Source organism: Oncorhynchus keta, chromosome 21 (assembly GCF_023373465.1).
Source record: "Oncorhynchus keta strain PuntledgeMale-10-30-2019 chromosome 21, Oket_V2, whole genome shotgun sequence".
NCBI lineage: Eukaryota > Metazoa > Chordata > Actinopteri > Salmoniformes > Salmonidae > Oncorhynchus > Oncorhynchus keta.
Window position 1 is genome coordinate 8,653,573 of NC_068441.1, and position 144,179 is coordinate 8,797,751.

General features: G+C 42.2%; 1 protein-coding gene across 10 annotated transcripts; it reads right to left on the reverse strand.

Moving 5' to 3' along the window:
- Positions 1–21,050: 21,050 nt before the first annotated feature.
- LOC118400067 (neural cell adhesion molecule L1-like protein) lies at positions 21,051–94,248 on the reverse strand. 10 transcript variants are annotated; one of them, XM_035796470.2, is made up of 32 exons: positions 93,920–94,248; positions 48,244–48,458; positions 47,653–47,670; positions 46,905–47,013; positions 46,422–46,612; positions 45,344–45,466; positions 45,023–45,193; positions 44,668–44,706; positions 44,367–44,478; positions 44,042–44,223; positions 43,561–43,692; positions 43,327–43,467; positions 42,207–42,318; positions 41,605–41,771; positions 41,239–41,404; positions 40,998–41,122; positions 40,162–40,263; positions 39,652–39,849; positions 39,399–39,469; positions 38,390–38,612; positions 37,531–37,646; positions 37,066–37,270; positions 36,796–36,918; positions 34,702–34,881; positions 31,972–32,001; positions 30,777–30,848; positions 28,526–28,639; positions 28,129–28,290; positions 27,558–27,689; positions 24,275–24,347; positions 24,054–24,144; positions 23,064–23,212 (listed from the first exon to the last, which is right to left on the reverse strand). In XM_035796470.2, the coding sequence occupies exons 2-31, from the start codon at positions 48,383–48,385 to the stop codon at positions 24,075–24,077; spliced, it is 3,801 nt and encodes a 1,266-aa protein (XP_035652363.1). In that variant the 5' UTR covers positions 48,386–48,458; positions 93,920–94,248; the 3' UTR covers positions 23,064–23,212; positions 24,054–24,074. The 10 variants fall into 10 exon arrangements, with proteins under 10 accessions (XP_035652357.2, XP_035652358.2, XP_035652360.2 ...); XM_035796464.2 differs by lacking the exon at positions 24,054–24,144 and having other exon boundaries at positions 21,051–23,212; positions 93,920–94,247; XM_035796465.2 differs by lacking the exons at positions 24,054–24,144; positions 93,920–94,248 and adding an exon at positions 54,647–54,886 and having other exon boundaries at positions 21,051–23,212.
- Between the last annotated feature and the right edge of the window lie 49,931 nt (positions 94,249–144,179).

The following is a 144,179-nucleotide window of genomic DNA, read 5'->3' on the forward strand; positions in this document are numbered from 1 at the left end:
CGGAGGGGGATTTCATCAAAAACTGCATGATTAAAGTTTGTGACGAAGTTTGCCCAGAAAAAAGGCAACTCTTTTTAAATGTGAGTCTGAGCAGAAACACCATTGCCGAGAGAGTAGACCAGTTGTCCATCAATCTAAAAGAGCAGCTTGTGAAAAAGGGAAAAGATTTCATTGCATATTCCTTGGCTGTGGATGAGAGCACCGACATTTCTGACATTGCCCAGTTGTCAATTTTCATCCGCGGAGTGGACTCCAGCCTAAGCGTGACAGAGGAGTTTTTGGCTTTACGTCCTATGCATGGCACAACTACGGGGCATGATTTGTATGAAGAGGTGTCAAGATGTGTAAATGAGATGGAGCTGCCTTGGGAAAAACTTGTGGGTTTGACAACCGACGGAGCACCTGCGATGTGTGGACACAGGAGCGGACTGGTGGCGAAGATACGGGAAAAGATGCAAGAGGAAAACGCGACAGGTGAGCTGACAGCTTATCATTGTATCATACACCAGGAAGCGTTGTGCGGTAAAGCCTTGAAAATGGAGCATGTAATGAGCATCATCACGCGCACAGTTAACTTTATCAGAGCCAAAGGTTTGAATCACCGCCAGTTCAAGGCATTTCTGACGGAGTTAGAAACGGAGCATGGTGATTTGCCTTATCACACAGAGGTGCGATGGCTAAGCCAGGGAAAGGTGCTTCAAAGATGTTTCGAGCTTCGTGAGGAGATTTGTCTGTTCTTGGACAGCAAAGGGAAAGACACAACACAACTCCGAGACGAAATGTTTCTGTGTGAAATGGCTTTTCTGTGTGACATTACGAGTCATCTGAATGCAATGAACTTGCAGCTGCAGGGTCGGGATCGTGTCATCTCTGATATGTACAGTACAGTGAAGGCATTTAAAACCAAACTGACTCTGTGGGAGACGCAGATGCGGAAAGAAAATTTGAGCCACTTTCCCAGCTGCCAGACCATGAAAGAGAAGCTCTCTACCAGTGCGTTCCCGAGCGCACAGTTGGCTGATAAAATAGGTATGCTTGCCGCTGACTTTCGACGCCGATTTGCTGACTTTGAAGCACAAAAAGCAGGTTGGAACTGCTCGGTAACCCATTTGCTGTTGACGTGGAAAGCTCACCACCAAACCTCCAAATGGAGTTGATTGACCTCCAATGCAATGATGCACTGAGGGCAAAATATGCGGCAGTGGGTGCTGCGGAGTTCGCCCGTTTCCTCCCCGACACAATGCCCCAGCTGCGCATCCAGGCTGCTCAAACGTTGTCTATGTTTGGCAGCACATACCTGTGTGAACAACTGTTTTCTTTGATGAACTTGAACAAAACATCACACAGAAGTCGACTTACTGCTGAACACCTCCACTCAATTCTGAGGATTTCCTCAGCTCAGAGCCTTACCCCGAACATTGATGAACTTGTGGAAAAGATGGGACACCACCAAGTATCACCCTCAACCTCAAACAAGTGAACATTACTGTGCAATCACATATTTAGAGTTTTTACTCAGTTCAAGTTTAAAAGTTAAAGTTTAATATTTGTTTTCACTGCATGTTACTTCTCCTTAAACAAAGTGTTGTTTTTGATTAATAGATTTTTGCACTTTATTTTATTGTATTTCAATCCAATTATATTTTAAAAATATTTCAGTTGAGTGGATGATAGAAAATTGCTATTATTGTTTTTTTCTTTGAAGTAAATTTAGCCCACTTTTGCTAAAATAGAAAATATAGGCTACTGATGGTGCCTTGAATACCGGTTTCTTTCATTTAATGTTCATGTTATGGGGATTTTTATATAAAGGAAATTTGTCTTTTGTGTCTGTTGAAAATTAAAGATTACTGACAGAGCCATAAGAAAATATTGCTTTATTTATCTGATCATATTGGAATATATTTGTTAGGTTTTCAGTAGGTTCAATTAGGTTCACTAGACTATATGCGTCATTTAAAAATTTTTCAATGAACATTCGAACAGTCCGGCCCTCGGCTTGTAGCTAAATTTTTTATTTGGCCCTCCGTCCATTTGACTTTGACACCCCTGCTCTAGTGGGTCCATTCAATGGCTAGAGTATATGGCCCAGGATAACGACATTTTTATTCAACATGCTTTGAATCGAGGGGAGAAGGCATTTGGCTCTTACCATGTAGATGGCTACACCCAGATTGACGGGGTTGAGACCATGTATGAGTACAATGGTTGTTTCTTCCATGGTTGCAAATCTTGCTTTGTGCCCCAGAACATGTGTGTCCTAACCCAAAAGACTTTTGGGGAAATGTACCAAGAGTTTCAAGACAAAGTTGCTTCTTTACAGGCTACTTATGGCCTAAAAGTGGTTGTTTTGTGGGAGCACGAATGGACAGCCCTCAAAAAGTGTGATCCTCATGTTCAAGCATTCCTTTCCAGCTTTGACACCCCAGAACCTCTGGAGCCAAGACAGGCCTTGTATGGCGGCCGTACCAATGCTTTGACATTGAGGTATGTAGCGCAACCCGACGAGACAATAGGCTATGTAGATTTTACATCCCTTTATCCACATGTAATGAGTTCCTCATGCTATCCTATAGGTCATCCTGAAATTATTCATCGTGATTTTGACTTACCTCAAGACTATTTTGGTCTGATCAAAGCAACAGTCTACCCTCCAAGGGGTTTGTTTAACCTGTGTTGCCTTACAGGGGCCCTCAAGGAAAACTTTTCTTTCCCCTTTGTCGCACCTGCAGTGAAAACATACAACAAAACCCATGTGATCACACCGATCAAGAAAGAGCACTGACAGGTGTATGGGTCACAGCTGAATTATCTAAGGCTTTAGAGATGGGGTATCGTGTGGCCAAAATCTTTGAAGTATGGAGCTTTTCAAAGAAATCAGACACTCTTTTTAAAGAGTACATCAAGACCTTCTTGAGATGTAAGCAAATGGCTTCAGGCTATCCTGCATCGGTCACAGATCAAGAGAGTAAAGACAGGTACATTCAAGACTATCATGACAGAGAAGGCATCCTTCTTGACCCTGACAGAATAGAGGTCAACAAACCCAAACGAAATGTGTCGAAATTGTACTTAAATTCGCTTTGGGGCAAATTAGCGCAGAGGTGTAATATGCTAACAACGTCGATTATTAAAGACCCTGAAGAATTTTTGGAATTCATTTTTTCGGACCAATACGAAATTTCACATTTTTCATTCTTGAGTCAAAACATTGCCTTGGTGCAATAGCGACGTAACAAGAAGTGGGTTCTACCCCCGGGTAATGTAAATGTGTTTCTTGCAGCATTTACCACGGCCTATGGCCGACTTGAACTGTACAAGCTCATGGAGCAGCTTCAGAGGCGAGTGCTTTACCATGACACAGACTCTGTGGTCTATGTAAGCAAACCAGGGGATTGGAGCCCCCACTCAGCAACTATCTGGGTGGCTTAACGAGCGAACTCGCAGAGGGTGACCATATCACAGAATGGTCATCCTGTGGGCCCAAAAGCTATGCTTTTAGAACGCTAAAGAATCACGTGGTATTGAAAGCCAAAGGAGTGACTCAAAACTATGAAAATGCCCAGCGTGTAAACTTGGAATCAATCACACGCTTGGTCGAGGGGTTCCTAAATGACAGGAATAGTGACTTGGAGATTTTGAGCTCCTACAAAAAGATTGTTAGCGATAAAAAGGGCTTCCATCTGAGGAATGCCCCACTCATTAAAAGATTCGGGGTTGTCTATGACAAGAGAGTGCTTTTGCCTGACGGGACCACATTGCCCTATGGCTGCTGACTTATGCTACAAGCTACAGGGGTCTTAAAGCTTAAGATATAATGACTGCTGTAGAAGGTTTTGACCCCCGGTTGCAACTACCATTTTCGGCCTTAATCGCAGGGCCTTCGAATAGTGGTAAAACTTGTTTTGTAAAAAGTATTTTAGTACATATTTTGAATCAAAAAGGATTGAACCCCTATGATAAGGTCCAAAAATACACAAACCTCTTGCAAAGGTATTTGTCCTTGGTGAAACAAGGGGAGAGAGAGACAGGCCATTTAACTATTTCCCTACAGGACCCTTTAAAAGATGATGAACCTCGCGAGAGCCACGCCCCTGTAATGCCTGTACCTGCGAGCTTACCGTCTGAAGATCAAATGCCTGTTGAAGATAAAGTTATGCATGACTTGTTAACCCATGTTCCGGCACGTAACAGGAAAAATGTTAGCTACATTATGAACAAGCTAAAAGACTCAAATGGGGCAGCTACTTGGAACGACAAAGGAGAGTTTATCCTTCAGGGTGCGGTTGTCAAGGGTTCACATATACTTGACTTGCTTAAAAGTACCACATCTGCCCACAAGGTTGCTGATGACCGCAGACCTCCAGGGTGGCTTCAGTTTCTTAAGGCCCTGGCCATCCTCAACATACCCCTCTCGGGTGTACCCAACTATAAGATTCGGCAACAGATTCACTCTTTAAAACACAAACCTTCACCGAGATACAGCACCCCTAAAGATGCCCCAAAACCCTTGCATCCTTATGAAATGAATGACGATAACCCATTTACCCCACTGAACGCCTCTGGACCTTTCCCTAATCCCGATCTCTCTGGGTGGTTAGCCTTTTGAATGACCTTTGAATGACTATGATTAAATTCAATTAATTTTATTTAAAAAAATAAGCAATTTAACATTTGTGGCATTCTTGAAACATTTGGCGTGAGCATACGCCTTGATTACACGTTCTTAAAGGATACACATTTGAACACTTTTGATATTTTCTAACAAAACAAGCTACAACTTTATCATTACTTCTTAAATCATCCTTATAAAGAGACATAACATCTTCAAAAGAAACTCCCTGGGCTCTTTGGCATAGGTAGAATACACAGTGCATGTCGTTGAAAGGGTATCTTGCACCTGTTTGATGTTGTAGTATATCTTTGAGCCGTTTTTGGTCAGAAATTCTTTAATAGATTTGGGGAAATGTGAAAAACCGGGGGGAAAGCCATAGGAATCAAAAAAAGTTGCTATTTTTCTTCCTCCTTCCTCTTCTAATGTCACAGCTAGCCAATGTTCACCCGACATGTTTTTAGGATGGGTATTGACAATAAACTTTGCAGGCCGCACCTTCCATTTCTCCATAGGTAATTCATCACAAGCCAACACTCCGCAAAATTGTTTTCCAATCAGTCGGCTCATCAGCCCTTCCAACTCTTGGGTATTCATGTCTTTTGCTCAACGATCCTTAATAATAATCTACTAAAACCTGTCCCTAGGCTATTCACCTCCAAGATTGAATCAGAGCAGGCATAAACAATCATGCTAACGGTACAGGCTAAAGGTGTACGGAAACGCATTTCCAGCCTGAGGTTACCTTGGGACACCACAGAAAGATTTCCTGAGGTGTCATCATCTGGGGATAAATTGAAAGCATACATTGTGTAACCCTCTGCAAAATCATTTCTGTCAATAGGTAAAGAGAGATCTTTTAGATGCCTCCCGGTAGCCAGGAATAGATTCTAAAATTCTTGCACAGATATGTTGTTATTAAATTGCGGTTGGAAAGCCTTAGCAGGGACCTGACGTCCGTCCTGACACAGAGCGACATACTCTGCATTGAAGTGTTGAAAATTAAATGTTTTTTTTATTTAAGCTGCCCGTATTGGAGGCGTGATCAACCAAACCTATAACCACGTATCGCGGTAAAGGGCCTAGAAATAGGTTTTCTTGACTGCAGATTCTGCTGCCCACAGGTATGCTAAAGGTTTTCATGGTAAAGGGCATTTCCTTTCAGCAAAGCCTGTGAGTGACCCAGACGAACTGCCGGAGATACCGATACTTTTTAAATAAAAAGCGTGGCCCCCAACACTTTTAAGCTAAAGTCCCCATCCGTTGCAGACATTAGGCAAAACTCATCCTTGGCCCTGGTTAATTTTAGTCTTAAATCAACCGCATTTAAGAGTAAACGTTCTTGAAAGAAAATGTCAGAGTGTATAGGGCCTAGCAGATGAAACTCTCGAGATTCTGCACAGTAGCGAGCCCGTGCGGCCAGGCCTTTATTTGCACCTGTGGATGGGTCTGTCGATTCCATAGAGCCTCCTGCAGTATCCTTGCTAAAAAGCCCTGCGCTGAATTGGGTCTTGAGAGTGTCTTCAGAGTAGTTGAGTAAGCATTCCATGATGGCCCGGTAGGGGTATGTGGCACTGCTTTGACTGATTAGACGTTCCCCCAAAGTCACATCCACTTGGGAGAAGATGGTGGCCACTGGGTAATTAATGAGACTCACTTTGGCATCGTTTGCAATATCAGTACCATCTCTTTTGGTCACTTTTAGACGCAAATGCACCAAGGTATTGTTGAGGTCCAGATAGTTGTCACCGTGGCCTGGTATGAAAAACTCTATGGGGCCGTTGTCTGTAATGGCAGAGAGTGGGGCTATCTCCACATAACTGGACCTCTCTACTGAATGTTGGGTTAAGGGGGCCGTGAAAAGATCGAGCTCTGTTTTTATAGCTTCAGAGGACATGCGATGTAAAAGAGTGCTTGTTCTTTTAGAAAATACTTCCGAGTATTCTTTTTACCGTTTTTGGTTCAGACCTCCTCACTTTACCCCGTCTTTACCCCGTCTTTGACTAACTGAGTTTCTTTTAACCGTTAACCTCCGTTTTTTAGGTGCAAGTCTTCGTCTTTTACCGGGAGGTCTCTTTTTCGGTCTTCGAGACAACATCATCAACCCCGAGACTTCTTGACTCTCGACATCTGGTGACGCCCTTCTGGTTATCGCATTGGCGGCAACCTCACTTACTATATTTTTTGCTGCTGATTTTAAATGCGGTTTGGCTATGCTGAAGCCTCTCTTCATAAACGGTAAAACCATCCTAAAGTGGTCACGATATATCCCTCCGATCCCCGAACCATACATGGTGGGCGACCCATAATAGCCGGGTAACCCATTACCCACTTGATCCACATAGTATGTGACATACCAGTTAGGGTCGAGATGTCGTTGTTCCATAATTTTAATTTAGATGTATTATGTATATAAAATATATAATACTAATATTATATATGTAGAGAGGTTTTGGTGGGTCTAAAGTGGAGTTTTACAATTGTTTTACCATAAGTAAATTCAATGTTTTCGTTCTGATCCGTTTTAAGCTCAACAAGAATGTTTTCAATATATTTCTTGCTTACAGGTACGTAGTGTGGCTTGTCGTAGGTGACAGTGACTATGTCGCCGTCCTTTCCGTCTATATGAACCGTTCTCAGGAGTGGCACACAGCTGTCTCCGACCCTTTGATAGGATATGATGTCGGTATACACAAATATGTTGTAAAATCCTGCATGTATATCCGCGGGGAATGGGAATAATTTATCTCTCACATACGTCCATTTATTGGGCCCCATCCCCAACATGTATGCTAAATTACCTCCAGTCTTTATCCCCCCGGAAGCATCTCCTGAGATTTGTACCCTTTTATGTATAGGGTTGTACATCAGGAATATTTCCATACTGTTCTGCGATAGACGTTCATTCAACTCGGAGACGAGCCGTTCGACGGTTCTATAGAACCCTTTTTTAACCTTAATAAATTTTGCAGGTTCCGTTAACTTTTTGAAATAAAATTCCCGGTCCTTATCTTTGATATTATACCAGCTATGGGGGTATGTAATCTCGCTGAGCCATACTTCCCAGGCCTCTGATAACTCTATAGGCTTTGGAAAATTGGTTGTATAATTAGAACTCTAATTATTACGATATATATGTGCGGACGCATTACTGGGGAGAGTCAGGTAGAAGCCGCTGTGTTCCATTATGCCCTCCGGTGTACACCCGAATGAGGATGTATTTTATCATGCATGGGGGTTTAAATTAACCCCTGATGCCTCCACTACATCCTTCTCTAATACCCAGCTGTTGAATTTTAGCGGCCAGTTTTTCCAGCGTACCAGCACCCATTTTTGACCGTTCTCTCTCTTTTGATCTAGAATCTCCTCTACGTGAAACACCTTGTCTTTACCAACCTTTACCTTCTGTAATTCCTGCTCATAAAAAGATCCCGCTATAAGTTCCCCGTCATAATCTTTTAATATGTAGACCGGGGGTATGCGCGGCAGAAATTCTGTAACCGTGAAAAGCTCATCACTGTATCCTTGCACGTATTTTTATATCGAAAACACCCCTCAACTTGGATATACGAACCAAGTCCCCCACAATAAATTTAAAATGTATTTTTTTCTTACGGCGAAGAGGGAGCAAACCATACAGATTTTTAAAGACTTGAAAAGAGTTTTCCGAAGAGACTTCGGAGGGTTTCATCCTTATACTTTTATGATAACTATTGTTATACGCAATTACTAAATCTTGAACTATATCTATATATCTATGCGTGTTGTGAGCTGTAAAATAGCGCCACATCCGCACCTTCAGAGTTTGGTTAAAGCGTTCAACCACAGAAGCTTTCAAATCCGATCCTGTAGCAAAATGTACTATATTGTGCTTTTTCATGAGTTTCTGAAAGGTCTTATTAAAAAATTATTTTCCGCCATCGGTCTGCACTTTCTTGGGGGCGCCTCCTTCCTTCAAGATAGAGGCAAATGCCCTGGTCACCTCAGCGCCGGTCTTATTTTTTAAGACCCTGACAAAAGCTATTTTAGAGAAAATATCTATGACCGTTAGCATGTAGCGGTTTCCTTCATTTTTATCTGCAAGGGCCTGCATGTCACATAGATCAGCCTGAAATTGGGACAATGGGTGTGTAGAAAAAACTATATTTCTAGGAAAATGTTTTCTTACGGGTTTATGCAGACTGTGCGCATCTTGTTCGGATAGCCACTCATTGACTTTAGCATCACTTAACCTGTGACCTGTTTCTTCGGCTAAAGCGCGCTGTAAACGTTCCTTACCCCCATAAGACCCCGGGTTAGCGGGATTATAATAAATGTTTTTCAAAATCTGCTCTGCCCTCCTTCTTGCCTCTCTGAGGTCCAATAACGTTAATGAGCCACTTTCAAATAACAACAACATTTCATTTTCATTTTTGGGGATTTTTATTTTCATGAAAACATTAGGTATTACGTCTACAGACAATCCATAATTCGTTGCAGGATACATGCCCCCCCCCCCTTTCTCTATGATCGAATCATGTAAAACCTTGTATATTTGTCTTAGATTAACAGGTTTGTTTCGCTGAATTTTTACAACAGACACATCAGCTATAAATATGATACATGTTACAATTAAAGGGTGTTTCAAACAAATAAAGTAAAATCTTAGACAAGGTTGTTTCTAGTTTTTCAGAATCACCACCAAGCCGGGTAACCATTTGTGTCCATTGTAGACCCTCGCCCGCATGTCGTACATGATTCATGATTTTGTCCATTTTCAAAACACGCTCTACATTAGCCCCGGAATTGGGGGTTGTGTAGAACGAGACATTGTTCACTTTATTTTCAATAATTTGATGCATAACACTTGTAAGTTCTCTCAAAAGAAAAAATGTATTTATTCTCTCCAACCTCGTATACACATAGTTACCCATTGCTCTACATCTAAATAACAAAAATGTCACTCGGGCTCTTGGGGTTTATTGAGCCAGAAAGTCATCACATCAGACACCACAGCCTCCCAGTATTTGTTATCCTCCACCAGGGTGTGTCAGATTTCTTTGAGTTTCTCGTGTATGTGAATGGCCTCCTTCAGTTCATGTAGGAACGCCTCGGTTACCCCGTAAACTCTGGGGATAGACGGCACAAGGCCCATAGCCTCCAGGGCTCTGACGAGCGATGGTATAAACCGGCAGGACCAAAGTCTCTTCACCAGCGCCTCAAAATTGTTGAAGAAGTAGTATCTTGGGGGATCGTATAGGCAGGGATGCCTTCGCTGGCTGGGGTGATTAATCTCACAACCGATGCATTTTTCTCGTATATATTCTCCAATCACCACGTCTAAAAGCGTGGCTACTGAGGCCTTGATTGTGTCCACAAAAATAGTACTGACCACCCCATCAAACACGTCCTCAGGTTGTGTACATATAGGGGGTGTCGAGGGTCTTGCCAGGGGGGAGTAGAATGGAGGGCTGCGCGGCATACAATCCTTAGTGTCGGGAGCCCAGGCCGTTTCGGAGTTCGGGTATGCGTTAGGAATATCCATGGTCAATGCGTAGGTTAAGAACTGTAGGTTTTAAGAACAAGCCTTTTATTCTTGAACCAGCCCTCGGGGTATCTGGGCGGGGTTAACAACACCGCTTACCTCGCTTTCTTTGGGGGCTGCATCTCCTGACGTTGTATCTTCTTGGGGATGCTTTGAGTCGTAATCCTCCAGATTCGTATATATTAAGCACTTCTTTAGTCGAACAATGCTCTGGCGCTTTTGGCTCTGTACAAACAGAGCGTCCAACATTTTCAATTCCATTAAAGGCCAGCTTTTAAAGGGGATAAGCATTCGAAGCCGGAAATCCCGCCTGAACCGCCATCCCGGATGTTTTGGTTTCGGATTTCCGCGGTGCTGACGTAGAACTCCACGCAGCCGCAGGGGAGTCCATTTTTTCGTTGTATTTTCACCCTGTGAAATACTCTTCCTGAGGTGTCCGGGGTACCTTCCCAACGGGTCTCGTAGCCTGTGAACAAGCTGTAACCCTTGGTGATACGGCTCAGTTCGGGACACAAAACCTGTCGAAAAACCGTCCAGTCTTCAACCTCATAAGTCACGCCTAATTTCTGGTCGGTATATTCTTCTCCTTCAGCTAACGTATAGAGTTTCACGCTACAGGCCAAGTAATCAAACAGATACCCCCAATGCTGTCCGTTAGACATCAACACTTCATCTTTCAGCGCCGTTGCGGGCGGTATCTGGGTTCTATACACGTTTAGAAACCGCTTTTTTGGTGCATCGTATATTGCGGCTGTATACTTTGCCCTTTCTCGATGTTTCAGACGCGGTCCTGCCTCCGAGGCTACAGTCATCACAGCTTTGCCACTGATCGCAAAATCCATGTTTAAAAAATAGCGTTTACGGTTCTGGGTTCACAAGCCTTGTTCTGGACATTTATAATGCTGATGCCCCAGTGCTATAGCCCCAGACATTCCTGCTTCATCAGATAACAAACATAAGGGAGATAAAGATGGGGGGGTGGGGTCTCAAAAGGCCATGGTCCCAAAAGTTCAAACACTCAAACCCCCCCCCCCACACACACAACCAGACCCCCCTACTCATCAAACACCTTGAATACTTCAAGGCCTGACATATAGATATAAAATAACAAACACCCTCTAACACATGACCACACGAACAGGGGCGCCGGGGCGGGGGCACATATTTAAACATGCACGCCTCATCATGACGTAGGGTGTAGTCCGGGGTATACCCCATGGAAGTGACTCTCAGAGCCATTAGATCATTTCATCCACAGACTTGTTCTTCCAACGCATATCCTGGCAGCCTTGAAGCACTCAGGACTCGTTCCATTTGACACAAAACTAGCCTTATTTTAAGCCATTCTCGCATCCTTAGCGCTGGAGAAAAACTCTCGGGTTCTGCACGATAAAAGGGTTGGGACACGCTGTCTGTGAATATCTTAACCGTAGATTCCTCCGGGTTGAATATGTACGAAATATGTCCCTCGCTTGTACACAAAAATCCGTTAAAACATTCGGGAGCCTCAAGCAAAATATCCTCCAGGCTTTTGCCGTTGGATTCATGACATGAGCTACAGAGCACTCCGAGAATTCCCCTTGTAGACATATTTTAGATGTTTAATATTCAGGTCTTAAAAAATGGCTTGTTCTGGACATTTATAAAGCCTAGGCCCCAAATACATAACCCTGGACATTCCTGCTTCATAGATAACAACCATAAGGGAGATAAAACAGGGTGTACGGTCCCAAAAGTTCAAACACCACCCTCCCCAGTTCAACCAGCCCCCCTAGACATCAAACAACAACCCTACTTCAAAGCATAACATAGAACTATAAAATAACACACACCCTCTAACACATGACCACACGAACAGGGGGGCCGGGGCGGGGGCACATATTTAAACATGCACGTGTCATCATGACGTATGGTAATCAATCAATCATTTTGACCCGTGCCGTATCCTATCTCTCTCTGCTGCCCTTGTTGAGAAATTACAAACCATACCCTCTTCTTGTAAAAATGAAAAACTGCTGTCAGATAAACTATCGTTACTTGAAAATTACATTAAAATCCCCCCTCCACCCTAAAATGTATGTACATTATCATGATTATGATAATTATTTTTAATTCACGGTTAATGTCCATAATTGTTGATTACTCAATAATATGATTACTGTGCCAGCCCTCATTTCATAGCAATTTACAGACTGTTTTAAAAATATTTTTTAACCCGTGAAGGTCAAAGTGATTGAGCCGGAATGCCTTGAATGTAGTGCTCTGAAGCTGATCCTCTCTAGTGTGATGGCTTTTTAAAGTAGCATTGTAGGACTTTGGCTCAGTTTATCATGGAGTAACTGGTATAAAAAAAATGTGGTCAGAATGTGTAAGAGCCTCCGGCGTGGTTGACAGCCCCTGGTGGGGAGCCCTGTGCAGGTGGCTGGCTGAACAGCCCAGCACACAGCAGATAATAGCCCCCTCACCTGATTGGATCACAGAGAACCACTCCTCTTGCGGTCTCCTCGCCAGCTGTGAGCCAGAAGCTAGAAGCCAGACGCTAGGACGAGCTGGAGGCGCTGTCGACTCAAGTCATTAAGTTGTAGACATACTTTATATACTGTAGGTCTTCTGAAATGCCAGGGGCAGTGCTGCATCTCTCCTCACACAATATATAGCAATACAAAACATCTTAGATTAGGCCCCTTCCAGAGAAAGAACTAGATAATACAATTGAGACCTACAGTATATGACTTTTTCCACAAATCTAAAATGAGGTTGTTTGTTTCTCAAGACATTATATTGGCATGTGTTAACATCATTATACTTTGAAGTATTTGTAGGACCAGTCAATGCTTTTTTGATCAACATAATTGAAATCTCTTCAAAAAAATAACATAAGCATTTGGGGTATTCCCTTTTAGGGATATGTTGCACTTGGTGCACTGAGAGCAGACCAAATTGATTTATGGCTCAATAAACCAGGGACCTGTTTTGCCCAATTACTGTAGCTCTATTTATCTGAATAATAGTATTTTCACTTTACTTGGCCAGCCCACTTTGTTGTATGTTGGAGCTGTACTACATGTTTCCTTGAAGCTTGACTTCTTATTCCAATCCATTCCTGTTGTAAATCAAACAAATGAAAACAAATCCTGGACAACTGAATTATTAGACCATACATTATCACTATTACTTCTGACTGCAATGTAATGAAACAATTTTGGATTCATTTCTGATAACACATTTGTCAAACACATTCATTGGTGCTGCATTACACTGAGCAGTTGAAATGCACTGGCAGTATTCAGCACAGCAACCACTTAACATTGTTATTGCTCATAAAATTAGGTGGACATGATATACTTGAAAGTACAGAAAATATTTCTGCATTTACAAAAACTTGTAGGGAATTTCCCCATCTGTAAGGCACTCTGGCAAAATTAATAATCCTAATCCTGAAGACCAAGGGCAGGGATTTGCAGAACACCATTAGGGCAATAACGAGAAGTTGTTTAATGCCCCCAGCATATCAATAAATAATACATTGCATTTCTTTTATTAGATTTAAGCTTTGGGCATTTCTTATATTACACCGTTCCTGCATATCATTTCCACAAATAGTATGTTAATGTACAGGGGGATGTATTTGTCATTCATATTCCTGATTGGGTGTATATCTGAACGTTTGACTTCTGCAAATCCATCATTATTCCAGGTGATAGTCTATATAAGCCTTGCATAGAGACATAAAGGAAGGAGTGTAAATGGGTTTGGAAAAATGTTTTCGATGGCATTGCGTACTAATGACAAAGAGAGTAAAATATGCAAATACACTTCGAAGCACGAGTCCACTTGTGCATTTGTGATAAGGGCAGGTCTCTGTAGAATGGTAATGCTCCTGTTTATTTATTTATTCCACACTTTTTATCATTCATGAAACCCATGGATTATACAAGCTAGGGGGACCTGTTCTCTAGTACAGAAGGCCATACTGTAGCACTGCCTAGAGGACAGACACTGTGCTGCTCATCTCACCACACAGACAGACAGGCTGATCCACATACAGTGGAGGGTGACGTGTGGGGACTTGGCCGGAGATGAATGGAGATTCCAGGTCAAACAAGGAGTCTCCCCAGTCTGAACTGCAGGAACCTCTGCTGCTGTATTGGGCCATTTCCAGAGCAGGCCAAGAGCCATCTTAGTTGTGTGAAATATCCCCATCTGTCCGCCTCACAAGGGGACCCGTTTACCTTTGCCCTGCCATGTGTTCATCCATAGCCAACATTCCTAAATAAGTGCTACCAGAGTCACAGTACAGCTTCTGTCTGTGCCAGATATGTCAATCTGGGGTTGGTCATTTCATGGCTTCTCCAGAAATGCTGTGAAAATGTCCTAGTCCTATCATTCAAAGCTTCAGGGAAATACTCTGTTACGAATGCAAATAACTGTTTTACTGAGAAAGCCACTCCGTTCTGCAACAGTTTGGATTGCACACCATCAAGAGCCAGTACCAGACATTTGAGATGTCTCTGTAATCATCATTAACCTCAGAATTACTGTTAGACTGTAGGGCCACTAGAAAGTCAAGGCTGAAGCGTCACAAATTCTCATGCCAAGTCTGTAGGTGAGAGTGCATGCATCCGGTCTGTGGATAATTGGACAGCAATGCAGACACTTTGCTCCTCAGCGACCTGAGTCATTACGTCACGTGTCAAACTCATTCCATGGAGGGCCGAGCGACTGCGGGATTTCACTCCTCCCTTGTACTTGATTGATGAATTCAGTTCACTGATTAGTAAGGAACTCCCCACACCTAGTTGTCTAGGTCTTAATTGAAATGCAAAACCAAAAACCAGCAAACACTAGGCCCTCCACGGAATGAGTTTGACATCCCCTGCATTACATAGATAGTTTCTTTCTTCTCATAAAGATTAAATCCAGTCTTAGGCCAAAAAGGTTGATTTATGGTTTTGCAGTACGTAAGTATGATTACAGCATAATTAAACCACTTAGCTAATGAGTTTATCCAAAGCCACTTATTGTAGTGTGCGTACACATTTTGGTATGGTGGGAATCAAACCCACAACCCTGACGTTGCAAGCACCACGCTCTACCAATTGAGCCGTGCAGGACCATATATAATAATTATGCTTTATATATCCCTCAGAAGAGCAGAATAACAGAAATTGCGTTTTAACAGGCCAGGCCAAATGCCTTTCAGATCATCTGGGACACTCAGAAAGCTCTAACCGCCTCCTGACCATCGTTTATTTCCTGAAATGTCCAGTAGTGCTGGCAGCAGGAATTATGCAGATAAGTTTTGCTCTATTTTTCTCCCCCCAAAAGTTGCTGCTCACATGGAAAAATGTGTTGATGAATGAAGGTCTCATACAACGTGAGTTGCTGACAGCTCCAAGAGTCCTGGGGATCAATTCATTTGCAGCGTAAGTACGATGTGTTGAGATCAATCCCTTAGATGTCCCAGCTGCATCAGGGCTTTGAGAGAGTCACAGGCCTGCACAGGCATTACCATTTTTGCCACTCTCTAAATGAATCACCCTTCACATAGAGTTCAGTTCACTTGTAATGCAGGACTTCCTTACCTTAATATGAATATGGTCTGTAACTAACTCTTGCTAAGACAATAAGAAGGGCAGAAAGAGTTTATTTTCATGCAGAAAATACAGAAAGTATCCAAGCAAGGAACAAATTGGAAACTTACTTTGGAAATCAACCTGTTAGGCAAAGATGTTTCGGTCTTTAATTAAAAACAACACGTTATATTTAAGTCAACAAAATATGTGTAATTTAATTTAACAATTAAATTATTTCCTTTCAAGTCCCAAAGACAAATTAAACCATGACTGTGCAAACTTGACGAAAAAGATTACACCTTCCCAAAGACATTGACAGTTTCTACTGTCCCAAATTGTTCCAGTGTGCTTGAAGAGATTTAATTAAAATGAAACAAGGTATAAAAAGTTACATAATGTTCTTGATTATTTCACTAATTGGCTTCATGATGAGAATGCCAGTAAATCAGCAAAAACATGAATCACGTCCAACATTAAGGACACACGCATACCGATGCCACACACACACACAAGTAGGGAGGTTGGAGGGACGTATAATTCAAACGTCCAGCAACCCAAAGGTTAAAAATGGTAATTTCATCACGGACAATTTAAGCTACTTAGCAACTTTTCAACTATTTAGCATGTTAGCAAACCCGTCCCCTAACCATTTTAGCTAACCATTCCCTTGACCTTAACTCTTTTAGCTAAGTCTAGCCCTAACCACTAGCCTAGCTAACACTAGCCAGCTAGCTAACATTAGCCACCTAGCTAGAATTCGTAACATATCATACATTTTACAAATTCATAACTTATTGTACATTTTGCAAATTCGTAACATACAGTTGAAGTCGGAAGTTTACATACACTCAGGTTGGAGTCATTAAAACAAATTTTTCAACCACTCCACACATTTATTGTTAACAAACAATAGTTTTGGCAAGTCGGTTAGGACATCTACTTTGTGCATGACACAAGTAATTTTTTTCAACAATTGTTTACAGACATACTATTTCACAAAAATTCACTGTATCACAATTCCAGTGGGTCAGAAGTTTACATGCACTAAGTTGGCTGTGGCTTCAAACAGCTTGGAAAATTCCAGAAAATTATGTCAGGGCTTTAGAAGATTCTGATAGGCTAATTGACATAATTTGAGTCAATTGAAGGTGTCCCTGTGGATGTATTTCAAGGCCTACCTTCAAACTCAGTGCCTCTTTGCTTGACATCATGGGAAAATCAAAAGAAATCAGCCAAGACCACAGAAAAAAATGGTAAAAATCCACAAATCAGGTTCATCCTTGGGAGTAATTTCCAAACGCCTGAAGGTACCACGTTCATCTGTACAAACAATTGTATGCAAGTACAAACACCATGGGACAACGCAGCCATCATACCGCTCAGGAAGGAGACGTGTTCTGTCTCCTATAGATGAACGTATTTTGGTGCAAAAAGTACAAATCAATCCCAGAACAACAGCAAAGGACCTTGTGAAGATGCTGGAGGAAACCTATAAAAAAGTGTCTATATCAACAGTAAAACGAGTCCTATATCAACATAACCTGAAAGGCCGCTCAGTGTTTCAGGAGCCCCTGCTCCAAAAACGGCATAAAAAAGCCAGACTACGGTTTGCAACTGCACATGGGGACAAAGATGGTACTTTTTGGAGAAATGTCCTCTGGTCTGATGAAACAAAAATAGAACTGTTTGGCCATAATGACCATCGTTATGTTAGGAGGAAAAAGGGGGAGGGGCACGGAGGTGGCAGCACGGGGGTGGCAGCATGATGTTGTGAGGGTGCTTTACTGACGGAGGGACAGGAGCACTTCACAAAATAGATGGCATCATGAGGTAGGAAAATTACGTGGATATATTGAAGCAACGTCTCAAGACATCAGTCAGGAAGTTAAAGCTTGGTTGCAAATGGGTCTTCCAAATGGCCAATAACCCCAAGCACACTTCCACAGTTGTGGCAAAATGGCTTAAGGACAACAAAGTCTAGGTTTACGAGTGGCCATCACAAAGCCATAACCTCAATCCCATAGAAATTTGTGGGCAGAACTGAAAAAGCTGAAAAAAATGAAAAACCTGACTCAGTTACACCAGCTCTGTCAGGACGAATGGGCCAAAATTCACCCAACTTATTGTGGGAAGCTTGTGGAAGGCTACCCGAAAAGTTTGACAATTTGTTAAATGTTAAACAATTTGAAGGCAATGCTATCAAATACTAATTAAGTGTATGTACACTTCTGACCCAGTGGGAATGTGATAATAAAAGCTGAAATAATAATTCTCTCTACTATTATTCTGACATTTCACATTCTTAAAATAAAGTGGTGATCCTAACTGACCTAAAACAGGGAATTGTTACTAGGATTAAATGTCAGGAATTGTGAAAAACTGAGTTTAAATGTATTTGGCTAAGATGTATGTAAACTTACGACTTCAACTGTATCATACACATTTTAATTCGTAACATATCATCGAAATGGGTGATGGATATCCTCAAATGGGTAGATACCATACAAAACGTAACATATACTAAATGGAGTGTAATGGATTAACGTACAGAATAATATGAAATGCTCTGAGACCAGGTTGGATATTTGGCTCCTCCAGTGGCTGCAACCTGGATATCTGAAACAAACTGGAACTGGTGACACAGGAAATAATATATAGTGTGGGAGAGACCATTTTTCCTCTACTTAATCCAGCCATTTGTTCCTGCTCTGGGCCGTCTATGCAAATGCTGACGTTGACCCGAGTTGTACATTATTTATAACTTTCCTAGTGATTTAGATGAAACGCTGTGGGAGTGCTTTGTCTGAAAATTCTCTCTGGCATCACTGGGGCTCTTATAGGTTCACATTGTGCTCTGAGTCATTGACCTCTCCTCTCCTGCATTCATTCCTCAGCAGCCTCAGTAACACGAGCACAGGGGCTCAGTCCTTGTTCCTACAGTCAATTACACTACACTAGAGGTAAGGTAGAACAATGTAGTGGATTATTCACAGCTAAAAACATTTTAACGTACACAGAATATCCAAGGGACCATATAATTGATCAATATAGCTGTTCCTCTTATAAAAACGTATTCTAAAACGGATACAAATATTTTTTCCTCAACAATCTACACATAATACACTATAATGACAAAGTGAAAACAGGTTTTTAGATTTTATTTACATAACAATTCAGACCCTTTGCTATGATACTCGACACTCGAAATTGAGCTCAGGTACATCCCATTTCCATTGATCATCCTTGAGATGTATCTACAACTTGATTGGAGTCCACCTGTGGTAAATTCAATTGATAGGACATGATTTGGAAAAGCACACACCTGTCTATATAAGGTCCCAAAGTTGACAACGCATTTCAGAGCATTGACCAAGCCATGAGGTCAAAGGAATTGTCCGTAGAGCTCCGAGACATGATTGTGTCTAGGTACAGATCTGCGGATGCGTAACAAAAATTGTCTGCAGCATTGAAGGTCTCCAAGAACACAGTGATCTCCATCATTCTTAAATGGAAGAAGTTTGGAACCACCAAGACTCTTCCTAGAGCTGGCCGCCCGGCCAAACTGAGCTATCGTGGGAGAAAGGCCTTGGCCAGGGATGTGACCAAGAACCCGATGGTCACTCTGACAGAGCTCCAGAGTTCCTCTGTTGAGATAGAGGACAAGGACAACCATCTCTGCAGCGCTCCACCAAGCACCATTATGGTAGAGTGGCCAGACGGACGCCACTCCTCAGTAAAAGGCAGATGACAGCCCCCTTGGAGTTTGCAAAAGGCATCTAAAGGACTCTCAGACCATGAGAAACAAGATTATCTGGTCTGATGAAACCAAGTGTCACGTCTGGATGAAACCTGACACCATCTCTATGGTGTTTTTGTAGCGACAGGTCCTGGGAGAATAGTCAGGATCGAGGGAAAGATGAACAGAGAAAAGTACAGAGAGCTCCTTGATAAAGACCTGCTCCAGAGTGCTCAGGACCTCAGACTGGGGCGAAGGTTCACCTTCCAATAGGACAATCACCCTAAGTACACAACCAAGACAACACAGAAGTGGCTTCGGAACAAGTCTCTGAATGTCCTTGAGTGGCCCAGCCAGAGCCCAAACTTGAACCTGACTGAACATCTCCAGAGAGAGCTGAAAATAGCTGTGCAGCGACACTCCCTATTCAATCTGACAGAGCTTGAGAGGATCTGCAGAGAAGAATGGGAGAAACTCCCCAAATTCAGGGGTGCCAAGCGTGTAGCTTCATACTCAAGAAGACTCAAGGCTGTAATCGCTGCCGAAGGTGCTGCAAACAGGTACTGAGTAAAGGGTCTGAAAACATTTTTCATTTTTAATAAATGTGCAAAAATGTCTAAACCTGTTTTTGCTTTGTCATTATAGGGTATTGTCTGTAGATCGATGTGGGGGGGGGGACAATTTAATCTATTTTAATCTATTTTTGAATAAGGCTGTAACCTATCCCTATGTGGAAAAAGTCAAGGGGTCTGAATACTTTCTGAAGGCACTGTATATAGCAGTTTTCTTTAATATATTTATTTTGTCTGCTGAGTCCTAAAGAGCAAATGTGGTCCCTCACACAGGAGGAAGTGTGACTTGTAAAGTTCAGTCAAATGGAACTGGGTAAACCATCATGACCTGAGCAGTGTGATACTCTACTCTCTGCTTATCCATGTGATTATAGCCCTGCTCCTTTATCCACTGACTGAACCCACCCCTTTGATTTCCCATGTAAGTCTCCTGAGGCACAAGTTGTTTTAAACAACCCATTAACAACCTTGGAGACAGGCCTGACATTGCAGTGATTTATTTTCAGATAAACGTTTCCCGCCCCCCCACTGTTCTCAGACTTCTGACTTGAAGTCTGTAATGATTGGCGTGTGATCTGTTTCTGCATATGATATTGCTTCATCAGGAAATTCTCTCGCTAATCAACACCTGATGAAGTCAATACATGTTCTAAACTCAAAGCTGAACAAACATATGCATTCCAGAATCTATGAATTGGAGACGCTCCTAGACAATTCGGCACAATTTGAGGTAAACATGTAATTGAGTTATCACTGTAGATATGCAGTAAATTTCAGTAACAGAACTAACCCCACACAGAGTATACACATTCATGTCCCAATAGTGTTATGCATTATTTACAGACAGAACACTTACCACAGTTGTAACATAGTCATGCACTGCATCCCTACCAGTAGATGTTATGACGGCATTGCAAAGCTTTCTGCAGGTGGTTCAGTGTATCACAAACCCCAAAGCACAAATTGTTTATGTTGAAGTGGAAGTGTTCTTTACGTGTACAGTTTAAAGACGGACAGTCAGTCCATGGCCAACGGTTATGAAAAGTGAGACAATTTAATAACATCAAAAACATCCACAAACGTTCTGAAACACATGCAATAGCTGTACATGTTTTTTTTTTTTTTTGTACAAAGATGCAATAGAAGGCGATTGTCGTGTTAACGTTTAGGTTGACTTTAAAAACAGGCTTACGACTGTGATTCGTTTTTTTGGAGTTGAATGGCATTGTCTAAAATGGCATGCAAGTTGTAATGAGCAAGGTTGTTCTATGGACATTGGGACAACATTAAGCCATGCTTTAATTGGTATTTTGATGAACTAGAATAGATCAAGCGGTAACACGGTTGATAATTGTCTGCATGTTGTAGCAAGCTGTCGCATAAAACCACTGAATCACAGCCTCGCAGTGGAAATTGTATCAGAAATGTCCACAACAACAGTATAAGTACTTTCCTGTTATCAACTGAGAGGAGTTCTCAGAGCACCTGGGTCGTTCCATGAAATGAGTGCCTTTTGTGTCCCTTTGATATATTAAGTAGAAATTGTGCACAAATATTGAATTGCCTGTTATCGTAAATGAAGTAGCCTTAAATATAGACCACATGGGAAATTCAATAAATCAGATTTTTTAAATATGAATAGACATAAAATTCATGTCGCTCTGTGCATCCTCTGTGACTTTAATCCACTTAACCCCAACATTCTCCAAGTTTTCACCATCATTGTAAAGCCCTAGTTATTTTGTTGCTTTGACACTCATTTCTGATGATGATTATTTATTTCATATGATTAGTAATTCATCTTAAGCTTAACAAAAAAAAAAAAACTCTGTCATTTTAATGTCAACCCTGTTATGTGAACTGAACTCTTTGTTTAAATATAGTGAAACTATTCCTTTTCAAACATGTTTTTCAAAAGAAACAGTGAACATCTAATAGTCAAATTACAGTGTAAATGGAGGTGAGCCGTTTCTACTCTTTTTGGCCATTTTCTGGTCTTTTGTGGAGGAAACTGAGCGAGTCGAGCATAACACATTAACCCTGTAGCACATAGATCAACAGGCGAGCCATTTTTTTATAATTACATTTTCTTTGTGAAGCTTGCATTCAATTGCCGCTCCCTGTTGCACACAACAAGCTTATTTCCCCCCAGTCACAAGGGGATTCATGGCTGATTTAAGATGAAGTTTTAAGATTAACCCTGTTACGGTCAACCCTGTTACTTTATTTGGCATTTAATAGGCACTTACTATAGTTTTATTTTTTAAAAACATTGAGATGGGAAAAAGTGTTTTTTTATTAAGTTGAACTGTCTTTATGACAGAATATTAAAATGAGTTAAAAAAAATATATGTTTACCAAATTACACTACTCAAAAGGCACCTAATAAGTGGAACGACCCACCTGCTTTGGGTCTTTTGTGTATTTCATCATGTGATAAAACTGAGGCATCCATTTTGTATTATTTTGTCATGTATAAAACCAGGAAATAAGTTAATAAACAGCTTTTGTACACATATTAAAATCATATTTAATGAATGCATTTCAAATATAAAATGTCAATAATATTTGCTTCAACTGAACAAGACAGACATCATATGCTCACATACACGTGTTGTTTGCTAAAAGACCTGGCAGTATAACACAAGGAGCAATGTGGACTGGAGTTCTTATTTTCTTCCTTTTATATTTCAGTGGATTACAAACAGTTGTTGCATTTGACAAAAAAATGCAAAAGCCTCAAAGGTTTTCACTGATTTGCGGTAATATAAAACACCTCCACACATACAATAATATATACATTTCGAAATGATGCATTCTGTTACAGTTTGATAACAGGACAAGCTTTATAAAATGAAGATGGCAGTGTAGCTGACAATGACAAATTACATTTCACATGAGATCCCCCCCCCCCGCCCCCCACCCCTCGACCAGTCTGATGAAAGTGTTGTCCTAAGGATGGATGATGGCCCCTTTTCCTTTCTCTTACGCTTTGCTCTGATTGGTGGTTCCTTTGACTTCCATGGACACCCTTTTTCCTTGCGTCCAGCGTACTCGCCGATAAAGGAGCCATCCTCGTTGAACTGGGCGTCCTCATCCCCATAGTCCACCAGGCTGTCCCCACTGTCCTCTGCTTTGATCTGTCCGCTCAGAGAGTGCTGGCTGCCCTTCAGTGGCTTCTCATCGTTGTCACTGTGTCGATGGCACAAAAACAGGGGATTTAAAATCCACCTAATTTCACTCATGGCTTAACTCAATAGGCTTTACTGGTGAGGACAGGGACACAGGCAGGTTTGAACCCATAAAGCTTCAATGAAGAGCTTCAGTGATTCTGGCAGCAATGTCTACCTCTGACTAATGGACAGAGGAAAAATGATCAAATATGTCAAGAGTACTTCAACTCTACATGTACAGTATATCCATGTACTGTATGTGACAATGAATGGGATGATTTAAAGAAGACAGGGTATTGATGTGGATGTCGGGCCGTTGTAGTGTACAATTATAGTGTGCTTCAGATTTTGGAGCAAACATACAATAAATGTGCTTTCCCCTGGTCTGACGTTGGGGGCCACATATTTTAAGGACCACACACACCACTCTAGTTCTCAACTTTACTGTGACCATATGGCGAAAGATGTCTAGGCTACTTCTGATTCAATTTAGGTTCTGAGTGTGAGACTACTGATTGGAGTGGTGTGCGGGTCTCTGAGTTGCATTCTTTGAGTGTGTTCTGAATCGGACCAGTGGAGGATTAATGAATTGAGCACAGATATTATTGCCCCGGAGATGAGCTGCATTCAATTACACAGATTGGTTTTTAGCCTCCTGCTAGGTTGTGTTGCGGCCAGGCAGCCATCCTTCATTGAGCTCCATTCAGAAACAATTAGTAACATCTGAACAATGAGGCTGTTACTGCTAATGAGCTGAGCTCTACCACCACACGTCTACCTAATCACAATGCACCATATAGGGTGATACCACATCGACATCACGAATTCGTCAACAACAACAGTTGCTGTTTACCACATACATGTTAAAGCATACATGCTACTCAGCCCATCGCATGTCTCGAACAGGGATGTCTGTGAGGGTCCGTGTATAGCTCATGCATGTGGGGTTTTCTTTTAAATCAGGAGAAATGCACAGATAGAATTACATGATTATATGATGATTAATTATGTTATGTGATACAATTCAAAACATTGGGTACAATGAATTCTCGATGCAATGGTGGTTGGAGGTGTGATTTACCTGTATTCACAGAAGGTGTCATCATGCATACCCTGGGATTCAAGGTCTGGGTGGAGGTCCTCTTTCTCCTTTACTGCTCAGAGGGAAAGATAATTATTTAGGGTACCATGTATAACATTCTATAACAGTTTTTTTATATATTCCCTTACAAAAGAAACAGGTGAAATGGCTGCTTTCACATGTTGAGTTTAAATTCCACAATATATTTTGTCTTGCCCATTTACCCTCTGAATGACGCGCACACACACACACACACACACACACACACACACACACACACACACCTTAATTGCCTCAAGGCTTAAAAATCCTTCTTTAACCTGTCTCCTCCCCTTCATCTACAGTGATTGAAGGGGATTTAACAAGTGACATCAATAAGGGATCATAGCTTTCACCAGTCTATGCCATAGAAAAAGCCTGTTCATAATGTTTTGTACACAGGTTGGAATGCTACTTTGAAATTGTGAAAATGGTGACGATGCCATTTTAATGTAAGAGCTGTTTGAAAAGACAGCCTGAAATATCAGTCTGTTATGGTGGGATGGATTTTTTGGCCTGCCGGGTGACATCACCAGGTGGTAAATTAGTTATTAGACCAATGAGAAAGAGATTTCCAAACCTCTCTGCCAATAACTGCTAGTTTCCAGTTTTCCCCTTTCCACTCAGACCACTTCCAGACAGTCCTAGCAAAATTCTTGCTTGAGAAACTGCTCTTTGCTCATTTTTCTTTTTGCCAATTTGTATTGAAAACAATCACAGTAAAGTATTTAATTGTAATTTAAATGTAATTGTAATTTAATTAATTATTGCTATTGAGATAAAAACGGCTGCATTGGACCTTTAACGTGTGAAATTCACATTTGCAGTTTTACATGTAAAAAAAACTCCATGTGTAAATCTCACCTTCACATGTGGAATTGCAAGTTCACATGTTAAAAACAATCCCATGAAAATCGAATTTGCAATTTCACATCTAAGAAAACTCCACATGCCTATCTGAGTATAATAATTCAAGTTAAAAACAATTATTTCTGTTTTCTGAGCCATCCACTCCATTATTAGTCCTCCTTTGTGTTGCATTGATATACATGTATGCTTAGCGCTACCACTAGGGAGAGGCATTCAGAGTGTTACTGCCGCAAGAGTGTTGGTCCATGAGCATTGGAAGAAGCCCAGTGAAAAGAACAGAGAAAACGGCTCTCTGTGTCTCATAATTATTTATCCTGGTTATATATATTGTTTTAACCTTTATTTAACTTGGCAAGTCAGTTAAGAACAAATTCTTATTTGCAATTACATCCTAGGAACAGTGGGATAACTGCCTTGTTCAGGGGCAGAAAAACAGATTTTTACATTGTCAGATCAGATTCGATCTAGCAACCTTTTGGGTACTGGCCCAACGCACTAACCACTAGGCTACCTGCCACCACACTTGTGTAGTTAGCATGTGATCAATGGATTCAAATTGAATAAATAGTAACCTAAAATACAAATCATTAGTGTGATTAATATTTACACATGTAAATACACTCAATATGAGCCCTTGTTTAAACGAGTAAGATTTTCCCATTCACATGAGTGTAGCCAAGCGAAGTAACTAGCTAGCTAGTTCACATTTGTGTGCAAGTCAACGAGAACAACATGGCATTTCAGAGGATATTGTTGTTATCTTTATAAACAAGGGCTCATATTGAGTGTATTTACATGTCTACATATTAATCACTCTAATGATTTGTATTTTAGAAGGTTTTATGAAATTTGTATCCAATGGTTGTATGCTAACTAAAAAAAACGCTAGCTAGCTCAGTGATAGGTGATAGCTAACCTTCGATGTTGTCCTATTTAACTATTTTTCGCTTCTGTTATTGTTAACTGTCCATTGGTTTTTGTTACATTTAATAAACAGGTCTAAAGGGGATTTTAATGTATTTGAAAGTGTGTGTTTGTTTGCTTTTGGAATGAATGTAAAATGGATACTTTTGATTTAGAATTAGGGCTGTCAGAGTTAATCAGTTATCTCGAGTTAAACTCAAGTTAAAATCGTGATTAATTGCATTAATCAAAATACACTGAATCATCCAAAATACATCCTCGATACAGCTAAAAACAACCATGCTAAGTCAAAACAAGTTGAAATTGAGGTTAAAGAAAGTGTGCGTTTATCAATTTAGCTGATTTTGCTAACTGTTACTTTGGACAAAATCAAGACGTCAATGCTTTTTATAAAAACATCTTAAATTACAGCAACTTGACAAAAATGTTACATTTTTGACTGCCCTATTCCTATTCCTATTGAACAGTCAATATTCAGAGCTTGTGAGAAATGTATAATAAATATACATTGGAAGAGAAAAAGTGTCGACTCGCTTGGTTTAATGGTCATAACGTTGGCTTCTCCCGTTGGAGACACGGGTTCTAATGAAACGTGTCACATGAAAAATAAACATGAAAAATGTACATGTCAAAAATCCATGCAGTGTCCGTGTTTATTTGATATTTTATTGTAATGCTTGATGAAGACACAATTCTGTTCTGTTCTGTTAAAACGCCTTACTAGTTCTCTCACATTCTGAAGTAATAACATACTCAGTGCTTGATGTCAGTAACATTTACAATATGAGTAACAACTAAATCCTCATTTCAAAGTGGGAAGCTTACTATCAGTGAAAGTGCAGGAGGTAGTGCTTAATGAATGCATCACAGAACAAAGCCCTGTGATTTAGACTGTCTTTCTGACATGATAGGCGATTAGCTGAGACCAATAAGTGAATAAAGATGAAAGGTACTGTAAAATCCCCCCCATCCCCCACAGACAGGACTGGCATTAAGATACCCTGGCTGGTCCTTATGGCATCACCCCACCACTGGCATGTGACCATAACATTTGCATATGTTCTGTGTATTTTGTGCATTGTATGCTTTGTTATTCAAATTCAGCATATTCCAAATATGATATGCTGTATTTAAATGTTATGAATACAAATGCATATGCTCCCATTAATTCAAGTTCCCATTATACTCTAAATATATCAGCGTTGACATTTTGAGCAGTGGTGTGATGTATATTTCTACAAATAATAACACATCAGCTTAAGTATATCTATAACGGTGTCCAGAGTGATGTATCATTTCTCTTTTGTAACGAGGACTCTAAATGGAAATATAATGATGCCTTGTGTAATGATTAGTTAACATTCATAAGGTGCAGTGTGTGTGTGTGTGTGTGTGTGTGTGTGTGTGTGTGTGTGTGTGTGTGTGTGTGTGTTTGAGAGTGAGCACCTACCAGCATATTTCCCTCCTTTATTTCTGTTGACAAAGCAGGCGATTAACACAATGAGTGTGAGGACAGCCACGGCACACATCAGCCCGATGAACCAGCCCTGGGTGGAGATTCCTCCATGGATGCTTGCCAGACCTGAGGAGAACAACAACACAACTCTTTGACATTGACTTGACCCTGCCTTTCCCGAGGACACTTAATTGAATGTTTACATCGACAAAGTCTATCTGATGCAGAGGCAGAGAGGCAGCAGGTTACGCTGAAATGGAAATGTACCCGTATTAATATTAAACAGCTAATCCCCTTGTCTAATTAATCACTGAAGAGGCTGTTCAAACAGAAATGCATTCACCAAGTCACACAGAATAAAAAAAAAATATTTTTTTTTTTTTGGGGGGGGATCCTATTGACACTGAGAAAACCATGCATGACACCTTGAGACACGTTCAAGGACTATGGTGCACCTGCATAGACCTAGTACTCAATAAGACATCAATTGGTTGTGGTGCTGATGTAGGTGGGGGGTTGGATGAATGGGGGGGGTTGCTTCTTTTCCTGTGGCATCCCTGCTCACCTTTATCCCTGGTCCTGATTACATCTTCAAAAATACTAGAATTATCAACCCAGTTGTTAGTCATAAGGCGCACAGTGTACGCAGTCCCAGGCTCCAGCCCCTCAATGATGTGGAAAGTCTTAGAGGTGTTTACTGCCTCAGAGATCTTCCAGTTACCTTTACCTATAAGGTGCACAATCAGGGAGGGTTAGTACTCATGAGGGGCGAAGGTTCAAGGGTTAAAGGTTACTTACAGAGAGTTCGATGAAATAACACAGAACAACAATTCTAGCATGTAACGTTAAACGGTAATATGGAATACAGATTTCTCAGATGTTACCAATACATTCAAAATCACCTTAAACATGTATCACTATAAAATAGACGACAAATGGACAGAGAAGTAATATGTGCTTACGGTTGTTCACATATGCAACATAAAACTCTGAATCGGTTTGTTCGCTTCCCGGAATCCAGCTGATATTTGCAAAGTTGTCACTAACTGAGGAACTAATATTCAACAGGGCTGGGACTGACAGACAGATGAGGGGGGGGAAAGGGGAGAAACGGCAGAACAGGGTTAGTAAAGGATAGTAACGAGAAGACAGATTACATCCACACCAACAAAAAGAACAACATTGGATCGGAAGCTGGCCAGAGAGTTGTTGATTAAGTCAATCCATTTGCTTATGTGTTTCATTCCTAAAATGACTGTAGGACACAGAGTGAAGGCTTATCAACAGCATTTCATGAATCAATTGTAATGGAATTGCCAAAGGAAAACAACAATGATATGGAAATGTTTTGACAAGGAAAGTCCGCAGAGCTGAATGGAAATCTATAGATCGCACGCATCCACTGAAACCTGCAGACGAAAGAACAAAGCAAAACCCTGCTTATTGACTCCGCGTGTTTATTTTCTTAAGCAATACCACTGACTGCTCTCCCTTTTCAAATCAGATAGATTTACCCTGCTGCAATACATATGTACTGTACACTGAGTGTACTAAACATTAAGAACACCTGCTCCTTCCATGACAGACGGACCAGGTGCAACCAGGTGCATCCAGGTGAAAGATATGATCCCTTATTGATGTCACTTGTTAAATCCACTTCAAGCAGTGTTGGTGAAGGGGAGGTTAAAGAAGCATGTTTAAGCCTCGAGACAATTGAGACATGGGTTGTGTGTGTGTGCCATTCAGAGCAATATAATGATTGAAGTGCCTTTGAATGGGTATGGTCGTAGGTTTGAGTGTGTCAAGAACTGCAATGCTGCGGGTTTCCCGTGTGTGTCAAGAATGGTCCACCCCCCAAAGGACAAATTGAGGCTGTTCTCAGGGCAAAAAATACACAATATTATAATGTCTTGTACAATCAGTGTACAGACCCCTATAGAAAACATGCTTAAGATGTGGAGGGGTTCATGTAGAAGGGTCCACGCACAAAATTGAGATTTTCTTCTACAACAGTAAACACTTCAATGGGAATGTTAAATAGCAGAGGTTAGTAAGTCCCTTTGCCTCACTGCAGGTACACTGTACTCAGGTACACTGTGGTGAATACATTAGACAACAACAGACTAATAAAGCCTCTGAAGACTCCGATACTCCAAGAATAAATCAAAGAACCACTGCACCTGGAGTGATGGTGAGAATCATGCATCACTCCATATTGCTAAAGTTGGTAAAAGAAAGCTATGGTTTGACCCGGTCAACAGCAACCAATCCCCTTCGTTTCCCTCAGGCATACATGCAAATCTGTGACTGTCTCCTGCTCAGGTGTCATTATTTTCTCAGGTGATAATTCAGTACACAAGGACACCTGTGTCTGTGCTGCCCATCCCTGTGAGCACAAATGACACACCGTGGGTAATGCTGATGTATGACTTCGTAACTATGGTAATTCCCATCATTCGCTTAGTATGATGACTAAGTGACACGGGGCCTGACTAAAAATATCCCAGGGCTTGGCGTGTTTGTCACCGCGCTGCTCAGCCTGGTATTAAAGGCTGCAGAAAGCATCTGCTGTCACAGCAGGGAGCGCAGCCCTGGCCCTGCCACAATGCCTGAAAGATGGCTCTTCAAAGTCAGGGAGTTCTATAAAAGGAGTGCCCCAGTACACAGAAATATTCTGATCTACAGCTTTCAACAGCTTTCAATTCATCCACTTATCTCAGTCCCCTAAATATGACCGTCTCTTTAAGAGCTCACACCTCCTCCTCACTCTGCCTGGCTAAGCTGACACTTTCCTCAGCTCAAATGGTGCTATGGACATTTGCTTGCCCCACAGCACTATTGTTGGTTACCCAGTTGAAGGTTACATGGAAATGTTCAGGTGACTGTTTGGTCAATATTCTGCCGTGTAAGAGGACTGGGCCCCCCCCCCAAAAAATCAATCCTTGACAATTAGACATATTTGCCCCGTTTGAACTACAACACACTACACTCACACCTCCGGGTATGGAATAGATTCAATAACGTGACTGTCTGTTGATGAGCTTGTTGAGCCGTTTGCTGGACTTTAACTCAACATCGATGCTGAGGCTAGTTTTTCATTGATTGAAGTTAAGCTCAAAATAGAGGATTTGTGTCATAGCGATCACCAGAGTTGACAGTTTTTCCACCTATGACTATCATGACCATACGGAGCACAATTGGTGACATGAATACCTATGTTGGAATGGGTGGCATTGGACACGTGGGAGACTGCAGTGCTTGGAGGTGAGGGGGAGGCAGACTGGCCTGAAAAGAAAGACAGATCTTGAGATTATTGGCTATTTTTTGGAGTGAAGGAGGGGGGGCTACTGTCTACTGACTACTAGTAGAATTGTTAGTACACTACAACTATGGGTAAAGTGAACTGACATTAGTTTCTAGTCTACAGATATGTCTACTATAATGACTAGTCAGGGTGGTTACTACTACAGAGCCATGCATACCATCAAAGAACTAGGAAACAAGGTGTCATTTCTGGCTAGATATGATCATTGGTAATAATTTGTACTACAGGAAGTGACTATTCCACTGTTCAGTTTGAGGCAAAGACGCCATCATTTGAACGCTGAATGACACTACAATAGAGATGCCTGTCTGATATCCTTCCTGTATGTTGCACTTAACGCTTAATTTGATCCCGTTGCTTTTGTAATACAGGTGGCATTGATCCTGCCGTTGTTAGAACACAAGTCAATATTCATTTAGAGATTCACTAATGAGATCGGATTCATATGAATTTATAATCAGGATACTCATTACCATTTGTTATTGCAGAGAAAAACCACAAACTTAGTCTGAAAACAGGGGAGTCTGTATTGGTCTACTAATGAAAGGAGGCATCAGAGTGCTCAGCGCTGATGGCAAAAGGGCACGCAACAGACGAGGGCAATTATTCACAGATGAGAGGAGTATCTGCATCATTTTAGTTTCGTATTTGTGTGAATTATTAAAAAGGACTTAATTGTTGCCGACATCAGATTCAGTAACTTTTGCTAAATGCCTGCTTGACCCATTCAACCATGGAGCCAGGCAGGGCCAGGAGCTGTCACCTCCCACCAGTTTATCAGCCCCTTTATCCATATTCATGCTCTCACAGCTAGTCTATGTTAAAGAAACTATAGCTGACAGAAATCATGCTAACAGCTATATGAAAAGAATAGCACGAGTCTTTCTCAGAAATGGAAAGAGAGAGAGAGAGAGAGCTAGCTACAGTTCTACTCAACTATCCACCAAGGATGTGATACAACTAATGAACTGCCGACTCATACAGTAATAGATCAACATAGTTAATATACCCGAGGGCGTGACTTGCGACAGCGTTAGACTACAGTGGTTGTTTTTTACTGCACATGAACAGAAATCTACATACTGAAGTTGACAGTGGATATCGCTGTTGAAGCTGGTGAAGAGAGGAAAAAGAAAAAAGAAAAAAGGAAAGCATTGCCAAGCAGGTACATGTATTGAAAGTTGTTGACATTATTTTCAATAGCATAAGTTAAACGCCTTAAATATACTGAACAAAAACACAACTGTAACATGCAACAATTTCTAAGATCTTTCTGAGTAACAGTTCAAATAAAGAAATCCGTCAATTGAAATAAATTCATTAGGCCCTAATCTCAGGATTTCACATGATTGGGAATACAGATATGCATCCGTTGGTCACAGATACCTTTTTAAAAAAAAGGTTGGTGCGTGGATCAGAAAACCAGTCAGTAGCTTGTGTGACTACGATTTGTCTCATGCAGCGCGACACATCTCCATCGCAGAGTTGATCAGGCTGTTGACTGTGGCCTGTGGAATGTTGTCCCGCTCCTCTTCAATGGCTGTGCGAAGTTGCTGGATATTGGCGGGAAATGGAACACACTGTCGCACACATCGATCCAGAGCATCACAAACATGCTCAATGTGTGACATGCCTGGTGAGTATGCAGACCATGGAAGAACTGGGACATATTCATCTTCCAGGAATTGTGTACAGATCCTTGCAACATGGAGCCGTGCATTATCATGCTGAAACATAAGGTGATGGCGGCGGATGAACGGCACAACAATGGGCCTCAGGATCTCGTCACGGTATCTCTGTGCATTCAAATTGCCATCAATAAAATGCATTTGTTTCCCTTTGTCCACAATGTTGACATTAGCAAACCGCTTGCCCACACGACTGCATACACTTGGTCTGCGGTTGTGAGGCCAGTTGGACGTGGAGTCTTATGGTAGAGAAATTAAGATTCAATTATCTGGCAATAGCTCTGGTGGACATTCCTGCAGTCAGCATGCCAATTGCATACTCCCTCAAAACTGGAGACATCTGTGGCATTGTGTTTTGTGACAAAACTGCACATTTTAGAGTGGTCTTTTATTGTCACCAGCACAAGGTGCACCTGTGTAATGGTCATGCTGTTTATCAGCTTCTTGACATTCCACACCTGTCAGGTGGATGGTTTATCTTGGCAAACGACAAATGCTCACTAACAGGGATGTAAGCGAATTTGTTCCGAAAATTTGAGCGAAATAAGCTTTTTGTGATTATGGAACATTTTTGCAATCTTTTATTTCAGCTCATGAAACATGGGATCAACACTTTGCATTTATATTTTTGTTCAGTGTACATTTGCATGGCATAGGGAAAGCATGTGCAGACACCAATCGCAACATAAGCATGAAAAAGATGCAAAATGTTACCCTACATAAATGTGTGTAAATGAAGTAGGGTTCTCTTATGGGGACAGACGAAGAAACTTTTACAGGATATACATCCAAAGCAATATAACATTACTCCCACACAAAAGTATGTTTATTTTGTTTTCACACCATAACAACATTTTGTTAAGTTTAGTGTTTGGGCTCCTGAGTGGCGTAACGGTCTAAGGCACTGCATCTCAGTGCTAGAGGTGTCACTACAGACCCTGGTTTGATTTCAGGATGTATCCGGCCCGTGATTGGGAGTCCCATAGGGCGGTGTACAATTGGCCCGGGTTTGGCCGGGGTAGGCCGTCATTGTAAATAATAATTTGTTCTTAACTGCCTTGCCTAGTTGAATAAAGGTTAAATAAAAAAAACAAGTAATCAAATCTAAACATGCATTCTCGCAGCACACAAAATTTGATGTTTTTAATTCATCCCAGAAGCCTGCTTACTGAGATTGAATAGGATGCTATGTTTTGTTATACTGTACATGTATTTAAATGTGAAAGCCCTTACTTGCAGGTGGCCTATCAGTTATGAGCATTGGGCCAGTAACACAAAGGTCGCTGGTTCGCATCCCTGAGCGGACTTGGTGAAAAATCTGTCGATGTAACCTTGAGAAAGGCACTTAACCCTAATTGCTTCTGTAAGATGCTCTGGATAAGAGCGTCTGCTAAATTACTAAAATGTGCTATTAGAGAGGACCCAAATGAATTATTACTATTGTTGGACAGAGGCTGTGTGTGTTGTGGCACCTCAGAGTACAGTACAGACTCTCCATTACAAATTCAAGTGCACTTGCTTATTTTCATTAGATTCTAATTATATTTGACTGGTGCCACCCCCTTATCTACACTCCCACAGACTCAGAAGGGTACATATTACTTGTGTGAAGTAGAAATGACATATACTGCGTTTTATAAAATGAAAATGATGTATCATGTGCATGAACCAAACATACTGCAATGGCGGGCAATTGACTTACCTTACCAATTCCTATATAATAATACAATATTATATAGAAAATATACAGTTTCACTTGCTGAAGGCAAATCTCTTCTCCAGCTGGTTGTTTCATAGCTTGCTTTCCCCTTTAAATCAATAAACACTTGCTCTTTTATGACAATGATGAATGAAACCCCTTCTCACACCCTTATGATATTGTTTAACCACAAAAATTACTTAGATAGAGATATGAAAAGCCTGGCAGATGGAGCCAATATCATATTCCCTGAGCTAATACATTACTGAAACAGCTTGGTCATCTACAGAGTACCTCATCCAAAAGTCTGGCTATCACATCTCGCCATTACCCCCAACCTTAAATCCATGCCCCCTTTCTCTCCCTATAAATCTTCCTCCAGCATCCCCCATCTGCACAGGCAACACCCTGGCCTTTGTGACTTACGCGCTACAGGTGTGGTGGTGCTCTCCTCGCTGACCTGGGGCCCACAGCCCACCCTGGTGCAGGAGCGCAGGTAGAACTTGTACCTGCTGACGGCCTCGAGGTTCCGCAGGACACACGAGGTGGTGTCCGGGCTGCTGATGTCCATCGACTGCAGGACACCCACCTCCTCTGTGTCGTTGACTAAACACACACATAGACTGGATTGAACATTGTGTTGCTATATAAATGGACACAGAGGTGTCTCTCTGAAACACCAAGGAGAAAAGAAACCCATAATAGATCATTTGAAAAGGACACATGATATCTTGGGGGTTTGATGAAAACATGACCACGCTATGTATATCCTTCCTGTTTGGCCCTGTCCGGGGGTGTCCTCGGATGGGGCCACAGTGTCTCCTGACCCCTCCTGTCTCAGCCTCCAGTATTTATGCTGCAGTAGTTTATGTGTCGGACGGCTAGGGTCAGTTTGTTATATCTGGAGTACTTCTCCTGTCCTATTCAGTGTCCTGTGTGAATGTAAGTGTGCTCTCTCTAATCCTCTCTTTCTCTCTTCCTTTCTCTCTCTCTCTCTCTCTCTCTCTCGGAGGACCTGAGCCCTAGGACCATGCCTCAGGACTACCTGACATGATGACTCCTTGCTGTCCCCAGTCCACCTGGCCGTGCTGCTGCTCCAGTTTAAACTGTTCTGCCTTATTATTATTGGACCATGCTGGTCATTTATGAACATTTGAACATCTTGGCCATGTTCTGTTATAATCTCCACCCGGCACAGCCAGAAGAGGACTGGCCACCCCACATAGCCTGGTTCCTCTCTAGGTTTCTTCCTAGGTTTTGGCCTTTCTAGGGAGTTTTTCCTAGCCACCGTGCTTCTACACCTGCATTGCTTGCTGTTTGGGGTTTTAGGCTGGGTTTCTGTACAGCACTTTGAGATATCAGCTGATGTACGAAGGGCTATATAAATACATTTGATTTGATGTAAGAATGTACAACATGTGATCTGCATTGCGAGTTGGTTCAGCCCTCCCTAGCGGTGGAACTGGCCCTCAGTGTAACAGTGTAGGTTTCTGTGAAACCTGTGAAAAATGTAGTTAGCAAGGCCCTCTAAGAAGCTGGGCTCAGCCCTGGAACAGCTGTGCAGCAGCCTTTAAATTCCTCTGGTGCTTCCTCCCGGTGCCATGCTGACAGCTGTGTGCATTATCCTCAACATTTCACACATGAGTTCCTTCAAGGGGACTTCAAAGACCCCTCACTTCAAAAGAGTCCATCAGCTTCATCACACTTGCACAATGTAAACGTCCCTTCTTCTGAAATACAGCGTGACACGTTTGGCCCTCTCGTGCAGCGGCAAAATCCCAAACCTTTAGTGAGAGTTGCTGTGCAATGCCGTCTTTAAAACGTTGTAATTAGCCTCATCATCATTATTGTTTCAGGCCAGGGGTTGAAGAGTGGGACACATACACGTCATGTCCAGTGACTGTTTCCTTTGGGATTAATCTGGGTCGTTGGTTGTGGTGAAGGCCCCAGTGGACGGTATCGGGTCACTAACAAAGACCTTAAAAGGCTGTGTGACACGCTGGCCTTGGTCAGCGCTGCTGGGGCCGGATCATGACACACCACACAGGCCAGTGTGTCACACCCCAACCCGACACTGACCCCTCTATCCACCAAAGGGGGTCAATCCCAGGTTATACGATCAATAAATCCTACTGGATATCCACTTCCATGCTTTCTGATGCCATCCAATAAAATACATGTAACATTTAGTTGTATTCAAGCCTCATTACTTTAAACTGAGTTTCCCCACATTGGATCATATTCTCATGCAACCACTGTGAGACTTAAACCTGTGGATCACAGCTCTGCATGCATTTTCTCACATTTCTATAATAGGGCTAAAGTTGAACATCAGCTGTAGGAGCTAAACTCTAAAACCTCATTAACAACGCGCTCAGCAATGAGCTGTAGCACCATTCACAAGCACAACATTATCTCCTAGTGGCAAGATCAAGGAATCGCTAGTCACTTTGAATGAAGGAAGGCTGGTGCATGTAAGAGACTGCAGTTCAACGGGGAAGAGGAAAGAGTTGTACACACTTAGCTGATACTCTAGCCGGTATCCTGTGACGACTCCATTGGCAACCAGAGGAGGTGCCCAGGTGAGAGCGACGGTGTGCTTCTGAACATCTGTGACCCTGAAAACAGGGTTTTCCTCTGGAACTGGGAAACAAAAGAATATACAGGTAGTAAGCAGTTTGACAGTGTAGCACAATAATCGTGTCTCTAGATAGTTATTTTCTTCGTCCATTGGACAGTACTGAATCAATATGTTCCACGGCACCCCAGACCTCTCCCCTCATGTCTTACCTCCCTCGGGAGTTTTGAAGTTGACGGCGTGGCTGCCTGGCCCGTTGCCTCGCCCGTTGAAGGTCATGACGATGAGGCTGTACTCAGAGAAGGGCGCGAGCCCTGGTACCATGGCATGGTTCCTGTCCCCCGGGAATGTCAGCGTGTGTTTGTTCCCGTGAGTCTTCTTTGAGTCCAGCAGACTACGCAGCCGCCACCAGTTTATCTGACACCGCCATGACAGAGGGGAGACAGTGTTATAGGTCTAACAGATCATAATTACGTGACAAAAAGACAACAGCTCATACATAGACAAATGCTGCGGTCTTGGTTATAGTGTTTTTTTTCCCGCGAGTGTAAGGGAACAGTGAGGCTGCCAGCAGTAGGGAGACAGAGTTGGGTGAGGGGGCCAGAAGACCCAGCGAGGTCAGGGTCTCTCCTTTTAAACAGTGTCTTTAAAGCTACAGGGCTGTTTTGAGGAATTACCCTGTAGCCTCCCAGATGTCCATGCAGCTTTTCCTTGTGAACGCGCGTCCAGTTGACCTTGACCAGCGAGTTGTTCATCACCTCCACCGCCACATCATCAGGGGCCGCGGAGGGGACTGCAGGGCCAAACACACTCACGTCACAGTCCATTCAGCCCGTATGTCACACTGAGTACTGTAAAGATCAGCCCAACATGTGAAGGATGAGCTCAGCTTTACAGTTTATGATCCACCAGATCATGTGTGTAGTATTGGCAGGGTTTATTTAGGTGCTTCAAAGCTTTACCTCTATCAAATAATAATCTGTAGATCAGTGACTGCAATCTAAATAACGTGATATACCAAGGAGGGAACTAGTGTTGGGCTCACTGCTATTGCCTAAGCGATGCTACCAGGCAGTATGACAACAAAGGAGTACAAAGCTTCTAAAGGAGGAAAACATGTTGTTAACAAGGTTGAGATGGTACATGTGACCTGAGGTTACATCCTGAGGGCAAATCCAAAAGAGCGCTAAAAGATAAAGATAGAAATAAGAAAGTGCATGGAATGAAATGGTTCTAAAAGAGAGTTTTCAATTTGGCATGAGTGAAAGGGTACATAGGCCCTATAAAAGTGACGTTCAACCAAGCTACGAGCCTATATCACAAAGCAAACATTGGATTTCATCAAGTACTCTGGCTGGTGGGTTAGGATTCTGCTCACAAATCTATAGCACTTTTAAACCACACACAAAGCTGAATGGTACATACGGTACTGGCCTTATACATCTGAATTGTATTATTATTGTGAAATTCACATACATTCTTTGTATTTACAAGGCTGTAAGATTTTTTTATTTAAAAACAACAGTAGTCACTCACAGTCCTCTCCAGAGTAGCCAGTCATCACTTTGGGTTCAGGTCCCCATCCCTGGTAGTTCCTCGCCTGGATCCTGACCTCATATGGCACAAACGTGGGAGTGCCCTTCACCACAAACGAGTGTCTTTTCACCACATGCTCGTGCCAGTCCTCCTCCACATCCTGCCGTTTATAGCTCACCTTATATTCAAGGCCTGGCCCATTGTGTTCAATGGGGGACAATGGCTGCAAGGGCGAGGAATGTAAGAATAGCAGTAACACACAGATTATTACAATTTAATAGGAACTTGAACAATCGAGCAAGGAGCTCTTCATATTTCCTTCTACATCCCTGGCTATTTTGAGGTTATCACGGCCAAGCCCATACACATGGATCCTAATATTTGATCATATAAAATCAGTAAAACAATAAGACAATTGGTTGGGTGCTGGCTCCAGGGAGTTTCGAGGCAGCCCTCTGATATAAGGAGCAGTCTAGGACTTCACAGACTGTAGAGATTATAGAGCGATCTAGCGCTTCCCTCACAATGGCCTGACCATGATGGGAAATAGAATAAGACACTATTATCCACAAAAGCAAATCATTAACAATGAGGGAGCTCATACATTCAGAAGTTCAGGTTGAATTACTCTGCTAGGACAGGAAGATCATTTGTGGGGGTGAGATTCATCTTTTTACAATAAAGCATAATGTATTACTGTATTACTGTACTCCTCCATTCCTTTTCACTTTCTAATAAAAGGTTCACAATGTACTGCTTTGATAGCTATCCCATTCACTATGACCCATCAAAAATAGGTTTTCTAAAGTTATACATCACAATACGACACATCAAAAGCAGGGATATTTGATTTATTTCTGAGGGATAACACTAAAGCTTATTTTCTCTATGAATAAAGAGAGATTCTTTGATTTCCCCAAAATGTAAGTTCTGTGAAATAGTCAATACTCGGAGGGGTGCGTACGTACGCAGGGAAGGAACATTAAAGGAGCCCCATTCTGTTTCTTACCTCCCAGTTGATATCCATTTCATGTGCCAAATGACCTTCGATTTGAATATTTTCAGGGTTCTTGTCAGGGGCTGGTGGCAGAGAAGAAATATGGATTTCGCCAAAATTGAAATTGTTAGTTAAATAAACCTCCTGTGAAATGTGCACATGAGAGACCTAAGAGTGAAATCAATTATCTCAGATGTTTGAGTGTTTCAAAGTTCAACGGGCGGTAGAGGCCGGTCAGAGGATAAAACATAACTGGACTTCCTACCTGCAGGAGGGGTCTTGTATCTTTCTGTGGGCTCACTGGGACGCCCCCTACCCACCACGTTGACTCCAGACACTCGAAAGCGATAGTCAACATGTCCATAAAGTTTGAGGACTGCCGAACCGTGATTTCCTGGAACTCTCTGAAGCTCGTTCCAGTTCCCTGGCTCCCACTGGCTCTCCTCATACTCAATAATGAAGTCTGTTCACAGGGTGAGACACACAGACCAGACCCCAATCTGTCCAAGCCCTTTGCCAAAGGGGCTGCTTATCTAACAGCCACCTGCGTAGCAAACTCTTCAGACCCTGCACTAAGCAGGAAACTTGTTCCCCCCCAAACAAATACGACACATTTGTGTTGGAATGTTGACAGGAGACTTACACAATAATAAAGTACTAATTCCATTTTCTTAGTAAATATGTGCCATGTTATTATCATTGTATATACTACAGGCCTGCTGTTCCCTAAATCACACAAAGCAGCTGAACTTTGTTTGCAGAGCCAGACTATTACCAGTGGTTGAGCTGTTGTGGTCATCCCCAGGGATCCATTTGAGCTTCACACTTCTGCCCTTGTGTTCAGACAGCACCAAGTTCTCAGGTGCATCGGGGACATCTGTAAAACACCACAACGACATTACTTTGATAACACACAAAGACATTGTATCCATCAGACTGTTAAACAGACATCACTAACACAGAGAGGCTGCTGCCTACATACAGACTTGAAATCATTGGACACTAACAAATGGATCACTAGTCACTTTATTAATGATGTTTACATATCTTGCATTTACTCATCCCATATGTATATACTGTTATACGACCTATTGCATCTTGCCTATGCCGCTCGGCCATTGCTCATCCATATATTTATATGTACATATTCTTATTCCATCCCTTTACTTAGATTTGAGTGTATTAGGTAGTTGCTGTGGAATTGTTAGATTACTTGTTAGATATTGCTGCAGTGTCGGAACAAGAAGCACAAGCATTTGGCTACACTCGCAATAACGTCGGCTAACCATGTGTATGTGACCAATACAATACGATTTGATTTATCCTCTGGAAAAGCACCATGAAACAGTCAGAGACTGACCAATGGGAAAGAAAGCTAAATGTAAAACTGCGATGCAAATGAAGTAAAGGCATTGTTCTGTAAATGCAGAGCCGAGGTCTGAAGACACACGGTGTAATCATGTTCTGCTCTGTGTACCACGCCATGGAATGCTTGGCTTCGGCATATGGATCCATATTGTGACATGCTATGCACTTCTGTTGTGCTGGGGGTCATTGATCCGTTGGGGTCAGACCAGGTTTTGATGTACAGTATTTGACATATTTTCTCACCCAGCACTATGAGTAGTGCAGAGGCAGTGTCCTGGTCCACTGGAGTTCTGGCCACACACTTGTACATGCCATGGTCTCTGTGGCTGACGTTGACGATCTGCAGTATGCCATCCTCTAAGAAATATCTATTGGCAGAAAAAAAGAGAGAGACAACCTATTGATCTGTGCAATCTAAAAAAACAAGTGAACTTTCCTGGGCTAGGCTTGGATCTGTGACACCGTAAGAAAGGTGTCGTCTTACCCAGAATTCTCAGTGTGGTTTAGTGCTATCTCCATATCGTCTTTCTCCCACACGATCTCAAAGTCGCCACTGAAGGAGTTGTCGTACACCGCCAGGCAGGAGAGCTGGGCTGTGGTTCCTATTAGGACCTGCAAGTCCTCTGGGGCCTGGAATATCTTTGTGGGATCTTGGATAGATGAAACACACAACTGTATAAGTTACATGTGAAGAGTTGTGTTTAGGACCCCTCTTTTTTCTAACCATGTGACTTTAGCAGGAAACACTATATGAGGCAGTTGTTCCTCGTCAGGTCACATACTGTATTTAGAAAAACACAAGGCCCTAGTTGTGTTAAACACATGCCGTCTTGTATTTCGTTTAACATACCTTTAACATCCAGTAAGGCAGTTATAGCAGACTTCCCTTCAGTATTCTTGGTGTAACATGTGTATTGGCCCATGTCCTCTTTCTCCACATTATGGATCTCCAAAGATCCATTCTGGTGAACTGTAAACCTTAGTCCCTCCACAGACCCTGTTGAGTCATCCTTGTTCCTGTAAAACATGTAAAGCAATCAATGAAAAGTCTCCACTTACTGCAATTTAATTCAATTACAGAGGAACCTTGCTGAGCACTTAAGAAGATACACAAATACTTTAAGGGGCATTATTGCAGTAGGTGTAAGATGTTTTTTCTTTCTGCACATTTCCACAGCAAACAGTGGTGCACCAACAGAGAAACGGATCCTGTACATAGCTATTTTTATAACTACCTAATGACACTTTGACACATTGTTATCTAGTAATGACACATTGATATCTACTGCTCTCTACTGGCCTCTGAGAGGACTGGTTTGAGCTGGAGAATCCTAGTCCAGCATTTGTATGGGCTTGAGCCAATGATTGATGACATGACAAGAAGAGTAGGATGAGTTGGCTGAAACACATTCTGGTCTGGGACCAGGCTATGGTTAGGGAGAGCCTACTCACCAGGTTACAATAGAAGCCGGAGAGCTGAACACCTTGCAGTGCATGACTACACTCTTTCCCTCCACAGCTGAATACTCCAGACCTTCCTCTGTCAGGACCATAGGAGGCAGATCTGTGGGGAGAGACATCCCAGTTAACGAATAAGGGTTTGGGACATGAACGAGAGAGAGAGAATTATTTTCTAACTTCCATACAGATATGGAGGGATTGAGGAATGGCCCTCCGACTGTACTGTAGTATTGGTTACAAAGATACACTAAGAAGGTCCATTAAAATGTATAGCTAAGATTCAAACTAAGGAGACTGATCAAGCAGACCAAGTGATGTGAAAATGTTACTGTCTTCCATTTCTTTTGAAAGAAAGGCTGGACTGTCACGATGATTGTCATACAATTTGAAAATAAAATAAAAAATGAATAAAAAAATGAAAACAAGTGGAACAATGAGTGCCAAATTTAAAATAAATGTGTCTTATCATTTCTAACCAAAACATCCTGTCTGTCTCATTCCATTGTTAACCAAAATAAAAAGCTGTGACTTTGAATCCAGAAACAGTCCGCTTAATAACTTCCTAGTTTGTCACCAGCGACAAACTCCAGACATTTCTGAGAAGCCAAAGAGAGCACTTATTTTTAATCTGCTCTTATAAAAGGAGCACATTTTAGTGTTGTGGCATTGCATTCTGAATGGAGTAGAGAAATGTGCTAGCATAGAAATAAATGCCTGGGAGCATGCGGGCTGATCAACAGGGACAGGGGATGTGAGTGGGTAGTCTGGCTGGAGGACTGTGGCGCTCAGACAACTCTTCCTTCACCATGGCCCGAGGGGCTCTGGCGCCAGAGCCGGATTTCAGACCAGAAACACCACCACTCACAGACAGTCTTCCACTGCCTCATGACAATGTCAAGCAACTGGTTGGGATTCTTTAGTGCCCTTTCATCATCATACAATTCCATACTTAGTGGGTAACGGAATGGATGAGCACGACCGGTAAAAACAATGATGAAGGCTGAGGTGTAGGAACTATTTATTTGTGACCATTAGGACTTCAAGCCTCAGAGGAAAGTAGAGGCTATTTTCAGAGGTAGAGAGTAAAGCCAACGAAGCACCATAAACTTACTCATGATCATGATATTGGCATTGGCCAGTAGGGTTCCATGTCTGTTGGAAGCCTCACATTGATAGACGGCACTGTCAATCGATTTGGCGTTGTGCAAGACAATGGTGTCGTCCAACACTTTTCTGTTAGATGCTGGGACCTCTGCAATCAACAATGAAATCCATTAGCTGTACACCAGTTTGCAGTGCTAGAAATAGGACACTCATGCCTTGTTGAGGTAGACTGAGAACATACCCTTCAGAGGTTTTCCATTCACCCTCCATTGGATGGTGGGCTGAGGAGTGCCAGTGGCAGAGCACTTGATATGCACGTCTGAGCCAATCGTACTAAGCTGGCTCTCAGGCTCAGATACCCACTTAGGAGGCTCTGGAAAGTGCAACATCAAAGACAGACATAACATCAGGAAGCAGTGAGCGAACCAGAACACAGTTTTACAACTCTCTCCCAGAATGATGTTTGTGTTTTCTATCAACCTGGAGCCAATTCTCAAATGGTGACTTTTTTGAATCCCTCTTGGACAGCAGTTCACTCAATGTACAGTAGGTGGCACTCTTTCTCATGAAAATGTGTTACTATTATGAAGTACTTATCAGATCAGACTTTAAACAGTTTTCCTACAGTATAACCTGTAAATGTGGTTTAAGCTAAACAGCTGTTTTCCCAGACACACATAATCAAACTAAGAAACTATTATTTCAACCTTTTTCCCACTTACCTTCCACTGATACATCAAAGGAGTGGTTGGCCTCTCCGTGGATGTTCTTAGCCTTACACATGTATTTCCCACTGTCGTCCTCATTGACCCGGTCAATGCTCAGGAGTTTCCCATGGTTCTCTATCGTCGCTCTGTCGGGCAGCCTGTGGCCCATCCTTACCCATTCAATCTTGGGTGTTGGACTGAAAGGGGCAGTAAAATGACTGACGTTTTGATGTAGTTGCTTCAAATAGAATGAAGTGTCTAGAAGATATAATGCAGTCCTTTGTAAAAAATGAACAAAAAATATTAAAAAAAATAAAAGAAGAGAGGACGGTTTACTTACAAGCCCTCGGCAATACACTCCAGTAGTAGCTCGTCACCTTTCACCAGCTGTGTCTCCGACTTGACACCAGAGGGCATCAGAAGGCTTGGTTTTCTCTCCAGGATTGAATTGGCTTTTGTGAATGGAGTAGAAACATTGTTTTTAAGATTAGTCTTTCAAACAAGGCAGTGCATGGGTCTAACTCTTGGACTGCTAACCTACAATGCAATGTTTGGATCCACATATCACACTCTGATATGAAAAAAATAAATCGCACATGGTGTGTTCTAGACAATGATATGGTATGGCATATGTTACTTACCACGACCAGGACTGCTACTTGAGTCACTGTTTGAATTTTCTGAAATTAAGGTGGGTAGTAACATATGAAAATGTGCAAAGCATTCATAAAAACTAAAACAATCATGACAGACAATGGGGGTGGGGTAGATTCATGAAAACACCAGTGCCATCAAGAGCAGGGAAAATACAACTTCTGGAGATGCTGTTGGACATTGGGAATGTTCTTGATCGCGTACACGATCATAGCGACGAATGCATTGGATCAGAGGTTGAAGTCATTATGGTGATCAAATCAAAGCCATTTGGTCAAGCTCTATGCTGTAATAATAAAACACACCCAAATCACAGACATGCCTTCTTAGATTGACACCTACTGCTCTTGACTATGACAGACATGGCATTCTTCTGGACGATGGTGCGTATCCTGGGGAAGGCAGCGAAGCAACAGTAGTCTCTGCGGCTGTCCTTCTCCAGAGCATTAGAGAAGAACAGGTCACCGTTCAGACCCATGGACACCCTCTCATCCTGCTCTATGTGCTGAAGGTCTGAAGAGGGGAAAAGAGGTGGATATTCCATACAAATGTTGGTTGCTTTCGTTTGATCCATCGTGCTTCAATAAAACGGCAGGTGTCAACACAAAGCATGGGACATGACTCAGACACCGTGTCAGGTCTGGCAGGCCGTTAGTGACTCACCGATGGTCATCCAGTAGATCTGTAAAGGAGGGATTCCTTTAGGAGGGTTACACTCCAAAATGACAGGCTGACCCTCCTCCACCTTGATGGGATCAATCTTCTCCTTGGGAAACTTAGGAACGTCTGATAAAACAACACATAATATACACTGAGTGTACAAAACATTAGGAACACTTGCTCTTTCCATGACATAGGCTGACCAGGTGAATGCTATGATCCCTTATTGACGTCACTTGTTGAATCCACTTCAATCAGTGTAGATGAAGGGGAGGAGACAGGTTAAAGAAGGATTTTGAAGCCTTGAGACAACTGAGACATGGATTGTGTATGTGTAGGTGCCAGGTGCCAGGTGCACAGGCTTGTGTCAAAAACGGCAACGCTTTTGCGTTTTCACACTCAACCGTTTCCTGTGTGTATCAACAATGGTCCACCGCCCAAATGACATGCAGCCAACTTGGAAGCATTGGAGTCAACATGGGCCAGCATCCCTGTGGAACACTTTCGACACCTTATCAAGTCTATGCCCCAACGAATTGAGACTGTTCTGAGGGCAAAAGGGTTGCCTTTCTCTCCAGCAGGTGGCAGTCCTATGATACTAGTGTTTTGTGCTGGTTGTGTATGGAGGTGTTTGTGTTCCAGTGAATTGGATTTTACAGCACATTCTTCAGATTTTGACTTGCGGGAAGAAATACACGTCATTAGTACTGTTGTGCTGCGTTTCAGTCGCACTGAATGGTTGGAGCACGGCCAAATTTTGTCATAGTTCCCCTCGGTCTGGATTTCTTAGAAGATTTATGTACTATGCTTTGGAACAAAATGAAAAATGTACCAAGGGAAATGATGAAGGATAGATCAGTCTCCCTTCTGCCACACAGTCTATATGGGTATAGACGAGTGGCAACTGGGGGTGGAAAGCTCTGGAGCTTCAATGACTTTCTGCCATGGCCAATACAACAAACAGCTCACAATGGAGCGACACAGTCGTTGAATTCAATTCCAGGCCCTGAATCACTTTCAAAGAGCTGTAATGGAGCGCCACAGAGATCAGAGATGTATGGATGTACAGTATACTACTCACGGGGCACAACAAACTCAACCTCCTCCGTTATGGCCGTCCCTAATTCGTTCTCGGCGTAACAGCGGTACGTTCCCTGGTACTCTGTGAGATTCCCAGTGTTGGGGATCACAAACGTCCCAGAGTTGTCCTCCTTGATCAGCCTCGGGTCCTGGTAGGGGTCGAACTCTTCCCCATTTTTTGTCCACCGGTATCTACAAAATCAACAGTTCAATCAGTCACTGATATAATTCATCGTAAATCTTGAAAATATCTTGTGTGTTTCAGCCAAATGTACAGTGCGTTTAGTGTCCAGGGTTGGTCCTCACAGTCTGTCCAATACTTGAAAATCAAACCCTCAAACTCGCCAAATCGACTAGCCAAATGTGACACGCCAAATCGATGGCCGGTGATAGACTGTCTGTCAGGCTGCTAACGAGCTCTCCTGGGCTGTTCCTCTCCCATCTGCTGGGTATGGAATGGTAGAGTAGGACACTCAGAACTCACTCTGGCTTGGGGTTCCCTTTGGCTTCACACGTCATGGGGAAGCTCTCATCGAAGGGGAAGGCGATCAGAGAGCTGGGGGAGGCCTCTGTGATGGTGGGCAGCTGCTCAACTGGAAAACAGACAACAAGGACAACACTTAATGAAAAGTCCCATAGACCCCCTGCAGGATTCTGATAATATAATCTCTCACACTCTATAAGGTGTTAAGGTATGGTTCTTTTCAATGATGGTATTTCCCACTGGGCACACACTGGTTGAATCAATGTTGCTTTCACGTCATTTCAAATGATGTCAGTGCCCAGTGGGTTCCTTCTCTTACGGTTCTATTTCACAGTGACATACAGCACTGTTCAAACTTGCCCTGCTTTGTCAATGTTTTCTCGTTTAAGTGATTTGACTTAAGAGACTCACTACAAAACTACAGGGGTCAACAACAGTAAAACTAGCGGTGCAGGTTAAAATTTGTAAGTCGCTCTGGATAAGAGCGTCTGCTAAATGACTTAAATGTAAATGTAAATGTAAAAAAAAACTACATGCCACTACATGGATGACAGTCGTCCAAGACAATCCAATTTGAAAATGATGATTGTGTATATAAACGGAGGATGGCACATGAGATGCAGATCGTACACAAGATGACCACATGGTACAGCTGCTGTGGTGCTGAACACTGAGCCAAGAGATTAAGTGAGGACAGACAGGCGGTCACTAATGTTGGATGGGACAGGTCACACCAGAGCAAACTTACTGTTTACATGACCTAAAACTAAAATATCCATGGCGGCAGGAAGACAACAAAAACACAGGCAGAGGTTTAAGCATAATACTGCTTTTTTTGATTGGTTATAGGCCTTTAGAAACATTAGTACTCTAGGTACAACAAAACAGAGGATGGTGAATTGCATTTAGGGAGATGGCGTGAAATGAATTACTCTGCATCAACAGCATGTGTGTGTTGCATTTTCAAAACCTGTTTGAACTGCTCTTTGTAAGCGGGCCCTTAAGAGATGTTTCTGAATAATTTAGAAGAGAAAACTTGATACTCGTTTCCAAGGAAACTGCAAGATACACAGCCCCCAATACAAGAGAATGAAGAAACCTGATTTAAACAAGCTGAAACTAGAAACCAAACCCCAGTTAAGGATGCGTTTGACCCATGAATATAATTGAACTGATTTTGGCATGATATAGATTTACAGAAAGTGCTATATTTCAAAGAATACCTGTGGATTTCTTTGACCATTACAGACATTGGAAAACAAAATCAATATACTGTACTTTACAAAAGGTTTATGATATTCTGCACCAAAAGCACATTATGCGAAGAGTGAGCACTTACCCTCCAGTGGGATGTCAATGGCAGTGGTGAGGTGAAAGGCACAGACACTGACGACCACACCCGTCAGGAGAGCCAATCCTGGGCTCCACATCGATGACCTCATCCTCGTCGCGCCACAGCAGACAACCATCTCGGAGTTCATCGCAGAGGAAATGACAGAAGTTGCACTCTTCCCACTCTCAGTTCACAACTATGTCCTGCCGAAGACGAAGGGCCTTCAAGAACAACACAGACAACAGAGAGAGAAGGAATAAGAGAGGCCTCCCATGAATCCAGATCCACCCACGCGTCAGGCACAGCAGACAGTCAGGCAATCCCACACAACGCAGGGAGAGAACCCCCGGTGACAGAGAGAGATGCTTAGCCAGGCACAACACACGTTTTCGGCACAGCAGTCACTCGCATCAGCAGGGACCACGTTCTGGGCTTAAACAAAAATCTACATATGAAAGCTCTATATCACCCTGTTCCCTTGAAACATAAATTGTTTTCTTGTTTATTATTCTGTTGGAGTGTGTTGGCTTGGCAGTACAACAGGCAGGAGAATTTCATGCGCAATAGAACAATAGTTTAAATATATATATGTGTGTGTGGCTGCCTGTGGTTATATTAATACACGGCAGATGTTTCCATATTTCAAAGTGAAAATTATGAATTCATTCCACAATGGAGCGAAAGATTTCCATCATTAAGGAAAAACCCTGCTGCAGCGTTCCTGTTCAGTGTCTCTGGGCTCCTCCCTGAATATTCAAAAAGATACAACGACACAACCCTGTCAATCTAGGAACGCTGCACACGTGGTCCTCAGACATAGCAATAGTCCTCTTCCAAACAGCAACAGTATTTTTCTACAAACATTTACCACTCTACACACTGAATAACTTGTTCTGATAAGCAGTTGGTCACACGGTCAGAGGGCACAGGTCATCCTCCACCTGACAGGCCAGTGGCTTGGATAATAAGGCGCTCTATACGGTATGACTAGAGCAAAGGATTGTGGGGGAAGAGCTCTCTGCAGGAATGTCCACCTCGGCGGCATTGTTGCCCACCAGCCTCTGTTCTGTAGTAGAATCTCTGGGGTGTCCGTTCATTTGCCTCCCTCATGTTGGCAGTGACGCAGCTCATTGGGTCATTCTAGTCAGGACTCCAATTAGTTCAATGCAGGGTAGTATAGACCAGACCACATTAATAAAATAACAATAAATCACCCACTACAACGAAAATTGCCAAACGATAATGCTCATGGGTCTTCAGGGAGTCCCCACAATGAAACTAGCTGAACACTTCTCATCACAAGCATACAAATCCAGTAATTACAACTGGTTGGAACTGGTGTCTCTTCTCGTGTTGATGATGGAGCTTCCAGTTAATGCCAAAAAAGGGATTTGTATTGGGAGAGGGAATCTGTGTGTGTTAAGCTCTTTCTTTGAGCAGGATGGAGAGAACCAGACCTAAGAGACAGCCACGCTCCAACAGGCCTGGCAGTTTTCACAAACAGCTGGCTTTTTACTGGTGTCTTTTCAAATCATACTGACTGAAAACACTGCTCTTCATTTTCCTTTAAAAAAGAAGTATTTTCCCTCAATTACCAAGTTCAATAGGAAACACAGAGGTCAAATGGCAGTTCATGAGAAGAAATTGAATAATTGACCAAAGAGTGAGAGAGTCGATTTCATTAATTTCTTTGTGAGGCTCTGTTTTCAGATGGACACGAACCCTGACCTCTCCCCCCAACGCTCATGCTAATGGTATTAACTCTGTCTGTGGCCTCTGACTCCATCCTGGTTATTCTGACCCAGTGAAGTGACTGAAGTCACCGGCAGAGCCACAGACAACAGTGTGCAATACACCCACCCCTCTTAATCACAATACTAGGCCATTGACTTTTCCTCCAACCTCAGATTGACATGGCTTTGTTGTGATCCATGAGTCGGGACTGGAAAAAGGCCTCAGGCTTGATTTGCTGCACCCATTTCGCTCTTTTCCCACACACTGATTTATGCTGCAAATTACAGATTATAATCAGAAAGTAGGATGCTGTGCTAATTGGCCAGCGCTTTCACCGTAGGTTTGGTGAGTTTAAGGGGGAGCTTTTTTTATAATCCCTCCAAGACAATGTGTTCCTCTCAGGGCCTTCATCAACCTCACACAACTTAGATGGATTACGTTCTGTTCAAACTGTGCTTTATCACTTGCCATCTGATTTTGTTCTCCCCCCTCGTTGAGCATTTAGCCTGATCCAACTCGTCCATCTGGTTGAGGGAGGTCCATAAAACATACAGGCGAAACTGGTGGGAGACGGAGATGTCTTGCTCTAACCCAGCATACAGTATAAGCTATTGGCTAGATGAATCCATTGAGTGGGCCTGAGGCGAGCCTGCTCGAAGACCGCCGGCTGTTCTTAATCCTCTCCTCCGGCAGAAATAGATGGGAGTCTGAGACTGACGAAGCTGGCGGGTGGTTAAAAGCTACTCACAGTGGGAAGGCCAAAATGAACTCTGACCTCTCTTAGCCGAGGCTCAGAGGACACAGAAGCTGTGCTGGGGTGGAGGGAGAGGGACAGGGGACAATCTACAGCAGTGCCTTAAACTCAACTCGGATTGACTTATACTGTAGAGGGCTGCTTTCACACTGCTCTCCATCATTTACAGTGGGCTACCGGCCAAGACGTGCAAAAACCATTTCTCATTCAAAACGAGCACCAGGCACAAGACTGATAACAGAGGAAATGTAAGAGGCAGGCAGAGAGGGATGCCGCTCCTGCTCCATGCTCGCTCTACCTGCTGGTTCATTTGATTGAGAAGCCCCATCCTCATCATTCAGGCTCCAGGCTGAATCAAAGACACCCATGTCTCTCTTCATAAGGAGATGTTACTGGCACAGTGTTCTGGTTGGCATGCTTTCTATCCCTTCAGTCTCCTAGTTCCTCCATCTGGGCTGGCATGGAATCCTAACCTTGACTTACATGCCAAAGTCAAGGGTCTGTTGATATACTGTGTAATTCCCTATTTCCTCAATGGCTTTATAACAACGGTTTTCTAGATGAGGCATTATCAAGATACATTATTATAGATTATTATCAAGATATAGACAAAGCATTTGGGCTAAAGGAAAATGGTGAAGCTCTTTTGAAGGACTGTGAGGTGTCCTTAACTGCTGCCATTCAAATATGCCATGTTGTTTAACCTCTTGCCGCTCTGTTGTCTGCGGTCTGCCTCCTTCACATGCAAAACTCTGCTGTACGACAGACAGGAGAGTCTCTACAGGCTCTGCAGTATGACAGGTAAGACAGGCAGGAGAGTCTCTACAGGCTCTGCAGTATGACAGGTAAGACAGGCAGGAGAATGTCTGTGTCTACAGGCCTACTGTAGTTTGATGTGATGCAAAGCCTATAATGGAATTAAGGAGATCCTCGTCTTGTCAAACTGGATTAAAATACTCTCCTCACTACAGAGCTTCAGTGCAGGAAGACAGTACCACCACACTCCACACACACTCAATGCCTCAGCACTGAATACCAGTTAATCACCGAAGTCCAATTACAACATTGGGAGAATCGATGAACATTAAAACAGCAATTAGCCTGCATTTCTGTTGCCGGTAATTATTTATTTTTCATTTTCTTTCCTTTCTGTTTTCGCAAAGTCAATTTCTTATTTAGTTTACAAATGACTTGAGACTGGTTCTAGACCAAAAAAAACAACATAAGGATACAGTTCTTTACTGATGAACTAGGGGTACATTGAACAATTATGTTATGTGTGAAGAATTGCCCTAGACACACACACACACATCTTGTTAAAACTCTACAAAAAATAATATATATAATTAACCACTACAGTGGAAGTAGACCCACTGGAATTTCGTAAAAAGCACTTTTATTTGGATGCCATAACTTACTTACTGTAATGTAATCATATTTGCTGTTCATTTGCAATGGGTTCCATTCTGACTTCTGGTGAACAGAGGCAGAGACAAGATTCAGATTCCTCTCCATGCTTGTGGGTCAGAGGAGTTCATTCATTGATACATCTTCAGCAGCAGGAGGAAAACATAAACAAGGCCCTTAATGAGATCAGGAAGTCAGACCAATATTAAATAATAACCTTGCCTAATTGAGATTTGGCTCAATTTCACTCTGCTTTACCATGCATGCAAGAGAGTGAACGGTTCAATTACCACACCATTAATATTGCAGGAGTCTGTCCACTCGTGAAGCATAGAGGGGTGAGGGAACGAGGCTATAGGGATTTCGACCAATGTGGATATGGAGTGCATTCTGAGATGTACTGCAGGGTCACTGATCTCTGTCCCTAGTGGAGAAATGACAAATGACCTTACTGACTCCATATAAACTGTCGTGACCAGGGACAGAGTGGGACACATCCCCGGTTGACACCATACGACCTATGACCTCCAGGGCACAGGCATCGCTTTTTAACCAGCAATGAAAATCTTGGAGTAAAATACTGGTGTATTGTACACGTTGTGTCTGTTAGCATCTTCCATTGGCAAAATATGGGCTATCTGATCATACATATTGAGGAAAAGGATAGCCAAACATCAGCTTTGTTTTAGATCACTTCAAGGTTCCTTTTTGTCTCTGCATTTCCTGACCTGTCTACTTCATCTTTGCTGAGCGATTACAGTGTCTTCCATGAGTAAAAGGGAGGTGAAGGTTTTTAGCTTTCTCTAATGAGTTGTTCCATCGTGAAACTCCATTCTGCTCGCTGCTGAAAGCTCTGTTTGTCTCAGCGAAATATGGAGGCCTGCTGAGCACATTAAGGCACAGCAGGAACAAAAACTGTTTCAGTGCAAATATTGCTGCAATCTCTCCCAATCATTTCACCATTATTCTTCATTTAAAGATACGGTGAGATTTTAACTACATGTACAGGCTAGCCGCTTGTGTATCATTTCTTTGTTGAAAAACACATCACTGTAATTGGAAGCAAATGTGACTGGGAAGTGAGCAACGGGCCGTGTCACACAATGGCTTACAATAACTGGTTTATAAATGAAGTGCAAATCTGAGAGTTCAAGGGTTGAGCGAAATCATGGTGAAGCTGTCACAGCGTCGAGGCAGCAGAGTAATGCCAGACAGAATATCTCAATGTGTCACGTTTCAAGTACAAGTGACGCAAAAGGTACAGTAAATTGCTCCTGTGTCTAACTGTCCGCAGAATGGCGAGAAGCCAAGCGCTTCAACTTTTTTCCTCTCAGCTCTAGTCTCTTTGAAGTCCCGAGTCACAGATGGGCGCCCCATGCCCAGGACGATCATCACATTAGTCTGTGATCCTCACTGAGTCGCCAGGAGAGGAGCGTTATGGATTCACAGCCTGGACTGCGGGGACAGGGACATTATTTTGTGTGAACTAACGCAGCGAGGTCCTCATCCCGTTCATTCACTCCATCTGACTGATGATGGCTATTTCCCAGGATGAAACTGTGGATGAAACTGTGCCACAGCCGGACATGATGGATGGGCCTTATATCCCAAATCCACTCTTCCATCAAACCCCAAAGCAATTTACTTCCGTCCAACACCAGGAAAGTCTGATTCCCCCAACGCAGATACAGAATAGCATATTGAATTCCCACAGGCTGGCTGTTACCCTTTTTCCTATCCCCTAAGGTCCCTTTTCTACACATTGAAAGTCCTGGCTCTGATCTGTGATTTACCAGTAAAATGCTGTATGCAATCTATTTTGTATTTCCTGCGCTCTACAGCAGGACATCTGGACAGCGTTCGCAGGGCGAATTGTTTGACACAGAAGTCGGAAATGAGTCCAGAGTGTTTCGATCAATTTGTGGTGTTATGGTGTGTGTGTGTGTGTGTGTGTGTGTGTGTGTGTGTGTGTGGTGTGTGTGTGTGTGTGTAGTGTAGTGTGTGTGGTGTGTGAGTGGTGGGGGGGGGGGTTCAGTGTCAGAGATGAAAGATTAAAAGACTTAGTTAATGCTACAGATTCCCCCACTATATGGAGATATTTTAAGGGCAGTATGATACTCCTGGCTAGACATGTTCGTTCAAACTTGGTATAATGTTATCACACAGCCTCTTATACTGACGTACACAGTTCACAATCCTATCAGGCTGTCCTACAATTGTATATATCCAGAGAATCAAAATTATGCCAAATTTAGTTACTGTATTCTTTTGCCCAGACATTTCTCCTTTCCTTCGAAACAGAATAACCTCAATATTACCATATTCATTGTATGACAACAAGAGATACCCACAAGGAACTACTGAGACAGCTCAGTTCAATACACGAACATCGACAAGGTTGCGTCTCTCCTCTCTTTGAGGTAGAGATCGTCCCGGTGCACCTCACCACACATGCAAAAACCAAAACATTTAACAGGCAGCTACAGAAACATCCCAAGACAAGACATCACTTACAAGACTTAACTTCATTCTCTGCGCTGGTCCCCCGCGAGATACATAAGAACAACCGTTCCCTCCGCAGGCAATCCAATCCAAAAGGGGAAAAACAGAGCACAGAACAGTAAATGATCTGTCAAAATCCCGGGGACTGCTCTAGAGGCGTCCCACCCGCACCAGATCCTGTCACACAAGCTGGGGACGGAGTGAGAGAGGCACTGTGGACGCATATGTTACCAAAGCCTCTAGCTTGGCAAAGAAGCTCATTAAGCCACTGACAATCATTCTCACAAAGCACGATCTAAAGGCCATTCACTGGCTGTGTACAAAAGACGGAGGAGGAAAAGGGGAGGAATGCATCTTCCATCACCCCCCCACCCCTCCCTTAGCGTCCTGACCAGCAATATATTTTCTTCACCTGAAACTTTGCTTAAAGTGTGGTTTTCAAGAGTTAAGCAGACATGTTTTACAGAATGCATGCAAGAGCACAGGTGGGAGCAGCAGGGTAGAGATCAGCCTTTGAGTGTTAGGTCTCAGGGACCAATCCTCTTTGTAGGCAGGGACAATCTACTTATTTCTTATAATGCTGGTGGCAATTGTCTCTCGGTATTACAGAACACGAGGCTACAGTATGCCTACAGTACATCTGTGCCCAGGTCTGCTCTTAACTTCACCCACCAGGTCAAAGGAAGCATAATAATCTGTTTGAAGATTATGTTTTGTTTGTTTGACCAGAAGAACCAATGAACCTGTGGAATGAAAACTGAGATTTGTTTGAGCGACTGGTTTAGAGACCTTGATTGACAGATTGGTGAGCACAGACATCATTCCAAGACTCCACAGATGGGGGCCTGTGTGACCTGTGGGGAAGAAGCAGAGAGCAGAGCAGAGAGAGAGTGCTGAGACTGCCGGTAAGAGCCCTCCATAGCCCAACTTCCCCCCCGTGTCTCCCATGACACGGGGGGGGAAGGTAGCGGCACAGTCTGGATGATGTATGGTGTGGATCCAGGTCTGAGACTTGGGCTTTAACAAGGAGAAAGGGAGAATATTAAAAGGGGGAGGGGCAGAGGGTCATGCTTGAATTTGCTGAAAACTGCAAAAAAAAAGAAAACGGGCCTTTCTAGGCGGAGCGCTATTTGTGCAGGCCCATGCAAGGTTATTATCACTTGTGCTTCATATTTGCTGACAGTTGGGAAATGGTGGAAATTAGATTGTATACCTTTGAATGGAGACATTAGATAAATGTATGCTTCGATATGTGATCAATGCACTATAAATACATTAAGCGACCAAATACTGGGTATTAGGATAGTATTCAGACCCGTTTTCCGCATTTTGTTACATTACAGCCTTATTCTAAAATCTTTTTAAAAATGTATTTTTAAAAGGTCCTCAATCGAAAAACAATACCCCATAACGACAAAGGAAAAACAGGTTTTAAGAAATGTTGGCTAATTTATTAAAAATAAAAAAGTTCAATATTACATTTACATAAGTATTCAGACCCTTTCACTCAGTACTTTGTTGAAGAACCTTTGGCAGCAATTACAGCCTTGAGTCTTCTTGGGTATGAAGCGCTGTCATGTAGGATGGGGAGCGTCGCTACACAGTTATTTTCAAGTCTCTCCAGAGATGTTAGATGGGGTTCCATGTCCGGGCTCTGGCTGGGCCACTCAAGGACATTCAGAGATTTGTCCTGAAGCCACCTCTGCGTTGTCGTGGCTGGGTGTGCTTAGGATCGTTGTCCTGTTGGAAGGTGACCTTTCGCCCAAGTCTGAGGTCCTGAGCACTCTGGAGCAGGTTTTCATCAAGGATCTCTCGGTACTTTGCTCTGTTCATCTTTCCCTTGATTCTTACTAGTCTCTGAGTCCCTGCCACTGGAAAACATCCCACAGTATGCTGCCACCACCATGCTTCACCGTAGGGATGATGCCAGGTTTCCGCCAGATGTGACGCTTGGCATTCAGGCCAGAGAGTTCGATCTTGTTTTCATCAGACCAGAGAATCTTGTTTCTCATGGTCAGAGTCCTTTAGGTACCTTCTAAAAAAACTCAAAGCGGACTGTCATGTGCCTTTTACTGAAGAGTGTCTTCCGTCGGGTCACTCTACCATAAAGGCCTGATTGGTGTACTTTAAGGTATTTTTACTGAAGTACTTTATACCACTGGTTTTAATGTGCAATTGAAACTTTACTCTCTAACAACATTGATGAAATCAATAAAGTAATACACTGCTCAAAAAAATAAAGGGAACACTAAAATAACACATCCTAGATCTGAATGAATGAAATATTCTTATTAAATACTTTTTTCTTTACATAGTTGAATGTGCTGACAACAAAATCACACAAAAATTATCAATTGAAATCAAATTTATCAACCCATGGAGGTCTGGATTTGGAGTCACACTCAAAATTAAAGTGGAAAACCACACTACAGGCTGATCCAACTTTGATGTAATGTCCTTAAAACAAGTCAAAATGAGGCTCAGTAGTGTGTGTAGCCTCCACGTGCCTGTATGACCTCCCAACAACGCCTGGACATGCTCCTGATGAGGTGGCGGGTGGTCTCCTGAGGGATCTCCTCCCAGACCTGGACTAAAGCATCCGCCAACTGCTGGACAGTTTGTAGTGCAAAGTGGCGTTGGTGGATGGAGCGAGACATGATGTCCCAGATGTGCTCAATTGGATTCAGGTCTGGGGAACGGGCGCACCAGTCCATAGCATCAATGCCTTCCTCTTGCAGGAACTGCTGACACACTCCAGCCACATGAGGTCTAGCATTGTCTTGCATTAGAAGGAACCCAGGGCCAACCGCACCAGCATATGGTCTCACAAGGGGTCTGAGGATCACATCTCGGTACCTAATGGCAGTCAGGCTACCTTTGATGAGCACATGGAGCCAAAGAAATGCCACCCCACACTATGACTGATCCACCGCCAAACCGGTCATGCTGGAGGATGTTGCAGGCAGCAGAACGTTCTCCACGGCGTCTCCAGACTGTCACATCTGTCACATGTGCTCAGTGTGAACCTGCTTTCATCTGTGAAGAGCACAGGGCGCCAGTGGCGAATTTGCCAATCTTGGAGTTCTCTGGCAAATGCCAAACGTCCTGCACGGTGTTGAGCTGTAAGCACAACCCCCACCTGTGGACGTCGGGCCCTCATACCACCCTCATGGAGTCGGTTTCTGACCGTCTGAGCAGACACATGCACATTTGTGGCCTGCTGGAGGTCATTTTGCAGGGCTCTGGCAGTACTCCTCCTGCTCCTCCTTGCACAAAGGCGGAGGTAGCGGTCCTGCTGCTGGGTTGTTGCCCTCCTACGGCCTCCTCCACGTCTCCTGATGTACTGGCCTGTCTCCTGGTAGCGTAGTGCTCTGGACACTACGCTGACAGACACAGCAAGCCTTCTTGCCAAGCTCACATTGATGTCTCATCCTGGATGAGCTGCACTACCTGAGCCACTTGTGTGGGTTGTAGACTCCGTCTCATGCTACCACTAGAGTGAAAGCACCGCCAGCATTCAAAAGTGACCAAAACATCAGCCAGGAAGCATAGGAACTGAGAAGTGGTCTGTGGTTATCACCTGCAGAACCACTCCTTTATTGGGGGTGTCTTGCTAATTGCCTATAATTTCCACCTGTTGTCTATTCCATTTGCACAACAGCATGTGAAATGTATTGTCAATCAGTGTTGCTTCCTAAGTGGACAGGTTGATTTCACAGAAGAGTGATTGACTTGGAGTTACATTGTGTTGTTTAATGAAGTGTTCCCTTTATTTTTTTGAGCAAGTGTACATAAAGTAATATACTTTTTAAAAGACCAGTTCACATATCAATGGGGCAGCAGGTAGCCTAATGGTTAGAGCGTTGGACTCATAACTGAAAGGTTGCTAGATCGAATCCCCGAGCTGACAAGGAAAAAATCTGTTGTTCTTCCCCCGAACAAGGCAGTTAACCCACTGTTCCTAGTCCGTTAAAGAAAATAAGAATATGTTCTTAACCTCGAGACTCTAGGGGCAGTATTTCATTATTGGATAAAAAGACGTGCCCGTTTTAAGCGCAATATTTTGTCACGAAAAGATGCTCGACTATGCATGGAATTGACAGCCTTGGAAAGACACAACTCTGACGTCTCCAAAACTGCAAAGATATTATCTGTGCGTGCCCCAGAACTAATGCAACAGGCGTTTTTTCATACAGGAAATGCCCCGGATTCTGAAGGCGCTGTGTTCCAATGTCTCCTTATATGGCTGTGAATGCGCCAGGAATGAGCCTGCGCTTTCTGTCTATTCCCCGAGGTGTCTGCAGCATTGCGACGTGTTTGTAGGCATTTCATTGGAAGATTGACCATAAGAGACTACATTTACCTGGTGTCCCGCCCGGTGTCCTGTGCGCGTAATCTGTAGGTCCATGCGCGTTCCATTCCTTCAGAATTGAAAGTAAACTGTCACGATGGATTTTATCGTCGATAGATATGTGAAAAACACTTTGAGGATTGATTCTAAACATCGTTTGCCATGTTTCTGTCGATATTATGGAGTTAATTTGGAAAAAAGTTCGCGTTTTAAATGACTTTTTTTTTTTCCTTAACCAAATGTGATGAACAAAACGGAGCGATTATTCGACACAAATAATATTTTTTGTAAAAACGGAACATTTGCTATCTAACAGAGTCTCCTCATTGAAAACATCTGAAGTTCTTCAAAGGTAAATGATTTTATTTGAATGCTTTTATGGTTTGTGTGGAAAATGTTGCATGCTGAATGCTAACGCTAAATGGTACGTTAGCCATCAATACTGTTACACAAATGCTTGTTTTGCAATGGTTGAGAAGCATATTTTGAAAATCTGAGATGACAGTGTTGTTAACAAAAGGCTAAGCTTGAGAGCAAATAGATTAATTTAATTTAATTTGCGATTTTCATGAATAGTTAACGTTGTGTTATGCTAATGAGCTTGCTGATAGATTTACACAATCCTGGATACAGGGTTTTTTTCGTAGCTAAACGTGACGCAGAAAACGGAGCAATTTGTCCTAAACAAATAATCTTTCAGGAAAAACTGAACATTTGCTATCTGAGAGTCTCCTCATTGAAAACATCTGAAGTTCTTCAAAGGTAAATGATTTTATTTGAATGCTTTTATGGTTTTTGTGGAAAATGTTGCATGCTGAATGCTAACGCTAAATGGTACGTTAGCCATCAATACTGTTACACAAATGCTTGTTTTGCAATGGTTGAGAAGCATATTTTGGAAATCTGAGATGACAGTGTTGTTAACAATAGGCTAAGCTTGAGAGCGAATATATTAATTTCATTTAATTTGCGATGTTCATGAATAGTTAACGTTGCGTTATGGTAATGAGCTTGAGGCTGTAGTCACGATACCGGATCCGGGATGGCTCGACGCAAGAACTTAACGGACTTGCCTAGTTAAATAAAATGATTGATTCTTATGACTTCCAGAAGACAAAGATGATGGATGAGACCTTAAAAAGTCACCATTGCTCTAACATGCGACCTTTGTCCTGATCTTGCCCACATTATGATTGTGCACTAATTTTCAGAAATATGTCTACACACTGTATTAAAATGAGTATCTTATCCGTCTACTGTGCCTGCATTGTGACCACATTTCCTGGTCCCTTCCTGTATGCAAATTATTTGACAGCTATTATTTCAAAATAATATTTACATATTGAATCCATAAGTCAATGGTGCCACTTGTCAATGATTTTAGAAGGCAGCATAATGATGATTTCAATGGTTTCACTGTCCAGATCCATCTACACTTGTAAGATATCCAGACACAATGCGTGCTTGACCACCTTCGAAGGTGGTCAGCAAGATCTGATCACAATGTGTCCTTTAATCTTCTACACCCGTCTAAAAATGTGGGCACAATCAGAACGTGGACATGATCAGGACAAATGATGCATGTTAGCACCAGGTATAAACAGGGATTTAGAGCTGAAGTACTGGACAGTCGGAGGACATTGGCCTCTTGATAATGTGAGCAGCAGATTGCCAGCTCCAGACACTGAGAACACTGACACGCCTCTCCTCTGCAGAGCCAGAGAGACCCAGTGCCAGCCAGGCCCTCCAAGGCACTCAGCACTCTCTTTGAGCAGCAGCAGGATGAAGCCGCCATTATGGCCACACAAACAGAGGGAAGCCTTATGAACTTTGCACAAACGCTTACTGCTTGGAGCTAGACAGCTCTGGAAGCGAGGGCGATGGGAGGGAAGGTCCCGGGGCAAGCTGCCAGTTCCGAAAAGCTTAGTGTTCACTCACTCAGGCCAGACAAACCTGACATTGTCCTGGGTACTGCCCCGGGAACTGCCTACTCCCCTCTTCTTCCTCTGCTCTCGGCCGCTCCAACCCATTCACACCTCTGTCCCCACAGATTACATGAATGGGACATGACTTGTAGGGGCGCAAAACCAAACATTTATTCACACTTAACGCCATTTGTTAAAATGCCATGGAGCAGGCTGTGGGAGACTCTCAGAGTACATGAAGATCGACTAAAGTCGGAGCTGGAGATACATAAAATGGAAGCTGTAATACACAGATAGCTCTGTGTCATCCAACATATTTCATAATGTGACATTGTTGGGATATTTGCTTGAGGGTCTCTATGTGATACAGCTAATTCATAGTAGACACGCACACAACAAAGGGGAAATCGGAAAATAACGGGGAAATCAGAAAATAAAATGGAGATATCCTCCAATTATCTTTTTGTGAGAGAAGATGTTTACAATACCATTTTATTTACAACACATCTCTTATGTCCTTCAGGCAGCGATCAACAACTACTATCCATCTGGCCAGTGTGAGATAGAGGTCTATCTATCCTATCAAGTCAATGTAATGGAATTAGAAACATGGTCCAGACCAGAGTTCCCTCAGGCGACTTGGAATGAAGCAAGAGAGGAGGACACAGAGAGGAGCATAGCCTGCATCAACATCATCAGCCGCACACATCACAGTGCACATGTTGTTCTCACTCTGCCCTGAGAGCAGAGAAGAGACCAAGAGAGAGGAGAGCCGTCTGGTGTGTTCACCAGCTGTGTCTAGCCCTTGTTTAACCCCTATACTCCTAGACATTAGACAGTCGGCTCTTTATATGCTCAGGTGGGTAGTCTTGAGTAGCTCCGTCTGTCCCGTCAAGGAGATCTATGCTCAGGCATTAAGCATCGCTTCAAAGCCTTAGATTAAAAGTCAAGTACGCTGGGGTCAATGAAGGCCATCCCAACTGGGACAAGAGGGATCACTGATGAGGCGGCACAAAAGCTAATTTAGCTCAGAGGCTTGGCAGATATGCAGACTGTACACAGTACGAGGTTGTTTAATTGAACTGTGGGCAGATAGCGCCATTTTGTTGTCTTCACCCTCAAACTCGTCTTCCAGTCAATGTGTCAGAAAACCCGATGTTAATACTAGAAGCTAACATCTGCAGAGCTGTGGCATATTTTTCATTACTGGTATGCATTCCTCTGAAAGTGGCTAACAAAAAAAAAACGGAACTGGGTATTTTTTCCGGTGTATTTTGTTACGGTGACATTACTACAGTTCACCATGCAGATCGCCTTGATAAATGCACTCCACAACTGATGCGTATGGAAAACTAGCTGTGGCGCACATCTTGAAACCTGTTGTTTTGAGGATGCTTTGCTTGTTTTCATGGTTGGAGTATCCCATCACAAACAACACCCACCTCTGTTAGAACCTAGAGAAATCCCTTAATTGCAGGATATCTGATGGGTACCATACGTGACCTCCAACTGCTAATGAAAAACAGATGACATTCCACCTATTTAATTGCCCATGTTTATATGCAATTCACCATTACCCCGGACACTTTAATGGCTTCTACAATTGTTTCCAGGTCCAGGTTTATAGGTGATTTATCCAGCGCAACACTCCAAAGAGGGAGTCCGATCAGACCAAAGACATAAAGCTAACACCAGATAAATCAGGGAGCAACCAAGGAAGGATACCTTTTCAAAATGGTACAGATTGTATAACACATGTGCCTATTATAAATCCCACATCTTTCTGAAATTTCCGTACACTTAAAATATATTGTCACAGCTTAAGCTGCTCGGAACATGTTAAGTGGTTCCAGCAGGTTGTAAGGTATACTGTACTGTGTGTGACTGTGAGTTCGGCAGTAGGTGAGTCTCTACAGCCATACGGCAGGGATGAGCCTTGACTGACTGACTGCAGCCTTGGAAAGACAGACAGGAGGACAGGAGGGAGTGGGCCAGGAGGACCCGAGATGCATCCAGCTCTCTCAGTGAGACACCAGGCCGGTGAAGAGACCGGCGGAGCCGCACAGATGGTGCGCTCAGTGATCATGGCAGAACTCCTCGTGATTAGCACACCTACTAAAAGCTGTGTGCATGCTAGCGTCTGGTGCACATTCATCACTGGTTGAGAGAGAGCAATTGGGTAACTGGAAATTGTTTGTGAGCGTGTGCTTGGTATTTCTATTTCAACCTCATGTTTCTGGCTGTGGATTACTTCTTACAGTCCTTTTCAAAAATAGAGAAGCATGAAAAACAAGTGAAGGAAAGTTTAAAAAATGAAGAGTGGACCACCAGGGCGGAAAGAGAGAATGTCTCCTGCACGTCTTATCTACCCTCACAGTAATCTTGTGGACAAGTTCAGATGAAGTGTCCACTTAGAACCCATTTTAATCATGTTACCCCAGGAATCAATAAGCTATTTCCCCAAAGGTCACTGTAAACAAATGAAAGGGTCCCCAGCGCTGAGATATTTTAAGGGTGTACACAGCAGATTGAGAATACTTTGCAAAGAGAAGTCTGAAAAGACAAAATTCATTAAAATAACCGCGCTGTCTTCAGTCAAACGTGTAGGCATGGCAACCGTGCTTCAGAGCTTCCCTCAACCTGGAGAGAGAACACACACACAGCCCCCAGAACACACAGCATTCAGCATTCCAAATGGTTGGAGGGCTCGGCAATACACTCGATCACACACTGCAGACTGCATAGAATCAGCCCTCCTACATTGACTCAGCCCTCCTCCAAATGGAGCAGTTCAATTGTAATTGAATGGTTAGATCCTGAAGGCAGGGAGCTGTGCAGATCAGATCCTCATCACTATCTACAGAGCAGCAGCAGCATCATCAGCAGCATCAGCAGCCCACCTGTTGTCTGTAAGATAGGCAAGTTTCTCATAAATCACTCCAGGCAGAACCCTCCACTATGGTTCTCTTCTATCTGATTCAAAATTCAATCAAATCATACATTATTGGTCACAGATTTGCAGATGTTATCACAGGTGCAGTAAAATGCTTATGTTCGTAGCTTCAACAGCGCAGTAATCCCTAGCAATAAAATAACAATGCACACATAAACCAAAAAGTAACAAAATATACGCGCAATGTCAGAGTCCGGAATATAAATCAAAATATATGTATATATACAGTACCAGTCAAAAGTTTGGACACACCTACTCATTCAAGGGTTTTTCTTTATTTGTACTATTTTCTACATTGTAGAAAAATAGTGAATAAATCAAAACTATAAAATAACACATATGGAATCATGTAGTAACCAAAAAAGTGTTAAACAAATATATTTTATATTTGAGATTCTTCAAAGTAGCCACCCTTTGCACACTCTTGACATTCTCTCAACCAGCATCAGCTGGAACACATTTCAGTTAACAGCTGATGCCTTGTTAAAAGTTCATTTGTGGAATTTCTTTCCTTAAGACATGAAGGTCAGTCAATGCGGAAAATTTCAAGAACTTTGAAAGTTTCAAGTGCAGTCTCAAAAATCATCCAAGCGATATGATGAAAATGGCTCTCATGAGGTAGGAAAGGAGGATGCAGAGTTACCTCTGCTGCAGATAAGTTCATTAGAGTTACCAGACTCAGAAATCGGCAATTAACTGCACCTCAGATTGCAGCCCAAATAAATGCTTCACAGAGTTCAAGTAACAGACACATCAACATTAACTGTTCAGAGGAGACTGCATGAATCAGGCAGTCATTGTTGAATTTCTACAAAGAAAAGAAACCACTACTAAAGGACACCAATAAGAAGAAGAGACTTGCTTGGCCAAGAAACACAAGTCCAAATTTGAGATGTTTGGTTTCAACAGCGGTGTCTTTGTGAGACACAGTGTACTGTGGGTGAACAGCTGATCTCTGCATGTGTGGTTCCCACCGTGAAGCATGGAGGAGGTGTGAGGGTGTGGGGGTGCTTTGCTGGTGACACTGTCAAATTCAAGGCACACTTAACCAGCATGGTTACCACAGCATTCTGCAGCGATACGCCATCCCATCTGGTTTGCGCTTACTGGGGCTATCATTTGTTTTTTTCAACAGGACTATGACCCAACACACCTCCAGGCTGTGTAAGGGATTTTTGACCAAGAAAGAGAGTGATGGAGAGTGCTGAGAGTGCGTTTTTCCTAGCCACCGTGCTTCTACACCTGCATTGCTTGCTGTTTGGGGTTTTAGGCTGGGTTTCTGTACAGCACTTTGAGATATCAGCTGATGTACGAAGGGCTATATAAATATATTTGATTTGATGGAGTGCTGCATCAGATGACCTGGCCTCCACAATCACCCGACCTCAACCTAATTGAGATGGTTTGGGATGAGTTGGACCTCAGAGGTAAGGAAAAGCAGACAACAAGTGCTCAGCATATGTGGGAACTCCTTCAAGACTGTTGGAAAATCATTCCAGGTGAAGCTGTTTGAGAGAATGCCAAGAGTGTGCAAAGCTGTCATCAAGGCAAAGGGTGGCTACTTCTAAGAATCTAAAATCTAAAATATATTTTGATTTGTTTAACACTTTTTTGGTTAACACATAATTCCATAAGTGTTATTTCATAGTTTTGATGTATTCACTATTATCCTATGATGTAGAAAAAAGTAAAAAATAAAAACCCTTGAATGAGTAGCTGTGGCCAAATGTTTGACTGGTACTTTATATATACTGTACATTGAGAGACACGTTCCTGAAGATTTCAAAGAATGACGGATGCGTCATTCATGATTTCCTGTTTAAAGCAATTATTGTTCCACCTCATTCAAATACAAAACTCTACATTTCTGAGGGACCTCAAAATATCACCAAGGGAAACTGACGGTTGAAAGACGAAGAGTGCATAACTCTCAAAGGAAAACACACTTTTACTGTCAAACTTTCTCCCCTTGCAATCCCAACTGTAATATGAGCAAAGCAAAGCAATCTCTAAACCTCCCTTTAATAGAGTCTTTCTGGGAGGCGCAGGAACAGGAACAAACGCAACCATTCAGCTGCTTCCAAAATGCTAATGCCTCCGGCTCTTAACACTTTTTATTGGTGTTCTCATGTCACGACATGGCACAGTTTGCCCTAATAGTGGTTGCTGGTGGGGTCTCTGCATCGTGGAAAACACAGACATACTTTCAACAGAAGTGTTTGACAACAACAAAACTGGTTTCCTGTGGAATTGCGGGGGCCTTATTATTTCTCTCTCTATTATCAAGCGTACGAAGTGAGCCTCTATAGCGATTTTCTGAACCTTTATGGTATGTGGAAGAATATAAAGATTGCATTGGTCCTAGACATTTAAAATCTCTTTGTGGAAGTTATTGGCATTGTGGGCAACTTGTTGCTATAACAACATCCACATATTTCCTGGTGCTGTGGGACATTGTGTGCTGGTTAGAGGGATAACAAAATGCATATCAGGGCCAACAGAACAGGTGCTGAGGTAGAGGATGAACTATAATTCCAGCAATTCTGTATTCTCTTTGTCTTTAATGAGAGCAGTAGCAGTTCAGACTTGAGGAGGAACACTGAGGAAGTTAATGAGTGAAGGAGATGCAGGGGACAGTCATTGCAGGGGAAGAAGGGAAAGTAATTATTTCCTTATCAATGTGGGTGACGCAAGGCAGCAAGATTGGGATGCTGTGCTTTGTTAGGCAGAAGACAGCAGAGAGACACTCAACCTGTGTCCAAGATGTCCTTCACAACGTGGCCTTCACACAAATGATCTGTCATCTTTCCTCTCTCTGAAGCTACACTCTTAGAAAAAAAGGTGCTATGGAACCTGAAAGGGTTTATCGGCTGTCTCCATAGGATATCCCTTTGAAGAACCCTTTTTGGTTCCAGGTAGAACCATATTGGGTTCTATGTAGAACCCTGTCCCCAGAGGGTTCTTCCTGGAACCCAAAATGGAGACAGCCGAAAAACCCTTTTTAGGTTCCATATAGCACCTTTTATTCTAAGAGTGTTCTGTTTTTGTGCAAAGACATATCATCACTTTTACCCTGTATTTTGATACGCTTGCATGGCAGTCCTTATTCGTATATTTGGTGCTGAACTGGCAGTTGATTGAGCTGATGGTGGAGTCAGAATATCGAAGAAGCTTACAGGTCCAGGGGACTTAGCCCTGACAACAGTACTGACCCCCTGATTGATCCCCTGTAATGCACACTCAACATTTGTGTACATGGAATGTTTTCTCTACAGTGAAAACCTGACATCAATGCCAGCTGAGGGAGTGGATTTCCCCTCATCTCCCGACAAACTCCCCCAAATCCCGATCCTCAGCGATATAATGTTTCCATCTTAAAAAACAGATGGCTCAATTACATTGTCAATCCACCAGTGCTTTTATATAATAAAGTATATTACATAAAGCATTCTCAGATTGTATCTGGAATTTTGTCATTCAATGAATAGAAAGGGTTCAAAGCCCTCACTATTAGCATATATGAATTTTTATGAATAGTGTCAGGGGACCTAACCTATTTTTTATTTTTGCCTTAATATATATTTTACCAAGCAAGTTTCAAAAGCTCAACTGTGAGTAAAACTATTTTCAGTTCCCTGAATGATATTTAAATATGTTATTCTGGGTTTCACTCAAAACCTGTGCTATTGGGAGTGTGTGCGCAATGCATTCATTCCCTCACACTGTTTAAAGGCTGCTGTTCAGACGCATCAGTAACCTCTAAAAGGAGTGGCCCAGTCAAATATTTGACGGTGCCATGATGATCAAACACTCTGTGGATCACAGCAATGATTGTGGCTTCTGCCCAGACCTCGATCTATTGTAGAGAAAACCTTCCTTTACATTTCACCTTATTACCCTCTTTTGTCATTATTGTTGCTTAATTCTGTTACTTCACTCCCTTACAACACACAATACATCATCTACCTTGTTTGATTTAGACATAAGGTACTCTTAGAATAAAGGCTTCCAAAACAGGTTCTTCAGCTGTCCCCGTGGGAGAACCCTTAGGGTTTCAGGTATAATCCTTCTGGGTTCCATGTAGAACCCTCTGTGGAAAAGGGTTCTACATGGAACCCAAAAGGGTTCTCCTACGGAGACAGGCGAAGAACCCTTTTAGGTTCTAGATGGCACCTTTTTTTATGTGTGAGTGTGCAGGCTTTGAAGTGCCCTGCCGGAAATCCCTTCTAAATCACCGTTTTCTTTGTTTGTTTGTTTTTTGCTTTTGGATGACGTATCTGTTCAATAACTAGCTAACATGATGACTCAGCTGCTCCCAGTAAATACATGATTGCAACAGAGAGGTAACTGGATTGGCTGGCTTCAACGCTGGCCAACCTCAACTTTAGCCCACCCTCTCCTCCGCTCTGTAGTATTTAACCTCAGGCAGTTACGATACTGAATGCTGCATTTCACAACAAATCTTTTTTTTTTTTTACTGCATTAACAATGTCTGTGTATCCTGCAACAACTATGACTTATTCCACTATCCACTTTTTTCACGGCAGAACTCTCTCTACAGATGGCACATGATGACATCCACACCCACCCCTGGCCCACCATAACATGTTCTGGTTTAGATTTTAGGATTAAGCTAAATGTTTCCAAAACAAGATTATATTCCACTAAACAGCTAAATGCTTTTGCACTGTCTGTCACGGTAACATTTACACTGAGACCAAGGACATCGGTGTCCTTTAACTCTCCTTTAACTCTCTCTTTGCTCATATGAACGGCAGACCCTTAACATTCCACTTAACTTTCTGTGTCCCCCTTAACCCTTTCACTGGCACTTAGACAGATGGAAAGAGTAGCACATTCAACACAACCTGTATCATACACCACTTTTATGGAAATGAATATATTCAACATATCACTTGAATCCTTAAATTCTTTGTATGAATATTGAATGTAAATCTGGAACAAAACACCCTGTGTTCTGGCACAAAAATGTCTAACCCGACCACAGCCATGATTGCTGGAGCAAGGATACAACTAGAAGGGCCCAAAAGTGGATATCATTATACAATTGTCCATGGGCAGCACTAATAAATAATGTCCTTTCCACTTTGTCTGCACAGCACCTGGCAAAAACAGACAGACCAGAATATATTATTTTGTGTTAGGAATCGCTTTCTAAATGGCTCGTGCACTGGAACCAATGAAGTATTCACAGTATCTGTTCTTCACGTACTCTTCGGTACTATTTTTGTATGACCGATTTATAGACTCAAACAGATTTTTGTTTAACATCTGAAATGCTGTACTCGAGGAGTAAATATTCGTACAAATTGCCGACATATCAACAATACACCACCGTGGGAAAAGTACTTCATTTTACTCTGTGTGACTTTAACTGTAGCAAACAACAAACTTTCCCCTGCACGCGGACAGACAACACAGAGCAATTCTATTCTCTTTCCAGGCGGGGCGTTTGATGTGAGCTTGACAAAGGCAGCACTCTAAAGGGTCCCCTTTTTGACTCGATTCCTAAATGCTCCATCTGTCCTTTCAAGTTTCAGAAAGATAACTTTCCGGGTGTTACGTAGTGTTTCAATGAAGCAGGTGTTTCATTTCATCTGCGCGAGAATGCTTTCAAGTGGCACAGGCTGTCAGAGGCTTTGAAAAGCCTTTCAGTGTCTTATCACTTGATATTCAGAGATACCCCACATGTTATACAGCGAAGCTGGTCAAAAAATCATATGTATGGGTCCTAGATATATTTTTTTTTAAATGGTAATTGTTTGAAAAGTGGCAATATAAGAGAATTGGAACTTCTGCTTACTTAGCCCATATAGCCCACAGACTAAGATGTGGACCTTCTAGTCAAACAGGATAATAGGTGTAGTTCCATGTCCTTTGCTTCTCCTTACTACTATCCATTTGTGAGGTAAAACAGTTCGTGAAAAGTAGGCCTGCACCCTTTCACATGGCTGAGTATCAGTCGGTTATCTGATATCAGACCCTTAAAATAATTTTTCAGGAAATGTACACTACTATACTGTTCCACAGGGTTCAGAAAGACCAGATGTGGCCTGCAGGTGTGGGTTTATACACCCTAATCGATTTCTTTGGTGGTCTTTTGGTTTTGACTATTCGACATTGCAAGAGCTTGGGACTATAAGGTTCTATCTGCATTTTCGTCAAAATGTTGTTGACGTAGCCTTGTTTTGTTCAAGTAACCAAATTCATGTTGTTAACCAATGAGGGTTCGGTGCTTTTTAAAGCCAGTTATCTTAGAATCATCTTGTCGCGGATAAAACTTTATCATCCCAAGCTCTCGGGTTTGTAGAGTAATGTCAAACTTGTGAATTCACAGCACTGTCAGCCTGTTTTCTTGACAAGGCCCTTTAGGACACAAATATCAAAAGCCTTAATGTTGTTGGTTTAAAGTTGTTAAAGAATAAGGCTATACTTTGAGAGTCTAAGTTAGCCATTTTTGACATAATTTCCTTAAGAACAAGCTTGTATTGAAGTATAATAACAACGAGCCCTCTTACCCAAACAAGCAATTGATTAGTACAATCCATCAGGTAAACAGGAAGCCAGAAGGGATGTTATTTGCATGGTAATACAGTTTCCTGGTGAACTTTTATAGAATTGTGCCTGCGGGCTCTACCTGACAGCGGCTAATTGGCTTTGGGAAAGGTAGAACGGCCTAAAACTGAGAACAATAAAACCATGTCTTTCCCACCACTGTGGACTGCCAGTTTCACGGTATGCTCTAAAAAAAATGTACGCTACCCAATGAATTAGAAATGGCCTCCATTAACGTGTCCATACATTAATATAATATGTAGTTCTACAGAGGATTTATGCAGGCAAAGAAGAAAAACATCCAGAGTAACAAAGCATGTTTTTGCCAGTATACAATAAAACACACAACGGCTTTATAGATCATTTTTGCTCGTCAAATTACAATAAATGGTACAGCTTGAAGGGTTATGGAACAGCGCGGCTTTTAGTGACATGAATGTCAATGTACGGTAGATACACAGACACACGCCTACTCCCTCTCACACACACACACACACACCATTAATCCCCCCCCCAAATATTGGACTGCCTCATCTCGAGCTGCTCATTCATGTGAGACGGATCCCAGAGACATTTTCCACAGGAGGATTAGCAGTGTACCACGACAGACCGGCTCATCTGTCTCTGTGCTCTGGCCCTCCATACTGTCTGTCTGTGTGGACAGACGGCAAGCAGGCCACTCCTTAAAAGGCCTGAGATGCTCAATGCTTGTCATTAGGGCTTTCGCTTTACTGACTTACCCACCATGCTTTCCCATAATAGGACTTGGGAAAAAAAGAGTATGTTTACTGGAAATAATTAATCCAAAATTAATTAATTAATTAATTAATCCAGCTTGTTGGCTGAATCCTGCTGCCTCATGTACCGTAGATCGAGACATTGATCATTGGTCACAATAATAATGTTTACATACTGTTTTACCCACTTCATAGGTATATACTACTCAAGGCTCATCCTATATTATTACTGCTGTACATACATATTGCATTAATATACAGTCCATAGTGTCTATTTACACCATATATGCAGTACCAGTCAAAAGTTTGGACACAGCTGCTCAGGGTATTTCATTATTTTTTCTTATTTTCTAAATTCTAGAATAATAAGGAAGACAAAACTATGAAACAACACATAGAATCACGTCGTAACCAAAAAAAGTGTTAAACAAATAGATTCTTCATTCCACCTTGTGCCCTGATGACAACTTTGTACAGTCTTGGCATTCTGTCAACCAGCTTGACGAGGATTGCTTTTCCAACAGTCTTGAAGGAGTTCCCACATACGCTGAGCACTTGTTGGCTGCTTTTCCTTCACTCTGCAGTCCAATGCATTCATTCCAAGCACTCCATCACTCTCCTTCATGGTCAAATAGCCCTTACACAGCCTGGAGGTGTGTTTTGGGACTTTGTCCTGTTGAAACACAAATGATAGTCTCACTGAGCTCAACCCAGATGGGATGGCGTATCGCTGCAGAATGCTGTGGTAGCCATGCTGGTTAAGTGTGCTGTGAATTCTAAATAAATCACAGACAATGTCACCAGCAAAGCATCCCCACACCATCACACCTCCTCCTTCATGCTTCACAGTGGGAACCACACGTGGAGATCATCCGTTCACCTACGCTGCGTCTCACAAAGACAGGGAGGTTGGAACCAAAAATCTCAAATTTGGACTCAGCAGACCAAAGGACAGATTTCCACCGGTCCATTGCTCGTGTTTCTTGGCCCAAGCAAGTCTCTTCTTATTATTGGTGTCCTTTAGTAGTGGTTTCTTTGCAGAAATTTGACCATGAAGGCCCTAATCATGAAGTCTCCTCTGAACAGTTGCTGTTGGGATGTGTCTGTTACTTTAACTTTTTGAAACATGTATTTGGGATGCAATCTGAGGTGCATTTAACTCTAATGAACTTATCATCTGCAACAGAGGTCACTCTGGGTCTTCCTTCCTGTGGTGGTCCTCAAGCCAGTTTCATCATAGCGCTTGATGGTTTCTGCGACTGCATTTGAAGAAACTTTAAAAGTTCTTGAAATTTTCCAGATTGACTGCCCTTCATGTCTTAAAATAATGATGGACTGTCGTTTCTCTTTGCTTATTTGAGCGGTTCTTGCCATAATATGGACTTGGTCTTTTACCAAATAGGGCTATATTCTGTATTCCAACCCTACCTTGTCACAACACAACTGATTGGCTCAAATGCAATAAGAAAGAAATTACACAAATTGACTTTTGACAAAGTACACCTGTTGATTGAAATGCATTCCAGGTGATTTCCTCATGAACCTGGTTGAGAGAATGCCAAGAGTGTGCAAAGCTGTCATCAAGACAAAGGGTGGCTACTTTGAAGAACCTCAAATACAAAATATATTTTGATTTGTTTAACACTTTTTGGTTACTACATGATTCCACGTGTCTTATTCATAGTTTTGATGTATCCACTCTCATTCTACAATGTAGAAAATAGTAAAAATCTAGAAAAAGCCTAGAATGAGTAGGTGTTTCCAAACTTTTGACTGGTACTATATATATATATATATATATACACACACGCTGCTCAAAAAAATAAAGGGAACACTTAAAACAACATAATGTAACTCCAAGTCAATCACACTTCTGTGAAATCAAACTGTCCACTTAGGAAGCAGCACTGATTGAAAATAAATTTCACATTCTGTAGTGCAAATGGAATAGACAACAGGTGGAAATTCTAGGCAATTAGCAAGACACCCCCAATAAAGGAGTGGTTCTGCAGGTGGCAACCATAGACCACATCTCAGTTCCTATGCTTCCTGGTTGATGCTTTGGTCACTTTTGAATGCTGGCGGTGCTTTCACTCTAGTGGTAGCATGAGACGGTGTCTACAACCCACACAAGTGGCTCAGGTAGTGCAGCTTATCCAGGATGGCACATCAATGCGAGCTGTGGCAAGAAGGTTTGCTGTGTCTGTCAGCGTAGTGTCTAGAGCATGGAGGCGCTACCAGGAGACAGGCCAGTACATCAGGAGACGTGGAGGAGGCCGTAGGAGGGCAACAACCCAGCAGCAGGACCGCTACCTCCGCCTTTGTGCAAGGAAGAGCAGGAGGAGCATTGTAAGAGTCCTGCAAAATGACCTCCAGCAGGCCACTGAGCCTCATTTTGACTTGTTTTAAGGACATTACATCAAATTTGGGTCAGCCTGTAGTGTGGTTTTCCACTGTAATTTTGAGTGCGACTCAAAATCCAGACCTCCATGGGTTGATACATTTGATTTCCATTGATAATTTGTGTGATTTTGTTGTCAGCACATTCAACTATGTAAAGAAAAAAGTATTTAATAAGAATATTTCATTCATTCAGATCTAGGATGTGTTATTTTAGTGTTCCTTTTATTTTTTGCACACACACACACACACACACACACACACACACACACACACACACACACACACACACACACACACACACACACACACACACACACACACACACACACACACACACACACACAGCCTTCAGAAAGTATTCAGATCGTGACTTTACACATTTTGTTACGTTACAGCCGTATTAAAAAAATTATTAAATAAAAAATCCTCAGCAATCTACACATAATACCACATAAAAACAAACCAAAAACTGTTTTTTATACATTTTTGCAATGTATAAAATAAAAAAACTGAAATACCTTATTTACATAAGTATTCAGACCCTTTGCTATGAGACTCAAAATTGAGCTCAGGTGCATCCTGTTTCCATTGATCATCCTTGAGATGTGGACTCCAATCGAGTTGTTGAAACCTGTAGTAAATTCAATTGATTGGACATGATTTGGAAAGCCACACACCAGTCTATATAATGTCCCACAGTTGACAGTGCATGTCAGAGCAAAAATCAAGCCATGAGGTCGAAGGATTTGTCCGCAAAGCTCAGAGACAGGATTGTGTCGAGGCACAGATCTGCAGAAGGGTACCAAAAAATGTCTGCAGCATTGAAGATCCCCCAAGGACACAGTGGCCTCCATCATTCTTAAATAGAAGAAGTTTGGAACCACCTAAATTCTGCCTAGAGCTGGCCGCCCGGCCAAACTGAGCAATCGGGGGAGAAGGGCCTTGTTCAGGGAGGTGACCCAAGAACCTGATGGTCACTCTGACATAGCTCTAGAGTTCATCTGTGGAGTTGGGAGAACCTTCTTGAAGGACAACCATCTCTGCAGCGCCACCAATCAGGCCTTTATGGTAGAGTGACCAAATGGAAGCCACTCCTCAGTAAAAGGCACATGACAACCCGCTTGGAGTTTGCGAAAGGCACCTAAAGACTCTCAGACCATGAGAAATTAGATTCTCTGGTCTGATACAACCAATATTGAACTCTTTGTCCTGAATGCCAACTGTCACGTCTGGAGGAAACCTGGCACCATCCCTACGGTGAAGCATGGTGGTGGCAGCATCATGCTGTGGGGATGTTTTTCAGCGGGCAGGGACTGGGAGACAAGTCAGCAGAGGCAAAGATGAACGGAGCAAAGTACAGAGAGATCCTTGATGAAAACCTGCTCCAGAGCACTCAGAACCTCAGACTGGGGCGCAGGTTCTTCTTCCAACAGAACAACGACCCGATCTAACAGCTCTAGAGAGACCTGAAAAAAACTGTGCAGCGAAGCTCCCCATCCAACCTGACAGAGCTTGAGAGGATCTGCAGAGAAGAATGGGAGAAACTCCCCAAATACAGGTTTGCCAAGCTATACCCAAGAAGACTCAAGACTGTAATCGCTGCCAAAGGTGCTTCAACAAAGTACTAAGTAAACGGTCTGAATACTTATGTAAATGTTATTTTTCAGTTATTATTATTATATATTTTTTAAACTAGCAACAATTTCTAAAAACCTGTTTTGGTTTTGTCATTATGGGGTATTGTGTGTAGATTGATGAGTAAAATATTTTATGTCTGTAATAAAGCCATTTTGTGGGGAAAACAAATTCTGACTGCACCAAAATGAATTTATTTCAATTGACTGATTTCCTTATATGAACTGTAACTTAGGAAAATCTTAGAAATTGTTGCAAGTTGTTATTATATCTTCGTTGCAAGTTGTTTTTATATTTTTGTTCAGTATACTGTATGTGCAATATGACGTTTTTAGATTCAAACAATGCATTTTCTAATATTGTCAAATACGTTACCGCTAATAGTCCATTGATCTTCAACAGACAGACATAAGGTTATGTGGGGACCGAGAGGTCAAATAAATCAATAAAAGTAGAGTAAGCTTCAATTGTGACCTTTTCTGGTGTGCCACAGAGAACAAAATAGACTATCTGCAAAGACATGCCAGACAGTAACTACATTTGCCTTCATGACATATTTACACCTCAATCCGACACGCATAATCTCGCTTTCACACACACACACACCAAAGGATGTGAAATGTCACACAGCTGTATTTAATTGATTTTAATCTTAATGCTTTTAAAGAGGTCGGTAATAGATGGAGCAGAATTCCACACTGTTTTCTGCACTAATGAAAGCTCCATTGATCTCTTGTTAGGGTTCACGCTGTGGACCCAGCGGGACATCTGGTCAGTCCAGGGCCGTACCTTAGCTGGTTATCCTTCAAGCTTTCATCCTGGTAACGCTGAAAGTGTCAACGGTGGAAAACTATGATTTGGGATTATCATGCATAATGCATCCTTTAGATACTGTGTGTCTGATTGTTAATAATGGCAGACAAGGTGTGCCATAGCACTGTGCATATATGTCCAACTCACAGTGGGTGGGTTTCAGCCAGTATCAGCTCTAATGCCCTACAGTATGCAGACCAATCCATCCAGAAGGTAGGTTTATTGAAAAACAGAAATGATACAAACAGAAAGTGAACTATATTTCTTTCATGTGAGAGCCTGTACAAGTGGCTTGATCCATTAGGTTTTGGACGTGTTCCATGTTTTATGTTGGCAGGGGTTTCGCTGGCATGGTTATCTCCAACTTTAAGCAGATTAAACTGTGATACAGGGGAGGACCCCAATCAGTCGATTGCTGAAATTAGGGGAAAGCATCCCCATAACAATGTGCTAACCATTGACACAGTGCAGATTACAATAGCATCCCACCGGTCCTTTAATCCATTCTCATTAATAACATTAAATTGTATCCCTCTCGAACTTCAAACCTCCTGGTGAATGTGTAATTGAATTACTGATGCAAACCCACACAAAGATATTGAAATGAGTCCTTCATCTATACCTGAGGTGCTGCACTGTGCCTGATGTTCTGAATAATCAGAGTAGGCAGAGAAAGCAGAGGTAGGGGATCCATCATTGGCAACGAGTAGAAGAGGTTGAGAGAGGCAGGGAACTACAGTTGGACAGACAGACAAATGTAGGTTGCCTCCTGTCAGCGCACACAAGGGTTTTACCACAGAGGACAGACCAAACCCTTTTAATAAGATTAGGAATTCAATTAAAAACAAATACGCCAACGAGAGCCAGAGATCAGAACACCTTGTTCTGCATGACGACACTGGACATTGATCTGATGGAATATAAGTATTGATCAGCATCAGGTATGCCACAGTACAGCCACAGGCTAATCATTATTAATGATGCCCCATGTGACAGATATGAATCACATCAAGACACATCCAGCGATGATTCATACACTGTCAGAGGGGAGTCACAAGTTGATTGAGAGCCAAATCAGGAAGAAGAACACCCATGTGTTTCTCTCATGGCTGCCTCCACATGCAATTAATACGATGTTCAAAATACATGAGAAAAACGTGGCGCCGATTGAAAATGTGTTGCTTTCTGCGACTATGTCAAACAAGCCTGTTCAATAGCAACAACAGCAGGCTGGACGACATTAAACCAAATTGACTCGACGAGTACCTCGGAGACGGTGGAGTGAATTAACCTCAACCTCTCTGGGGTTATTGATTTGCAAAGTGTACATTTGGAGAAGGGGATGACTGCAGGCTCTTAGCAAACAGTTCATTTGGCCGGCAAAAAAAATCTATACCTACTCCACAAAGATGACAAAGGGGGGAGCACGTAATTGGAAAAAGACTACAAGCATTTAAAGCCTTTTAATATGATTAACAGTAAACACAGTTGATTAATGTGTCTTGTCATGGCGTTATATTGATTGTAAAATATGGCACTTCACAGAACCATGATTAATGAAGACGATTCTATGGAAATATGGAAGTTGTTTAAATAATCATCCTCTTAAAAAGTGAAATGCTTTCCGTGTTTTAAGATGTACGTCGTACGGGTATCTGGAATCTCTTCAATGTAATTAGGAGTCTAGGGATAGCACTTCCATTAGCTCACCAGCACCAACCAGCTCCCCTTCCCCCAAGCCAAACACTGCCTCAACTGTCTTCCCCTCCTCCTTCCCAGCCCGCTGCCTCACTCAATACTGAAACCAGTAAACAACGCCATCTTCTTTTCAGCCTTTATATGAAGATAAACGAGGACTTAAAGCCCAAATTAGCCGCCTTTGAGGATGTGGCCTTGGTTGAGAGAGGACGTTACCTCTGATCGACTCACCGTGGTTGATTCCTCAAAAGAGCTGCTCAATGCATCCTCTAAAAGGGTTGACGGCACGTAGGATTCATCCCACCACCATTAATTCATGGCTTCACACCGGCCGGTCTCCAATGAGCACTCGGAAAATGCCTAGGTGGCAGAACACAACAGAGCAGGGATGGCCATTACGTTCTGGAGAAGTAGAGCTCTAACGATGATGGCTGGTGGAGTTCCCGAATGCTGTGCTCTGCATGCTAGACATGCTGAGCCCAGAGCCCTAAGGCTCTGTCCTGACAGTGGGATCTCCTGTGATGGGTCTGTATCTCCTCATTCACCGGCCCAATAGGCAGGAACCGGTCGGGCAACAATATTATCACTCTGGCGAATAAAGCACTGGAGCTTAGTTGACAGTATTGACCAACATTTGTTTTTGTCTGATCCAACCCATTTGATATAGTGGATTTCTGCTATTGTAATATCCCACTGGGTGTAACAGTTTTGCTTCCATCCCTCTCCTCGCCCGTACCTGGGCTCGAACCAGAGACCCTCTGCACACATCAACAACTGACACCCACAAAGCATCATTAGCAAAAACTCCACAAAAACCGCGGCTCTTGCAGAGCAAGGGAAACAACTACTTCAAGGCCTCAGAGCGAGTGACGTCACCGATTGAAACGTTATTAGCGCGCACACAGCTAACTAGCCTTTTCACACCGGTTACATGGGCACAGACGTCATTTGAATGAAATTACGTGGAATTGACATGGAAACCACGTGGTTTCAACCAGTGTGTGCCCAGTGGGACGCAACATAGCAGAACACTATTAACATGCATGCTGAGGAAAAGCCTTTTAGGGGAAGGAAATTGACCACACCAATACATTTGCACTCATTCATGAAAACCTCAAACCAAGGTGAAGTATGAAGGGAGAAAATGCAGTCGTGTCACTTGTAATCTCAAGCATCTGGATTCCACAAATGGAACAAATCAAAGCATCAAATTGAAGTTGCCAACCTCTCTCATCATCAAATCTATCGTGCATTGATAGAGACCGAGAAGCACGGCTCCTTAAATCAGACATGTTCTCTCTTTGCAGCAGCAGCAGGAAGCTGGAGAAACACAGGCCCCACGTATCAGGAACTGTGGGGGGAGAAACCATTTGATATTATTTGCAGCTCTTGTTGAGGAAAACAAATCCCCCCTGGTTCCTGTCTGAGCTGAACGCAGAGGTAGTGGAATTCCCCCTTAGCATGCAGCGCTAGTACTAGCACTCGCTGTGTTGGCTCGCACTGTCCTAGCCCCACTTCACAGCCTCAGAGCTCACAGACAGGTAGACGTGACTTCACTTACAATGCTAAGACAGTCACAGAATCATCTCGGAACACTGTTTTGGCTCATCCTCTAGTATGATTACGTAGGCACACAGAGATCAGATGTTACGACAGAGAGAGACTCCATGTTTGTTGACGTTCTTGTTCAGCGATTTCATAGGGTGTTAACTGAATGAAAATCTGCCATAACTCATTTTGACCCATTGAGTGCCTTGACTTTGATGCTCACTTGCCTGAATATGTAACGCAATATGTTAAGCAGGCACTCAAATGCCGGAAATTGGGTAAGGGTCTGTCTGAACAAACTCTGATGAAAGGGACATTTCCTTAAGTTGTTTCCTGAGGGTTACGTACAGTGCCTTCAGAAAGTATTCATACCCGTTGACTTTTAAAATGGATTACATTTAGATTTTGTGTCACTGATCTACACACAATACCTCCCCAGAATGTCAAAGTGGACTGACGTTTTTATTAATTAAAAGGGATTCAAGCCCTTTGTTATGTCAAGCCTAAATACTTCAGGAGTATTTGCTTAACAAGTCATATAATAAGTTGCACGGACTCACTCTGTGTGCAATAATCGTGTTTAACGTGATTTTTGAATGACTACCCCATCTCTCTACCCCATAAATACAATTATCTGTGAGGTCCCTCAGTCGAGCAGTGAATTTCAAGCACAGATTTAATGACAAATACCTTCCAATGCCTTGCAAAGAAGCACACCGATTGGTAGATGGGTAAAGAAAAGCAGACATTGAATATCCCTTTGAGCATGGTGAAGTTATTAATTACACTTTGGATGCTGTTTCTATACAGTCACTACAAATATACAGGCGTCCTTCCTAACTTAGTTGATGGAGAGGAAGGAAACCGCTCAGGGACTTCACCATGAGGCTAATGTCTTTTTTTAAACCATTTACAGTGTTAAATGGCTGTGATAGGAGAAAACTGAGGATGCATCAACAGCATTGTAGTCACTCCACAATACTAATGTAAATGATGGAGTAAAAAGAAGGAAGCTTGTACAGAATAAAAATATTCCAAAACATAACTCCAGTTTGCAATAAGGAACTAAAGTAATACTGAAAATACATGTGGCAAAGAAATGCTCTTTTTGTCCTGAATACAAAGCATTATGTTTGGGGCAAATCCAACTCAACACATCACTAAATACCACTCTTCATATTTTCAAGCATGATGGTTGCTGCATCTTGTTGTAGGTATGCTTGGTTCAGTCTGCTTTCCAACAGACAATGGGAGAAGAATCCACTTTTCAGCAGGACAATAACCTAAAATACAAGGCCAAATAAACACTGAAGTTGCTCACCGAGACGACATTGAATGTTCATGAGTGGCCTAGTTACATTTTTGACTGAAATTTTCATGAAAATCGATGGCAAGACTTGAAATTGGCTGTCTTGAAATGATCAACAACCAACTTGACAGAGCTTGAAGAATTTAAAAAAATATCATGAGCAAATATTGTACAATCCAGCTTTGAAAAGCTCTTAGAGACTTACCTATTACAGCTGTGAGTATTTCTGGGTATGTAATCACTCCCAAATTTGATTCTAACATGTATTTTAACATGTATTAACTCAGGGGGATGAATGCTTATCTAACCTATTTTCCATTCGTTATTATATATTTAAAAATAATTCCCCTCCACTTTGACATTAGAGCATTTTGTGTAGATTGTTGACAAAAAAATGAAAATGAAATACATTTTAATCCCACTTTGTAACAAAACAAATTGTGGAGAAAGTCAAGGGGTGTGAATACTTTCTGACAGCACTGTATATGGGGGAACAGTGGTGCTACTGTTCAGAAGCACAATCGGAATGAAAGCTTTTCAAGGGCCAGCACACCATGTCCATGTTCACTGGAAGGAATGCAGTCCACTCTCTAATGAATGGAGAAGAGCTTGCCTGAATGCCCTTCATACACTGGCATAAAGAGATAGGATAGAGCAGCGGGTTAATGGGTGTGCTGGCACACTTAGAATCAGAAGACCTAGCTCTACTCACTCCACGGGTGGTAGGGGTGAGCAGGGTGGAGTGAGCAAGGATTGTTGTTTTACTCCGACAGGGGGAGGGTGCTGAGGGAGCTTCCGTGTCAGTAATGACATTAGATACGGACTAGCGGGGGGGGTGCCTGACCCCAAAACTCTCTCTGCCTCTAGCACTGCTGGTGGTGACCCCAACAGTAAACAGGGGCATCCTGAACACAGGTCCCCTGCTGCTACGAGGGGACATCATGGAGTATTTCGACACACTCCTAACAATCTCAACTGCAGGTGAGTTAACCCAGGGGTGAGTTAACCCAGGGGTGGTGACGTGGGGGCCATAAAAGTGTGTGTTCAGCAAGAAGACTCAGGCCCCCTAGGGGCAAACACAGAAAAACACTTGTGGACAGGTTTGTTGTGTGAGAACATATTGCTGTGTGAGAACATGTGGGCCAGAGCCACAGGCGCCTCACACTCAATAGTTTCATCACGTGTCCCTAATGGCACAGGTTGCCAATGGAAACTGTCTCAGCTGCAGCCAATAGCAGTTAGAAGGAATTACTGAGGTGTAAAATACTTTAAAAACAGGAAGCCTGGAAGATTTATTTAGGCTATAGCACAGAAGAGACTAGTGCCTGAGGGAATTGGTAAGTCCCCAATGCTCAGGTTGTCAATCATACCTGCTTTCTGGTGATAAACCAGAGCTCATCCTCTGTAGACCCTGTCATCCTATTGTAAGAGCAACATGGTCTCCCAATTATCATGACCTCCAGTCTGGGATCTTTAACCCCTGCATTGTTTACTACATTGAGGAGATTCTGGAACAGAGGAAATAATTGTCAACTGGTAACGAGAGCTGCAGGCAGATCCCTATAACGCCTCTTGTCTCAGACATATTCTGTTCTTTCACGCAAAAGCTTGTGTTCAATTCATTCATGAGAAAAGCCATTGTGCGTGACACTGAATAGATATAAAGCTCCGTATTCAGACAATAATTGGGGAGACAGTATGATTGCCTGTAGAACACAGTTTGATCTGAAAACAATAGACATCTGAAGATGACAGCATTGGATACAATAATAGCTAAATCCTAATCCTTTTGTTGATGACAATTACACATGTAGACGTGCTTGCACAGCAGTCCCTCTCTTTCTCTCTCTCTGCTTCTCTCTAGCTTCAAATAGTGTGCTTTTAACACATCTGAATGGCATTAACGAATCCGAGCAGAGAAAAATCTGTTCCATGGAGTGTTGTCATTTGCGAGGAGACAAGAAATGCCTACAAAACTGCGGCCGCATCCCAATTAGCTGTAGTCTTTGAGGTTTGTCATGCAACAAGGCCTCCCTGCCGCTCTCACCGGAAAAATGACGCACAGTCCCACTCTGAGAGACGCCACAGGAAACTGGCAGGGTCAATAGAACGACATAGAGAGCAGGCTGTCCATCCAATCAGGAGAGAGCCTCTGTCACCAAAGATTGATGGGAACATTTCCTGGCCTGTAGCCCCAGATATCAAAGCAGGATTTTTCTTAGATCACCTCTATTGATCTGTTTTTGTTTCAAAGCCATCGCCTGGAGCCTCACAGCCATTTCAAATCCTCTATGCACTGAGATTACACCAGCTTGTGGGAGGTCTATCTATGTGCTGACTATTGAAAAATGGAAGTAAAACGTCTGTTATTTAATGGATTTGGAATTCAAACGGTTCTCTCAAGTCCCTATAGAGTAAACGAAACCAAGCACATATTTTCCATCTTTATATCTCTACTGATTCATCTATTTGAATGTTGGCATCATTGCTTCCATGGCATTACTATTCTATTGTTCTATTTTGTACCCCTCCCCTTCAGGAGATTTCCTTCTTAGGTTTTGCATGCTGTTGGATCACTCCTCAAAACGAGCCTTCATCTTTTGAGCTTTTGCAAACTATCTTTAAGAAAATTTGTATGAAAAATATCTGCAACAACTCACTGGTATCTCTGAGGGAGATTGAAAGAGCCCCCACACTCAATCACTCCCACATGAAGAAATACTATGGTATAAAAACTATGATATTCACTGTAGTGTTTTTAATTTTAAAAAAGCCCTTTTTTCTCCCCAATTGGTAGTAGCAGTCTTGTCTCATCACTGCAACTCCGGTACGGACTAAGGAGAGGCAAACGTCGAGAGCCATGCATCCTCTGAAACACAACCCAACCAAGAAGCACTGCTGACACAATGCACATCCAACCCGGAAGCCAGCCCGCACCAATGTGTCGGAGGAAACACCTGGCAACCTGGTCAGTGTGCACTGTGCCCAGCCCACCACAGGAGTGCACGATGAGACAAGAATATCCCTGCCGGCCAAACCCTCCCTAACCCAGACGACGCTGGGCCAATCGTGCACGGGCTGCCTGGTCGCGGCCGGCTGCGACAGAGCCTGGGCTCGAACCCAGAATCTCTGGTGGCACAGCTAGCACTGAGATGCAGTGCATTAGACCACTGCGCCACCCGGGAGGCCACAGAATTTAGTTTTTGCTATAGTTAAAAAGGTGTAGTGTTTTTGCAAACATTACTGTAGTATTTACTACACATTTCTTTTGTATTTACTGTAGTATTCTACAGTATACTACATCATTATAATGGTAAGTACCAGAGGTGTAGACTCGAGTCACGACTTGGACTCGAGTCAGATTTAAGTCACAAATATGATGACTTGGACTCGACTTTGACTTTAACACCAATGAGTCGTGACTTAACTTGGACTTGAGTCTTTTGACTCAAACTGACTTCATACCCTCCCCAAGCCCAAATATAAAAAATGATGCTATTAAAAAAAAGTGTGCAGCGCATCAACTCTTCATTTAACGGATTACAGATTGAATCGGACAGCAGCCAATCAAATTGTACCAGCTGAGAAAAAGTTGTGCTTGGCAGTGCAGAGGAAAGTAGGCGGGTGAATTCAGATGGAGCCCTTGGAAAGATGATACCCAGGATTATTATGTTCAGATATCAAATCAAATCAAATGTTATTTGTCACATACACATGGTTAGCAGATGTTAATGTGAGTGTAGCGAAATGCTTGTGCTTCTAGTTCCGACAATGCAGTGATAACCAACAAGTAATCTAACTAACAATTCCAAAACTACTGTCTTATACACAGTGTAAGGGGATAAAGAATATGTACATAAGGATATATGAATGAGTGATGGTACAGAGCAGCATACAGTAGATGGTATCGAGTACAGTATATACATATGAGATGAGTATGTAGACAAAGTAAACAAAGTGGCATATTTAAAGTGGCTAGTGATACATGTATTACATAAGGATGCAGTCGATGATGTAGAGTACAGTATATACGTATGCATATGAGATGAATAATGAATTCATAAAGACCAATAATATAATATAAAGACGACGCTGTATCAACAACAAACAGATTGCAACTTGCAAAACATGCAGGAAGAAAATTAGACGGAGACGCAACAATTTACAACTTTGTTCGACATTTGAAGCTGCACAAAGAATGGTAAGTCATGGCTAATATAGACGACAGCTATATATTTGATTACTTTCCTAGTGTATGGCTAGCGTAAAGTTAAATCAATGAGCCTCCACACAGGCAGTCAGTGCGGGAACGTGATCATTGCACCCAAGATTGAGCTACACCTGGCTAGGCAGTTGGTAGCCTAAATCCTGCCTGACGTTCCTAAAACAAGGTTGGGCGATTGTGTACAAGCCTATGTACCTGTGTACAAGCCTATGTACCTGTGTACAAGCCTATGTACCTGTGTACAAGCCTCGCCCGATTGCGCCCCATAGCGATCCTCGATCACTATTGGGGGGAGGTCTTTCTCATGGCTACCCATGTATTTCCATGGAAATATAACGTTTATTTGGAAAGTAATAAATATATAGATTTTTTTTAAAGCATTCATGATTTGCGTAAATGTAATATACTAACTATTACTCTTGTTAAGAATATGAGGTGGTATTACATTTGGTGAAGAGCACGCGTAGCACATTCAAATCCTGCACATCTATCATTCCAGTGTTTTATTGGTATATTGTAATTACTTTGCCACCATGGCCTATTTATTGCCTTACCTCCCTTATCTTAGCCCATTTGCACACACTGTATACAGATATTTTCTACTGTATTATTGACTGTATGTTTGTTTTATTCCATGTGTAACTCTGTGTTGTTGTACGTGTCGAACTGCTTTGCTTTATCTTGGCCAGGTCGCAGTTGTAAATGAGAACTTGTTCTCAACAAACCTACCTGGTTAAATAAAAGGTGAAAATGACTTGTTTAGGACTTGAAACTTAAGGTTAAAGACTTGAAACTTGACAGTCTTGTCTTGAGACTTGATTCGGACTTGCCTGTCTTGACTTGGGACTTGAGTGCTAAGACTTGAGACTTACTTGTGACTTGTAAAACAATGACTTGGTCCCACCTCTGGTAAGTACTACACATGATCGCAGGAAACTACAGTTTGAAGTATAGTATTCTACAGTATACTACAGTTTACAATATAATTCTATATTAAGTACTGTAGTATTATATAGTATTGTTATATTTCTGAGAGAGAAATATGGCACAGATTCTACTTAGAGATGGTTTACTTAAGATGGGTTTTCCTATCTTATCTTAAACCTAAGGGCACGTGTACGGGATTTCCTAAATATAATGGCAACCGACAACATGAATAAAATATTTAGAGTCCGTTTACTCTTTCATCATCCTCCAAAAAAGGTATAACACAATTTGTTTTCAGAGTACTTTTAAAGGCCCAATGCAACAGTTTTTTTTTTTTACATCAAATATTTTCTGGGTAACAATTAAATAGCTTACTATAATAGATTTCCATTAAAATGGGAAAAGTAGCTTTTTAGCAAAAGACAATTTCTCAAGCAATAACTTAGCTAGGACTGTCTGGAGTGGTCTAATTGGGGAGGGGAAAACGGAATACTAGCTGTTATTGGAACACTTTTTGTTATTGGTCTAATAAGCAATTGACCGAATGGTGATGTCACCATGGAAAGCCAAAACATGCCCATGCAAACCTGCAACTATCAGAAGTAACACCAATCAAATTGTTTCACACTTTCACAGTGTTAGTTTCATCAGCAGTACAATATAATAGAAAACACAGGAAAAAAACATGTTTCCCCATATACCCAAGCTCTTTCCTCAAATAACAAGCACACAACACCATTCTAGTGGATGCCAAAGCCTTTGCCTGTTTAAGTATTAATGAGGTATTAATGAGTATTAATGAGAAGTCCATAGCAAGACATGATGAAGACATTTTAAATTGTAAAGTGTTAAACAATAGCAACAGATGGCATTTACTGTTCATACTATCCCAAAGCCTTGTTAGGCAGGTTTCCATTGACCCAGGTTAATTTTCACAAAAGTAACGTTGCAACAAAAATAATGTTTCTTTGCAGGACAAGGATTGTCCCGACTTTAATGAATGCCTGAATTTCACACCTTGTTTTTCCTGGTTGGCTGGATGCAAATTTCACGATCCAATTATTTCAGATCTACAGGAGTAGAGGAGTGCAAGTTTCTGTGCAAGACCGTGGCGATATGTTGGCACATGAGAATAATGCTTACTTGGGACATGAAACAGGGTGGGAGGGCATACAGGCTGTTGCCAATTTATTGATACACCATTTTTTTGGAGGGAGGGGGGTGACGTCATTATGTCCAGCTGTTTTTAACGACACAAGAGAGTTCAATGGAAACACACCGTAGCAAGCAATTGTCACATCTATTTTCTATGTGAACTTTCTAAATGTCGACCAAAAAACAACTGGAGAAGTTTATGGAAACATAGTTAATGATGTGTGCAGAGAGAGGTTTCTATCTAAATTAGGGATATATGAGATACTGATTAGGAGGAAAGACACCATGTGGTTTTATCAAAACTGGGCCCCCTAACCCACTGACAGAGATAAAAACTCAGCCTCACTCACTTACTTAGACACACCTGCAGTCAATTCACACAAAACCACTTCCCTGGCACTAGCAAAACCTAGCAGTAAACACTGGAAAGTGATAGGTGGCAGGCTTACTTTACAATCCAATGTAGCGCCATAAAAATAAATGGCTCCGGCCAGGAGTTTTGTTATTTACCCAAGAATCTGGAGTTGGAAAAATAATGAGGTCAAAGGGTCTCCACTGCTCTGCAGGTGGTCTCACGGTTAGATCAGTAGAAATGGGCAGAAGTTACCTCCAAGCTGACAAATGGTGCTGGTTCTTGACCAGTTTGGCAAGGCTTGTCCTCAACATTTTCCATGTCTGGGGGAAGAGAACATTCAGAAAGACTATTGCTGTGTTCTGGCTGTCTACCAGTACGCCAAGGACCGACATAAAGATGTCCAGAAACCCAATAAATATTCTGACAAATCTCCAAAATGGAAGTTCATGGCCAAGCAGTCAAGTTTAATATTTTAGACATGTTAAATGTATTTTATCATTTGAAAAACTGCACCAAAACATTCAGCTGATTGCTGACGAATCTTAGGGTGTCATATAATTGTGAATTGAGCTGGGGAAATCAACTATGTAAAGCAACTCCAATTTTGCTATGACAAATGAGAATCCCTGAAAGCACTCATTCAATTGAAATGATGAAGTCATTTGTTTCCAGCTGCTGTGCTTCAGTAACATTAACCAACTCTAACCAACATTAGCTAATACAGGAGAGAACGACTTCCCCCTCTCTTTGAAGCCCCGGAGTTCAAGGCCGACCGTGGTACTGCAGGCACTGTTTTCAGAAAACATGATCCCCCATTATAGTGAATGGGAAAATTACTATCTTCGTGGTCAATCTCTGAGTAAATTTTTAAAAATTAAGAAATGTGAAGACAGTCATAGCACCAATAATTGCATCTATTACACCAGATGTATGTCCTTGAACAGATTCTTTTAAAAGCTCACACAGAAGGAGTTATAAGGATCATTTAGTTGCAACGGTCCCGTTCATGCGTCCTCCGAAATATGACCCGCCAAACCGCGCTGCTTTTTAACACCCGCTCGCTTAAACCGGAAGCTGCACCAATGTGTCGGCGGAAACACCGATCAACTGACGACTGGCCAACCACTCCCCTAACCCAGACAAAGCTGGGTCAATTGTGCGTCACCCTATGGTACTCCCGATCACGGCCAGTTGTGACACAGCCGGGGATCGAACCCCAGGCTGTAGTGACACTGCAAAACTGCGATGCAGTGCCTTAGACTACTTCGCCACTCGGGACGCCAGCCTTCAACTTGGAGATACACAATAAGTGGGGGCAGCACTGAGCGAGGCTGCAAAGGTCACTTCCTGGACTAGCTCAAACTGCGCATGTTATGTCTTCATGAGACGCCATCTTAGCAAGATAAAACCAACTTCCAATGCGCTATTGATTCTTCACCCCAGGAGGTTGGTGGCTCATGGTAATGGCTGGGGTGGAATCAGTGGAATGGTATCAAATACATCTAACACATGGTTTCCATGTGTTTGATACCATTCCATTTACTCCCTTACAGATATTATTATGAACCGTCCTCCCCTCATCAGCCTCCACGGGTCTTCCCATAGGAATGAATGTTTTCACATAATCGATGGATTTGTCCATTCATATACAGTCATTGGAACAATAGCACAATCACTGCACCTTCCAACTGAGAGAAGATTAAGATTTTACACATGGCAACCCATCCAACTATTAAGCATGCCCACCTCGATTCATTATTCTAATTATGGTTGATACGTGCTCTGATCCCCCGTTAGGGGAGAGCCCTGACTCTAGGCATGGCTGAGCCAGTAAACAGGCTCTTGCTATGCAGAGCAGTACACGTCGGGATGCTGGTGTATAGCTTATCACACCCAGTGATCCTACATCTGGCATGCATCTCCATCATAAGCTGAGAGTCCCAGGCAGCCAGGCGTCTGCTCTGCTTACAGCCCCCAGTAGAGCTCCACGCTGTGTAATGAGGTCCCAGAGGACCACTGCCCTCACACCAGGCTCGGTCTTAGGGACCGACATTACAACGTTTCCCCCTACAGACGCTGGCTGGGGCTTTTATTAGGGACATATCTCATTCCAAACAAAACAGGAGTTACATGTTAATATTATGGGAAGCCGCAAAATGGTGAGCACACGCGGCTTAGACAATTATGGTGGAGCACCTGGTGCTTGTGTTTGTGTACACTTGGATGTATGGGGTCACTGTGCATACGGTTGATGTTTGTTTGCGTCTGTCTACCCACCAGATTCATTCAACAACAACGCCATATGGTTATGTGTACAACATGCACCTATTTTCATTGCCCATAAAATACAGTTGGTACGAGGAAAGTTGTACTCTATTACATAGCAGCGCATGTAGTAGATGTTAAACATGAGCCTTGTGTATCCTTTGTGTAGTCAATATTCTCCTAAATTACACTCCCCATTGTCCTTAGTGGTTTACATGACATTCACCCATCAGCTGAGAGGGAAGGAAGGGGGAACTTTCTGCTACCTCATCGTATCATGCTACTTGAGACAACGGCACTTTTCCTTGTCCAGATCTGCCTGTCCCCGAGCCTGTCTGTCACATCTGTACCGAATAATGGTGATATTCTACTGGCTTTCATTCGGGATCATACAGATGCAGGATCTTCATTTGAGCCAGTTTGCTACAGCAGGAAAATAACCCTGCAGCAACAGGGAATGTGAATTATTACGTGGATCATAATTTATGGAGATTTCTTGTAGTTCATGCAAACCAAGTCTGACATTTTAAAGTGGGAGTTCCACACTTTAAAAGCCTTTTGAAACCTTGAATACACTACAAGTTTGCATTTCCTAATTCTCAGCAACAAAAGAGTGATCAAATGAAGATCCTACCGCTGTAACTACTTGCTCTTTATGCTAAGGCTGTCAGGTTTTGTTGTACATTTGAGGACCTTGTGGATACGCTGGCCTTTTCATTGTGTTTTTTACATATACTGTATTAGATTCACTTGTGAAAATTCAGACCACCACAAAACAAAAAGCACTATAAATCTGAATGATAATAGGCGTGCGGGGCTAGAGTGGCTCAGGGCTACATTGTAAATCCTGTTCTTTCAGAAAGGTAATGTACAGTTGGCTCAAACGGCATCCAATAAAACCTAATCCTATTGGTTGTGGTTCTCATTCCTATGAAAACATTGCAGGATGAAAAATGCAAACATGATTTTGTGGATTTGTTTTTCATAAAACTGTACAAAATTGTATTTGAAGCTGACATTTTCACCATGTACTGAGGCAGAACAAGTAAGATGCTGCCTGTTTCATTGAGAAAAGGGAAAGACGATTTATTTCTCATGGAAAAGCCTTTCACAAATAGCCTAAGGCACCATAAAGGGGAGACATGTCTAATATGGAGCTGTGAATGCCTCTGCCAGGACATAACAATAACCACAAACTGCCTCTGTCTGAAAGAACACATGACAACATCTGAGATATGACAAGCTTGTAAGCCTATAGCCACGAGCAAATGATAATCCGGACTGCAATAAACCAAGTGCACTGAATGGGACAGGGCTTCACTCTCTGCAATGGCATATCCTTTAGTCATGTCACATGGAGAATGATAGCCCCAGCCAATGCCTTAAGCACGGAAGTGTACAGGGGACCTTGCCAGCGAGAGAGACAAGCCTCCTATCTCCCTCCCACTGGGTTGTTCCGGGAAAGGAACCCCTGAACATGTGCGATAACATTGACCTCATTGCAGGTTTGTCCTTCAGTGTTAGGTTTGAAGATGAATTGTCCGTGCAGAGTAGACTGCCATTGATCATGTTCACCCAGTGTCCCCAACAATACAGCAGCCTGTTAAAGGTGATCGCCAACTCTTATCATTGCATCTTCATCATCCCCCACCCAACCCCTCCAAGGCTGAACGGACAGAAATCTCTCCCCGAGTCTATTTTAAAAAGGTAGCATAACAAGAACGGATACCGTATGCACATTTCCAGAAAAGCAGGCAGGGATTATGGAGAACGATAACTGAATATTTCATGCAACCAAACATATTTCCAGAACATACAGGGCAGATTGCTTCTTCCTCCTGTCACCAGCAGTAAACATGAAAGAGGAGGGCTCAGGGCAGAGCTGCAGCACTGTGAACACTGCCTGCACTAAAGGGAGCAGGAGTTGTCACTGTAATAGCTTGTACCGACGGAAGTTCAATTAGGCCTGGGTACTTGCTAGGCTCAACCACACCTTCCAACATGCTGCTGATGCGATACAGAGTCTGCTGTCTAGAGTACAGCTAGGCATGTCACAATGTTTCATGTAATCAGTGTTTATGATATCGGTATCTGTTCCTGGGTCAGTATAATTGCTCTCTCTGTCACAGTCCAAGGAGGGTCAAGAAAGGCTAATCTGTGTTATCTATCACCAGTGTTTTAGAGATGAAGGGATAAAGGGGCATCATCAATGGGCAATTACATCTGTACAGCAATTCATCTCTGCTTCCTGTTGCCAAGCTCATCTCTAATCTCTACTAGTAGCCTGTGTGTCTAATACGGATTCCATCAGTCAGGAGGGTGCCGGTAGAATAATGGAGTGTCTCTCTCTCTCTCCCTCCTGCTTCTTCCCTCTCCTTCCATATCCCTGTCTCTCTCTCTTCCTCCCACTTCTCTCTCTCTTCCTCCCACTTCTCTCTCACACACACACACACACACACACACACACACACACACACACACACACACACACACACACACACACACACACACACACACACACACACACACACACACACACACACACACACACACACACACACACACACACACACAGCTTCAAAAGTCATGCTGTCTCAGGAGGCATTGCTTATTTGTATTAGGGATTGCATGTAAATGAAAAGGCAATGCAGCAAATGTAGTTACAGGCACAGGTGTGTGTTTGTATGACTGACTGTATTCTGGTATGTGAATGGAAGAGAGAGTAAGGGAATGAAAGGGATATTATCTGAGTCTACTGTTCAGTCTTCAAACTATGTTGAATGTCCATGCCAGTAGCTTTACTACCCCGACACAATCTGGTATTTTTTCATGCACTTTCTTGACCTGAAAACAAAATAGGCATGAAATCTGTCCGGTCGGATTCACATGTTAAGTGGTGAGAGATGTTGCCATGGCTGACCTGGACCTGTAGGGAGTTGGTGGTGGAGCCCTTCCTTGTCCAATTACACTGGGCTTCATTCAAGTTATTTGGTGAGAAGTATTCGACCTACTTTTAGGCACAAAGCACCAGTGGCCTGAATACTGAGAGGCTTGGGACGACGAGTGATCCCCGGGTACCATGAGAGGCTCCATCTTTAGCGTGGAGTAATAATGAGCTACCTGGTGGTATATAAACTCTTTGCACATACACACTGCAGGATCTAGGTATAGGCCCATCAATCCACATTGGATGTGCCTGGCCACCTTTACCTGGGTAAAGGGGTAAAAAATAACTTAGGGACAGGCTGATTTGTCCAGAAATGGAAGTGTGACCTTCACAAGGTCCCTCTAACTGATGTGGCTTGGCAAGTGTTGCTGCACACAAGCACAAGGCGAAGACGAATGGAAGCATATCAAAAACAGGACCAAATTGAGCAGAAGCTATGATGTGTTTTCCTCTTTAGGTTCTCCAAGCACGTAATCCCCAAGAGGCACTGTACTGTGTGTTGGGAAACAACCGACCAAAATGTTTACTACTTAGTCGCTTTAATGACTAAAAGCACATTCTGAGAGGAATCACTGAGGCAAAACAAAGCGTGCTTCATTATGCTGTACACACTGGTATCTGTAGACTCGCACAAAAACGAATCATCATCACCGGGCTCAATCTTGCTCAAAATCAATTATGGAACGTAGAGGCTCCAATAATAGCAATCTGCTACTTCAAATGTGACTTACATTTTACTCATTAAAGACAAAATCACTCATCATATTGTGAGGCCATGTGCTCTCCACAAACAACACTTGCCTCATAATCCACAGCAATACATATGATGGAGATGAATTTCCTTGATGGAGAAAAGTAGCTCACAGTGGCAGATAACAATAGGGGCGGGGGTCAGTTTCTCCCCATGCCCCCAATAACAAATTAGGTATAAGGTGGCCATAGGGTTTGTTGTCTGGGCTACCATTCCATGTTGTGAAAAGAAAACGTTAAATTCTGCACTATTGACTCAGCATCCCTGCCAACAATAGTATTGCTACGCAACATAAAACACTATGCATGCTGTGTGATCAATGGATTTTGTTTTAAGAAATCCATTTAGATGTAAGTGAAATCAATGAGATGAACGCATGTAAACCAACATTGTTTACAATGGCATTACAATGGCAATAGAGACATCCATTCTAGGCTACAGCTAGTTGCATTAGCTAATGAGTGAATTTTATGTTCACCCTGACAATTTTTATTTTATTTTACAAGTCATTCTTCTATGATTAGCCTATAACGAATTGCCTATCTTAGTAGCCTACTTGATACACCGGCTATGATTATTTATGCTTGCCAACTTTGGAGCAAAGTATCACAAAATGACGAACTAATGAACAAGAACAGATTAGGGAGAAAAACATTTATGCATTTACCGTAAATATATACAAAGATAGATTTGCGAAACTAAATACACTTACTTTTTTTAAAGAGCAGGTCCTATCGTTCAAGCAGTTTGCGGAGGTTGAATTTGTTTTACAGCCGCTTGAGATACTTGTCGCTACTGAATCTCAAAACGTGCGCTCAGACGGAACTAGAATGACACGAGAACGCCTTCCTCACCGTGGACTCTATCGCTCCCGCTGAAAAAAAAATAAAAAAGCTAAAGTATAGGTTGTCTCTTACAAAGACATTCAGAGAAAGGGACCCTATCGCTGTCAATAAGCTTTTAGAAATCCATGGCAACCGAGAAAACCCTCCACAACTTCTCAACGGTGTGACCGGGTTAAACCACCCTCAATGACAGCAACGTTATTGCGCTAGCAAAATGGGCAGGCAGGTTTCGGGGAGGAGGGGGTTGACAGCCAACTCAAATGAAGACATACAGTATATTGAATGGGGGGAAAATTGAATTGAAATTGTGAGTGTAAATCAGAGGAAAGGGGAATTATAATTGTGAATGTAATCAAACAACTTCGCAGGATATGGCAGATAGATTATCCAAGGGCATGGGTGGTATAGGTTTGTATAGGAACCACATAATGCAGGTAGGCTATTAATGAGCCACACAATACAAATATATATATTTTTAATACATTCACCTAATTTGTGTCGATACGTCAACAGCTAATTCCCAATGTAGGAGACCCTAACGGTCATATTAGGGAGGGAGACACCATACTACTCCGTGTAGGGAGGGATTGTTTCACAACCTCAGACAGCAGCAACATCATTAAAGCACTTGCTCAATCTCTGTGCCACTGATCAGCTGTGCGGGGTGGGGGAGGTCAGGTAGCAATCAAATTAGCTTTTCAACCTCCACCATATTACTGGGTGCTAATTTGAAATTTTCAGGAGACACCTGCCATCTAAGCTCTGCTCAGTGATGAGTAACACGCTGTAACAAATTAGAAATGCATGCTGTCAGCGAGGTTATAAGGGCAATAGTTGGATACAGTTATTCTGGGTAGCTGTTGCTGTGGTCTGGACAGGGTCAGTTATTCCAGGAAAAAAAATATATGTTTATGGCTGAGAGTGATGTAATTGGATGACAACACTGCCCCATGACCTAGGACCTGGGTTTTTTTTGTGTAAAATGTTACAGGCTACTTTCAAAACTATTCTATACATCCCTTTCCACATTTAATAGATTTCACCATGTTCTCTCAAGTGCTTAACCTGATACGTCCGAGAGAGGGAATGAACAGACTCAATAGAATCCAACCTAATCTAATTCAGGCCATTTTAATCACATTGACGGGATTTCACGATGCATTCAAGGAGCACTGTGTGTAATAGGATCTTTATATGAGGCACACTCCACATTACAAAGAGCGCTCCATCAAATACTGTACAATTTGATTTCTTGTCAGACTGAGAACACCTGTTTCAGTATTCAATGAGCAGAGAGTACTCTACAATGTCATGGGGTAGAGAATATCTAACCACTACAGTAGAATTACTGTACCATCCCACCTAAGCATACGGAGTGTTATCTACTTTGCCCACTGTGAGGATAACACAGTGCCACCAACGCGGCCCGTTACCAAGTACTGTGGGCTCTCCTTCTCCGTGGCTGACGTGAGTAAGGCATTTAATGTGTTAACCCTCGCAAGGCTGCCGCCCCTGACGGCATCCCTAGCCGCGTCCTCAGAGCATGCACAGACCCGCTGGCTGGTGTGTTTACGGACATATTCAATCTCTCCCTATTCCAGTCTGCTGTCCCCACATGCTTCAAGATGGCCACCATTGTTCCTGTATCCAAGAAGGCAAAGGTAACTGAACTGAATGACTATCACCCTGTAGCACTCACTTCTGTCATCATGAAGTGCTTTGAGAGACTAGTCAAGGATTATAACACCTCCGCCTTACCTATCACCCTAGACACACTGCAATTTGCATACCGCCCCAATAGGTTCAAGGACGATGCAATCGCCATCACACTGCACACTGCCCTATCCCATCTGGACAAGAGGAATACCTATGTAAGAATGCTGTTCATTGACTACAGTTCAGCATTCAACACCATAGTACCCTCCAAGCTCATCATTAAGCTTGAGGCCCTGGGTCTCAACCCTGCCCTGTGCAATTGGTTCCTGGACTTCCTGGCAGGCTGCCCCCAGATGGTGAAGGTAGGAAACAACATCTCCACTTCACTGATCCCCACAAGGGTGCATGCTCAGCTCCTCTTGTACTCCCTGTTCACCCATGACTGTGTGGTAATGCACGCCTCCTACTCGATCATCAAGTTTGCAGACGACACAACAGTAGTATGCTTGATCACCAACAACGACGAGACAGCCTATAGGGAGGGGGTGAGGAGACTCGGAATGTGGTGGAAGGAAAAAAACCTCTCACTCAATGTCAACAAAACAAAGGAGATGATCATGGACTCCAGGAAACAGCAGAGTGAGCACCCCCCTATCCACATCGACGGGACAGTAGCGGAGAAGGTGGAACGTTTTAAGTTCCTCGGCGTACACATCACAGACAAACTGAAATGGTCCACTCACACAGACAGCGTGGTGCATAAGGATTAACAGGACCTCTTCAACCTCAGGAGGCTGAAGAAATTTGGCTTGTCACCTGAAATCCTCACAAACTTTTACAGATGCACAATTGAGAGGGCTCTCCAAAGGGTGGTGTGGTCTGCACAACGCATGACCAGGGGCAAACTACCTGCCCTCCAGCACACCTACACCACCCGATGTCACAGGAAGGCCAAAAAGATCATCAAGGACAACAACCACCCAAGCCACTGCCTGTTCACCCCGCTACCATCCAAAAGGCAAAGTCAGCACAGGTGCATCAAAGCTGGGACTGAGAGGGTGAAAAATAGCTTCTATCTCAAGGCCATCAGACTGTTAAACAGCCATCACTAACACAGAGAGGCTGCTGCCTACATACAGACTTGAAATCATTGGCCACTCTAACAAATGATCACTAGTCACTTTAATAATGTTGTTTACATATCTTGCATTACTAATAATAATAATAATATATGCCATTTAGCAGACGCTTTTATCCAAAGCGACTTACAGTCATGTGTGCATACATTCTACGTATGCACAGTTGAAGTCAGAAGTTTACAGACACCTTAGCCAAATACATTTAAACTCAGTTTTTTACCATTTCTGAATTTAATCCCAGTAAGAATCCCCTGTCTTTTTTTCAGTTAGGATCACCACTTTATTTTAAGATTGTGAAATGCCCGAATAATAGTAGAGAGAAGGATTTATTTCAGCTTTTATTTATTTCAACACATTCCCAGTGGGTCAGAAGTTTACGCACACTCAATTCGTATTTGGTAGCATTTCCTTGAAATTGTTTAACTTGGGTCAAACGTTTCAGGTAGCTTTCCACAAGCTTCCCACAATAAGTTGGGTGAATTTTGACCCATTCCTCCTGACAGAGCTGGTGCAACTGAGTCAGATTTGTAGGCCTCCTTGCTCGTACATGCTTTTTCAGTTCTGCCCACAATTGTTTATATGTTGGTTTTGGAGCAGTGACTTCTTCCTTGCTGAGCGGACTTTCAGGTTGTGTCGATATAGGACTTGTTTTACTGTGGATATAGATACTTTTGTAACTGTTTCCTCTAGAATCTTCACAAGGTCCTTTGCTGTTGTTCTGGGATTGATTAGCAGTTTTCGCACCAAAGTACTTTAATCTCTCAGAGACAGAACGCGGCTGTGTGGTCCCATGATGTTTATACTTGCGTACTATTGTTTGTACAGATGAATGTGGTACCTTCAGGCGTTTTGAAATTGGATGACCCAGACTTGTGGAGGCCTACAATTTTGTTTTCTGACGTCTTGGCTGATTTTTTTGTTTTTTCCCATGATGTCAAGCAAAGAGGCACTGCGTTTGAACGTAGGTGTCACGACTTTTGCCGAAGTCGATGCCTCTCCTTGCTCGGCAGTCGACGTCACCGGTATTCTAGCCATCATTGATCCATGTTTCATTTTCCATTGGTTTTGTCTTCCTACACACCTGGTTCCAATCCCATTCATTAAATGTTGTGGATTTATTTAACCCTCTGTTTCCCCTCATGTCCTTGTCAGAGATTGTTTGTTGTTATGCTCGTGGTTTATGGATTGGTGTACCCACGTTTATTTTATTATTATTTATTTATTATTTTATTATGTACTTTGGTTTTGGAGTTTTTGTTTTACGTTATTAAACTACTCAATTATACCAAGTTTGATTTTCCTGCACCTGACTTCCCTGCCACCTACACACAAGACATGACAGTAGGACTTGAAATACATCCACAGGTACACTTCCAACTGACTCAAATGTTGTCAATTAGCCTATCAGAAGCTTCTAAAACCATGACATAATTTTTCTGGAATTTTCCAAGCTGTTTAAAGGCACAGTCAACTTAGTATATGTGTCACGACTTGGTCTTAGTATTTTGTGTTTTCTTTAATTATTTGTTCAGGTCAGGGTGTGACATGGGTTTATTGTGTTGTCGTATTGGGGTTTTTGTAGGCATTGGGATTGTGGTTGATTAGGGGTGTGTCTAGCATAGGCTTGGCTGCCTGAGGCAGTTCTCATTCAGAGTCAGGTGATTCTCGTTGTCTCTGATTGGGAACCATATTTAGGTAGCCTGGGTTTCACTGTGTATTTTGTGGGTGATTGTTCCTGTCTCTGTGTAGTTGTTCACTAGACAGGCTGTATAGGTTTTCACGTTCCGTTTGTTGTTTTGTATTTGTATAGTTATTTCATGAATTTGCTATTCGTCATTAAAGAACATGAGTAACCACCACGGTGCATTTTGGTCTGACTCTCCTTCAACAAACGAACACCGTTACAATATGTAGACTTCTGACCCACTGGAATTGTGATACAGTGAATTATAAGTGAAATAATCTGTCTGTAAACAATTGATGGAAAAATTACTTGTGTCATGCACAAAGTAGATGTCCGAACCGACTTGCCAAAACTATAGGTTGTTAACAAGAAATTTGTGGAGTGGTTGAAAAACTAGTTTTAATGACTCAAACCTAAGTGTATGTAAACTTCCGACTTCAACTGTATTTTATACCAACTATTGCATCTTGCCTATGCCGGTTGGCCATTGTTCATCCATATACAGTGGGGCAAAAAAGTATTTAGTCAGCCACCAATTGTGCAAGTTCTACCACTTAAAAAGATGAGAGGCCTGTAATTTTCATCATAGGAATATTTCATTCATTCAGATCTAGGATGTGTTATTTTAGTGTTCCCTTTATTTTTTTGAGCAGTGTATTTGGTCTATAACAAAAGTTTCTCAATACTTTGTTATATACCCTTTGTTGGCAATGACAGAGGTCAAACGTTTTCTGTAAGTCTTCACAAGGTTTTCACACACTGTTGCTGGTATTTTGGCCCATTCCTCAATGCAGATCTCCTCTAGAGCAGTGATGTTTTGGGGCTGTTGCTGGGCAACATGGCCTTTCAACTCCCTCCAAAGATTTTCTATGGGGTTGAGATCTGGAGACTGGCTAGGCCACTCCAGGACCTTGAAATGCTTCTTACGAAGCCAGTCCTTCGTTGCCCGGGCGGTGTGTTTGAGATCATTGTCATGCTGAAAGACCCAGCCACGTTTCATCTTCAATGCCCTTGCTGATGGATGGAGGTTTTCACTCAAAATCTTACGATACATGGCCCCATTCATTCTTTCCTTTACACGGATCAGTCGTCCTGGTCCCTTTGCAGAAAAACAGCCCCAAAGCATGATGTTTCTACCCCCATGCTTCACAGTAGGTATGGTGTTCTTTGGATGCAACTCAGCATTCCTTGTCCTCCAAACACAACAAGTTGAGTTTTTACCAAAAAGTTATATTTTGGTTTCATCTGACCATATGACATTCTCCCAATCTTCTTCTGGATCATCCAAATGCTTTCTAGCAAACTTCAGACGGTCCTGGACATTTACTGGCTTAAGCAGGGGGACACGTCTGGCACTGCAGGATTTGAGTCCCTGGCGACGTAGTGTGTTACTGATGGTAGGCTTTGTTACTTTGGTCCCAGCTCTCTGCAGGTCATTCACTAGTTCCCCCCGTGTGGTTCTGGGATTTTTGCTCACCGTTCTTGTGATCATTTTGTCCCCACGGGGTGAGATCTTGCGTGTTCAGTGGTCTTGTATGTCTTCCATGTCCTAATAATTGCTCCCACAGTTAATTTCTTCAAACCAAGCTGCTTACCTATTGCAGATTCAGTCTTCCCAGACTGGTGCAGGTCTACAATTTTGTTTCTGCTGTTCTTTGACAGCTCTTTGGTCTTGGCCATAGGGGAGTTTGGAGTGTGACTGTTTGAGGTTTTGGACAGGTGTCTTTTATACTGATAACAAGTTCGAACAGGTGCCATTAATACAGGTAACGAGTGGAGGACAGAGGAGCCTCTTAAAGAAGAATTTACAGGTCTGTGAGAGCCAGAAATCTTGCTTGTTTGTAGGTGACCAAATACTTATTTTCCACCATAATTTGCAAATAAATTCATAAAAAATCCTACAATGTGATTTTCTGGATTTTTTTCTAATTTTGTCTGTCATAGTTGAAGTGTACCTATGATGAAAATTACAGGCCTCTCATCTTTTTAAGTGGGAGAACTTGCACAATTGGTGGCTGACTAAATACTTTTTTGCCCCACTGTATTTATATGTACATATTCTTGTTCCATCCCTTTACTTAGATTTGAGTGTATTAGGTAGTTGATATGGAATTGATAGATTACTTGTTAGATATTGCTGCACTGTCAGATCTAGAAGCACAAGCATTTCGCTACACTCTCAATAACATCTGCTAACTATGTGTATGTGACCAATACAATTTGACTTGATTTGAATATGCGCAACTGGGTGCGAGGTCCGTACAGGGCAGACCAACAGGCGCAACCAACCAACAGATGGGGTGGGGCAAAAATGGGGTGGTTAACTTGACATCTCAACGACTTGCGGGGCAGTGGGTTCGGAAACAACGACAAAAAGTGCAGAGTGGGAGGGCAAAGGGGCAGGTGCTCGAGCACAGGTAGACAGGCCTGTTGGTGAAGGTTTAATGAAAATGTAGATTATGTCATCAACTGATCCAATATTTCAAGATAGTAATTCCAGCATCACATCCGCCACCACCAGACACAGCATATAGCCTTGTTATGAGAGAATGATAAATGTTCCATGGATACGGAGCGAAATGAAATGAATGAGCTCATGTCATCAGAGTTGGGTTTGCTAACAAAGGGCACCTCTGTCAGAGGTGTCAAAGTTCACGGGCCTAGCATGAATGAATGAATGAGCCCCCCCATCCGCCCCGTTTCCTCTCTGTGTCCCTGTGTCACTCTGACCCCTTGTTCTTTAGATACATCTATACACACCATCTCTCACACTCTCTTTCACTCCCTCTCTCTCCTCCCCTTTCTGTTTTTTTTTACCATGGGTATCTCTGTGGGGCAGAAATCCCCTCATTGACTTCTGGAGGGCTGCATAATGAGAATAAATGAGCTGGAAGTAAATATGCAGCCTGTTTTCTGCCTGCTGCTCCTTTACCAGTCAGCCCATAGGCTTTCATAAAAAAATGAAGACGGAGTGTGTTGCCAAAAGGCGAGCACAATGTTGCATGGTGTATTATTTACCCGGAACTGAAGTGCCCTTTTTGAGGGATATAGTACATATGATATGTTTTGAAGTGCCCGTAGATTTGTTGTCGTAGTTGAACAGGAATTGTACTCGGTTTGCAGTATAATCTACTTATTTATTTTATTCTCAATACACATCAAATACAGCCATTTAATTGGATTTAATGGTGCAAAAGAAGCATATTAATCTGATTATTGGCATATACCTTTTAATTCAATAGGAATTATATTACCATGTGTCAATTTGCCATTGACCAACTTTGATGGAAAGGGAAGGCAGTCTTGTGGAACAGTTGGCTACTGGTCTGGAAGACTAGCCCTTCTCAGGAGGACCTAGTAATCTCTCACTTAGCAGACCACTCATCAGGCTAAGAACATATTCCCCTGGGGAGCACAAGCAACAAAAAAACATGTTAATGCAACATATTGTCTAGTAATACATGCATTATTGTTGTGACATTTAGAAGTCTAGATCAAAGGTATGCTGAGTGCTTATTCATTTCACTTGAAGATGAAACCATTCAGAGCTGATAGTAAACGTAAACAGGGAGACTAAAAACTCACAAATGACAGAATTCTGCAAACAATTGTTTTCTTCTTTTAACAAATAGTCAGTATGTATTAGGTCCCCCGTCTGTCAGATTGAATCCTCGGGAGAAATCCTTGTTCGCTGGAATAATTATCGGACCAAACTGCAGCGTGATTTGGTCTCCACATAATATTTATTTTAAAATGCACAAAACAACAAAGATTGAGCGAAACAAACACTTACTACAGAGGTGCTACGTGCACTAACTCAAAACAATATCCTATAAAACACAGGTGGAAAAAATGCTACTTAAACATGATCCCCAATTAGAGACAACGATAGCCAGCTGCCTCTAATTGGGAATCATACCAAACACCAACATAGAAAAACTAAACTAGAACCACACATAGAAAATAATAACTAGAAAACCCCCCAGTCACACTCTGACCTACTATACCATAGAAAAAAACAAAGGCTCTCTATGGTCAGTGCGTGACAATGAGAACGTTATGACACATGTGCGCCAAAAAAAAGCAGAATTGGTTCCTCAAGGGTGTTTACAAACCACAAAATATCAGCATAATATGACATTTGATTGTTGAATACAATGTGTAGGATTGCTATCTCCTAAAGGTACCCTACAATTTGAGCTTTGTAAAAAAAAATAAGATGTCTAAACATGTAATCTCACAATAATTTAACGAACACAACTTCTTTGTGCCAAACACACCATGGAGTACAGTGCATATATTTGCCACCAACTTGCATCAGAATGTTCCTAAGCCATCTGTAGCTTCACTGTGTTCTAATGAACACCCCCACATCCCCAGCCCCAGAGACAGGGATGTGCTGCCTTGAGGCACTGCCATACCTTGTCCTGAGTTTGTATTAATATTAGCAGCAGGTAGGGAGAGGCAGAGAGAGGCATGCATCTTCCTGAAGCAGATTACAGCAGGCGTAGGCGAGGTCCCAGGGGAAGAAACCAGTGCTGGCGTGGAGCTCCATCATACCGCCTTCATGGAATCATTTACTCTTAATGAGGGAACTAAGGAGCATCCTCTCACAAAATAAACGCTGGGAGATACTGGCAGCGGTTAGTTGGGGGGCAGGAAATGTGGGAGCTAATACTTGTTTCCATACTGTAGCAATTGAAATGTTAAGGAAATTACATTTGAGGTGAGATAGCAAACAGATGGCAACAGACTGTCACCTACTCAACAATAAGCGCAATATGATATTTCCCTTTCATATTTGTAATATTACTGCTGTTACACTTGATATGTTAAAAATAATATTGTCTAGACTGTACTTCTGTACTGGGGCGGCAGGTAGCCTAGAGGTTAGAGCATTGGACTAGTAACCGAAAGGTTGCAAGATTGAATCCCCGAGTTGACAAGGTAAAAATCGTTCGTTCTGCCCCTGAACAAGGCAGTTAACCCACTGTTCCTAGGCCGTCATTGAAAATAAGAATTTGTTCTTAACTGACTTGCCTGGTTAAATAAAGGTACAATTAAAATAAATAAACTTCTAATCAAAACAAATACTTCGGTATTGGGTCAAATACTGTATGTAAGTGGGGAACAAGAGAGCCATTGATTGATGGGTTTTATCGTTGCCATACAAAGATGTACATTTTACACAGCATTATTGAAAGAGGTTTGAAGTTCATTACTAAACATAAGGTAAAGTTGGATTGAATGGTTTGTGCATCATTGTGTACACAGTGATAAACATGCAGTCTTCATCAATGTAGATGGCAGGCAGAGTCTTCACTTCTGTCCTTCTCCTCTGAAAGAATTTACCATACTATAATTACATTTCTCAGTGGATGGATGCAACACAATGACTGTGTGATCATGCAAATAATTGCCTTTCCACTCAGCCAAATTGGTGGGCAGGTATGGCCATATCTGATCTGTGTGTGAATACAGGAAAGAATTCATGTTAAGAGAGAGCTATCACCCCGGGTGATGTTGTACATTGTAGCTCCATTATTGTGTGAAAGGTTGCGCAGTTTTAAAAAATAATAATAATTGATATGAAAGGCTGATTCTTGTAGGAGGATGTCATTCACCAGCTTTATCACTGGAGGATTCACACACATGATAAACACCCATCCAGGCGAGAGGGGCTGAGCTGCTCTGTGCTATAAATGTCCTGAATAATTCCCAAGATCAGGTTTAAAGATCAGAGTAATGCTGGAGTGTCTGTTCTGCACACTTACCCAGAATGCACAGCGCTTCTTTACTCCCAAGGGAAGTTCATAACATGGTAATAGAATTGGGCCCGTGGGACAGAAGGGGTGTTATTTTGTCACTTTCGATCAAATGGTTTCTGGCCCCATTAGAAACAGACTACGTGTTTGGTAACACAACGAACACAGCCCATGAGGGAGGTAGCAGGGATCTGTAATAAGGAAGAGAGTGGATTTAGAGGAGTCTACCAAAAATCAATAGTGTTAAAGCCAGAACCCAATCTAATCAAGACTTAAGCTCTTGGGCTAATTAAAAATAAAAGAGGAAAATCAATACAAATAATCCCTCATTTTTGCCGTCTTCTTGCATGCCCCCTGACATTTGAAGTGGGTTCAGAGGAAGGGGGCAACAGCACCACCCGTTTCCCTATAGGGCTGTGGGGAACACATAGCCGTGAGGAGTGCTCATTGGGGTCCTTTCATAGGCCAAATAAGAGGTACATGTTTGTTTCTAAGGGTGCTATTCTGTGCTATTCTGTGCTATTCTGTGCTATTCTGTGCTATTCTGTCAGAGTTGTGTTCGCTACGTTCACTCTGGGACTGTGTTTGAACTAGTTCCATTCTTCCCAACAACAGTTTGTTCATATCTTTCTCACCTTCACTTCTCACCCCTTGTGTTTAAAACCTCACACACAACTATGCGATGACATTTACTGCAGTGAAGAGACAGCCATCACACAGCGCTCCACACTGTAGAGAATAACAGTGGTATGATGATGATGACATTTAGGTGACAAGTGACATTTTCCCCGGGTGTTGAAATGATCTCAGTAATTAGAAGACATTGCACGTGTGATCATATTTGCCACGATAATCCAGCATAAGTAACCGTGACATCACATTGGCTGAGGACACAATTAAACCGATGATTTTGTTCAAAGAAGAGCAGATTAAGCATGTTATGTAACAAAGAGATTAGCGAAACCCGGAAACAAATCAAGAGTTTGTGTTCAAATGGTGGTTTGTGTTCTTGCGCAACGACACCAGCTTGTTTCTTGTGCTTGTTCCAGCAGACAAGCTATCCTGTTACTCCACAGACGTAGACACATGATCTGTTGGGGTCAGTGTGTTAGTGAGTGAGAGGGATTCAGAGTGGCTCCCAAAGGAGGAGCAGGACGCCAGGCAGTGAGTCAGGTCTGGACTGGATGAGCTCACTGTGACAGAGGACAGAGAGAGCCATGTTCGTGTCAGTTCTGACATCCAGCCCCCACTATCTCTCCCTGGCTCTCGTACGCCTGCCCTCTCTGAAGCACCCTATGTCTGCGCATCAGGGGGCATCATGACACATTCTTTACGAGTTCCCAGAAGCCATAGACTGCTTTACATGATATCCGCGACAACATAAAAGTCTATGGTAGATAATATAGTGGAGGTGAATTGTAATAGAATTAAAAAACGAAAAAAGTGTTTGGAATATTCGGGTGTTTCTTCATCTAAAAAACAAGTGTTCATGTTTAATTCAGAGACTGGCACGATGTGAGAGTGAATAAGAGTGTTTTGAACTATTTTTCTTTCGCGAAAACCATGAAAAGAGCCAAGGGGTTGCCATGGAGATATAGGCTAGGTGGAATGCAGGAAGTCAAATGACAATCGAGCTACATATCATTATATATTGTCTAGCACGCGGTGGTAAGCAGCTGATTATGGGATTTATTTTCAGACATTTACATTGAAGCACTTTATGCTTCACTTCAATTCATGGATTTCTTATCCTATAATATGCATCAATGGACAAAGACAATAAACAGTTAAAAATCAGCATCTGCGACCTGTCACCATTGTGAATACAGGGGATTCAGAGGTCCTTTCAAATGCTCTAATGCGACCATTGTACATCTCAAATGAGGTATAATCTCGATAGACCACATGTGTTTGTCTGCAGTCATCTGTAGAAGCCAAAGGTGCTGGAGTCAAGGGACACTCACAAAAGCCTGCCGATGAATCTGTCTCATCAACAAACTGCTGTCTTGGACTCAGACATTCAAGACACACACACACACACACAATATTATATGTAACTTGCAACACACATTTCTGTCTGCTAGTGGCTTTTGTGTCTCTAAGAAATAAGGGTGGGGCATAGCCAAGAGAAAAGAACAAAATGTAGTAGGCCTAGAACTAGGACTAGTCCCACTGGGCACAGATGTTAATTCAACGTCTATTCCATGTTGATTCAATGTAATTTCACTGATTTCAACCAGTGTGTGCCCAGTGGGGTAGTAGAAGTAGTGGTAGCAGCAGTAGAAGTACACATTTTAGTAGAAGTCTTCGCTAACTCTGGTTGGAGTGGTGGTGTCATAGTGATACAACCATTACAACCACGTAACAGTAGGAGAAGCAGTGAAGATGCTAATGGCTGTTATTACTGGGCTTGACCAGTCACACTGTGAGACCTCGTGCATTGAGCTGCAGACTTAATTCATCTGTGCCTGACGCCTGGCAGCAGTGAGACTTCCAGTCATGGTGGGTGACAGGCAGATGACATCAGCATGCCCCCAGGGGATCTGGGGAAGCGGAATCGCTTCCTCATCAAGACAAATAAAGGAGGACTTTGATGGTATCATCAAGAGTCCCAGCCTGCCTCCCACACTGTCACTGTCACTCTGACAGGAGAGTTACATTTCCCAGTAATCGAGTTTCTGTCTGCCCTCTGTGTTTAGATGAAACCCCCTTACACAGTCTCTCTCTCTCTCTCTCTTTCTTCTATTTCTCTCTTACTCTCTCTGTCTCTGCTCATGTCTACGTTCAGTCTGAATAATAAGTAAATTCGCTGCAATAACACCAGTGAGAGAGAGCCCTGAGCTGTAAGATTGCTGATAGTATCTTTTAAAAAAAGAAGATGTATTTAAACCTAGAGTTGAAGTTATACATTCAATATCTGAAGTATCTGAGTACTGGCAAAATATATGTCTGGTTCCTTAGCTGGTGCCATAATGGTGGGAGGATCCAGGACGGTGCATGTTTGTGGTCGATACGAGCTGAGCTATTGTCCATTGTGTGTTAAATGGTGGATGGGTTGGCATCCTTCACAGGTGGTCTGTTTTGATGAGCAGACAGGTCTGTACACTGGCTCCACAAACACTCGTATGGCTCTTTGTGTCTCAGTCAGACAGACCCTAATTCTAACGTGAGGCCATCTACAGTGGGGTCCGAAATTAAATTAAAATAAAATAAAATTGTATTTGTCACATACACATGGTTAGCAGATGTTAATGCGAGTGTAGCGAAATGCTTGTGCTTGTAGTACCGACAATGCAGTAATAACCAACGAGTAATCTAGCTAATCTAACAATTCCAAAACTACTACCTTATACACACAAGTGTAAAGGGATAAAGAATATGTACATAAAGATATATGAATGAGTGATGGTACAGAGCGGCATAGGCAAGATGCAGTAGATGGTATCGAGTACAGTATATACATATGAGATGAGTATATAAACAAAGTGGCATAGTTTAAAGTGGCTAGTGATACATGTATTACATAAAGATGCAGTAGATGATATAGAGTACAGTATATACGTATACATATGAGATAAATAATGTAGGGTATGTAAACATTATATTAAGTAGCATTGTTTAAAGTGGCTAGTGATATATTTTACATCAATTCCCATCAATTCCCATTGTTAAAGTGGCTGGAGTTGAGTCAGTGTGTTGGCAGCAGCCACTCAATGTTAGTGTTGGCTGCTTAACAGTCTGATGGCCTTGAGATAGAAGCTGTTTTTCAGTCTCTCGGTCCCAGCTTTAATGCACCTGTACTGACCTCGCCTTCTGGATGATAGCGGGGTGAACAGGCAGTGGCTCGGGTGGTTGTTGTCCTTGATGATCTTTATGGCCTTCCTGTGACATCGGGTGGTGTAGGTGTCCTGGAGTGCAGGTAGTTTGCCCCCGGTGATGCGTTGTGCAGACCTCACTACCCTCTGGAGAGCCTTACGGTTGTGGGCGGAGCAGTTGCCGTACCAGGCGGTGATACAGCCCGACAGGATGCTCTCGGTTGTGCATCTGTAGAAGTTTGTGAGTGCTTTTGGGGACAAGCCGAATTTCTTCAGCCTCCTGAGGTTGAAAAGGCGCTGCTGCGCCTTCTTCATGATGCTGTCTGTGTGGGTGGACCAATTCAGTTTGTCTGTGATGTGTACGCCGAGGAACTTAAAACTTACTACCCTCTCCACTACTGTTCCATCGATGTGGATAGGGGGGTGTTCCCTCTGCTGTTTCCTGAAGTCCACAATCATCTCCTTAGTTTTGTTGACATTGAGTGTGAGGTTATTTTCCTGACACCATACTCCGAGGGCCCTCACCTCCTCCCTGTAGGCCGTCTCGTCGTTGTTGGTAATCAAGCCTACCACTGTTGTGTCGTCCGCAAACTTGATGATTGAGTTGGAGGCGTGCGTGGCCACGCATTCATGGGTGAACAGGGAGTACAGGAGAGGGCTCAGAACGCACCCTTGTGGGGCCCCAGTGTTGAGGATCAGCGGGGTAGAGATGTTGTTACCTACCCTACCCTACCCTTACCTACCCTCACCACCTGGGGGCGGCCCGACAAATGAACAATAACGACTGTATAAAATGAATTATTCAAATGTTGCGCCACAGTACCAGTCAAAAGTTTGGACACACCTATTCATTCAAGGGGTTTGCTACATTGTTGAAAAATAGTGAAGACGTCAACACTATGAAATAACACATATGGAATTATGTAGTAACCAAAAAAGTGTTAAGCAAATCAAACTATATGTTATATTTGTGATTCTTCAAATTAGCCACCCTTTCTTTACCTTGATGACAGCTTTGCACACTCTTGGCATTCTCTCAACCATGCTTCATGAGGTAGTCACCTAGAATGCACTTCAATTAACAGGTGTGCCTTTAAAAAGTTAATTTGTGGAATTTCTCTCCTTCTTAATGTGTTTGACCCAATCAGTTGTGTTGTGACAAGGTAGGGTGGTATACAGAAAATAGGCCTACTTGGTACATCATATCTCAACATCAACTGCTCAACTGCCTTCAAATGGTCTTCATGCTGCAAAGAAACCACTACTAAAGGACACCAATAAGACAAAGAAACTTGCTTGGGCCAAGAAACACAAGCAATGGACATTAGAAATCTGTTCTTTGGTCTGATGAGTACAAATGTAAAGATGTTTGGTTCCAACCACTGTGTCTTTGTGAGATGCAGAGTAGGTGAACGGATGATATCCGTATGTGTGGTTCCCACCGTGAAGCATGGAGGTGGAGGTGTGATGGTGTAGGGGTGCTTTGCTGGTGACACTGTCAGTGATGTATTTAGAATTCAAGGCACACTTAACGAACATGGCTACCACAGCATTCTGCAGCGATACGCCATCCCATCTGGTTTGCGCTTAGTGGGACTATCATTTGTTTTACAACAGGACAATGACCCAACACACCTAGGCTGTGAAAGGGCTATTTGACCAGGAAGGAGAGTTATGGAGTGATATTGATATGGTTCGGGATGAGTTGGACCACGGAGTGAAGGAAAAGCAGCCAACAAGTGCTCAGCGTATGTGGGAAGTCCTTCAAGAATGTTGGAAAATTATTCCAGGTGAAGTTGGTTGAGAGAATGCCAAGAGTGTGCAAAGGTATCATTTGGGAAAACGGTGGCTACTTTGAAAATCTCAAATATATTTTGATTTGTTTATTAACACTAGGTTGGATATTTTCAATATTATTCGACAATGTAGAAAATAATAAAAAGATAAACCAAATCTAATACCTGAGCAATAGTAGTTGTATGAAATATATATTTTTTTTTCAATGTAGCATACAATATACAGTACACTAGCAGCCAGAAGTTTTTTTTCAACAAGTAATACTTTTTTCAAAATTATTGACACCTAGGGGCAGGCTGTCCATCGGGTATTTTCGGTAATTGTGGGCTTAAAGAAATATGGGCTTCAAGAAAAAAATGGCTGGTGTAGGGGCCTTGAAGAAAGAAATGGGCTGGTGTGTTAGAAATGCTAGGGACGCTTTTTGTTCCCAGTCCGCCCCTGTTGACACCCCTAAACGTTCTTACAAAGAAAGTAGTCAAAAGTTTAGTATTTTGTCCTATATTCCTAGCACTCAAGGACTACATCAAGCCTGTGACTTTACAAACTTGTTAGATACATTTGCAGTTCATTTTGCTTGTGTTTCAGATTATTTTGTGTCCAATAGAATTGAATGGTAAATAATGTATTGTGTCACTTTTATTGTAAGTAAGAATAGAGTATGTTTCTTAACACTTGTTCATTAATGTGGATGCTACCATGATCATAAATAATCCTGAATAAATTGTGAATAATAATAATAAGTGAGAAAGCTACGGAGAGTCAAAGTTCATACTCCCAAAACATGCTAACCTCTCACCATTACCAACAACAGAGGAGGTTAGCATGTCTTGGAGGTATGATCTTTGACACAATGTATTATTGTCAATCATTTCTGACCCCAGTGTAGGTGTGTCTGAGTAATTTCAGTGGAATCCAATTTGAGTCATTTCAATATCTGCATCTGCACCCCATGTAAGGTCATGGAGTTATGGAATTTGATGAGGAAGTATTGGCAGATTTTTTAAAGTTTCTTTGTCAAAAATATTTAAATTGTGTAATAAGGCAAGCTGATGGAAAGGGATCAAATAGTTATTGGAAAGTCCTTACAGCCCTATGTAACCTCCCTGTGCCTACAATTTGTGTAGTCTTCTCCTAAACTTGGCTTGTACTACCCTCCCCTGGTAGAGATAGAAATTACAACTGACAAGAGCAGCACTCACGCTGCAGAGTAGCACAGTTTTCCTTAGTGATTTGGTCATAAATCATGACATTCAATAATAATCATCTTTATCAGTAACACTTTCTCCTCAAATACTTTATTAAAACTATTTAAAACATGTTTTTTTTTAAATATATTCCACTATTCCACTATATTCCAATAATGTATCGCTCGTGATCTCTATGTTGAATGGAATCCATCCCTCCCTGATTCAGTTTTATGTTGTCTTCAGTGCCCCCATCTGGACAAAATGTTGCTTGCACAATATAATGAGAAAAATATTATATAGCAACCTATCACGTTATATTAATTACTTAATGTTTAGTACATACTGCTAATTGGAAATGGCATGTGTAATTTAAAATATACATAAATAATAATTAAACACTCCACCACTAATTTGACCAAAAATCCCCATTGAAAGATGCCTTTTGTTCTGCCCTGCAACGTAGCACTCTAACCAAGGCAGTCTATACGGCTAGCTCTACTTGACCTTGAGCTCCCTTTGACCTTGCGGTCTTACCATTATTATGCCTACCAATTTCACTTGAATGTATAATCAAAGCATTGTTTCCCTGTGTCAGCATGGGGTACCACAGATGGCCAATGGCCTGGTGATTTAACTCCAGTGAGATAGATTCCCAGGAGGTTCAGGTTTTTCTGCCCTCTAGCAAGGTTCTTGTCCTTAATTGCCCCTGTAAAGATACAGTTGTTCAAATGGATTACAGTCTGTCTTAAATGTACCATGCATCGTAAAGAGTTGTTGGACTGGGACTGTAATTAATGAGGTTCCCTAGTCTCATCCTGGTTTTATAGTAGCAATATCATTAGGACAGCCATTTTCTACTACAGTCCTATGCAAAGTAGGCTTGCTCAGTGATTCCTCTGTAATTCATATTTTGTATAATAAATATCCAGCACGCAACATAGTCCAGGGGGAGAAATGGAGCATATAAACCATACAGTATGCCGACTGTTTGGATTCTCGTTAGAGACAAAATGCTGCAGTTAACATTCTTCCCTGAGGCTGGGGAACAGTGCAACTGGCCCTGTCTGGTAGCATACAGTGAACTGGCTCTGCAGACACATATAGGAGAGTACAGCCAGTATTAACACTAACGCTAATCCGCATACGGAGGAGTAACTGTATCCCACGCTCACCCACAGCGACTCACACCAGTGCAATCTCATGCCATGCACCAATGACAGTGTAATCTCCCCCCACACCATCTGCCATCGGCCAACAGCCCTCCTATTTGGCAACCTGCGCTCTGTGGGGAGGGACCCAGCATGCACTGCACTCCTTCATCCATATTGAGAACTTTTAGTGAAGTCACTGGTGCATGCAGGTTATCATCATCAGAAAGACCTGCAACTTTGCTGTTTTTCACTTTTTTGAACAATACATACCATTTACAGCCTAAATCAATAGCCTTGATAGCATTCACTACACGGTAGCATTGCTCACATTATGACTCTCTGAAAACAGCTAGCACATAAAAAGACTGCTCTGCATGTGTACAATTGGAATGAATTTAGAGACATATAAAATCCTAAGCAAGCAAATATATTTATTTCAAGGTCAAGAAAAGCATAATATATTTTTTATCTTATTTATTTAACTTTTATTTTGACAGGGAACACATATAGAGACCGAGGTTTATTTTCCAAATGTGCCCTGTATAATACAATATAAAATACACATAAAACACAATATATATATATATATATATATATTGTGTTTTATGTGTATTTTATATATATATATATATATATATATATATATATATATATATATACAGTACCAGTCAAAGGTTTTGACACACCGACTCATTCAAGGGTCCTTCTTTATTTTTACTATTTTGTATTATAATAGTGAAGACATCAAAACTATGAAATAACACATATGAAATCATGTAGTAACCAAAAAAAGTGTTAAACAAATCAAAATATATTTGAGATTTGAGATTTTTCAAGGTAGCCATCCTTTGCCTTGATGACAGCTTTGCACACTCATGGCATTCTCTCAACCAGCTTCATGAGGTAGTCACCTGGAATGCATTTAATTTAACAGGTGTGCCTTGTTAAAAGTTAATTTCTGGAATTTCTTTCCTTCTTAATGCGTTTGAGCCAAGCAGTTGTGTTGTGACAAGGTATGGCTGGTATACAGAAGATAGCCCCATATTATGGCAAGAACAGCTAGAACAGAGAAACGACAGTCCATCATTACTTTATGACATGTAGGTCAATGACATCAAGGTTATTACATCAAGGTCAATGATGAAACCGGCTCTCATGAGGACCGCCACAGGAAAGGAAGACCCAGAGTTACCTCTGCTGCAGAGGATAATTTCATTAGTTACCAGCCTCAGAAATTGCAGCTCAAGTAAATGCTTCACAGAGTTCAAGTATCAGACACATCTCAACATCAACTGTTCAGAGGATACTGCGTGAATCAGGCCTTCATGGTCAAATTGCTGCATCGAAAACACTACACGAGCAATGGACATTAGACAGGTGGAAATCTGTTCTTTGGTCTGATGAGTTCAAATTTGAGATTTTTTTTGGTTCCAATCACAGTGTCTTTGTGAGATGCAGAGTAGGTGAATGGATGATCTCTGCATCTGTGGCTCCCACCGTGAAGCATGGAGGAGACGGTTTGATGGTGTGGGGTTGCTTTGCTGGTGACACTGTCAGTGATTTATTTAGAATTCAAGGCATACTTAACCAGCATAGCTACCACAGCATTCTGCAGAGATACACCATTCCATCTGGTTTGTGCTCAGTGGGACTATCATTTGTTTTTCATCAGGACAATGACCCAAAACACACCTACAGGCTGTGTAAGGGCTATTTGACCAAGAAGGAGAGTGAAGGTGCTGCATCAGATGACTTGGCCTCCACAATCACCCGACCTCAACCCAATTGAGATGATTTGGGATGAAGCATTCCAGGTGACGCTGGTTGAGAGAATGCCAAGAATGTGCAAAGCTGTTATCATTCCTGAGGGTGGCTTCTTCGAAGAATCTATAATCAAAAATATATTTTTATTTGTTTAACACTTTTTTTGGTTACTACATGATTCCATATGTGTTATTTCATAGTTTTGATGTCTTCACTATTATTCTACAATGTAGAAAATAGTAAAAATAAAGAATGACCCTTGAATTTGTCGGTGTGTCCAAATGTTTCACCGGTTCTGTATATGCGGGAACACGTTTGATTGGAGAACCATCTAATGAGTGAACATGTAGTTCATCTGATACATTCTTACAAGAGTTTAAAACCAACATGTATTTTTTTACACAGCCAGATCAACAGTCGGGGCAATAGCACACATAATAGTATCATCTGTATATAGATGAAGTTGACCATTTTTAACAGATTGACCAATGGTGATTATATAAATAGTGAAGAGAACAGAACAGGTCCTAAAATCGACCCTTGTGGTACACATTTATGTACTGGCTTAACCCCATCCATCACGATGGCCTGAGTTCTGCAATAGTTTATGCGTCGGGGGCTAGGCTCAGTCTGTTATATCTGGAGTATTTCTCCTGTCTTATCCAGTGTCCTGTGTGAATTTAAGTATGCTCTCTCTAATTCTCTCTCAATTTTCTCTGTTACTTTCTCTCTCTCTTTCTTTCTTTCTTTCTTTCTTTCTTTCTTTCTTTCTTTCTTTCTTTCTTTCTTTCTTTCTCTCTCTCTCTCAGAGGACCTGAGGCCTAGGACCATGCCTCAGGACTACCTTGCTGTCCCCAGTCCACCTGGTCGTGCTGCTGCTCCAGTTTCAACTCTTCTGCCTGCGACTATGGAACCCTGACCTGTTCACCAGACTTGCTACCTGTCCCAGACCTGTTGTTTTCAACTCTCTAGAGACAGCAGGAGCGGTAGAGATATTCTGAATAATCGGCTATGAAAAGCCAACTGACATTTACTCCTGAGGTGCTGACCTGTTGCACCCTCTACAATCACTGTGATTATTATTATTTGACCATGCTGGTCATCTATGAACATTTTAACATCTTGTCCATGTTCTGTTATAGTCTCCATCCAGCACAGCCAGAAGAGGACTGGCCACCCCTCATAGCCCGGTTCCTCTCTAGGTTTCTTCCTAGGTTCTGGCCTTTCTAGGGAGTTTTCCTTGCCACCGTGCTCACTTTGTGACATCAGCTGATGTAAGAAGGGCTTTATAAGTACATTTGATTGATTGATTGAGTTCTGTCATTAACATAGTCATGAAACCAAGAACAGGTGTCAAAGCTCAGGCCTATCGAGGACAACATATTCAATAAAATATTATGATCAACAGTATCAAAATCTTTTGACAGGTCCACAAACAACGCAGCACATGTCATTTTAGTGTCTAAAGCAATGACAAGATCATTAACAACTGAAGTGGTTGCTGTAATACTGCTATGCCCAGGCCGAAACTCTGATTGGTGGACATTCAAAAAACATTTTCTCAGATAAAAAAGAGAAAACTTGTACATTCTAGCAAGGATAGGGGTATCTTTTAGCTAGACAAAAAAAATTGAAATTGGGCCATCATTATTAAGAACATTGACGCTTGAAAAGTTACTCTTTGTGTTGACACGAGAATTTGATTTTTGTGTTCTCACATCTCTAAAACAAACAACTGGGCAATGTTCACTAATGCATTGGGCGAAGACAAACATATTTCTCTGGTGTATTCGTTAAAATAAGATCAATCAGAGATGACTTTGAAGGATCTCTAGGGTTGGGCCGTGCAGCCCTAGTCACCGGCTGGGTTAGGCTTAGATCATTACACATGTTTTTTTATATTGTCAGAAGCTTACATTTCCCAATCATAATTTAGGTCACCCAGGATAACAACTTCTGATTTAGTAAAAGAAGACAACAAACTAGTTAACTCCTTGAGTACACAAAGGTTATCAAAGGGAGGATGGTCGACCGCAATAACAGTTATGAATACCTTTTTTCCCTAGACAAAAGCTTAAAGACAGTCGCTAAAATAAAAATTGGGCAAGGGAAATGGATTTCAGTAGGGACAGATTTTTTTTCAAGAAAAATGGCCACTCCCTCACCTCTGTCTGTCAGCTCTGAACATTAGATAACCCTGAATATTAATATCAGAGATTCAGGTTTCAGTCAGGACCAGAATGTTTGGATTCGTCTGTATAGCCTAGATCTTTATGTAATCCAGATAAGGAAGTAAGCTCCTGATGTTCTGATACATCAACCCAAGTCCTTTACGACATGGAAGCTCCAACTCAAACAAGCTATGCTCAGTAGATGGTTACAGGCCCTGTCTGATGGTTGATATTTATGTCATTTGTATGGCTATCTGATTGCGTAGAACTGCAACATTTTGTCTATCCCTATTAGAAATAGAGGAAGGAGAAGAAATTGGAATTTTTCATCCAAGGTTAAAACTATAGGGCCTGAGGCCGCAGCCGAAGTCAATATGAGGAACTCTCAGAGTAACCAATAATGGAATATTTAACTGACTTACATGGGCTTTGGTTGCTATCGTGCAACAGCCTAAGTCCTCTACGTGATTTGAAAACCGAGGGGGTATTCAAGTCTATGGACGTTAAATTTGAACTTAAAGCACTGGGTGAGCAGTCCACAGGGGGCTCCTCACTTGAGCTAACAATAGCAGAACTAAGAGTGGAGTTAAAACGAATGGGTAGAAGATTACAACTGACAACACTCCTGGAGGTATAGACAACACTACGCTGATAACGTTTAGCGAGGATGTGAGGTATTACCTGAGCGGGGCTTGGTCTGTCTGAGTCAATATCTTAACGTGGTCCTAAAAGGAGAGGGTCCAGGCTCCTTGATGGTTTGGGTGGAGTCCATCATCCGTGTAGAGCATATTTTGTTGTTTTTTTCAAAAACAACATACATTACATACAGTACATAGAGCGTGATGGGAATGAGGGCAGTAATTATACACGTCAGTGCCACTGTTGCAGCCTTTTCCAAGACATAAATGCACAACATACAACAGTCACCAGGACCTTGATGTGCTGACAAAACATGACCAGTGTCTCAGACGCCCACAAACACATCTTTCAAGGCAACATCTGAGCGCTTGCCGTGGCGTCCCACTTTAGCCCAGTTAACAGGGCCAAACAGGATTATAGAGACCGTCAGGACGACTTGCCAGGGTTCCGGTCTTTAAAAAAGCACAAGCGATCTGCAAAAGAGCTTGTTTTTATTCATCTGCCCAGTCAGTCAGTGAGAGGCGGGAGGGAGGCTGACAGGCCCAGAGGGAGCAGGGGCTGTGAGTAGGGAGCGAGGGGGAGCTAGGGAGAGCCTGGCTGGGGACTGCAGGCTGCGGACAGTCCTCCACCTCATTAGAGGGGCAGTCAAAGGCTTTGCAGTGCATTCTGGTGGAATGTGTCTCCACTGAAGCACTTGAAGGCCTGTAAAGCCTGCTGGTGCATTGCGGCCATATCAGCCTAGGAGGAGACCCAGAGCCTTTTTGTACCAGTGCACTGTTTTGACATTAATTATCTCTCCACAGCCTCAGTCCAACATCCTATAGTAAATGTCTACACTAACTTCTTTATTTATTGTTTTTTTGTACTTTTCCGTCCTCCACTTTAGTTTTTGGTGTGTGATCTGAGATGGAGCACTTGTTTGTTGAAACCTTTGACTATTATATACAGATTTCAACCCTCCTCCTGTGCTTTGACAGTATGTGTCCTTTTCACCTGTCAAAAAGTGACACATCGTTATTCAAGGGAGATGAGCTGAGAGCTTACAGTATGTGTCATGTATTGAGCTTAATGGTGTTAGTGTTGGTTGGGAAAGGCAGTGTAGACAATGCATGGAGCCGGGTCCCAATGATTATGAATACAGTCTGAACATAACAGATAACAACAGATAACACTGTCAGGCTTCTCTGCCACTCCAGAGCTGGGCAGGAGAGGGGGTGCACTGGTGACACCCCTGAGCAAAGCAAAAATGAGAGCAAATTGTAACAGAGCAATAACATTTCTGGCTCATGAGTCGTGGCCAGGAGGACATTGGGAAAGTGGGAGCTTGCTGTGTACTTGTTGTTTAATGGAGGCTTCAATAAAATAGGCCAACCGTGAGCCAACCGCTCTACAAATATGCACTGTCCAACAGTACCCCACGACCTTAGTGTTTGGTGCTTCAAAACAAAGGAATACACCTCCACATGAAAAAACACACATCACCACTGAATAACCTGTGGCCAGATTAAACGTACTGTTAAACGAAGAGAGTACTGGACAGGCGTACATTTTTTCTAGTAAGCAATGGTGTTGTGATGCCCCCCAGATTGCGAGTGTAAATACAACAATGCTTCACGGGTTCCCTGTGGAGAAACATTCTACTATTTACAGCTCTCCTCTGTCCCGAGAAGCACCCTGATAAAAGTGCCACGTCTCTCGCCAACGGGATCCAGGTGCAATGTGAGTGTAACGCAAAAGGCAATTATCAGCCGCTAGCATGGAGAGGGGTTGTAGTAGCTACTGTACACAGCTCTTCTCTGCCCTTCTCTATCCTCCGCCTGCACATCACAACAAATTCACATCTGTCAAGTCCCCATCTTATCATCTCTGGAGGACTCTTGATCTCACAATACAGATGCCCCATTCTGAATCACAGCTATACATTTAAATTGAATTTATCCCCAGAAATGTGTGTGTTGTTTTATTCAATAAGGTGTGCATTCACTCTGGTGTGCATTCACTACTACTGTGTTACGCCAATACCTGGCATCTGCTGTCCAACAGAAATAAATACCTGATACACCAGAAATATAGAAAATACCTCCATGTTCTTTGAAAACAATCAAATTCAAGACTCGAAGGGTGCTCTCATGCATGTGGCTATTGCTTGCATTAGTAGGACATGCTAATCTTGATGATGATGGCTCCTTTTTTCACGGTGACTTGAAAATGGGATATATTATTTTAGGTATGACATTCTAGTGCATGTTTTTCTTGGAAGAGGCACAAGAGGCTGTATCACACGTGTTTGTGGCCCACGGGCAGGGTTTGTCTGCTCATCCTAGATGGATGATTGTTCTAGATTTCACAGCCCTTCATTGTCCAGGAGTTCCCAGCTCCCTGCTCCCGATTCGTCAGCTCTAGAAACACAAACAGAATATACAAGTGGGGTATCCTGGAGACACAGCGCTGCCCATTGATGTTTGAAGTATTTGAAGCCTTTTCAGGTCCAGTTGTCAAAGTCAAGGTGTTGAGGGTAAAACTGCACCTACAGGACTCCACTGTACTGTAGTGCAGTAGAACGGAAAAAAATGGAGGTCTGTTATCTGAAAAAGCACTGAAAAAGTGAATTCCACTCAATCAGATGCCTCACATAGGCCTACAACTACACTCATTCTGCATCTATTTTGTTCTGCAAAGAGTTCCATTGTTGCTATTATTAAAGACTCACAAGAATGCTCTTGTTTGCCTATGGATAGAGTACACCAAACAAATATTGCACTCAGTCAGAATATTGCTCATATTCAAAATAGCGCAAACATTTGCATACCCATTATTCCACATGAAAAAATATTACGGTTTACTATAGAATACCACAGTATTTACTATAGAATTATATAGTAAACTAGTATACTGTAGAATATTATACTACACAATGTAGTGTCCCCCGATCATATGTAGTACTTAATATAGAATGTTGTAGTATACTGTAGAATACTATAGTAATGTCCACAAAAACACTACAGACCGCAAAAACATAAAAAACTTTTTTGACTGTAGTAAATACAACACTGTCATTTGCATACACCCTATCCATTCCCCTCCCCCATATCGTAATTTCTGCCACCCATAAGTGTGAAACATAGATGCCAAGTATAGACCATACATTGTGTTTCCTAGAGGTTACACAAAAGAGTGGAAGCTCTAAACTATTTGTTCAGACCACAATCCATCCTACCTACCTACCTACCTACCTACCTACCTACCTACCTACATACCTACAGGTTATGGAAAATGTACTCTTTAAGTATTTCTTCAGTAGGTTTCCTCAAGGAGAAAGCCTCCACTTCCATGTCAAAGATAATTAAAAAGAAAATACTATAGTAAGTACTACAGTAATGTCCACAAAAACACTACAGTAAATACTACAGTATACTACCGTCATCAAGAACACTACGGTGAATACTACAGTACTGTCCACAAAAACACTACAGTAAATACTAAGGAATACTACAATCCACATAAACACTAAATTCAATACTTTAGTCTATACCACAGTTCTTTTACTTCAGTATTTATACTATAGTTAAATGTAAATACTGGAGTATACTACAGTACATGCTACAGTTGAGTGCAAAAACACTACAGTGAATGCTATAGAATTTATCCCATAGTATAGGCTACTATAGTATTTTTTAAAATGTGGGTTAGTTCACAATTGACTACCTTCCCATGGTGTGTTTATGACTTATCATAGTAGAAGGTGAACAACTGTGGTCTTTCAGAACAGATTTCAGCAGACTGCTTGCATGTCTGTTCTGTAAGTGATCTCCGTTTTGTAAACATATCAAAGTGTCAAGCCCTTTGTCCTTGAGCTGTGCTCCCTGGAACTAATTTGCAGCAGACTAGCAGCGAGCCATGTGGGCAGAAAGCACACTAATTAAGCTGACATTCTGCGTGTTCTGTTCACTTGTCTTTCAAAAGCAGTCTATTATATGGAATGACAACAGCTGAAAAAGCCAGATGAGGATAAATTGCAGATTGAAAATCCCAGTGATCCCAGTGAGAGTAAAAGGTCATAATTACAGGCCAGGAGATGGTGATTAATTGTGGCAGTCGATTCCTCTTGCATGTTATAAAATACTAGGCAGACCAGGCAAGATGGAGCATAAAGAAACCCTCTTGCTTTCTAACACTCTTTGCACCATGTTCTTTATTGCGTGTACTATTACATCTGACTACATGAGCTTATGTTTAAATACAATTTATTGTGTCGTATTTCCACAAAGGTGGGTTAGAGTGATGGAGTCATTTGACATCACATCTTGTATATGTGACTTGACAATCACATTTCATGATTATACCAATCACTGTATGAGGTGTATACAATACTCAATACCCACATAGTGAGGCAGATTACTACCATGCTACCATATTTTGTAAAAAAAACAGTAGAGGACAGAGAGGGAAGAGACAAACTGATTCCAATCTTCAATCTCGCTGATTAAGATCTTTCTTGGCTAAAGGGTTTGGGCTGGCCCACTCCCAAGCTTTAAATATCAGGAAATCAATGAGATGTTGAAATGATGAAGTAAAGGGGCATGGAATATGCAACACTAAGGACTAGGAAGTACTATAGCAATGTCGTTTTGAAAATATGATATGGATTGAGTGATGAAGCCTGACATATTTGAGATCAAACCAGAAATCCTTTTAAAGTAAATCAATGCAGGTCCTTAAGGTAAGCTCAATCTTCGCATATGATTTTATACTTAAACATAACTCAGTTTGGGGTATAATCACACTTCTTGGTTGTTCATATTTAGACTTAAAATGGGATAAACAAGGCATTACAGTACCTTTGGTTTGCTGCCTCAGTAATAAGCTCAAAGTAGCTGTCACTCATTGACTCAAATACCTCTCTCTGTATATGAGCTACTGTACTTGGAGTGACTTGTTCTTTTCAAGGTCAGGAAAGGTCAATGATGATCTGGTGCAGTGTTTGGCACAGAGTGCCATGTCTTATAATCCCTATGAGCCCAATGGTTGGTTGGTGAGGGCCACAGCACAGGGGAAGAAACTGTTCAGGTGTCGGGTGGTTTTGGTCATGATTGACCTGAACCGTTTGCCAGAGGAGAGTTTTTGGAAGGTGGGGTGTCCAGGGTGGACGGGGTTGGAGATGATCTTTCCTAAACTCTTACTTGTCCTGGAGTCGTGCAAGTCCTCGATGGAGGGCAAGAGCCGATGATCCTCTCTGCAGACCGGACAATGCATTGCAGTTTTCCCTTGGAGGGGGCAGTTGCAGAGAGTTTGATTCTCTTCAGCTGACGTATGTACTACACCTCTGGTAATGCTTCTTGGTGACTGCTGTTATGTTGTCGTCTCACTTGAGGTTGTTGGAGCCGATGGTCCCGAGGAATTTGAATGATTCAGCTGTGCTAGCAGCTAAGCCATTTACTTAGAGGGGGACGTTTCCTATTCGTCTATTACCATCTTTATGGTTTTGACTGTGTTGAGTTCCAGGTTGTTGCGACTGCATCAAGCCACCAGTCGGTCAACCTTTCCTCGGCACATGGAGTCATCGCTGTCGGAGACCAGGGTTGTGTCATCAGCAGTTGTTTGAGTAGTTTGACGGATGCGTCGTTGGTGGTGCAGTCATTTGTGTAGAGTGAGTTGAAGTTAAAGTCATTTTTGATTGTGTTTGATTGTATTTGATTGTATTGTGCTGCCTGTGTTGTAGATAGACCTCATGCAAGTTCTGAGATACAGTAAATAAAATGTATCTTGCTTTTCAAAAGGGTGAGGAAGTGGCTATGTTCCTATTCATCTATTTCCCCCGTTTCCTGTTAGAGATTAAACATTATATTTCCGAAAGCTGTTTAGTATCCTACCATCTTACTATAACTCAGCTTGCCTGCACCCCGTAAGAAAAACACGTTTAGATAATGTTGGTGAAACCCTCATAGATTGATGAAGATGAGAGATGGACAGGCTAATATGAAAAATTGCTAGCCATTGCTAACCATGGACATTCCTCAGGAGAATTGCGGTCAACCAAAAGCAAAGTCAAAGTGGGGAAGACCATTACCTTTCTTTGCATAACAGCCAGTGATATTCTGTAAGCCAATCACTGTGATGCCTTGGTCGCAGTGTAAAGCAGTAAGTGACTAAATGCATGCCAAAAGCATCATATGATGGAACTTTAGGTGAGATGTTTGATCATTTCCACAGACCGCGTTGGAGGACGGCTGATCTGATGGGGGTACACAAAGGCGACAAAGCAGAGGCTTTTCAATAATGGACGCATTGAAGTTGTGAATGGTCCCCTCGGTCAGTCTGAAATAGTTACAGAAGTTGAGAGAAGCGCCTAGGCAGCACAGGCGGCAGCACCCGGCTGGTATTCTCCATGATGAATTGGTGGGTTATTTTCAGCCCGGCTCCCAGCAGAGCCCACTGGCGCAGCTCCAGAGAGGGGTCAGGTTAGAACTTCGGACGGGCCCAGGGAGGAAGAATCAGCCGGACTGGGACTAGGTACAGTGGGCACCCGCCAGTCCTGTGAAGTGGATCCTGTAGGACAGCAGATGGAGGACCACAGTTATAGAGACACCCTCCCGGGGCTCACTCAATCGCTCCAGTGGAGTCAGCCGGCTGGGCTTTGAATCACTCTCATCTGGCTCCCCATCTCTACGGGTCTCGGAAGTGAAATCAAAACTTGGTCTTCCAGATGGAGGGACATACAATCTACAATATGTCCTGCTGCACTCCATGCAACAGATTTATGACAGCCATAAAATGAAACGGCAAAAATTGAAGGGGCTTGTAAATAGTCAGACTTGATAGTTCGTTGGAGGCTTGAAGTTGAACATTTTTGCCTTATATATTTCTCATGCTCACATATCCTTAATTGTATCCACTGCAAAATAATAAATAGTGATGGTGGCATTCCACTCATCTGTATCCTAAAACCATTATGACCACTTGCTTTAAGGATTGAATTGATAACATGTGCCACATATAATTAGCAAGGTTGGTAAAGTTTTTTTTATAAACAATTAGAATACATGTTGGACAATGGATGAGGATACTCTAAACTTCCATCTAAAATCCATCAGCTAATCACTGAATTATAGCACATTAAATATTATACTGGCACGGACAGATAATTAATGTTCAGGTATTTTGGTGGGAATTCAGGTATTTTGTTTGTCAAATTTCAAATATTTTCTTGGAATGCACTCATATATACATTTCGTATCAGATATTTTTTGTTCAAATAAAGAAAATAATATGCAAGTAATGTGCATAAATACACTGGGTATATTTTCAGATATTAATACATTAACATAAAGGGATGGCATAGGCCTGCACCCACCAAAAACTGTCTAGGCCAATGATTGTGGTCTAGGCCTACCTGCACTCACATGCGCTGTCTAGACTGCCTCATTAATTACTGTTGTGGTCATGTTCTGTTGCATTACTCAACAAGTGTGTCAATAGCTTGATATCCTCGGATTAAAAATCAACAGGCTTGGCTCTAGATTACACCTATCTATACATACTTTACATTGTTTGTGAGATCAGACATAATATCACTATAATCCGAGTGTTCATTTTCAGAAGTTGCTTTGATTTCAGAGCATCCAATTTGTAAACATTTCAACTGTACTAAATTATTTTTTTTAAATGATTTCACAAAAAAATGAACACCCATCAAAATAAATGAATATTTCTTCTCTTTCTTGTGATGTAAGTGTCGAGACGATGTGTTAAATGTGCATTACACTGAGCCCATTTCAGCCATTACTGGGGGGGGGTGTTTGACAGGTCATTACAAACATTTCAACGGTCGTAACATTAACGGGGGGAAACGACAGGCACAGGCAAGAGTAGGAAAGAGTCGCAGGAGTAAAATGAAAGCAATCAATCCAGCAAGATTTACGTGACACGTGTTTTCTGCACCCCTCAAACACAGGAAAAAGATGGCTGAAAAAGACAGATCCTCAGGTGGGTGGGGCATGCGTGTTGCTAACATAATATAGGTCAACATACAATACATTTAATGGTGATATCTTCCGAGCAAAAAAATAAAAAATTGCAACATAAAGTGTAACAGCAATAAATAATTGTTGTTGCCTGAAAATGCTGCTTCACTCTCAAGGAATATGAGAACAGTGACACTTTACATTATGAATTCCAGTGAGCCCTCTCGCTGCCAGTTTCTGTCACTAGCAGTTCAAGGGCACCACACGTATTCCAAACCTAGCCCGATTGGCTGGAGGTCTGTCAGATATAGTGTGTGTATGTGTGTGTGTGTGTGTGTGTGTGTGTGTGTGTGTGTGTGTGTGTGTGTGTGTGTGTGTGTGTGTGTGTGTGTGTGTGTGTGTGTGTGTGTGTGTGTGTGTGTGTGTGTGTGTGTGTGTGTGTGTGTGTGTGTGTGTGTGTGGGAGGATCTCCTGACAACGGGCCCACTTTCAATGAAGCACACCTGGCCCTCATTCATAATGGAAGGCGGATTTCATATAAATTTGGTGGCAATCTCTCTGTCCAGAGTGATGTTTAACAGCTGTAGAAACCCAGTAATGGCTGCACAATGTGTAGATACGTCACATTTGTTTGAACCAGAAAATAAGGTCTCCATTGTTGAACCCCTCTCTCTCCGCATCCAGAATTGGCACTGCAAAAGATCCAGAGGTGAACAACAACGGAGCAGCCACCCTGACACAATTAGATCATATCTGACACAAAGTTTTATTTGACAGTAGTTGCAGAAGCTGCAGCCAAGACAGCATGTACTGTACATACTGCAGGCTGCTACAAGGCTTCCGTCAATAACAGGAGCAAAACTTGAATGTCATATTTGAAATTGTTGTGCAATGCAGAAGGTTGTTAATCAGTGAATAAGTCTATTCTTCGCAGGGCTGCTTTTCCAGTTATTGTTAGAACACTGTGAAGAACACTCAAGGAGAGATGCATTATATGGGAACAGGCTTGATTATTCAGGTGGGATGACTCATGCACATTGCGTAAATGAATGTACTGTTTAGGCAGTGAACAAAGTGTACATCCTTGATGTGGATGTACAGTTTGTTCCGTGCACATCCCTGGACATTACCTCTGCTATTACATTTTTGTATGGTATATTTTTGGATGTCCATCACCCATTTCGTATGATATATTACGAATTACAGCTGTCAATTACAATATTTTACGAATTTGCAAAATGTGCAATATGTTACAAATTTGCAAAACGTATGATATGTTATGAATTCTAGCAAGGTGACTAGGGGTCTAACGTTAGCTAGGATGGGGTTAAGGGTTAGGGTTAAGGTTAGGGTTAAGTTTACAAGTTAGGCTAAAGGGTTAAGGTTAGGGTTAGGGGAAGGGTTACCTGACATGCCAAGTAGTTGCAAAGTAGCTAAAATGTAGTTAGTAGTTGAAAAGCTGCTAATTAGCTAAAATGATAGAGTTGTCAGGGATTCAAACTCACAACCTTTGGATTGCTAGACTTTAGTGTTATACGCCTATCCATCCACCCGGCCAACCACCCTACTTTTGTTTTTTTGTTTTAAGTAACAATCTGTCTTATGTAACCATACCAAACATTACAGTTCATATAAGGAAATCAGTCCATTGAAATCCATTCATTAGGCCCTATTCTATGTATTTTACATGACTGTGCAGGTGTGCTGGCTCCACACACTGGGGAGCCAGGCCCAGCCAATTAGAATGAGTTTATCCCCCACAAAAGGGCGTTGTTATAGACAGAAATACTCCTCAGTTTTTATCAGCTGTCCGGGTGGCTGGTCTCAGATGATCCCACAGGTGAAGAAGCTGGATGTGGAGGTCCTGGGCTGGTGTGGTTACACGTCGTCAGTGGTTGTGAGCCCGGTTGGATGTACTGCCAACTTCTCTAAAACGATGGAGGAGGCGACTTATGGTAGAGATATTAACATTCAATTCTCTGGCAACAGATCTGGTGGACAGTCCTGCTGTCAGCATGCCAATTACGTACTCCCTCAAAACTGGAGACATCTGTGGCATTGTGTTGTGTGACAAAACTGCACATTTTAGAGTGGCCTTGTATTGTCCCCAGCAAAAGGTGCACCTGTGTAATGATCATGCAGTTTAATCAGCTTCTTGATACGCCACACCTGTCAGGTGGATGGATTATCTAGGCTCACTATCATGGATGTAAAACACGTTTTTGCACCAACTTTGAGAGAACATGTTTCTGTCAGCTCATGAAATATGGGACCAACACTTTACATGTTGTGTTTATATTTTTGTTCAGTATAAATGGAGTGTCTCGGATGTACGCACATCAGAAGACGAAATGCTCTGCGAACAGGTTGTATAGTTAGGCCTGATTCAGCCTGATTGATGATCGCCCTCTCTCAACAGATCAAGAAAAATGAAACCCTTTGGACAGGAGCCATCACAGAGGGTAAGTGAAAAATGGACTGGGACGGCTTGACAGCATGAGATAAGATAAAAGGAACGAAGAGATCATTTATCAAAATGATCTGTGTCATCTGGAAAATACATTAGACTATTTTTAATAACAATTCCTGTAAAGCATTCAAATACAAACATGCTATTGATACAGTCCACAAATCCTACTATCCCGCAATACTGCAGATTCCCTTCAATAGTTCACAGGAGATGAAAAATAAACGAACGCCCTGCAATCGACTCCTCTACATGCTGTGGTCAATACGGCATTTTGGAAATGATCAATGCTGTACAAGAGGTTAAACCCAGCTGCTGAAGTGCTCTGAATGAAAGCTGCCCTGGCTCATGTGAGGTCATAGCTATCTTTCACAAGAACAAGGTCTGTTTTAGTGTGTAATGTTTGAGCTGTGGTGCAGACCTACTTCATTATAATCAAAAGAGAAGTAATCAGCTTTCCTAAGTGGACTGAAGCTTTGATGAAATGAATAAATGTTTTTTTGATGCTCTGTACAAAGACTTTTTACTATGTACCAATGATCTACTATTAATATCCACTATCCAGAGGTAGATTTATTGCAGTGCGTGTTTGATTGATTTGACATATGGATAGAAACTCTTCCACCTCTTCAGAGAAACTAATACTGGATCATTCTTAAAGGTCCAATGCAGCCATTTTGTATCCAAACAACAAATATTTTCTGAGTAACAATTAAGTACCTTACTGTGGTTGTTTTCAATTAAAATGGTCAAAAAGAAGAAAGAAAAAACAGCTTCTCAGCAAAGAGCAATTTCTTAAGCATGAATGTTGCTATCACTGTCTGGGAGTGGTTTGAGTGGAGAGAGGAAAACTGAAAACGTGATGTTATTGGTAGAGAGATTTGGAAATCTCTTTTGTGTTGGTCTATTAATTAACGAATATAGTGCATGGTGAATTCTGAGACATACCGCATGGTCCTAAAGCACACCGTTGCCTCATTTTGTATCACATTCCAATGGTAAAACTGGGGGAGGACAAAAACGCAATTTCAGAATGTGGGTGAAGCAAGTCTCCCGTCCCCTTGTCCCCCCGTCCCCAGTGAAAGTTGTACCCCTGCCACCTGTAATAGTCTGTTGTATAGCAATACTCAGCATGCTAAGATGAAAGGTGTGCTCTGTCATTTCTTGAGTTGTCCCAGCAATTTAACACAAATTCTCTCTAAAAAGGAACTTTGGTGATTATAAACTCTTCTGTCCCTGAACAACTTAAAATTGTGCTCTGTAACCTTATGTTATTAATGTGCTACTTAATAATTCTGTAGCGATTAGTTCAGTGGCTAGTTCACAAATATAATAGAAATTATGCAATTGGTGATTGGAAAAATGACAGCCTTTTAGCAACCCTCAGCAACCACAAACCAATACATATTTCAGTAGGCCCTATAATACAATATACTATATATTTTATATATATATATATATATTTCCATAAATAGTGTAACGAGACACGATCTAGAACGGCTGTAAACCGAAGGCTTTAATGCTTCACCAGCTATGTAAGTTGATGCCCTCATCATCAGGCGGTTTGTTAGAGTGTTATGTTGGAATGCATTGAATGTGACAGGGTTCAAGACAAAGATTTTAAATAAAAAAATATGGCATAATACTGTACATCATTATAATCACTACAAACCAGTGAAAGATCCCTTTAGGAATATTACGGCTACCTTTTTAATTGATTGAAAATCAAATATAGAAATGTGCGATACAAATACTGACCAAAACCAGTTATATGAATAGTGTTTTTTGTATATTTTTGGAACAATTTAGGAAATGTTTTACAAATATGATATATTTAGCTCACCTTGCTACATTGGGTGTGTTATCTGCATAACTATAACATATTTGTAATTACCATTAGGCATATTCCACCTATTATTGAAAGAGTTTTGGCAATGTCAGACCAATCCATTTAAAACCAATCAAGCCTGTTGACCGACATATTGGAAAATGTGTATCCTATGGTTAAATCAGCAATAGCTAGGCATCATTGTTTAGACTTTTCCTAGCTTCATGTACAGTTTAGTACACTCATTATGAAGGCATTTTGAGAAAATGGTTATCTGTACCTCTCTGGTGCATATAATGCATTCCTTTGGGATTTCATATAGGGTGCAACATACAGGGCAGGTTTCACATCACATTTCCTGATGTGAACACAATTTATGGAATCATATTGTTTATAACTAGTAAATACTACTAAAATGATTCTGTTGCGTTTTAATGCAATATATGTGAAAATGATACAAAACCCGCAATTCAGGCAGCATTTTTGCAATATTTGTACCACTATTCTGGTAACATTTTGCTAAATACATATAACTGACATACATGGGCCATAATATTGTGTTGTCTTCATTGTAAGCACACATTTTCAAAATCAATGCAGTTCCTCCCAATGAAATGAATGGCAGCCATCTTAAAAATAGGCTGCTGGGACTGATTATAGACTAAATCTATGATGACTCTATGTAGCTAAATCTATGGTACCATGTGACAATAGAGTGCATCCCAATACTGCCCATTCTGTCTCGATGTACTCCAAAATGGATACATGTAGGACCTTTGACCCCCTAAGGTGGGTCCATAGAGATATCATTACCAATCCAATTGTTTCATACCTTAATTTGTATTGTTTTATGAACTTAATAATATATAAATTGCCTTAGTATGAGAAGATTAATAATAATACATCATTGACTAATTGTGCTGTGAGGTTAAGAGACATCAAAGCCAGCACATATTTTGTTATGTCTTACCATGTTGAATGGAGCTAACTAATCAGCTTGAAGCAGTAAATCAATGATCATTTAACTGGTAATCAATGAAATCTCATACCTCCACTCTCAAAACACCACTAGCCTCATTGACATCAAACAATTAACACACAGCCTACAGAATGAGAGTTTATTCATGTCATGTGATGGTTAATGTTGACATAAAGAACATGGCAGAACAGAGGAAAGTCCAACTTCATTTACATTTACATTTAAGTCATTTAGCAGATGCTCTTATCCAGAGCGACTTACAAATTGGTGCATTCACCTTATGACATCCAGTAGAATAGTCACTTTACAATAGTGCATCTAAATCTTAAAGGGGTGGGGGGGGGTGAGAAGGATTACTTATCCTATCCTAGGTATTCCTTAAAGAGGTGGGGTTTCAGGTGTCTCCGGAAGGTGGTGATTGACTCCGCTGTCCTGGCGTCGTGAGGGAGTTTGTTCCACCATTGGGGGGCCAGAGCAGCGAACAGTTTTGACTGGGCTGAGCGGGAACTGTACTTCCTCAGTGGTAGGGAGGCGAGCAGGCCAGAGGTGGATGAACGCAGTGCCCTTGTTTGGGTGTAGGGCCTGATCAGAGCCTGGAGGTACTGAGGTGCCGTTCCCCTCACAGCTCCGTAGGCGAGCACCATGGTCTTGTAGCGGATGCGAGCTTCAACTGGAAGCCAGTGGAGAGAGCGGAGGAGCGGGGTGACGTGAGAGAACTTGGGAAGGTTGAACACCAGACGGGCTGCGGCGTTCTGGATGAGTTGTAGGGGTTTAATGGCACAGGCAGGGAGCCCAGCCAACAGCGAGTTGCAGTAGTCCAAACGGGAGATGACAAGTGCCTGGATTAGGACCTGCGCCGCTTCCTGTGTGAGGCAGGGTCGTACTCTGCGGATGTTGTAGAGCATGAACCTACAGGAACGGGACACCGCCTTGATGTTAGTTGAGAACGACAGGGTGTTGTCCAGGATCACGCCAAGGTTCTTAGCGCTCTGGGAGGAGGACACAATGGAGTTGTCAACCGTGATGGCGAGATCATGGAACGGGCAGTCCTTCCCCGGGAGGAAGAGCAGCTCCGTCTTGCCGAGGTTCAGCTTGAGGTGGTGATCCGTCATCCACACTGATATGTCTGCCAGACATGCAGAGATGCGATTCGCCACCTGGTCATCAGAAGGGGGAAAGGAGAAGATTAATTGTGTGTCGTCTGCATAGCAATGATAGGAGAGACCATGTGAGGTTATGACAGAGCCAAGTGACTTGGTGTATAGCGAGAATAGGAGAGGGCCTAGAACAGAGCCCTGGGGGACACCAGTGGTGAGAGCGCGTGGTGAGGAGACAGATTCTCGCCACGCCACCTGGTAGGAGCGACCTGTCAGGTAGGACGCAATCCAAGCGTGGGCCGCGCCGGAGATGCCCAACTCGGAGAGGGTGGAGAGGAGGATCTGATGGTTCACAGTATCGAAGGCAGCCGATAGGTCTAGAAGGATGAGAGCAGAGGAGAGAGAGAGTTAGCTTTAGCGGTGCGGAGCGCCTCCGTGATACAGAGAAGAGCAGTCTCAGTTGAATGACTAGTCTTGAAACCTGACTGATTTGGATCAAGAAGGTCATTCAGAGAGAGATAGCGGGAGAGCTGGCCAAGGACGGCACGTTCAAGAGTTTTGGAGAGAAAAGAAAGAAGGGATACTGGTCTGTAGTTGTTGACATCGGAGGGATTGAGTGTAGGTTTTTTCAGAAGGGGTGCAACTCTCGCTCTCTTGAGGACGGAAGGGACGTAGCCAGCGGTCAGGGATGAGTTGATGAGGGAGGTGAGGTAAGGGAGAAGGTCTCCGGAAATGGTCTGGAGAAGAGAGGAGGGGATAGGGTCAAGCGGGCAGGTTGTTGGGCGGCCGGCCATCACAAGACGCGAGATTTCATCTGGAGAGAGAGGGGAGAAAGAGGTCAGAGCACAGGGTAGGGCATTGTGAGCAGAACCAGCGGTGCCGTTTGACTTAGCAAACGAGGATCGGATGTCGTCGACCTTCTTTTCAAAATGGTTGACGAAGTCATCTGCAGAGAGGGAGGGGGGGGGGGAGGGGGGGAGGAGGATTCAGGAGTGAGGAGAAGGTGGCAAAGAGCTTCCTAGGGTTAGAGGCAGATGCTTGGAATTTAGAGTGGTAGAAAATGGCTTTAGCAGCAGAGACAGAGGAGGAAAATGTAGAGAGGAGGGAGTGAAAGGATGCCAGGTCCGCAGGGAGGCGAGTTTTCCTCCATTTCCGCTCAGCTGCCCGGAGCCCTGTTCTGTGAGCTCGCAATGAGTCGTCGAGCCATGGGGGCGGGAGGGGAGGACCGCGCCGGCCTGGAGGATAGGGGACATAGAGAGTCAAAGGATGCAGAAAGGGAGGAGAGGAGGGTTGAGGAGGCAGAATCAGGAGATAGGTTGGAGAAGGTATGAGCAGAGGGAAGAGATGATAGGATGGAAGAGGAGAGAGTAGCGGGGGAGAGAGAGCGAAGGTTGGGACGGCGCGATACCATCCGAGTAGGGGCAGTGTGGGAGGTGTTAGATGAGAGCGAGAGGGAAAAGGATGCAAGGTAGTGGTCGGAGACTTGGAGGGGAGTTGCAATGAGGTTAGTGGAAGAACAGCATCTAGTAAAGATGAGGTCGAGCGTATTGCCTGCCTTGTGAGTAGGGGGAAGGTGAGAGGGTGAGGTCAAAAGAGGAGAGGAGTGGAAAGAAGGAGGCAGAGAGGAATGAGTCAAAGGTAGACGTGGGGAGGTTAAAGTCGCCCAGCACTGTGAGAGGTGAGCCGTCCTCAGGAAAGGAGCTTATCAAGGTATCAAGCTCATTGATGAACTCTCCGAGGGAACCTGGAGGGCGATAAATGATAAGGATGTTAAGCTTGAAAGGGCTGGTAACTGTGACAGCATGGAATTCAAAGGAGGCGATAGACAGATGGGTGAGGGGAGAAAGAGAGAATGACCACTTGGGAGAGATGAGGATCCCGGTGCCACCACCCCGCTGACCAGAAGCTCTCGGGGTGTGCGAGAACACGTGGGCGGACGAAGAGAGAGCAGTAGGAGTAGCAGTGTTGTCTGTGGTGATCCATGTTTCCGTCAGTGCCAAGAAGTCGAGGGACTGGAGGGAGGCATAGGCTGAGATGAACTCTGCCTTGTTGGCCGCAGATCGGCAGTTCCAGAGGCTACCGGAGACCTGGAACTCCACGTGGGTCGTGCGCGCTGGGACCACCAGATTAGGGTGGCCGCGGCCACGCGGTGTGGAGCGTTTGTATGGTCTGTGCAGAGAGGAGAGAACAGGGATAGACCGACACATAGTTGACAGGCTACAGAAGATGCTACGCTAATGCAAAGGAGATTGGAATGACAAGTGGACTACACGTCTCGAATGTTCAGAAAGTTAAGCTTACGTAGCAAGAATCTTATTGACTAAAAAGATTAAAATGATACAGTACTGCTGAAGTAGGCTAGCTGGCAGTAGCTGCGTTGTTGACACTACACTAATCAAGTCGTTCCGTTGAGTGTAATAGTTTCTGCAGTGCTACTATTCGGGGCTAGCTGGCTAGCTAGCAGTGTTGTTTACGTTACGTTGCGTTAAAAGAACGACAATAGCTGGCTAGCTAAGCTAGAAAATCGCTCTAGACTACACAATTATCTTTGATACAAAGACGGCTATGTAGCTAGCTCTGTAGCTAGCTACGATCAAACAAATCAAACCGTTGTACTGTAATGAAATGAAATGAAAATGTGATACTACCTGTGAGTGCGACCGGGTTGTTGAGTTCGATTCAGTAAACGTTGGCTAGCTGTTAGCTGTTAGCTGTTGGCTAGCTAGCAGAATCTCCTACGTTAAGGACGACAAATAGCTGGCTAGCTAACCTCGGTAAATTAAGATAATCACTCCAAGACTACACACTCTAAACTACACAATTATCTTGGATACAAAGACAGCTGTGTAGCTAGCTAACACTGAGCTAATCAAGTCGTTCAGTTGAGTGTAATAGTACTACAGTGCTGCTAATCTGTGGGCGTTAGCTTCAAATACTTTACCATTGTCCAATACAGTATATCATGGCAAAACTGTAAATGTTGAGTTTGATTCAGTGTTATAGTCAACTCTTCTCCAAGCTCAATTATTATTTATGTACTTTATGCATGAACTATGCATAGTGTAAAAGTGTTGTTTTGAAGTCATTGTACATCGCAGGGGTATAAACACCAGGATAGTGCTGGGTCAGTCTATTTGAGCTTGCAGAGCTTGTTACTGTCATCACAAATCACCGAGCCTAGTAATTACTATTGTATTCTCAAACCTGCTGTTAAATATATTGTTTTTGAGCAACATGGGAAGCCTCAGACTTTTGCCATTGATTGGCAGTAATCAATTGGTTATACTCCCACATCTAACACCACAAACTAGGTCCCATTGTGAGTCCATTAAGGAAACATGACTAGAGATAGAAACAGGTTTCCATCTTTGTTACTCTCTATTCCCTTGAGGCGCTCACTATGAGTAATCCTTGTATCACACTGTCTCTTTTTCTCGCCGAGTCCCTAATATTATTTCCTGGTCTCCTTGTCACAGAATATCTGTCTGTCTGTCCTACTATTTATTTATTTGATTATTCATTGTCTGTTCTATTCTCCTCCACAAAAACGGTTCTGTCTCAAAACCCCTTTTCTTCTGTTCAGATGTCTTTGTTTGCCTGTCTCAAAACACACAGCTCTATTATTTAGGAGATTATTTAATTTAATATTTCCCATCGGCAGCCAGCCGGCACCATCAGCAGGCTAGGAATGTTGTACTTGGTAGGCCTTTGCAAGCTTACTTTAGTCTTCTTTTCTTTAGTTTTTTTGTCCCTCACATTTGAAACCGAAAACAATTCAGCAACGTAATACGATATTTTATCATTTCATTTGCGATAGAACATTTTGGTTCAAAGTCAATATTTTGATCATAGCAGTATTGTTTCAAATTCATTATCCTCATTGAAGTCTTATGATAAACAGAAGAGCTCCTTGTCCCTGATTGTGCATGCTGGAACTCTCTTTCTCATTGGTCTATTAATAACTAATATACTGCACAGTGATTTCACCACGGAAGGCCAAAACTCCCTCTCACCAAAACAGCCTGAAATTTCAGGCAGTGTTCTCAAACAACTCTTAAACGAAAAGGGCATCATCATCATTTTCACTATTTCACAGTATTATTCCAACCTCACAGTGTGGAAATATATATATATATATATATATATATATAAATAACACACAGGAAGCCACGTTTTTGACGACCCTGTTATGTTGCACCATATACTTCAATTGATCCCTTGTTGATCCTGGGTACAAATAATGGAATGACAGTATGATAATATACAACCCACGGCAAAATGAATTAACCATCTGGGATTAATAGGATCTGGGTAATTTAGTCATTACCAAAGACTATAATACAATTGACAGTGATGTGCTATTCAGGCAATCCCTTTTAAACAAGTTGTTTAGGCAAAAAGCCCTGCAGCCTTTCAAATGTCGTCCCAAGCCATTTGTCAACATGCCCGCCAGACTTGTACAGCTGTTCACAGCCAGAGGAGAAGGGACGTTTCTTTCTATGTAATTTAGTCCATGGGGCCAGCAGAAAAATGCGCCCACTTTGGGATGGCAAAGGTTTGATGGTATTACATTGTTCCCCGCAAGCCCCTGATCAAATCGATGTATTCTTTAAAAAAAAGTAGCTTTCTATGTTTTTCATACCTTCATACCAAAAATGTACCATTTCATACAAGTTGGAATGTTCAGATTCTGATTGAAAATGACTGTATCTCATCTTAAAAAACATGGGATTTGGTACATTTTTGCTATCAGATCCAATGATTTACCTAGACTGATTCATCATTGAAACAACTATGTTACAAATAGCAGAACTACAAGTTTGTTTTGGGCCAAGTCCAAGAGATCCAAATCTGGTAGCGTATTGGTTTTATACAGTGCCGTGTATTCATGGATGCCAAGGAAAGCCAGGCTTCACAAACATTTGACCAATAAAAAACAAAAATGTATATTTCGCCTCTCTGTGTCTTCTTAATTTTCCGTCAATTCGCAAGTGGCTGAATCTCACAGGAGAAATCATCAGAATGATGGAAACAGCGCCCCTCGGTCTCAGTATGTGTAGCCCATGTATCTGATGCTGTCTTGACCAAAAGACTATGACATGCGGCGGCCGTGGCATTTGATTGACTGACGCCAGCAAGCACTTGCCTCCCTTGATAAAAAAAGATTAAATAACTAGCCAATCAGCCATGAGGTGAGCTCAACTGTGGGTTGTCCTGGTGCAGCAAAACGCCTCCCAAAGGGAGGCCTTTTTGTTGTTGGCTTCACACCAATTAAATCACATTCTAAGCAAAACTGCATTTCAGATTCTGGTCTGCTTGTGTTGATGTCCTGCAGGGGCTAGCTTTCTAAATCATCCCTTTCCTATACCATGGATGGATTTGGGGTTTTGGACTTGTGGTTTTGACTTAATTCTCTGTACAGGTCAATGACTATGACGGTGATTCTGATCTAACCATAAATGTATATGTTGTGCCACTGGCCTTAGACAATTTAGGTTCAATATGTAGCCTAGATGTAGCCTAGCCCTTTCAGGCTCACGTTAACTAGCTAGCTAGCTTACCTGGTTTATTGTTGCCCATGCAAGGATGTTAGGCTAGCAATCGTTTTAGATAGGTAGCCTATGACAACAAAAACATAAAGTGTACTGTTTGACAGAGCCATAGACCGTTTTGCGAACATGACAGAGAAGAGGATGGCATTGGCATTCGCCGAGTCTATAAGTACGGTGAGTCAACATTTTCTGTCTTACTTGCCCGTGTACACACACACACGCACACACGCATGCACAGACACACACACACACGCACACACATACACACACACACACACACACACGCACGCACGCACGCACACACACACACACACACACAAACAAATCAGTACCATGGACTGCCACATGATATTTAGCAACATTGATTGGACACATTTTTTGTTGTTGTTGGTATCTTTAAGTTTGTTTTCAGTGTATTAAACAAAGCATAATGTTGATTTGATCATGTTTAAATGTTTAAGTTGATGGTGCTGGAATAGCCGAGGCAGTGCTCCTGTTGTCGTTGTGTTGACTTGCGGTAACTCTGTGCTACTAAATCAGTAGTATAGACAAGTTGAAAACAGTCACTTACTTGACCATGCTGCAGGTCATATAACTGTTTTTTACTTGCAATATTTGCTTTGTGGACTTGTTGTTGCTCTTGTGATGAAACAAACATATGTGTAGTTGAATTTATTCCGCCACTGTGTGACTGTTGTCTTTTTGTTTTCATGGCCTTATTGTATATCACGGTGGCGTATGAACCAATGGGTTATAGAGCAAACAATGCAATTATCACACCATAGGTTGTGATATGGCTTGTTTACAGGCTTGGTATGGCTTCCTCAGTGATTTTACCAACACACCACTACAGGTTTTATAGTTGCCACCTGTAATAGTCTGTTGTATAGCAATTACTCAGCATGCCAAGATGAAAGGTGTGCTCTGTAGTTTCTTGAGTTGTCCCAGCAATTTAACATAAATACTTAGGTAAACACAAATGATATCTAAAAAGGAACTTTGGTGATCATAGACTCTTCTGACCCTGACCATCTTAAAATAATGCTCTCTAACCTTATGTTATTTAATGAAATCTGCTACTTAATCATTCTGTAGCCATTAGTTCAGTGACTGGTTGACAAATGTATTAAAAATGATGTCATTGGTGATTGGAGAAAATCCAGTCTTTTAGCAATCCTCAGCAGCCACAAACTAATACATATTTTAGTAGGCCATATATAACAATATACTATATACTATTTTTCCATAAATAGTGTAACTAGACACGATCTAGAACGGCTGTAAACCTAAGGCTTTAATGCTTCACCAGCTCTGTAAGTTGATGCCCTCATCATCAGGTGGTTTGTTAGAGTGTTATGTTGGAATGCATTGAATGTGACAGGGTTCAAGACAAAGATTTTAAATAAAAAAATATGGCATAATACTGTACATCATTATAATCACTACAAACCAGTGAAAGATCCCTTTAGGTATATTGCAGACACATTTTTAACATGAATAGTGTTTTTTTTGTATATTTTTGGAACAATTTAGCAAACATTTGACAAATATGATATATTTTGCAAACCAGGCTACATTGGTTGTGTTATCTGCATAACTATAACATATTTGTAATTACCATTAGGCATATTCCACCTAATATTGAAAGAGTTTTGGCAATGTCAGACCAATCCATTTAAAACCAATGAAGCCTGTTGGTGGGCATATTGGAAAATGTGTATCCTATGGTTAAATCAGTAATAGCTGGGCATCATTGTTTAGACTTTTCCTAGCTTCATGTACAGTTTAGTACACTCATTATGAAGGCATTTTGAGAAAATGGTTTTCCTGTACCCCTTTGCTAGATGTAATGCCTTCCTATGGGATTTCATATAGGGTGCAACATACAGGGCAGGTTTCACATCACATTTCCTGATGTGAACACAATTTATGGAATCATATTGTTTATAACTAGTAAATACTACTAAAATTATTTTGTTGCGTTTTAATGCAATATATGTGAAAATGATACAAAACCCAGCAATTCAGGCAGCATTTTTGCAATATTTGTACCACTATTCTGGTAACATTTTGCTAAATACATATAACCGACATACATGGGCCATAATATTGTGTTGTCTTCATTGTAAGCACACATTTTCAAAATCAATGCAGTTCCTCCCAATGAAATGAATGGCAGCCATCTTAAAAATAGGCTGCTGGGACTGATTATAGACTAAATCTATGATGACTCTATGTAGCTAAATCTATGGTACCATGTGACAATAGAGTGCATCCCAATACTGCCCATTCTGTCTCGATGTACTCCAAAATGGATACATGTAGGACCTTTGACCCCCTAAGGTGGGTCCATAGAGATATCATTACCAATCCAATTGTTTCATACCTTAATTTGTATTGTTTTATGAAGTTAATAATATATAACTTGCCTTAGTATGAGAAGATTAATACTAATACATCATTGACTAATTGTGCTGTGAGGTTAAGAGACATCAAAGCCAGCACATATTTTGTTATGTCTTACCATGTTGAATGGAGCTAACGAAGCAGCTTGAAGCAGTAAATCAATGATCATTTAACTGGTAATCAATGAAATCTCATACCTCCACTCTCAAAACACCACTAGCCTCATTGACATCAAACAATTAACACACAGCCTACAGAATGAGAGTTTATTCATGTCATGTGATGGTTAATGTTGACATAAAGAACATGGCAGAGCAGAGGAAAGTCCAACTTCAAATACTTTACCATTGTCCAATACAGTATATCATGGCAAAACTGTAAATGTTGAGTTTGATTCAGTGTTATAGTCAACTCTTCTCCAAGCTCAATTATTATTTATGTACTTTATGCATGAACTATGCATGGTGTAAAAGTGTTGTTTTGAAGTCATTGTACATCGCAGGGGTATAAACACCAGGATAGTGCTGGGTCAGTCTATTTGAGCTTGCAGAGCTTGTTACTGTCATCACAAATCACCGAGCCTAGTAATTACTATTGTATTCTCAAACCTGCTGTTAAATATATTGTTTTTGAGCAACATGGGAAGCCTCAGACTTTTGCCATTGATTGGCAGTAATCAATTGGTTATACTCCCACATCTAACACCACAAACTAGGTCCCATTGTGAGTCCATTAAGGAAACGTGACTAGAGATAGAAACAGGTTTCCATCTTTGTTACTCTCTATTCCCTTGAGGCGCTCACTATGAGTAATCCTTGTATCACACTGTCTCTTTTTCTCGCCGAGTCCCTAATATTATTTCCTGGTCTCCTTGTCACAGGCTGTATGTCTGTCTGTCCTACTATTTATTTAATTGATTATTCATTTTCTGTTCTATTCTCCTCCTCAAAAACGGTTCTTTCTCAATATTTCCCATCGGCATCCAGCCGGCATTGAAATGTTGCATTGAAATGTTCTACTTGGTAGGCTTATGCAAGCTTACTTTAGTGTTTTTTGTTTATTTTTTTTATAATAATTCAGTAACTAAACAAGATCTTGTATAATTTCATTGTGATACAACATTTTTGGTTCAAAGTAAATATTTTGATCATGGTCGGATTGTTCCAAATTGAAACCTTACAATTAACAGAAGAGCTCCTTGTCCCTTATAGCTCATGCTGGCCATTCTTATTTTTCTAAGGCAGGTGTTCAGCCATTTGCAGAGGTAAGCATTACCTTGAGACTATAGCCGATATCCAGTGGAACAAACAAGCCAAGGAGGCAATTTAAGTTCTCATCAGAGCTTTTAACTCTGATAGCACAAAGTGTGTGGTGTCAGCACTGTTAGCCATAGTGTACACTCTATAGTCAAAACATGCTGCATGGGTGATCGGGAGTGACCGTGGTCAGAGAAGGTTTGGGTTAAATGCGGAAGACACATTTCGGTTAAATGCATTCAGATGTGCAACTGACAGGTATCCTCTTTCCTTCCATACAGTAACTTGACTCTGAGTATATAAAACATGAAAGATATGTGTTTTGAATGACATGTTATAAAACTATGATTTCCCACTATGCAATTTGATTGATTACAAATGTGTGTTCCAGCCTATTTATGCTAAATGTAAAGCTGGTCACTGGTCTGATCACACATCTGGCATCATGCATACATTAATTCCAAACAGTCACACATAACATTTAACATACAAGCTACTGACATCTGAGTCAATATTTTTCTGAGTTTATTCAAGGGCATACTGTGGTTCTCTTAAATTGTTTTCTATCTATGGTGTAATTTAGCTATTCGAAATCCAAACCTCAGCCTTAACACAGAACTCCATTCAACATTTTGAAATGTATTATTATCACGTTTCAGGTATGACCTAGATGCAGACAGTGTCGAAGAAACAAATGTTTATTTCTAATACAGGGGCAGGCAAACGACAGGTCAAAGGCAGGCAGGGGTCAATAATCCAGTGAGGTGGGACAAGAAATAGAACCGCAGGCAGGCTCAGGGTCAGGGCAGGCAGAAGGGTCAAAACCGGGAAGGACTAGTAAACAGGAGCAAGAAACAGACAGGAGCAGGGGAACAAATGCTGGTAGGTTCACAAACAAAAACGAACTGGCAGCAGACAAACAGAGAACACAGGTATAAATACACAGGGGATAATGGAGAAGATGGGCGACACCTGGAGGAGGGGTGGAGACAATCACAAAGACAGGTGAAACAAATCAGGGTGTGACATTCGTTCCAGCTAGCCAAGGGATGTAATCCCTTCCCAAATTGTATTCTGATGTAACCATAACAGTGGAAAAATGCCCAAATTCTGAAGGGTCTGTTGAAATTGTTCTAGCAAGAAATGTATTATGAGAGAAGCAACACACCTTGCCTCCACAGAGGACAACAAACTCTTACGTTTGTGTATTTGCCCTGCGTTGAGGGTTTATTTATATATCTGTTACAGAGAGGCAACATCCCACATTCCCTTCTGATTATAAATCATACTCTTCTTAGACAGCCGGAAAACTTCAACACCAAACTTCACCCATCTTGTTCAATTTGATCATTGCTATCAAGACCTAAAGTAGAAGAAATAAAAACCTTGATCCACTCAGAATCTCTAATCTAGTGTGGCTTGTATTTGATTTCCTTTGCAGCTGGTCCACATTTGTCATCCTGTAATATTTATCATTCCTGAGCATTTACCATTTCAGAAACATTTGTCATCCTGGAACACTGCTTGTCATCTCCCTGCCTGGTCCCTTTGGCAATTTCTCTTTGTCTATTTGACTCACAAGACAGCACTACTGTATGCAGGCTCCTCTCAAAGTCTGGATGGAACATTACTGCTCCTGCAGATATATTCACAAACACCCCTGCATTACGGACATTTATGGCGGCGTTACTTCATCACGTGAATATCAGATAGAAATAGCTGTCCTTGGAGACATCTCTGTGGGGGTGTGTCCTTTGAAAGAGAATCCAAATTATTGTTAGGGGAGGGAAACAGATTTGACCTTTAGAGACATGTCTAGAGGATCCCAGATACGCCATACGCCAGATACGCCAAATTCGATCTGGAAATGAAATGACTAATTGCAACAGAGGGCTTCAATTCCCATTTCTCATTATTTATGTTGACTGCGTGGCCCTGGGTATGGAAGTGAGTGAATTCTACAACGTTTTCCTCTAATGAAATGAAATGGAATTGATGGAGTTTCCAACACACCCTGAACAGTATAGGAGCGATCTTAAGTTGTATGATGAGGCATACTAAGGTAGAGGCTTTGTATGCACTGAGATTTAGTTTCATGTATTTTCTGTTGTTCATTTAATATATTTTATGTCCATTTATAAATATCCAGAAAATGTGCTTTTCAGCTTTTTTCGCAGTTTAAAGTGCTGTTGATTCCCATGGGTTATCCATTTTTGATGTGCGCTTTGGGTTACAGTCCCAGTCTATGCTTTTAAACCATCTAAAAGGAACAAAGAGGTTTGTGTGCAAATTGCCTTTGTTTTTCTCATTTAGATGCGAGTTTTGCTGAATACTTGCAGAATACACATTGGTAATGGTGAAAGGAAATCTAAGTTCAACAAATACTTCTTACTACAATAGTAACTTAGGACTCTTAACTATTCTTTTGCACCTTCAACTCACACATTCCTCTCATCAAAAGACACTGGGTTGTCTGTTGTTGTGAATGCGCCATCTGAAAATTTGAGAGTGTCCTAAGCCTAACTATCTGGCGAACTTGTCACATTTACACCCACTTCCCCTCTCCGGCTCTCCACGTCGGCAGTTTATTCATTCTTACGCAGACCTGCCACCATCGTTAAGCGCACCTGCGCCTCTTTAGACTCACCTGGACTCCATCACCTTCCCGATTACCACCTATATATCTGTCACTCCCTTTGGTTCTTTCCTCAGGTGTTATTGACTCTGTTTCTGTGTTTCATGTCTGTACGCTACTCGTGTTTCTTGTTTTGGTCTATGTTCCGTTATTTATTAAATTCACTCCCTGTACTTGCTTCCTGATTCTCAGCGTACATGTTACAGAATAACGCCTCACCAAAGGGAAGCAAATGGGGTTTTGTAAATTTATTGTAATTTTTTTACTGGTGACGTCGGTTCCAAGTGCCGCTGCCGAAGCGACCGGGGATGCCTCAGCTGGCTCTTCAGGCTCCCAAACCTCAGCTGGTTCGACAGGTTTCCAAGCCTCAGTTGGCTCGTCAGGCTCCCGTGCCTCAGCAGAAGTGACTGGCCCGCTCCTGGTCCTTGGGACCGTCCCTCTGGTCGCCGTCCTGCAGCCGGAGCCTCGCATCAGAGAGGGGGTACTTTCATGTCAACTCCCGCTCCCCCTGTACTTGCTTCCCGACTCTTACAGAACTGGGCAGAAATCACAGTTCACAGTGATGATTCAGTCAAGGTGCCTTGCGACAAGAAAGGCCAAAGCCTGACAGTTTGCTATGTGGGAGCAGACCTTTGTGTATCCGATGAAGGATATTAACCTATGCTTTGGACGAGAACCCGGCATGTTTCTGAACCTGTTGTGGTAACAAACCACATCCCCATTGATATAATGAAGTGAGCTTGTTTTTGATTGTCTGGTGCATGGCTGACCTTTACCCAGGGTGATTGTGACAGCCAGAGTACGTTGAGTCAGGATCTGAAAGGAGCTGCCCATAGAATCATAAAACTAAGCACTAACTCTGGTGTGGAGATGGGGCTATTACTATGGTACAATTTAGGGGTGACAGTCTGTCTATGAAATTTCCTCCTAGGGCTACAGATCTCCAACTGCACTTCAGAAACTGGAGTAAGGCTCTTACAGTAGTCAAACCAGTTGCCATAGAAACCAATCAAGGGGTTTGCATTTCAATATCAAAAGCAACATAATTATTTGGCATGTGGAGAAATTATCTTTCCAGTAGCAACTCTAACTCAGGGGTGTTGTCATTGTCTTATATCAGATAAGACAGTGACAACATTGGAGCAATCTGACGTAAGACAATGGGGTGTAGTGCAAGC

Bases quoted from the DNA above. Each gene is read 5' to 3' on its own strand.
- LOC118400067 (XM_035796464.2), bottom strand. From the start codon at position 48,385: ATGAACTCCGAGATGGTTGTCTGCTGTGGCGCGACGAGGATGAGGTCA. The intron at 46,613-46,904 runs GTGAGTTCTGAG...TTGATTTTGTAG, and splicing joins AAAGGGAACCCCAAGCCAGA to ATACCGGTGGACAAAAAATG. The intron at 30,849-31,971 runs GTATGTAGATTT...CTTTCTTTTCAG, and splicing joins GATATCCACTGTCAACTTCA to GCCAGTCTGCCTCCCCCTCA.